A 144,179-nucleotide genomic window follows, 5' to 3' on the forward strand; every position below is an offset into this window, starting at 1 on the left:
TCAACCCGAAATGCTACACAAATTCCTTTTCTCCTGATTATCCCTCTAACCTTTCAGCACCAGGTTTTTTTCTTGAATATTATAAAATGAACACAATGGCTCATTTTTGGTTGTGCAGAAATAAAAAAATGACACAAATATAATGCCAAATGCTCTCTTGGTGTGATCCTCACATACCTTTCCGTCAAAAAGAACTCAGCGGGACATAAGCATGTAAACGTACCGATACGTCAGGGGCACTGAAAAGGTAGGACTGTGTTCCACTGCTGCTTTTCTAGGAGTGCAGGGAGTCCCTCTTACATTCCATATTCCATTGAGCGCTCAATAAAGGCACTTAGTTTTCAGTGGTATGGCCATGATCAGTCGAAGAAATGCTACGCTTGGCGAGCATTTTGAATTGATCACACTAAAAGGTGTAAGTAGGTGTTTTGTGCACTCCTGAGGGATTGATGCTTCATAGGGAAATAAATGTGACCACAGCCACCCAATGGAAATAATTAAGCCACAAATTTTCAGCTAGTACTCTGAGTCCACTTCTATAACACGGAGTAAGCATGTGTAACACATCCATACTCATTTAGAATATCACTTTTTAGCATACCACAATGTCCGCAGGTATCTCGGTAATGCCCGTCGCCTGTGAGATGTATACACCAAGCCCCCAGTCCATCTCGCGCATGTATTAACGCGACAGCGTTAAGGAGCTCGTGTCGCAGAAAAGTCGGTGTCAGCGGCGTTGGCCGTGAGTGATAAATCCCAGAAGGCACTTCATAAATAAAGAAACATCTTGCAAGATGGGCTGGCGGGAATCGAACCAGGGTCTCCGGAGTGTGAGACGAAGACGCTACCACTCAGCCACGAGTTCGTTCCTTCAAAACGGGACAAAATTGCCTCTAGTAAATGCGGAGTTGCCTTAGAAACGTGCCGTAGAAAGTTATACTGCGGTGTATATCGGTAATTATGACCATGTAACTTACAGAAGTCGCAGTTTCACGAGTAGCTAAGTACGCTTCCGCTAAATTTCTTCTGTGCTCTGCGCACATGCAGAGCCACACGCAAAACACAGAAGACCCCCTCCTCGCAATGTACGGCGCTGCCCCGACACGTGGCGCGCCACTCGCCCCATTACCGCGTCCACCTTCATGGCGCGTCGGGGCCCGGCTATCTCTGCCGATCGCGACGTTTGGCTGGCGTAGCGCGTTTGAGCAGGCGGTGCGAACGGGGTACGATAACGCTATTGCGTTCCACTCTTGAAGGCGAAGCTTAAGCGTCCTCCAATTTTTTCAACAGCAGGTTGGTTGTCAGTCGATCCTGAAACGTTGTAACAGGCATGTGATTGCTGTGCCTCAGTTCAGTGCATCACTAAGTTTGCATATTGTGGTCGTGTGGCCGAGCACCGCTGTCGAGGATGGACCCATTCTCCCAGAAGGAGCATTCTTATTGCAGTTAGATTCCTTTGCGCAGTCACCTCCGTTCCCCTTCTTTGCCAGAGTGCCCGGTGACCTATGAAATTCTGAGCATCTGGAAAAGTCATGAAATTGTCAGGGAATTTCTTGTTTCAAGAAATAAAGTTAGGAGAAAACGATTAACCCTTTCCGTGCCTTGGACAAGCAGAATTCATCCTCACGTTTCTGGTGAAACCTGCCAAGGATGAGCTCAGCTCATTAAATATACTTTGTGTTTTCTAGCAGTGTCGCGGATTATCCTAGTTTTGTCTCAGTGCTTAGTCATGCTTTTGGTAGGCGCCAGCACACAATGCATAGGACAGCACAAGCAAAAGCAAATTCTTTCTAAGGAAGTAAAACATGTTGTCATCTGGGGTCTTTAAAACTAGTGGAGCATTTTCAGTCAGAATTCGGTATAGTAGCATGCCACTGAAGGCGTTAAACTGTCGAAGCCGCCACAGTGCTAATCGCAAGAGGGGCACCTCGTGGCTACATTCAGATATCACCGGCGCGCAAAGAGGAAGCACGGAAACATGCACGTTTGCAGTCTCGGAGGGACGCGCATGCGTGCAGGCATCGGTCTCGACATCAGGGGTTCCCCGCTAGCAGGGGAGGAAGGCCGTTTCGCCACGCGCTCGCGCACCCTGCAATATTTTGTGGGCGAGTGTACATGGGGCAACATTATGCGGAGACCATAGGTGGAGGAAGGGTCTGGACAAACTTAAGCACATTTCGGCTGCCGTGATTACTGTACTAATGCACTTTGTTACAATATTAAGTGAAATTTATTTGGCTTATGTATGCCATGTTCATTGGCTACTATATGCTGTTGCTATGGGCCATAAACTCAACCTTCTGTGACAGAGGGAGCTTCTGCTTCAATTCTGAAAAAGGTATTTTCTTAATGAAATGGCCTCACACAGCATAAATTTCCAATCTAAGTGTGCAGCGTTGAGTTGGAAAATGAAATAGGGAAATCTCCATGACAGTGTGTTGAAAGCTGCATGTCCAGTGCTTTCATATGGGAAAAATGCTGTCAGCACGTCAGTTGCCCTCCAGACCAAGGAATGCATTCATTGAAGATGTATTGCAGATCAAAGATGATGGGTAAATGTGTGAAGCTGCTGCTTATGGCTCTGGGCAGTGTCCTCAACCTTATCAGCCTTTAGGGGCACATCAAGGACTCCCTCAGCTATTGTTTCTATAGTGTCAACGCTGCAGGTTCCCACTTCACTGTCATGGCTGGCATAACTTTTTGAGTTCATGGAAACGCCATTTGCTTCTCATGTAGCTAGCAGCATCGCCTCGTCCAACTCTGCGGATTCAGGCCTCTAGTTGAGCAGAATAGCAAATGTCAATTATGGCTGCCAATGCTCAACATAATGGAACTAGTGATTTATGCTAAGGAGCGTTCTTTTGCATTCGGTCTATGGAAAACCAACCAGATGTTCAGACACTGTTCCTCCCAATTAAACATGAGTTCTGCTTGGCGCTTAGCACTTGTACTTGGTACCTTGTTCTTGTACTCAGCACAATGAACAGAAACTCATTTCATACATATAAAATAGAGAAATGCTAGTTATAAATTTTTTTCGTTCGTGATTTGCTATCAAGGCACTGCAATGTTAGGGCATAGTGTAGCAGCTGTGAGGGCGTAAGTACAGTTTATCGTAAAGGAATAACGGCCAACTGACCATTGCCGACAACAGCTGACCAACCATTACATTTTCGCAAAATGCTGTACATTGCAATGTCTTGCAATGCTTGTAGAATACTGCAATTTTGGCATTTCATATAACAGAATGAATATTCTTGTGCTTACTTCACGTAAAAACAGGCCGAGCTGATGAGAAAAGCAGCTGCTGAGGATCTCGGCTTGGGTGGGAACGGCAGCCATGATCTCCTAAACACAGTGCCAAGTACTTGACATACTGTGTGCTTAACTTCAAGACCAATTGCATCCTTGACTGCCAACAGTTCCCGGTTCGAAAGGTAAGCAAGAAGCAATGGCATGAAAGAAGTTAAATCAGTTTCTCAAGGTCAAAACCTGTGTGTGCTTACGCAGTCAGACACTCTGCCTAACAGTAATGCTGTGGAGTAGGAAAGCCAAGAGAAGCGCCTGAGGAAGCTAGGGGAGTGTCGTGCAAATGTCTGGGTCTTCACCTTGGGCAATCTTAAGCTAGTATTCACAAACTGACCTTAACACAGTCGGGCACACTTTTATAAGTCTAAGAAAAGTAGAAGTAAAGGCCAAGCTGCACTTTAGAAGCATGACTCTTGATTTCAATAGGTAGCTTTATAGAAGGTGGCCTTGTCATCATAAGAGACGACCATGAGAATGATGTTTTTCTTTATATTTATTTTTTTGTTTGGCCTCAGTTGTTGAGCACGTGCTGATGGGCGAGTTGGTTATACATTATTACAATGAAGGCACCAAATAACACAACGGACGAAGGAAGGCAACACGGGACAACCACGTAGGCGCACTAGCAACTGAGTGATTTATTCCTGTGTCAAGAAATAACACGCTCAGTTCTTAATGCGCCTACGTGATTGGTGCCGTGTTGCCTTCCTTCGTCCGTTGTGTTATTTGGTGCCTTCGTTGTAAACTCAGTTGTCGGTTTATTAAATTAAAGTAGCTGCTTCCTGCAAAAAACACCACATATAAATAGTGGAATGCACTTTATTACGTGCTGTTCGAAAACGGAGCAAATAACCTAGCTTAGGCGTTGTGCGTTTTTCATCTGGCAACATCTTTTTTTTTTTTTTTTTTTTTTTGTCCGTTAATGGTGCTAGTGTACACCAACATAGTTAAATCATGAGAAGCCAACAAACAAAGACACCAAGGAAAACATAGGGGAAATTACTTGTACTTACCAATTTAATTAAAGAAATGATAAATTAATGGCAATGAAAGTGGATGAAAAAACTTGCCGCAGGTGGGGATGATCCCACGTCTTCGCATTACGCGTGTGATGCTCTTAAGGGGGGACGCGGGTTTTACATCGCGAAAAATGGCCAAAAAATCGACTTTTTGAAAATCACATTTTCAGTTTCTATAACCCTTTTTCTATCTGATACCCAAATACCATCACTGTAAACCACTTAGAAGTGCTCTAAAAAATTCGTTTTATCAGCCAAGGTGGCGAAAAATCTCGCGGAAATCAAGAAAGAACAGCGTTTTTGTACTGTACTCCGCCTTACGGGTGTTTTTTCTGGGTTGTTTTTGCCCAAAAATGACAAGGGTGGTATCATTTTATTCGTATTGAAATGATCTGGAGGGTGATGCTATTTTTATTACTCTTGCGCCGTCATGAAAATTACATTCAGGTATAGTAATCGCTGCTAATTAGAAAAAAAATGTTCATAATAAATGCAAGATTGTTTTCTTGTCTACAAAATGCTTCCAAATGAATAAAAATAGCATCACCCCCTACAGTAGGTCTTTAGCAATGGTGTCATGCATTTAGTTTTTGGTTTAGCAAGACGGAATCATCACAAAGCCCCGTAACGAGTTTGAAATTAATTTGACTTCAGACCTCAATATTTTTTGAACTGATACAGCTATCTGAAATCTAATTACAGATCTGAAATCAGCACGAAAAATTACTCCAGACAGTGGAGTTTATTAAAGATTCACCCAAAAATAAGAAAAAGATTTCTAGAACCCACCTCCCCCCTTAAAGCATTGTACACCTCCATCGAAATGCGGCACCCGTGGCTGGAATTTGATCCTGGGACCATGTGCTTAGCAGCCCAACACCATAGCCACTAAGCAGCCACGAAGGTTAGTATAGACCTAGTTAACGACAGTACTGAAGCAAAGAAATGGTGCCTCACCAGACGCATGTATAGTGCTGTGTTTGTTCAAGGAGATAAGTGGCATGCAAAAGCATGACTCGTAGTTTCAATGAAATACAAACATTGTGAGACTGCCCAAAAAAAAATTTTTTTTTCCCGAATCAAGTTAGTCATCTTACAGGCTGCCTAAAAGCTTAGTGGTCTCATGTCGTCATACCTAATGATAGTGGGACCCCTGCATTGCTAACATAAATTCTCTTCCGTCGTGTATTTAAGCCTAGAATGGGCAGGACACATTGTGCGCCTTTCAATGCCAGTATACAAAAGTAAAATAATGTCATCAGTGCATTGACTTGTCATCACTGCAGAAAACAAAGTTCCTATTGTCGACAGAAAAAAATGAGCAATAGTGTCTGCAATGGTATGATGAGTCCATGAACTTCTATTCTGCATTCTTTTACGATTGCTTTTTCTGATCGCAGAATGATATATCTGACGAGCTGACCAAATGGTGACATCATGCTTCAAGGCTGAAACTTGGCCCAATTCTACCGGCGTGATTCAAATGTCAAGCTTCCTCAGCAGCTCAACAGCAGTGGGGTTTAAAGTCGCTTTGTCCAGTGTGCTATCTTTCCTTGAATATTTGAATAAGAAACTTCGGTTCTGGTACTTCATGAGAGCGCATCTAAGCCAAGACTACATTGAGAACTTATTCGATGGCACTCTTTGGCCACACCTGGCCCTTGCGCCATTAAACATCAAATATCCATCCAACTTATTCGATATTGTGTGCCAATCATCCAGTTGCAATGACCGCTGTTACAACTGGCCTGTATGGTGAATAATTTATGTTGTGCCGCCAAAACCATGGCGAAACCCTGTGCGTATTAAATACAGCGAGCTGCCTGCATCCAGTAAAGGAATAACCTAGGAGGCTGCCGTGGTGAAAAGACATTAGTCTTCTTGCGCGCATTCTCGCCTCCTTCCTCATGGCGTGCGTGATGCCCTGATGTCTGCGTAGGCTCACCAGTGCTGTCTCTGTTCAGCGTGTGAGACAGTTTAGCTTCGTGTGTGCATTCCCTCTTCTCTTCCTCGGCGAGGGAGAGATGAGCGATAACTGTGCCTCATAATCGGAAAGCAGTTTTGGCACGTAACCCCCCCCCCCACACACACACACACACCCCCTTTCTTTTTCCTTGGCGAGGGAGACTTTGGCGGTGTCCGTGTGTGCGTGTCAGTGCCTTTATCTTTGCTGGCCCAGTGGCGGTTAGAAAGTCCATTGAGCTGTCATTCATTACTGAGCAACGGTCGCAGGCGTGGAGTGTGCGCTCTCTCCTCCTGTATGAGGATGTTCCAAAGACTATGAAAGATGCCCCAGCCAACATATTTCAGCCTTCAGCTTTTGAGCAAGCTCGGCTGTGTCGCTCTCTGTGAGGAAGCTAGTAGAACTAATGCTGCCATAATGATATAATTAAAATTTTGTTCATTGCATTGCCGCCATGTCTTTTGCTTGGCCCCTTTGGGACTCGTGAGCCGCTGCAAAGGGCAGTCAGTGGCACGATTCTTAACGCTTGGGCGCGCCTCTTGAAGCAACTGATGCCAGCATTGCGATCCTTCAACCACTGGTCAAGCTCCAGACTGCTGGGCCCATGCTACCCCCACTGTCCTGGGTTAACCATCATAAGTGTCTTTAACAGGAGGTCCCGATACAGTCTTTGACTATGGGACCTCCTTATGTATACTACGCACATGTAATTTTTACCAATAAATAAATTATAAGGTTATGAACCGTCCTTAAGGGCCCCTGAAACAGTTCGGACAAATTGTGTAGACTCGTAGGGTACAGCTAAAGTTAATCATTCGCACCACAATTTGTGTGGAACTTCTCATATTAAAAGAGCTACGAACGATTACAAGTTATCCTCCTCCATAGTCACGCATTTTCTCCAACTCTTTTGCCAAGTGATCGGGCCTAAGCTCCGCCTTCACTGACTCTGCGTCATGATGGCACGTCGTGTCGTCAACTTCCAGTTCTCTAGGAGTGCGCGTGCGCCACGGCTCTCCAAACTCTCCGCCAGCTGCTTGGCAGTAGACCCCAAGCGAGAACTATCGAAGCAGCGTGCGTTGCGAGCATTCTGTCGCAGCACTGAACATGTCTGGTATTCTTGTAACCACAGGCAAACTGGGTGTTTCGACAAATGGCTGGAGGCATAAACTCAAGCTGATGAAGGAATTTTAGCGTAGACGTACGTGAGCGGCCTGATCAGTGCGCGGTCCAGCCACCCGTTGGCGCAGAGCTTAACCAGCCAAACAAAGCGCTAATGTTGCTCTAACCAAGTGTAAAACATTTTAAGCATTTACAAAAACAATGTGTTAACGATTGTGCTCCTGCGAAAAATTTGCACCAGCAGCAAAGAAGAGTACAATTCGTTACTACTACTGTGTGTCATTGAGCTCTATGCCACCAAGTAGCTGCACCATGCAGACCATTCACGTTTGCACTTCTGCTCATCCCGTGAAACGGCACCAAACGGCCAGGCCCTATCCCCTTGCGCTTGCGTTTACCCAAATACCGCACTCGCAAAGCGCTATTGTGGTAGCAATCCTCCGGTGTAAAGTGACTGCCGCAAACGCGCAAATCCTGGCGCCGACCAGATACCGATAGTTCGATGCGCTGCAGCCGCTCCACTCATCTGCGGCCTTGCAGAGGGACACAGTGTCTCAGCTTAACATGTTGCCAGTCGCTAGGTTTGCAGTCCACAACGCAGCAAAGTCGAATTATGGTGATCGCGAAAAGACTGACCGCGGAGCTCTCGTCAAAATGGAGCACATTGTAACATGAGCAGATGATGCTTGCTGTGTTCTGGAAGTGCTTAAGTGTAGTGAGAAATTGTTCTTGTGCATTCTCTTTGTTACTTTCTTTTTATAGAAACAAATGAACTAACATTCGAACTATTACGAGCATTATTTGTTCACCATAAAGGTGGGAAAGTTAACGATGATGTGCCCTGGTCAGCCAATTGGATAGCTCGCCCTACTGATGTCAATAGGGTGATTCACGTCATATGGGTAGGGGCGGCTGAAAATTCCGCCGAGCAGTGTGCTGCGATCAGCAGCAATGTACATTTTTAAGAACTTATAATAAATTACATGCTTTACACGGAGCACTTAGATGCGTCAATTAATGAACAGAAGGACCTACTCTAATGACTCAATACGTTTGTACAAAATCGTGTTAGGGTCCCTCTAAAGGGCCCCTCACCAGGTCTGGCCATTTTGAACTGACAAGCGCAGAGCATACAATGCGCGCCAATGATTGTGTTTGCAAAGAATTGCATTGCGGAAAGTCTGAAATATAATTATGAACGCAGTTTTTTTTCCTCGCAGCCACTGCACTTCAAGCCGGACGGTGACGTACTCGCGTTCCTGTACTCGGGACCGCAGTGTGAGATCACTCGTGGTGACACGTGACTTCGAGAATTATTCAAGGCACCATCTGTTATTTGTGTGATGTGTTGCTTGAATTGACGAATTGAAGTTTAGAGAAATAATAAAACAAGCAAACGGAATGTCTGCATGTTTTTTGTTTTACTTCGCACTGAAGCAAGAGATGTACTTCCCCTTCATCTGCTTGTTGCCACGGTCGTGCAGGCCCCGAAACTATGCATTTTCTACCATGTTGCAGCGCGTGATCATGCTCTGCGAGCCGCTTGTTCTGCCTCAATATTCATGTAGCACAGAATTATACCGCCACTCATGTGTCCTTGTACACAGCACGCAAAATCGTGTGCTGCGCGAACAAGACAACAGCTCGCGCGTGATGCTGTCCGCGGAAGTGCCTGGCGCCGAAAAAAATAAGCGAGGAGAAAAAAAAAATGAAAGCTGGGCCCATGATATATGCGTCAGGCAATCCTCGAGGTCCCGTATGGGAGAACGCAGGGAAGGAATTTCACTTGCGGAGGCTAGACTGGGCGAGTGGAGAGAGCGTCTTGCTTGGTAGTGGAGCCCGCCTGCTGAAATCATGGGTGTGCGGCACTGAAATATTTCTATCTCGGCTATTAATGAGCCAATTTGAAAAAGTTTTGCAGCAGAACACTCCCTAGAGGACATGTAACAACTTGCAGCATATGAACAAAATTTGCTATGAGGCCTGGTGAGGGGCCCTTTAACATTGCCCAACTACAGAGGAGTTTTTGATAACAGTTGAGTGCATGCGCTTGTACAGCTTGGAAAAACCAGCGATAGGAGTTTGTGCGGAGCTCATTATACTGACGGTGCTCCTAGATACCAGTGCCGCCGCATATAACCCAACTCAAAAGGTTTGCAAGCATCTCTTGAATAATGTATTTCACTGGGAAACCCTGATAAGTTAAACATTGCCATCTGCCAGGAACCCAGTGCTTTTCCCATCAAGCATTCTAGTTTAGCCAAGAAAACCAGTGATGCAAGCCTTGTTAATCACATGGCCGGGTATGTTGCAAAAAAGTAAGTGAAAAAAAAATCTGGCTGTTGCACGAGCTGCGTGGTGCTGCTCATACCAGCGTCACGAGGCAAACACATCAGTACTCAGTTCACAGCATCGTGCAATGAGGGAGGGTTGCTCTATCCCTCTAAGCAACTTGTCGAATTTGTGAGCTATTTGGAGGTTGTTTTCACAAGCTGCTTCAGTTCAAACCAGTCATGCTTACAGAATTTTGGATGTGTTGTCGCATGTCAGGGTTAAAGACAAGACCTTTGGCGGCATTGAGCATTTGGAAACAGTGAAAGCTAACTTAGTAAAACTGTTGTTTTGCAGCTCCACTTTTTCTTTGAAGTTGTCAATAGATCCAAAGAGGAGTGATGCGAAATGGTGCAGCACTTGAGTCGTAACGTGCACCTAATGTCGCTGGCTTTAAAGTGCCTGGCAAATTTATGTTTTAACTTTAGGCCTGCATCATGCACTGTCAACAACACTTGCGTTTCTAGAAAAGCTGTTTTTGCATGCCTAGAATATTTCTGCAAATGAGAGATTTTTATTCTAGAATTTACGAACAGGTGTGTTTGTTACTACAAACATGCTTATTCCGGTCAAGGGTGCCCATGTTGATCTGCGCCTCAGTGAACCTCTAGCTTTGATGCCAACTTGAGTATGTGGCACTATTCTGGGTGTTTTTTATTTTAGACCACGCCGAATTTTTTCAAATCTCCTTAGGAGATGGCCTGATTCTAGTGATTGAGCTTGATTACTTGGAAGTGGACATTGCTTGCACGAGAAATTGAAATGCATAATCGACTAATCAACAATTCACTAATAAACATTTTAATCAATCACTTTACTGCATGTCTGCTACTTATTAATTGTAGCCGGTGAGATTGCAAGGCGTATTTACTTTAAGAGAATGTTCAGGATGAGTTTTGAGATACTCATTCTAAAAGAATGATAAGAATGGAAACCGAGCACCCGATTCTAATTGTTCCAGCATAGGGGAAATTACGTGCCCCCCAAAGGTGGGACACAAACTCATGTCTTTGCATTACGTGTGTGATGCTCTTACCAATTGAGCTACCACGGCGCAGTTTTTTTTTTTTTTCATCCACTTTCTGTGATATTTATGTTTATCTACTAGAAGTAAATCTGGCAGTGCTGGCCGTCGCCGCACCTCACGGCTTTGACAAAGAATGTGGAACATCTTTCTGGGTGTAGGCAACTGGTTAATAAACCCACACATGCTACCTGAAGGCATCAATGCTGCCAGATTGAAGGCCTCGCTACGTAATGAACGAGGAGAAAGGAAACCGAGGGCCCAATTTTTACGGGTCGTATCATAAGAAGCCTGCAAAGACACCAAGTACAGCATAGGGCAAATTACGTCTACCTATTAATTTAGTTAAAGAAGTGATAAATTAATGGAAGTTAAAGTGGATGAAGAAGCAACGGTGCTGCAGTAGCTAAATTGGTAAGAGCATCGCATGCGTAATGTGAAGGAATGGGTTCGTGCTCCACCTGCGGCCAGTTCTTTTTCATCCACTCTCATCGCATACCTCATCCACTTAACACCACATATCATTGATTTATTGATGCGATAGTGTCAAATGGCCCATTGATCGAAAAAGCCAGTGGCGCCCGTAGCAATAAAAAGAACACCAAACTTCCTATTGGCTGCAACGTTCGCTACGTTACAAGCATGCGCGCGCACTCGCGATGCTGGCTCGCACTTCCTGGCTTGAGCAGTACGTACCGCTATAGAGTCTCAAGCATGTACATCGGTGGTGGCGGCAACCTCGGCAGTCGTGAAACGTGGCCTTCCACGCCAATGCACCGCCGACGAAGTAAGGGAGTGGAAGAATGCAGCAAAACGAGTGAAGTGGCAGGCAGCGAAATCCACCATCGGCAACTCTCCCGATACACGGTGGGCGGAACGAGCATTAACACAAACATGCAGCGCAAAACTCGTAGGAAGTGCTTAGGTGGCCTCGGATTTTGACTTCTGACTGCTACCATCGAAATCGGTATTTCCTTTTGTCTGATGTGATTCATATATAGACAGCTCAATGGGTTATTTGCAAGTCTATATGCGAGTACAGTCTACAAAACGTTGGGAAAGTTTGCTATTGGGCTAGTTGGTACACAATTATACATGACGTGTAAGAATGCTGTCTCATTGCAAGGATGTAAGTGCTCAGGATATTTAAGAACAATCTGTAGACTTCAAAGCAGAAAACACCTGCAAAACTTCTATAGACTATTTTTTGATGATTGGCCATGGATATTGAGACGTCCAGTATTACCCAGATGTGACAACATGGCTTACCCCTTTTAGCCATAGTATAGAATCAGGTTGGGTTAGCATTGTACGCGCACTGCAAAAAGTGCTCGAAACATTAAAGGCTGCATCGGAAATTTTCGTATAGCTTTGTTTTGAATACCATGGAGTAGTTCGTATGTTGCGAGTAACTTGCGGGCATGCGGCATGTAGCGCTTGAATACAGAGCATACCATTTTCCTCAAACAGTGGGTTATTGTTGCTGCTGATGCATCATTTTCAGGTGCAGCTGCGACATTTGACCTTGTCAATTCACTCTTTTCAAGCAGTGGGTTATTGTTGCTGCTGATTCATTATCCTCAGGTGCAGCTGTGATAGTTCGCCTTCTCAATTCGCCGTACGTACTTGCCTCTCATGTTTATGCATGCTGCCTGAAAGCAAGGAATTGATAAGGCATAAATCTAGGCAGTGATAGTGCCTCCACAATTAAGTCTGTCGGAATTTGTATGTGGCACTGCTTGATGCGAAGGAGACGTCGCTGCATACTTCAGGTGTGTTATATGCTGCTACATAGTTTATTCCTTCGTACGTTGCTTTGCAAGGTCGAACTCGAGCATGCATACGCACTGCCTGTATAGTAGCATTGCAATTGTACGCTGAAATTGTCAGAAATTGGCAGTGTTGGAGTTGTGCAAGCACGTAAAATACAATTTCTGGCTACAGGTATACATAGCTCTGAGTGTAAATACGTAAATACATAACGCCGAGTTACTGTGTGATGATCATTGGTTTGATCACAGATGTACAGGCTGCATCAGCAGTTTACAGACCTCGGGATCTTGGTAAACGTTGAATTTCCTAGTAACTTGTCACCATAGCCAGTGAAACCGTGCAACAATGTGTTATTCGTATATCTAGTACAGGTTGGAATTCCAAATAGGATGAGGGCCCAGACTGTGTAAAAATGATGCTTTTTCTGCGATTCAGCAGTCGACAAAAGTTTATATTGATGTCAACAGTACTATACTCATCGGCAATACGAACTGCCTTTACACAGAGAGTACAGGCACCCGAATACCTGCGGCCTGTACAGCACATGCCTACATTGTCGCACTTGAAGCACTCCAAGCCTGAAGGCAGCATCTGAACCTGGGTGAGGGCCAGATCTGGATTGACAACCTTTTTAAGATATCATGCTCTTTCAGTGGACACTGATTGGCTAAGCCTACTGGCATGAAAATGCCCATCATTCCATGTGATATGGGCCTCACTGGGTTCCAAAGGTCACGAAGAATTCTTCGTGACCTGTGCTAGTGTCCCCAAAAAGAATTGGTTACCACCACGGTCCCGGTATACTTTTCAGTATGAGATCTAGGGTCCTTGCCTCATGCCTCGTGCAGCAGTCACGCCTGCTCTTTGTTGAGAAGCCCTTTGTTGAGTGCTCCAGAGGGGTTGTTTATGCAAATTCCCTTACACCCTTGTGGGCAGCTTTACATTGGTCAAACCGGGCGTTGTGTGAATGACCGTTTAAGGGAACATGCGCGAAAACTAAAGAAAATAGAGGATAAGGGCGCACATTTGGTGGCTCATGTTAGCGCGTGTGGTTGCAACGCTAGATCTTATGCGACTACTATTCTTGGCAGGAGCAGCAACGCCTCTTCCAGGCTCGCTGTTGAGGCCTTCTTTATCAAGAAGAATAGAAATAGATGTGTGAGTGAGCCTTTTGTCACATTACTGGATGCCGAATTTAACTTCTTGTACAACCGCCTTTGATGTGCATGTACCAGCTTCTCTTCTGCTTGGTAGGCGCATGCGTGACAAGAGGATATATATATGCACTATCCTTCCTTCCATTAAACAGTTTTGAGTAGCGCTTGTCCTCGTCCGTCTTTCTTGTGTCCGTGGTTTTATTTGCGCTAAGCTACTACTTCAGATATGGACGACCAAATAGCCCAGCAGTCAACTCTTCTAACATGTCTCATGCTGGTTCACCAATCGCTGTGTTGAGCAGCGCCATGGGCCTCATGTAGCAAGGCTAGCGTAGACGTATAGCGATTTCAAGCCTACCATACTTGAAATGCTCGATAACGATGTCGGTGTATCATAAATATTTTATAGCGCGTGCCGCTTAGATGTTTCGTGGTTGCCTTAGGTTGGCCGTACACGAGCTTGCGCTCTTATGTTTTGAAAAAATTAAATTATGGGGTTTTACGTGCCAAAATCACTTTCTGATTATGAGGCATGCTGTAGTGGAGGACTCCGGAAATTTCGAACACCTGGGGTTTTTTGACGTGCGCCTAAATGTAAGTACACGGGTGTTTTCGCATTTCGCCCCCATCGAAATGCAGCCGCCATGGCCGGGATTCGATCCTGCGACCTTGTGCTCAGCAGCCTAACACGTACCATGTTTTATGTTTTAGTCCCTAACGCCAAGCGATCAGATAGTGAGCAAATTTATCATGTAATGCTGGTAATACAGAGACACCGGTTATCTTTGTTGAATTAAAACTGATACACACAATGTAGTTCACAACACACACACACAGCGGCTGATAATGTGCGCCACATGTTTGCGCTCCCAAGAGATATTTCCGCGTACTGTAGTTACCGATGCACCGAAAGGCTCCCGACGACCTTATATGAACGGACATTGGGTCAATTTCACGAAGTACGATCTAAAACATCTCGAAATCGTTCCGCAGCACGCGACAGCAATACTTTCGAGTAGCGCCGCGTCGGATCGCACAAGCCAAAAAGGAGGAAAGGCTCGCCGCGCGCCATGTAGCTAATATGGCCATTCCCGATTTCAATATATGACCCCTATGGGTGCTCTAGAACTGGTACAGTGCAGCATACAAAGGAAGAAACAAGCCGAGCCGGCCAGATAAGGGAACAGAGCACTGACTTCCAACTGGTTTATTGGCAAGTTGCACGAAATATATACCTACAAGAAAGCATCAGGACAAGTCATCACAACACTTCACAAAACGTCACATCGATAGAAGGCTACACCAGCATGAGTCGCAGAATGTGCAATTCTGCCAAGCAAGGTTAAACTGATCAAGGAAGCCAAACAAAGAAATAATGATCACAAGAGGCCGGTAGTCATACCATATTTGCATAACGTCTCTCACAGATTAAGAAAGATTGGCCGCAAGGGTAACGTGGAAGTAGTGTTTTCTGCGCCGCTACGCTATGCAGGCTCTGTACTGCCGTGAATGCATTCCATCCGTGCACTACTGTCTGTTCGACTATGCACAAGAAGCGTTTTCAGTCTTGCGTTGTTGGAATTGTTTAATTATTCAATTCCACTATCATGCGGGAAGAGATATATAGGTCAAACTGGTCGCTCCCTTAATGAAAGGCTAAAAGAACATGATTACAATGTGCACCAGGCTATACAGGGACACTTAGAAATTCACTGTCACAACTGTGGATGTAAACTGAATTTTTATGGCTGTTTAAGTGCAGAAAAAGCACTGATCACAACTTACGCGGGAGATTATTGAAGCTGATCTCATAGCAAGGGCTGGCAGCACGTGCGTTAGCGCCCCATCTTTGTGCCTATCTCCACAGGAAGCAAGATTTCTTGATCAGTTAATTCCTTGCATGACAGAATTGCGCGTTCTGTGACTCATGATGGTGTAGCCTTCTATCGGTGTGACGTTTTGTGAAGTGTTGTGACGACTTGCCCTGATGCTTTCTTGTAGGTATATATTTCGTGCAACTTGCCAATAAACCAGTTGGAAGTCAGCGATCTGACCGGCTCGGCTTGTTTCTTGCTTTGTATGTTGCGCTCACGATGGAAGCCTATCTTCCACCGTGGTTGCACTGTACCAGTTCTAGGATGTAATACCAACTCGCCCAAATCTTCAAACTTAGTGAACCCTATGGACGTCAGACTCTGGAGTTTTGCAAGACGCGTAGCACCACCTGCCGGTGCGAAGAGGCAGTAATTGAGTAGTGCGAAGCCCGACTCCCTTGCTAAGTTGCCCATGCAGCTAGCGACTGCGAAACAACGATTTAACTAGATTTTGGTCCATATTGCGAGTGTTTTACGCATTTAACACCCAGACAGAGAGCTATGAATTTCTACGCTAGTCGGACGCGCCATCGAACTGCCATAAAGCGTTTCCTGGCTCACTCGTCAGTCTGATGGTATAGAAGCGACGGCAGCCGCGATAGTTCCATGCGCTACGAAGATACGCCGCAATCGACGCTACTGTTGTATTGTAAATTGCCATGAACGTAAAGGACGGAATAACAACGTTCAGTTTTGCCAATTTCAATCGCGATCGTATGAAGGGGAAAGGCGAGAGCGCTGGATACGGGCCGTTCAACCTGTTGGGTAATCGGATTACTTGCATTCCCCACAACACTGCGGCTCGCATGAGAAAGTGCGACAATTTTGTTCTTCTGTAATTGTGTTCTGTAGCCCTGATGGAGGACCGTGGTGACCAAGCGAAAACTCAAGAATCTGCAGCCGCCACTTCGTTGGTAACAGAAAAAAACAACGTTGCGAACCATCCTGTTAATGTGCCATCGATATTTCCACTTTTTAACAGACGTCCGCCTCCGCTTGACTCAACAAGTGGAACGGAGAGATTTGACATGTCAGCTTAACCAAACATTTTGGTTCGTTTATGAATTCAAAACCCTGTTCTAGAGCATCGTTGTATCACGAGCTCATTTCTACTTTCGCTATTTTGTATGTCCTGCGCCGATACAACAAGCACGCTTCGCAGTGTGCTGATCCAGTGCCAGGAGGCACTGGCTGAGCCTGCTCGACTGCGTTTTTCAAATGTGAGCAATAAAGTTGTTGTAGGAGCACTGGATGAGAAATTACGAAGTAACGCACATGTGTAAAAAAAAATGTCGCGTTTATTTACATTTATTTGTGCACGCTTGTTGCTCGAAGCGTCTGCGAAAAGTCCAAATTAAGGTACTAAGCGATGCTGTAGCTCCTCCGAGAAAGAAAGATGCAGCGCTTAGGCACTGTAGGAAGCTTACTTTCGTTATGATCGCACGCTGCTTACTGCCTTGGAAAACGTTTTCTGTTTGCTGCCCTGGAAAAGGCTATGAAAGGATTTACTCTCTGTAAATAATTGCGAGACAAAACGTTACGATAAAATACATAAAGGTATGCGAGATACTTAAGTCTTGTGTTCAGGACATATTCAATATGAACAAATTTGAAATGCTTAGATTTTTATGCTGTATGCCAATAGATAAACCTGATGCTCTCTGTACTTGCGAGTTGCAGCATGCCGAAATAACATTTGAGCCTTTATTTTATATTGTACACGTACTCCGCCCTGCTGAGCTTCCTTTCCGAAGCGTGGATGGGCGGAAGAAGCTTTCCAGGTCCTTGATTTTTAGGAAACCGTGCCTCAACACAAACGAAAGAGAAGGGTCCATTGTGGCCTATGCACATTCGCTTGCGGACAGCTCTCCTTGCACTACTCAATTCTCGCCAAGGCTCCGACGGGGGCGCTGGTGACGGGTTTTTCCGCAGCGCCGCCTGGGCAGAGTCTGAGGTCTACAGGTAGCTTTTCCTCTAGAGTCAGTATAGTAACTATATGCCGCGCGCCCTTTCCTCCTCGCCCGATGATAAGGTCTAGAGACCTTCATATAACAGAGGTACAAAAATTCGCGCTTTTTGATATCAAGCGCAACCGAAATTTAACATTACCGCGAACAGCCGAAACTAGGTGAATCCGAAGCCAATCCGACGTGCGAAGAGATGGGATACAACAGACGACGCCGCTGCGGGAAGGCATGCGGGCTGCCGTAGGGGTGTTCGTGAAACTGCGCTGGCTTTTTTCATATCGCCAGCTGCATGGTGCTGTCGGCGCAGCTGGGCGTCTGTCGCCAGTTGAAGCACGTGAGCTGTATATCACGGCAACGAGCGGGCGACGCTGACTTCAGCCCTTGCTCATTAGCGCAGTTGGTTTCGTGGCGAGCTCCGAAATCTACGGCGTCTAGTCAAACGTGATCGCGTCTATGCCTCCACAGAGAAATATCGCTTCCTGGTTTGCCGGTAGCGCCGTCCGTGTTTTTTCACCGCTGGGAGAAACACAGGCTACCGCTGACCTATACAGAGCCTTGCGATCTTGAAACGGTGAGCCGTACACTTGAGAGTTTTCTAACGATTGGTAGCACGGCCTGCACTGACCTAGTGCATTGTACTCACGTCGTTTAATTGCCTTTTGCTTCTCTGAAGCACGCGCGTGAGTTTGATCGCGGCTGCTGATAATGTGTCAGCGACATAGGGATGCAGGGGACGTATTTTCGGACGATCACTTTCACGATACTGTCGCTTTCGCGTGACGTACGTAGTACACTGCGCGTTGTATGATTCGAGTGGTTTTGCTCAGCCAGCCAATCAGCGCGCACTGAAAGTGATATCTCCGAAAGTGACCGTCCGAGAATACGACCCCGTTTGTCACTTGCCTATGCGTCTACTACCTTCTTCATGCTTTTTTTTTTTTTTTTTCTATTTGGGCCACTTACCAGCTGTTCTTCCTCATGGGCTAACGAGCCACCTCATATTTAATGTAGAGGTGATTTATTCATTTGTTATACCCAATGAGCTTTCCATATCCATGGAGTTGATTGATTCATTCATTATGAGAATTTACTTTCTTAGGGGTGCTACACATTTTGCTGATCAATTAAGTTTGCATTCAGAGCTTTTTCAGAACTTCACCTCAATGTTTACAACGTTTTGTATTATTTTTATTATTTTGTTTGAAAACACGTATACAGATGAAAGCGGGGGGGGGGGGCGCAACGGAAGCAGCGAGCAGACTGCCAAGTGCTTTCAGGAAGTAAGCGAGAGATGTAGGAACAGAAATTATATGAAGGTAAGAAAGAGGAAAGAAAGGACAATATGACAGATCTCGAAGACTAAAGTGACAAAAATGTAAGTGTGGCAGTGGGAGCACAAAAAATCGCCACAGTTTGAATTATTAAGGGAATGTTGAAAACTCAGAAGTGATGTCCAAGGTCTCGTCACTGGTAAAGAAAGAAAGGCTACAAACAGGAAGCCATCGTTCTTCATGTGTATTTGGCCAAAAGTCTGTGAAATAAATTAAAGCACATCGCGTCACAAATTTCCTGCTGCAAACATTTTCCGAATCCTTCAAGTATAAGCGAAGTTAGCGGTAGTTATCGCATTGAAGCACTGCTTTCTTGCTCCTTTCGTGTCCACTAGCATGCTGGAAGCTGCACACGGGGGGCTGGCAAGGCCCCGCCCAAAAGTTAGGCATTTTCATTTGTGTTTTTCTGTATGAGGCTGCTTCTGGCTGAGGTTTGTAAGTTACCCACTCGACACGTGTTGCGTCCTTCGGCTGCCTCGCATCATCGCGCCCTTGTATCTATCTCTTGCAACATAGGTGTTGACGACATTGCGAATGAGAGAGCAAGCGAATTTTTACTGTGACACGAGACCGTAAATTTCCTGCTGCATGCGGTGATATCTGGATCACATGTTGACAGGAGCCTCGTCTACACATTGGCAATGTTTCCTCGCTAACATGTTTGAAAAATGTCTCCGAGCCCCATTGAAACTAGGACCAGTAGTTCAAGAAGTTTCTCGTTGCCATATCTAAAGTTTATGGCCCACGTACATTTTAGTAAAAATAAGGTAGTGATAATGACAGCTGCAATGAGTGCTGCAAGTGTGTTAATCAACCTCAGTCATACAAAAATATTAGTGACAAGGCAAAAGTTGAATCAGTGCTACTAAAAGCATTAACCCTGTAATGCCCTGTGTAGGGCATAAAGCATTATATATAGGGGATACTGGTGCTGTAGTGCTCGATACCATTTCCATGTGTCTTGCTGATCCTGCAAAATTAAAGGCTAGAGACTTCTGACCAGAAAGTGTAAAGGTCTTGTCAGAAATCTCCAGGAATACCCATTTATAGCATACTGTTCTACTAAATTCTCCAATTAGAAGGTTGTGAATCAACACATCATGCAAATGCAGTGTTTTTCAGGCTCTTTGACAGGTTTCACTAAGGTGTGAAGTCTTTGGTTGCATATTTGCGAAGGGAGGCTGCGTCATAATAAAGCAACCCATTGGTGTGATTCTAGTTAGCATAGTGAAAAACTCTCTAGCAGGTTGAAATAACTTACATGTAATTCCTGTACAGTGACTTTCATGTATTCTTCATTGAAATATGTTTTGAACAGGGCCTTGGGGTCGCACACCAGTAATTTGCCTCTTATGTGAATCCTAGTGTTGGCAGTCATCCAGTACCAGAGAATTCTTCAATGCCCATGTACAGAGATTTACTCCTTAGTGGCCTTTGTATATCTTTACCCTTCAAATGTGTTTTGAATGTGGTATCAGGAGTATCAGGCACCAGAAATGTCTGTTTGGTAAACAAATACCACCTGTTACCAGTAGTACTACAATATGCCCATATACAGAGCCTTTGTTTATCTTAATAACCATTGTAATACGTGTTCAGCAGGGCATCAGGGACACACACTGAAAAACAGTAACTTTTCTAGGGTACTACCGGGCGACACCCAGTACTAGCAGAATTCTGATGCTCATATACAGAGATTCACGTGCACACTAGTGAAGCACCAGCTGCTTGAGTTCAAGCCAGAGGGCTCCACTGCAGCATCCCTCATTGTCCATTGTGTAACTTCGATATGTGAAAGGCACTTGAAGTAGGCAGCTACAGATCCATACCTTCACATGTGAGTAGTTCATGAAGTACTTTCATAGTAGCTTTCCCTTTACTATTTAGCCATGACATGTACTAAAAATAGTAGTATGTTTATCCAGTATACAATATTACTCAAGCATTTCTCTCTTTTTTTTTTTGTTTCTTCTTGGCTTGCTTCCCCGTGAACACGAGCTGTTGAAATTCAGCTGTTGCTCTCTGCTACCAGCTGTGATGTACCTCTTGTTCTGCAGGCCCTGTGAAGAGATTCTTCTATGGGTTGCCTCAAGAGGTGTCGGAGTCCTATGATGCATTACACATTGTTGCATTTCCTTGGCGCAGCCATGAAGTTCAACGGGGCTCCCAAGCGATATGTGCCTCTGCCGCAGAGCCAGAGCGACGACGAAGTCGTGAGACTAGAGGAACGGCAGGCACAGCGTCGCAACCACACGGTCACCGCTTCTAGTGTTGCGGCGACAGCAAATGGTCGCTCTGGCGCGGCTCCTGGACCCTCTGCAGGCGCAGCGCACATAGCCATGACGCGTCTGGAGGCCAAGCATGCTGATGTGAGCGTGTGTTTGTGCCATGCGCCTGATATCCAGGAGTGTTTTTGGTGGTCATCATGTGGCACACTTGACTGGTTTATTTAGAGGGCTGCGAAAGCACTCAGATGGTCATGTAAAAAGGATAATGAAGCTGCATTACAGAGACAAATGACCTCAGTGTCATTATTCCAGCTTTGTTTACATTGTAGAAGCATTCCTGCGATCACGACAAAGCTGAGCCACCTTGTTAAACGACCTTTGAAGCTTATTAAGAGCACTCGGAAATAACCAGCCGAATGGGCCTTCGGCATCTTTGTCACCGTCTTTGTGTTTTTGTTCTTTGCTCTGCACGTCAGGGCGCATTAAAAGTAATGCAAACAAGCTAGCCCCACTTATTGCTTTGCCATCTGAGAGAGAGCCAAGATGAGTCAACTTACATAACATCTGGCTTTTTGGTGCACAGCATGGCACGTCTAGGTTTGCAGCAATGATACAGCTGGAAAACCTTAATTGTTCGACTGCCGCTTGTGAGTTTTGAAACAATTTGTTCATGAGATCCTATGCTTATTTACTGGCCTCAGACTCGGAATATGTATACCTTTCCAGGTGCTGAATAATTCTGCCTATTGGAAGTGTCTCGTACTTTTCAATGAGTTTTGTAGCGTGAAATAGTGTGGTGCATTATGAGAACTCAGTCAAATATTTTGTGTGCTTGGAGAACGCGCACAACACTCTGCTTCATACTTAGCTGGCGACACTGTGGAAGCTACGCAAGTACCAGTGTGGTCACACAAAAAAAAAACACACATTGCATGCGTTTTGCAGTATGGTCGTTTTTGATCTGCAACGCTTTCTAAGGAATGACCGCTTCGTTTGTTACGACTACAAGTTTCGGAGTGAGACTTCATCGAATCATGGGTTATTTTTGCACTTTTGCAGGTTTAATGTGTGATGTATGTACTATGTCTTGGTCACGAGCATAAACGGTGCACTGTTGCTGCTAGGGACAGAAACATATCAGTTCGCTTGTTTGTTGGCAAATGAATTCATCATATCTGCAATGCCTTTTGTGAAATAATTGCATCATATTTCGCAATGCAAAACTATGAGACTTTAATTTACATTGAATTACGTTATGCATACCTGTATCTTTCTTTCTTGTACGGTGCACTACTTTTCTGCTTGCGTATGCAAGCAGTGAGAAATGCCTCTCTAGCTTTCGTAGCATCGACTGCTGTGTATGAAATAGCGACTAGATAATTCTTGATTACAGTAACAGCTTGAAGGTAGCACTTGCCTAAAAGAAAGGAAGGGTCTAAAGCACGGTGGAAATCAGTGCGGCATTTTTATACCTTTCTCTGTTCTGTCTGATCTGTTTGCTGTTACATTAGGAATCATTTTGTACAAGCTAACCCAGACCAGCACCTTGATCTATAGATCCGCCTGATGTAAATCATAGCAGTCAAAAAGAATGGAAGGATATAACCGACTGCATGACCACCAGCTCATGTTGATAATAGACACTTAGGCATCTCATTTACTAATGTTCTTGTTAAATTAGTTAGCTTCTGTTAAATAATTAATTAATGTGGACTTTGGTATATTCAATCATTTTGCATCAGGAGTCCAATCGGAAATATCTTAAGGTGCATGCAACACTCCTGAAATGTCATCTTCTTCTTCGATAATTCTGATATAATTCTGACTTTGAGACAGTTATGTTGGGGTGTACAATTAATTGCATGCGTAATACATGAGGAGGTGATATGCTGAAAGAATGTAAGTTGGGGCAAGTCGGTATGCCATTTTAGCCTTGTCTTCATCTTTATATGCCTTGTCTACACCTTTTATACTGTCATTGTGTTTTCTTGTGCGCTGAAAAGTTAAGAAGTGACATCTGACATGTTTCTTTATTTTTTTTCACTTAATGATAACTATGATAGATGGGCACTTAATTTGTTTCTCCGAGAACATAATTAACCCCACAAAGCCCAACGTATGTTTCTTTTTGCTATGCTGAGTTGGGCACTTCAAAGTTATGTTTTGAACCTAGCCCATAGTACATTTTTTAATATGATGAAGCAATTTTTCAGTTGTGTATAGTTCAGCTAACCGGTTGCTAATTAGTTACTGTACTACATAAATTTTATGCAATTAACATTTAATTTTTTGTACAAGTTTACTGTCCATGACCGGAAATTTGTAATTTTTTCTTTATGTAAAATGGCGTTTGGGCTTCGTGGGGTTCTTTAAAGACAATAACCCGGTTTTCTGGTGCTAAGTGCGAAGGTCGCAAGTTTGGTTCCCAGTGGTGGCATAATTATTCCAATGAGGAAGAGGCGGGGTTGAATGCAAAAAAAAAAAAAAACGAAAAAAAAACCGCACTCATATACCCAATCTTTAAGTAGGCAACGGAGAAACCCCCAGGTTGTCAACATTTATCTGGGGCTCTCCACAATGGCTTATCGCATAGCGCTGTATTGCTCTGGGATCTTAAGTGTCATAATTCAGTCAGTCATAAAGTAAACAGGTCAGTCAGCCAGTTAACCAAGAACATCATATACCATGTGTCACTCTGGAACTTTGGTATTGATGTGAGAGCTGCCCCTAGCAGCCCAAATGGGAACCCAGTGCCACTGCATCAGTGTGAGATCACAAATTTAAAAGCATTGTCTCGTGTGTCTGGGGCGCAGCGGTGCAGTAAAAGTTATTGAATCTTTTAAGTTCAGTCATTGGCTCATTTAGAACCGAATTTAGTCCACATTTACTGATAAAGAATTAAGTATGCCTGAGCAGGTGCTCTCAAAACCCTTTGGTGCCATAGCGAGCCGGTCCAGAAACTTCTTCATGGTGGTGTCATGACCTGTCTTTTGTTTTTGTTTTTTGCTGGCTTTCTGGCTTATCAAGCCTGCTGTCATGGTAAGAGTGGGTGTTTTGGTATTGTAGGTGATTATATTACTGATGCAACTTAACTTGTTTTGCTTCTTTAGGGTCCCTCTAAAGGCACACTTATTGGGAACAGGTTGTAGCCTTAATGCTTGAATCCAGGTTTTTTAGGGTGTAGCCTTAGTAATGGCTGGCACGAGAAGATCCAACGAAATGCAACATAGCGCGAGAGTGCCACAACAGTGCAAAGAAAACGGTCTCACAGGATTTTTTGTTTGCCTTGCTTTGTTGTTTTAGTACAGCAAGCCCTTCTTGTAACGAAGTCATTAGGACAGGAAATTGATTTCATTATTGAGTAGTATTTTATTAGATGCAGAGGACCTAAAGAAGCACCATCGTAACGCGAGAACATGAAAAAAATTCTAACAAAGCGATATTTTGAATCAAGTGATTTTGTTATGAAGAAGTTTTACTCTACCTCCAAGGGTAGACTGCACTTGATGTGTTGTCCCGCTTCCTCAAATCTTCATCTGTCTCTGGGGGGGGGGGCCTGTCCCTTGCTGTGCATGTGCAGGCAGCTGGAGTCCCCGACTGGCACAGCGAAGGGACAGCGCCACTGTCGGCATGGCGCAAGTGCTGCCTGGCACTGAGCCTGGCATGCAGCGCCCTCTTTGTGCTTGGGCTCGGCTGGCTGCTGCCATGCCGCTACGGCAGCCTGCAACCGCTCGAGAGCGTGCCCAGCGTGCTGCAGCAGTGGACGCACCTCTACCAGGGGGTCGGTGAGTTTCACGCTTGGTTCAACTCACTTCTCTCCGACTTCCCGCCGTGAAGACGCCTCTGGAAAGTCAGTGAAGCGGGCTACGTCGTTGAGGCGGGTGAGACTGTCGGAAAGCGAAGACCAGGCGTGTCAGCCGTTTGCCATTCTGCTCTCCGATGGGTTGTGGGCAAATTCTCTGTATCATGTGCTGCCCTCGGTGTTCTTTTCATTGTTGCATGTAGCAAACAATGCTGTTTGAAAAGTACGCTTGAACAATATCGGTGAGAAAATTAGGGGAAACGTTTGCAACCATCAGCTGCTGCACGTCATTACGACAGCAAGCAGCTGCCTAGTACTGCTGAAATTCGGTTGCCTCAGTGCTGATTTATGACTGCCTCGTGCAGTGTGGCGCTGTTTGGCTAGCACATCACAAAAGCCAATTTCCAGCTCACAAAGCACTTGGTTTTCATCGGCACGGTCGTGATATCTGTATTGCACCATGGCTGCCACTTCAGCTGTTTGTGGGAAACATGGCCACCCCCACCTTTTATTTTCGTGCTATAAGCTGTGACTGCACTGCACTTGGCATATCTCTTGAACAGACTTCATTCAAAGATGATCTAATGAACTCTTTGTTGTGTTCTCAAGGAATTGAGACTTATTGTCCTAGTTACTGGGTCTGCAGTGATGTATTGAATGAAAAAAATAAGAGAAAATTGTATCGGTGCTCCTGTAAGAGGTGTGGGGCCATTTAGTGGAAAGCTGTTCCGTATTCTATATGGCAGTGGAGCTGGTTGTAGTGTTGTGCTACCCGCTGTGAGCAAGGGAGCTTTGACAAAGGGTGTCATGCAACCATTAATTGCAAGGTTGGCACATATGCCATGCATGACAACATCGAAAACCAAGAGAAGTGTATAGAGCAGTTCCTGTTGTGATAAAGAATGTTGCTTGTATCTCAACGCAGCGCTGACATCCAATGTGGAGGCCTCGTTTGAGGACGACGTCGAGCGCGAGTGCACAGTGCACCTGGGGTTCCGGCAGTACTCTGAGCACAACGAAACGTCCACGGTTGGTGTGATGGCTCTCAACGGCATGACGGGGGCCACCATGTGGAAACAGGAGCTGTATGCGGCCGCGGTGCGTCAGCAGTGCCTCCTGGATGTCTGCTTCGTGCTGGGCGATGGCTCCAACTCGCTCCTGGCTGCTCTCAACAAGTCCAGCGGTCAGTATGTGCCGAGTTTAATTTTAGTGCTGCAGCCAAACATGGTTATGACGAAATTGCATGTGACACAAGAATACCTTCATTATGCCCAGTATTCATTATAAGCATGTACACTGATAAAAATGATCATGATTGGGCCTCTGCGGAAGAAACACAAGCAGGACACCTTTGGCGGGCCAGTGGGGCCTCGCCTGCGGAATTTGCCTGCTGCATGTGCGAGTGAAAGCATGCGAGGGTGAGCTGGTAATCGTGGCTCAATCTCGTGCTCACAGGTGAGGGAAGTGAGGAGGAAGCAGATCGTCGTGTGTCACATGCAAGGATCCGGGGCGAGGGTAGGGAGGGGAAGTTTGTGTTACACCGGGCAACCCGGGCGCCCGCTCGCCCGCCTGCACCCGCCCAGGCCTCTGTCTATTGAAAGCCATTTGTGACATGGACAGAGACCAACTGCGTGCTGTTTTCGCTGCTTAGTTTGTGTTGATGTGAGACGCAGCACAACGCTTCATTAGCTCACTGCTGCTGCTGCGCTTCCTCATTCCAGCATTTTGACAGCAAGTTTCCGCAGTCATCGAGTGAGGTGTGTACATGTTTGTCTGTGCACGTGACAGCATGCTTGTTAATTTAGTTAGTATGCCTGTTAGCCCACCACCACGAACAGCAGTAAAACAAATTGAAAAGTGCGGCGCCAGCCATCTGGGCAGTGGGCTTGCGTCTCGACGAGCTCATTGCGTGCCCACGCCACTTGAGTAATGGCCCCTGATGGCTGACACAGAGCGGGCTCTTGCATGCAAGTAGAGTAAATACGCAGCTGGCATTGTTAACCTCTACAGAGCTCAGGGAACAGAGAAAACCACCGGCACTACAGTAGCGGTCGCACTTGATGATGACGAGGGGCCATGAGCCCCCTTCGCATTGCGTTTTCTTGGAACCACCGCAGGCGTTCTCTTTGCACGCGGCAAGTGAGTGGGCATGAACGGATTCGCAAGTTGAGGTTCCACTGATTAGGTAAACAGGCTAGTACAGTACCCCTAAAGGGCGGCAAATGACCCCGTTGCACATCTGACTTCCTCACCAGTGCTCCGCTGGGTGGCCTTAGAATATGCATGGTTCAGGTCTTGACACGGGTAGTGTGGATTGTGCGGCGCCAACCGAATGCGTGGTCACCATTGCTTTCTATGGATGCACCACCATGCGCGGACTGGCGTGTGCTTTCTTAAGAGCCACATGAGAGTGTATCGGTTTTGTGTTGGACCTGAGGCACTGAAAGAATGTTTCCTTCGTCATACGGTCCAGGCATGTGGCCGACATTGGCTGGTGGACAGTTATGCCATGCACCTCACTGACAGTTTGACTCTCAAACAAGTGGTTGCTTATGGCACCGCGTGGCCTTCAGCTGCTGGGAATCTGGTCACGTCGTGCACGCGTTGGTGGACTGGTGCCATTATTCTAACCTTTCGTTGCATTTAGGTTTTGCACATGTGTTTAATTTAACAGCTGACAGTTACACCAGCTGCGCTGGCGTGCTGTTTCTTGGAACTTCCGACAAATATGTGTAGCGTGATCCTCACGCCTTTGTTGTATATTGTGTATCTTGAATGAGGATTGTATGCTGCGAACTGTACTAAAAAAATGTGCTGAGATGGTTGGTTGTTTGACTGGCCCATCATGCATGGAAGTTCTAACAAGCACAAGGATTGGTGAATGGATTGTCTAGTCAGAAAATAAAGCAACAATGATTCATCAGTGAGCATTTTAGGCTGAGCATTAGGCCTGGAAAATGCAGCTGTAATGTTCCGATCGAGTTGTAGGCTTGACTTCAGGTGCTAAGCACCATTGGCTCAGCCAAGATAAGGTCGCCCTATTTTTAACTCTTTGTAACCAATGTACCGTTGAAACCATGCAATCTTGTAACCAAGCTTTGTAAATTATTTGTAAATACAAATTTTATTCCTTCATACATCTGCGTCTGCGCTCTTCGAACCTGAGTCACCCATTAGGCCACCTGTGCAGACCGTCTCTGACACTGATAGGGGGGTGACAACAAAAAATCACATTTAATGGTGCAGCCGCCAGGATAGGTTCGGAGGACAAGCTAAAGGCTAGCAAGGCAGCTACGCATCTGGCAGAGTTGCATCCCAAAGTCTGGCAGCAACGCCAGTGTCTGCAATTGACACAAACCTTGGAGGAGGAAGCCCAGCAGTGAGACCACGAAACGTGACGCACCTCATTGAGTAAGATGGTGATGGCGAGGCACCAACTAAGCCCTGTCAAAGAAGTGGCTCGACCGAGAGTGACGCCAAAACACCTGGACCCTTAACTACCAGCGATCCACGGCTGAAACCTGAGTTACCTTTCCTCATACTGTTCAGTCTCAGCAGAGTGTGGAACTAATCATCATGCAGAATGACACGCAGGATGAGGATGGTCAGAGTGAGAGCAGTAGTGGTGATAGTGAAAATGAGCCCCTTCTGTCTGAGTGAATAGTGGAGTATAAACTACGAATGGCTCAGGAACATCGCCAAAGCTTGCCCTTGAAGTGGAGCTCGCCAGGGCACATACAGCATCATGAGCGAGTGGTCGGGACAGAATGGGCAGAGCACTTGAGTACGACAAAAACACGGAATGGCACAAGCATTCAAAAGTCTTAGTCGGTGCTTTCCCCAAATTTCCCACAGACACCGAGGTTCCCATATGGTTCGAATCTATAGAGCACATGTCGGAGGCCTACAAGGTGCCGCTAAGCTGTTCGAGTCGGGTAGCCTTTCCACTCGTAGCGGAGCGCATTGAATACTTGTCAACACGTTTGACTCCTGCCCCACACCATGACTATGAAGCATTACAGGAGGTCGTCCTTGATGAGCTTAAGTTGTCTCCCCTTGAATACCAGAAAACGTTTTTCTGGGGTGTGGAAGTGGAAGATCGAGATGTGGAAGTGTTTCACGACTTGTCTTGCCAGCTACCTAAATATTTATGTGGCATGTAGGGACGTGTCAAGCTTTGTGGAGCTGCTAGAACTCTTGATGGTTGTTGTCGGAGGGGGTGCTCAAGTACCTGAGGCTCTGTGAGCGTGCAGGGTGGCACAAGGCCTCGGGAATCGCTAGACTTTTACAAACTTTTGAAGACGCTCATGGCCGCGCAAACTTACCTAAGGGGCAACCATGGGATGCCAGCCATAAGGCCCCGGAAAAAGCAACTGAGAACCACAACAGCGGTGGTTTAGGATTGCATGAAGGACAGAAAATGAAACCGAAGTCCCCATACCCACCCACAGGGTTGCAGAGGCCAACAGTCTGCTTTGAGTGTGGGTTGTCCGGGCTTATTAGGCCAAATTGTCGGCACATCCACGAAAGGCTGGCACAGACGGCCACCGAGCAGGCGCAGCCAGAGAGGCTCGTCGCTCATGTCTCACTAGGTAACACATCCGTGGGTGACCGCTTGTTGTGTGTCGCTGTCAGTTGTAGGGTCAGGACCATGGAGGCAATAGTGGATATGGGAGCAGAGATAACGGTAGTTTATGAAAGTGCTGTACTAGAGGAATTAGCATGGTTGCATGGCAGCATAAGCCTCCACGCTACATTTGGTGAACGTGTCGAGGTGAAACTAGTAGAGCTACCGATGACACTAAAACACGCCCAGCTGGTGTTTGCCAAAGTGGAGGAGGTGACACCGGTATTGTGTGCACCCACTGATAGGCTGAGCGCGAGCACGGACTGCCTGCTTTCAGCAGAAGATTGGAGTGCTCTCCAGCAGGGTCAGGATGAGTTTTGCGAGCCACCCACAAATAAACCCCGCTGAGCAGCAATGAAGAGCTTATTACAGCCATAGGACTAAAGGAGGAACGGGTGATTCCTGGACAGCCGATTACCGGCACGAGAAGTGCCGACACGTCATGCCCGAACGAGAAAAGGGCAGAAGGAGAATCTCCCAGTAGCTCCGATACAGTGAGGGTTGATGTCGAGATGCTACATGAGGAACAAAAGAGTGAAGAGACTCTCAGCAGGGCCTGGGAAAATGCGGAGGAAGGAAGGGGCAGCATAGTCTTGATTGATGGGCTCCTCCTCGTATTGGGAGAGCTGGTAAAACAGCTAGTGTTACCAATGACACGGTGGGCTGAGGTACTCAATCTCGCCCTGAAGTCATGCTGAGGCGGACACCTTGGTTATCGCAAGACAAGAGCAAGAATTAAGCTTAGATTTTTTTTGGCCAGGCTTGGAAAAAAGGGGTTCAGCTATACTGCAACAGTTGCCCCGCATGTCAAATCAGGGCAGACAAAAGGCATTCAGACCAAGTGTCCATCACACCTCTAGTGAGGTATAGGGCCGATCGATTCCCCGACCTGTCGCGGTCATTGCTACCCTTTGTGCATCATAGATCTTTGCATCAGCTGGCTTGAGGTCACGTGCCTCACCTCATTAACAGCTAAGTCAACCTGTGACGCACTGCTAGAAGTTTTCAGTAGTGCTGGTATACCAGAGGTAGGTAGTTTGTTACGATTTCAGAATAAACTTTACCGCCACAGTCACCCATGAATTTGTCACTAGCCTCAGCTGTTTGCACCGCTTTTCCACACCTGACCACCTGATGGAGCAGTGGAACAGGGTGTTCAAAGATATGCTGTTTTACGTGATAAGCAAACAGGGGAGGCAGTGGGATAAATGGGTGCCCTTCCTGTTGTGGGCCTGCAGAGAGGTCCCGCACGATACTATGGGTGTGTCCCCATTCTGTGTGATGTATGGCAGAGGACCAGTTGGCGCCCACTCGCCATATTAAAACGAACATGGTCAGGAGACCAGGAGGTGCCCGTCGGTCGCAGATAGACCCTTGCAGTACATGCAAAAACTGAAAAAGCAGTTAGAGATAGCAGCTCAAGCAGCTGACTTGACTACAACTGACCAGCAAAGGGCATACACCAGTCAGTATAATTTGTGCATAAAAGAAAAGGCATTTCAGCAAGGGGACCAGGTGGTTGTGTTGGATAATAACTGCCTCAGTAAGATGTACTCAAAATGGCCAGGACCATGCACAATCCACGAGAAATACAAACAGCACTCTTATTACATTGAAACCCTGGAAGGAAGGTGCATGCTCGTTCACGTAAACTGCTTGAGGCCGTACACAGCTTGCGTAGCTAGCATAGGTGTTATATTCCATGACGACCACGGGTTTGGCCAGGTGGAGTGCACGCTGTGTCCAGGCAATGTTCTCAGCAGTACGGCCCTTCTTCCCGCAGACTGTATATCAGGTTTGGAACTACCGGAGGGAGCGTTAGTTAACGAAGTGTTTCAGACACATACTGCCTTGTTTACTGCCAAAATTGGGATGGCGCGATTGAGCGAGCACTGCATAAAACTGATAGAAGGGGCCACGCCAAAGTGTTGCCAGCCCTATCGCATTCCGGTAGCCTTGAAGAGTGAGGTCTCCAAACAAATATTGTAATGACTAAAGTTAGGACTGATCTATAGGTGTGAAAGGTGCTATAGGTGCTCATCCGTTATTGTGCGTCCCCCAGAAAGACGGCACAGTGAGACTTTGTATCCATTATAGAAGCTTAAACGCGTTGACCGAGCCAGATGCATTTCCTATGGGATTCCCACAGGATTTCATTATGAACGTTGGGCAAGCTTGTCATATAACCGTCATTGATCTCTGTCGTGGTTATTGGCAGGCGCCCTTAACAGACAACTAGCAGCGGGCGGTGGCATTCGTGTCACACTTGAGTCAGTTTGCTTTTAGGGTGATGCCATTCGGCGTCAGGAGCGCTGAAGCTAGCTTCCAGAGGAGCATGAATTGGCTGCTGGCACCACACGAGGATTATGCCTGTGCGTATTTGGATGACATCGCTGTTTTCAGCAGGTCGATACAGGAGCATATTCGACACCTTCGCGCTGTTTTCTTGGCTCTGACATCAGTGGGATTGGTAGCAAACCTTGAAAAGTGCCAGGTGGCCCGTGGATCTATCCGCTATCGCGGATACATGGTAGGCTCCAGTGAGCATGGTCCGGATCCTACTAAGCTCACAGCCATCAAGGGACTACAGGTGCCGCATACTAAGAAGGAACTAAGGAGCGTCCTTCGCCTTTGTGGTTATTACAGGGGATGCATTTAAAATTCCGTGGAAATCGCAAAGCCACTAACGCAGCTGACTGCTAAGCACATTCCCAATCGCATCTCGTGGGCTCCTGAGGCCAACGGGGGCGTTCGAAGGTCTCAAAAGTGCTCTGTGCAATGCCGTCGAGTTAGCGACTCCATGCTCAAGCAAACCATTTTGCCTATTCACCGATGCCTCTGCAATTGCTGTAGGTGCATGTCTACTCGTATGACCGACAATGGCACGGAGTGCCCCGTCGCTTTATCCAACACACCGCTTCACGCCCACTCAGATGCGGTGGTCTGCGATTGAATGTGAAGCATTTCGCATCATTTAGGGCCTCAAGAAGTTCGATACTCCGGTATTTGGCGGGAAAATATTTGTAGTAGCCGACCATAACCCACTATGTACCTCACACATTCCACGCCACAGGGAGCAAAACTGACACGTTGAGCTTTAGCGCTGCAGCGCTATGATGTAGTGGTGTGACATAGAAAGGCGATCGCACATGCTAACGCCGATGCACTTTCGCACCTGACGCACCATTGCTGGGGGAGGATGTAGAAGACAAGGGACCCGCAGTGACGCACAGTGGAGGCAAGGGAACAAGTGTGGTGTGATGTGATATAACTGGAATAACCATGCGGAGGACGCTGGACAGTGAACCCGTGTGTCCGTATTTTCTGTGTGGACATTGTGCTTTTAGTCCATTAATTTCGTTGAGTGCCGTCTTGTAAGCTGCATGATGTACGTCTTCTTTTTCCTTCCAACACTTCAGCCTGACAATGCCCTTCTGACTCAGCTTGTAGAATGCTCCATACTAGTTTCATGGAATGATCCCTGTTGCCTCAGGGAAGCGTTTACCTTTTGTTTTATTTGTGTGTTCTCTTTGCTTGGAGTTGGCCCTTTCTATAGCGCGACTCAACGGACACACAGACAATATTGCTGCTTGCCGCGAGTGCTTTCTCTGTGTTTTGGTTGTACCCTGTTTTACCATTGTGATTATTCATGTGCTCGCATGTTCTGCAGAACATGCGACATACATTGTGCATGGTAAAATGTTTGCATTTAGTTTTGTTGTCCCAATAAGCCAGCCAGCGCTGTGGATTGTTCTTGATTCCTTACTGCTGTAGGTGTCTCATGGCTCACACATTCTGGTTGCTCCGTGTAAGAATGAGAGCATTGTTATAACGTGATATCTATAGTTGAATGGTAATTTGCTTCTCTTTTTTGTGTGTGTGTTCGGCTGGGCATATTTACAAGGTCACATGCAGCCAGAATTTTCTTTTTTTTTCTTGTTTCTGCTTCGACAACACTGTAAGTTGTCTCATCTTGCATGGCGGGTGTAAGCCCACCACCATGAACGGCAGTAAAACAAACTGAAAAGTGCGGCGCGGGCCATCTAGGCAATGGGCTTGCGTCTCAATGAGCTCCGACGCCACTTGACTAATGGCTGTCCACGGCTGACACTGAGTGGGATCTTGGTCGCAAGTAGAGTAAACATGCAGCTGGCACTCCTAACTAACGCAAAGCTCGGGGAGTAGAGAAAACCACCGTCGCCACAGTATTGGTTGCACTTGACAGTGACGAGGGGTCTGGAACTCCCTTCGCGGTGTGCTTTCTTGGAACCGCCGCAGGCGTTCTCCTTGCATGCGACAAGCGGTTGGGCGTCAGCAGATTCGCAAGTTGAGGTTCCACGATTAGTTGATTAGCCTCTCCTAAAGGGCAACAAATGAGGCCATTACGCATCTGACTTCTGCACCGGTGCTCTGGTCAGTGGCCTTGGAGTATAAATCTGGCTGTGTCATGCACATCTTCGAGGACTGGCGACGTGATTCCGACGTTTCCTCGCGTTTAAGGTTTTGTGCATGTGCTTTGCTTGTCAGTAATTTGTTACACCAGCTGCGCTGGCGTGTCATTTCTTGGAACTTCCGACAAATACGAGTAGCGTGGCCCTCACCCCTTTGTTGTTGTATACGGTGTATTTTGAGTGAGGATTCTATGCTCTGAACTGTACTAAAGAAGTGTTCTGAGATGGTTGGCTGTTTGACTGTCCAATCACGCATGGAAGTTCTGACAAACACAAGGATTGCTGGATAGGATTGGTGGATACATGTATATGGTCCAAACCAGTGTAACTCTCTGTAACCAATGTACCATTGAAACCATGCAATGTTGTAAACAAGCTTTGTAAACTATTTGTAAATACAAGTTTTTTTCGACGATACATTGGTGTCTGCGTCCTTGAAACCTAAGTCACCTGTGCAGATAGTCTGTGATGGTGCGTCTCGAATGCCTAGGGTAGAGGTGAGAACAACGAATGAAATCTACTATGCCTATGTTTACAAGTTTATACGGCTGATAGAACTACAACCCTTACTTCGTTAGCTAGCTCTCCCCTAATTTGCTATTGCAGTCGATGCTTCACTTTATGGGCTAAACTGCAACTTTTTTGGTTTCATTATAGCTGGATAGCACCCACTAGAACAAAACACAGGCAAAAAAATTTTACGTTTACATACTTTGTTAAGTCCAGTAATTTCTTTTGCTCGAAAGAGTCGCCATTTATTATTGTGGTGGCTTAAAGAAAGATGACAGAAATAATGGAAGACAAAGAAAGAGGAAGGAAACAATTACCGCAACCATTCTGCCTTGTTGTGAAACGTGGGACTAAACTGAAAAAAAAAAAATGTTACAGTGAGATCACATGTGCACAGAAAAATTCAGTACGTAGTTGTATAATATGTTACCATGGTTGAACTTTTTGTGGCAACTGATCCTACTTTTCATCGCAACTTCACTGCGCGGTAATGCTGAAATATAAAGCCACGTTCAGACTACAGTCGCATCTGATATAAGTTGCGTATTTATTGCAATTTGCGCAACTGCTGGAACGACTGTTTACGCAGCTAGCAACTGCCTATGTTCACATTGAGCCTTTTGATAAGATACGTTTTTTACGACTGGCCAATCACCGTTCTGGGACAGCTGCGTTTCGCATTTTCCAACATTGCACCGATCAGCAAGTGGCTGTTAGTACAGGTCGAGGCTCTTCAAGCCCAAAGTTTTCAGGCGCTGGTCATAGAGTATCAGCCTCTGTCGCACTTCTTCAATTAGTAATTCATTCAAGAAGCTTTCGCACTTAGCATCATCACTAGGCACGGGCAGTGTACACAACACAATGAGACCGGAAAACCGCACTGCACTCAGGGACAACGCGCGTTCGGCGCGAACACGGGAAAATGCGGATGGCGTCGGCAGCAGCAGCAAGGAACAGCGTTGCAACGCCGGATGGCTGGGATGGCGGTCACACAGAGGCTTCCGCAGCTAGTATCATCACCAGCCACGAGCACACACAGCACAATAAGAGCGTCAAATCGCATAGACACTCAAAGAACAACGGTGCTACGTCGGATTGCTGGGATGGTGACCAGATAAAAACGCGGAATCTGGGGAGGCCGGAAGCTCTGTGGCCGGAAGATGCAAACCGAAACTACTTCGTGCACTGGCGGCATCGTAACAGTCGTATCTGTGCCTGTCGTAAGAGTAGCGGGTACTCCAACATTTATGCTCAGGCTGGTTGCGATTGTTGCGTACTTTCCGCTCAATGCAACAGTAGTGTGAACAAACTAGTTGCGCTTTTTGCGTTTACGCTTACGATCTGTGCGAACGATCCGTACATAGCGCACATAGTCTGAACGCGGCATAACTTAAAATTTACCGTTACCATGCGATGAAGTTGCCGTGAAAAGTGGGACCTATATGTTGCATTGTCCATCATAGGAAGAATGTGGTTGCTTTCAAGAGAATCTGCAGAGAGAAAGCTGTTTGTCGCTTGTCAACTGTCGCATGAAATTTAAGGACATTGGATTTCAAGCTGATGCTTGTCACAGGCAGGCCTGCAAGCTGTTGCAGGCCACAATATCTAGAGGAAGCAGCAGTCTGCAAACAGAGCGGAGGAGCTTAGAAAGATAGGGCCAGGCAAGTCAGCTGTAGAGAGGAGAAATGGCATGTTTCCTTTAAAGAAACTTGTAACGTTGACTCATTACAGTGGATCAGTAGCCATGGCATAGTGCAGCCAAGCACGAGTTTATGTGTTTGATCGCAGGTAACCGCAGTCGCTTTTCAATGGGAGCAGAATGCAAGAATGCCTGTGTGTTTAGATTTGAGTTCGCGTTAGAAGACCATCAGTGGCCAAAGGCACCTGGAGAGCTTCAGTGCAGTGTATTTGAAAGGCCACAGGCCTTATTTTGCAAGGATACATTTCAGCATCCAGTTCTTTTGTTTGTACTCACTGGGAAAGTTCAGTGGCTATTGGGAACGGTAAAGCAGCGTGAAGGACACAGACGAAGGAAAGATGCAAGACATTTACAGGGACTTGTGTTCTGTTTGCTGAGTGTGAAGTCATGATTGTGATTTCCAGTGATGGCCAACACATTCCACTAAGAGGTGGAATGCAGCAACAGTCTCGTATTGTGCTTTGGGTGCATGCTAAAGAACTCCATGTGCTCAAAACTAATCCTGAACTGTCCACTACAGCACCTCATAACTTGCTATTAAGCTGCTGGATGTCCCCACAGTTTCTTCTTTTCTTTTAATCACCTGTTGCAGATAGTAGTGGTTGACCCTCACAATAGTGGTGTAGCAGCATCTAAGTCAGTGATGCTAAGTGAAAAGAATGGAAAATTGAACGGATTGTGGAAAAAGACAAGCCCAGGTGTTGCTCTGGGATAAAGCCCCATCATTCAACCCAATTTGTGGCATGGATGCAAAAAAAAAAAAAGAAAATAGAAAGGCAATGCAGCATAGATGCCACTGGGTCTTCCATGAGTCTGTTGCATCATCTCCATTTGTCCCCTGCACCTATTGGGATGCTCAGCTCTTTCGTGTACACTGATATTGCTTTCCCAACATGGGCTCTTGCATATCCTGGAATCCGGCTTTCCCTCATCGAACATGTGTGGTGCCTGTAGTCGGTAGTTGCGCAGTAGTGCAAGAGATGGCATGAAGTGTTCCATCGCTAACTCTACCTGATGGCTGGGATGCTTGGCTGCAAGAGAAACTGCCCTCCTCCTCTTGGGCGGTGGGAACATAGCGTGAGGATGGACTGCACGCGTGCTCGACGGGCTGCCTTGCAGGACTGCTTCGCAGGCCCTTTTGCGTTCACTCGTACGTGCTAGCTAGCTTGCCTATTTTATATAAGGTTCAATGAATGTCCTTTGGTTTGTTTCCACCACTGTATACTGTGCCCTTCATCCAAAGGGCAATCTTGAGACCCCACAACTTGCGCTTTTTTGTGTAAGCTACCAGCTGTCCTGGGAGCCGGTCCAGCTTTAGTCAGCCGAATGGTGTGGAGCCTGAAAGTAAATAACACAATCGTTGCAACTAAGTTGACATTTGGGCAAGTTTGCGTAGCTCTGTTATAAATTGCGAGTAGTGTAGCAGACGAAGAAAGAAGACCCCACAGATGCTTACTCGCAGTGGAAATTTTATTCGAAAGAACACCTAGCTGTCATAAATGCTGGCAGTACCTACTACTTACACACGCAGATGTGTCAGCTGGGAGAAACAACTTTTGTGAGATGGTCTGTGTCAGTTTGGTGGGGGATAACACCTCCCCCCTCCGCATCGTTGCACCACTCTCTACCACGCATGTTTTTTGATGACAGGGGTGGTGCTCTGGTATGCACATGACCATGGAAGCGGTGGACAGCTAGGTGGCAGTACCTTGCAGTCTGTCTCGGACTTTCATGTGGTGCCGGACTGCAATGACGATGGCCTCCCAGACCTCGTTATTTCTACACAAGTGAGTCTGCCACACAGCTACCTACATGGCTATTCTTTTGTTTGCTTGCAGCAGCTACTTCCTGTTCAACTCTTCTAACGCTAGTGGTGGCTGTGTAATTCGATTCAGGTGTTGAGCAGAGAAACATGCACCAGATTTTACTTTCAGAATACAGTTGAAAACAAACTAAAATTTTTTTGTATTTATTGTCAAATGTATATCTTTGAATATTCGAATGAATATTGACATAATAGTTCTGCAGAAACCCGCAAGGTGGAGAGAAGTAATTAATAAAGCAAAAATTAGACATCCACCCATTCATAGCAATTGCTACAAAGGAAACCCATACGGGTTCCTCGAAGGAAAAGCCTCACAGTTGAAGAAAAATTCGCCCTGATCCGCGACTCGAACCCGGGACCACTGCCTTTCCGGGGCAGCCGCTCTACCATCTGAGCTAACCAGGCAGCTAGCAGATGGTAGGGCGAAGTCGAATTTGTCGACAACATGACGCAAAGGCAAGAGTTTGACGTAATAGTTCTGCGGAAACCGGCAAGGTGGAGAGAAGTAATTAATAAAGGGAAAATCAGACATCCACCCGTTCGTAGCAATTGCTACAAAGGAAACCCATGCGGCTTCCTCGAAAGAAAAGCCTCACAGTTGAAGAAAAATTCGCCCTGGTCCGGGACTCGAACCTGGGACTACCGCCTTTCCGGTGATTTTCCCTTTATTAATTCAATTGAATATCATGCTATTCAATATTTGCTTCGACTCGAATTTCAGTATTTGAAGTTTTCGAAGTGTTCGAAACAAATTAATGCAGTCGACTTCCATTATCAACTACCTCCAGGGCTAGTTCACCGTACGGCTAATTACGTGCTCCATGCAAAGACGCCAAGTACAGCTGCACGTAATCGCGGACTTCCATTACTTCCATCCTGATGTGGCTGGCAAAATTGAATTATCTGGTGGATCAAACTAACAAGGTGCATAAAAAATTCTAGAACACACCACTGATTCATTTGGAAATATTTGCCTGATGCTATCACACCCCTGAATTAAATGTGCAACTACTTCCTATGGGTCCAAAGTAGAAAACTAACATAGAAATTACTCAAAGCTTCTAACCGTAGCAGAAACCTAACGTGCACCCAATTTTTTTAAATGGCAACTGGTTTTCTGAAGTCATCTTCGCCGCAATGCAGCCATGAAATGTAAGGCATGCGAATGCCGCAAAATTGGTTTGGTTTCTTGTGCGGGCAATTTTTGGCTCAATTTTCCTGAAAGATAAGTAAGGCACGCGTTAGAATCAGGTAAATACTGTAATCCGACATTGTAAGCTGCAGTTATTGCTTGAAAATATTTGTAGGGCAGGCCGAAAATAGGCGCTTTCGACGGGAGATGACGTGTTCAACCATTCACTATCCCCCAAGCTCCAGCAAGACAACATCGCCACTAAAGGGATTGCTGTGGGAATCACTATAGGGGTCAGACACATGTGTGCTGACTGGTCAAGTTTGAATTATATGGCGAATACCAATTTTAGAATCGACATAATGAAAGTTTAGGCTCATACAAATACATGGGCACCAGCAGTGCCTTCGGTTGGGATCAAATTACCTCAAAAATAAAACTAACCGGGATCAAATTAACGGAAGCTTACTGTAGGTCTGTTTTATCTACGTAGAAGCCGCACCCCCAATAACATCTTGGAAAGAAAAAGAATGTGCGCGTAATTGCACGCAATGCTCAAATCTTTGTAAAAGCAATTTCCATTCACAGATGCACAAATCGTCTACATCGTATCTTCGACCACTGGCTCCGTTACTCACCTCTACAGTGGTGCTGATGGCGTAGAACTTTGCCTTAAAGGTGATTTCGTGGTAGCGTGAACTGTGCTGCGAGGAACAAGAAGTACGGCATGCGACTCACTTCTTTTTAAAAGACGATCAGAGGATAAAGACTGACGTAAAGTCCCGGGCTGTAGTGGCATCACCCAGAGGAAATGCAATGTAGAAAAATTGCAGTGTACACCTCGGTTTCACATCTGATGAAAACTGTCTGCACAAGTTCCACATGAACCCACTGTTCTGCCTGGTGTTGCCCAAAAGTCAAAGAAGCTATTGCTGAAAATGTTTTTTCACTGTATATATATATATATAGCTTTTTTGATTGAATATTTCTATTGTTTGTGCATTTCACACATTTCAACGAAAAATGGACATTTCCTTCGGATGTTCTTATATCTCATCCTTAAAAGGGTTAATGGACAAAAAACACACATCAAATTGAGCTCGTAGTTGGCAGTATGGCCCAGTAGCCTTCATCAGCAAGCTGATAGGAGCTCTGCGTGTTTGCATGCAGGTGGAGAAGCCCAGTGCCGAACCGTTCTCCATATCCGCAGTGGAGAGGGCGCTGGCGCTGGTCTCGCAGGACGATGGACGCCTACTGAGGGCGCCCCTGGTGCTACCTCAGTGCCACAGCATGCCGCGCATCCTCGGCGCACTGGAGCACGGCCACAACGCCTCGCACCACGTTGACGTCTTTGTGCACTGCCTCACAGATGCCAAGAAAGGTGCGCAGTTAGCGGGCCCTGATAAATAATGAAGGCAGAAGACAAAACACTGACCACACAAGACTGAGTATAGTCAGAGAGCATTGGCTTGTCTCTACGCTATTCCCATGTACGGAATACCGGAACACTGGGTGGCAGTAACGGTTCGTAGCGCCACCTCGTGACGGTTTGTTCAACTGCAACATCTTGGGAATGTTTTTGTGTTGCATGGGGTTTCCTCACTAGACGGGAGACAAAAATAGATATGTAAGTGATTGCTGGTTAAGACACCTTTTCACCAGCAGCTAAGTGTGTTAGAACCCCGTCATATTTAAATGACGTTCAACATTTATTCCAAATTTTGTTTATGTGATGAAAATACTTTATTACAAGCTCTTCAGCAAGTTTTCACCTGTGTTTCGATATTATTTCGTGTGCTTCCAACAACTCGTGCATGACGAGCAAGATGGCGTGGAGACGGCATGGTCATTGTGCTTTGGCTTTGCTACGGCTCGTTAGCCAACACATTGAGGAGTCCATTGTAGCTGGATTGAGAAAAATTAAGAGGAAGCTTTAGCTCAGAGGCTCCCATCTAAATACACGGGAAAGGAGAAATCATATTTTTCTCGACAACCACTGCACCAAATTTGATTAGGTTCGTAGCACTAAAAAAAAAAAGTTAAAATTTAGTGGATGTTAGTAGCAAATTTTTAATTTTTTATTTAGGCTGTCAGTTTTTAATTAAAAACTGCGTAAGATCATAAGTTTTCAGAAAAAGAAACTATGAAGTTCACAGCTCTATAACTAAGCAATGACTAGCGATATCGCAATTCTGTAAATTGCATATGGTAGTACATCTAATGCAGACAAATTTGATGTATTATACATGGCCCTTCGAATAAACCACTAATATGCAAGTAGGGAAAGCACGGGAAGACGATGAGCAACACGAGAACAAAGTGAAAACGAAAGCCAACTTTTCAACAAGTGTACTTGCCTTCTTCAAGGCCTTGAAAAAGACAAGTCCACTTGTCGAAACATTGGCTCCCGCTTTTACCTTGTTCTCGTTTTGCTCATCATAATATGCAAGTAGAGCTTTTGCAAGAACCTTGAAAACAATGTAACAAATTTACATACCACATTTGTCCACTTTGGAGACTCTAACTGATGCAGTTTACAGAACTGCAAGAACTGTTCTTGGTGCAGAGCTACGAAATTGTAAACTTCAATTTTTTTTCTAGCCTACCAATTAAAAAAAAAAGTTCTTTTAAAGAAATCCCATGCTTTCAGTCGAAATTCTGCTTCCAACAGTTACTAAAATTTAGCTTTCTCTCTAAGATGCTACAAATTTCATTAAAATTGGTCCACTGGTTATCTCCGAAAGGCGTTTCTGAATTTTACGTGTATTTGAATAGGCAGAATCATAGCTGGGCCCGAGCTAAAGCATCCTCTCAAGAGCCGTAAGTGGTTGTGCATTCTTTGCTTCACTTATGGCAGTGTTTCGCTTTGCCACCTGCCTCTCGAGTCTTTGAAAGTAGCATCACAGGGCAGGCGTTTCTGGCCGATTCGGGGTCCAGAGAGGCCAAAGCAGAACGGAACGTCCCGCACATGATCTGTGGGACAGTAGGACCAAGGTGATAAAAGCTAAACTTGACGTGGACAAACTGTAGGTCCAAACGAGAGCTCCCTGGCTCTAATTCCTCAGGTCTAGCTGAATGTAGCCCAATTGGCATCGATAGATCTCTCCGAACCGTTGTTTCAATCAGGCCGAGCAAGCCCAGAATCGAATACATGCCCACGCTTACCACTGCACACACGGGCCTTAGACTGTCTATGTGAGCAAGGACAGTGCATGGCAAAATCACCATTGGAATCTGTCATGAAAGTCATGCTGCGACAAATTATCGACGCCTTGCTGCTGCTACCGTCTGGTTTAAGTACGCCAGTGGCGCTAACAGTGGCAAAAATTATGAACGTTATAGACAGTCACCTAGCTGCACTGCAGTAACCTTTACCTCTGCCACCAAAGATGACTGTGCTCTGCTGTGAATTGTGCAGTCCTTATCATCGTGTTCACCGTACTGCCACCTTCCTTCCTCTTCACAACCCATCTCTGTTATTTCCCCAAACCCCTTCCGCAGCGTGAAGTAGCAGGCTAGAAGCACTTCACTCAGGCCGAACTGCCTTTCTGCCATTAAAAATGATCTCTAGTGCCCCACCTAAATCGGAATGCCTGGTCACCTTATGCTAACATGCCTCTTCTCTTTGCAGGCTTGCTCTTGAACGTAGGACTGAGTCAGCTTTCTTCTGCCAACCGAACTCAAGACGGTACCATAACACAGGTCATGTGGAGGTGAGCTCGCACAGTGATGGGATGTGAGAACGGTGCATGACGTGCTTGTTGAATGTGCCATACGTAATCGCACTTCTCATGTTTGTCCATGCAGCAGGAAATTGCAACCTTTTCTGGAGTGACTAGCGTTCCCGTTACTGCAGAAATGGGCATACATGTAATTCTAAGGAAACAATACTGTGCTCTGAAATTTGTTTTTAACTTGCCGGAAAGAGCCGTTGGACCGTCCTTAGCTCGAAGATGAGCGAGCGCCTCTTTTTCTCTCATCTTTGCAGCTCTCACCTGCGGGAGCTCTTTACTCACTGCGTATCCCTCTAAGAGATGCGTAGACGTTGGCACTGAGCGTCACGTTGGCGCTCTTTCCTTGTTTGTTTGAAAGTACCATAAACTCCCACTTATCTCAGGGCTCCACACATTTCGGCTACAGGCTGTTTCCACACGCACCGTGTAAAACGCACTACACGAGGTGAAGTGAGTTGATTGTGCGCAATGGACAACTGGGGCGATAAGTAGGAACAGGTGTGCGACTGCACCTCCGTACTGCACCTGAACAGTCGCCACGTGAAGTAGTAGCCTTGCCAAATGATGCATGGTTTCTGACGTCACGTTGCCCCTCTCCTGCACCGTGTAGGCAAGCTACCACTTGCGAAGGGCGCCGTCACCCTTTTTGCAACTGCGTCGGTGGGGAAGGCATCCGGTTCTCCCCATCCTCTGCCTCCTCTCTCTACGTCCTCTCCGAACTGTTGCGCACGAGCGCAAAGGCAGGCGCTGTGATGCTTTTGCGGGTAGAGGGCATTGGGGCGACTCGGAGGGAGCTTCAGGGGCCTTTGTGGCCACACTTCCTCCCAAACGAGGCACGCTTTTTGACATTGCTTGGCTCTGCTCCCGCACTCCTACCGTGTGCTCTCAACTGCCTCCCAGCGTGGCGTGCAATACAGCAGTGGAAAAGTTTAAGAAAGAAGCAAAGAAAAATTTGCTTTAATAACGAGCAACAATGCAGCGCTCGTTCTATGCTGTGGTTGCGTGTGGCTGCCGCAGCATTTGCAGGAAGGGAACGACTCGGCATACCACGATGTCATCATGCATCCACCTCCGGTGCTTCAAAACTGAAACTGATTTGTAGAAACAAGCATACTATAGTAAATAATTAACGACCTTTTGACCTTTGCCAGTACTTATTCTGGGGTATGGGGGGCTTGCACCTGCATTTAATGCAAGAAGTGTGACTAGCCAAAAATGTCATGTCCGTACCCACCCTCAGTGTGCGCTAGTCCGTCAGACACAGCTAAAATGGAGCAAGCTTTCTCACTGTAACATCTCGTTACTTCTTTTTGTTTTTTTTTTCGCTCTAGTCATGTTTTACTCTTCAAATGTTAAGGAATTTTTTCTGTCCACTCCTTTTTCCACTCTTTTTTGACTTTGGGGTGTTATGCCAGCAGCAAGAGCAAGGCTTCCGGTGGGGACGGCCTTCAGCTTGTGGTGCTTCAGGAGGATGAAGAGCCCTCGCTGATCCTGGCCTGGGGCCAGGGCAAGTTGCTCAAACTGGCCGGCACAGACTATCACCAGCGCTGGAGCACAGACCTCAAGCTCGACTCGCCTATCAGGTACAGCCGTTAGAGCAAGAATGACCGTCCTTATAAGCCCTTCTCTTCGAAGCATTACATATAAGATATATAGGCCTGTGCTTGATTAGAAAGAAAGTCTAATAATATTTGGAAAGGTCAGCTTAGTGGCAGGTCTGGTAGGGCCGGATAAGTCATCCATTAACCCACATTGCTTGTGGGAAGCAAAGGCCCACTTTGTTTTTCAACTGCGACAGCAGCTGAAAGCATGAAACTTGGTTTGCTGCATCCATCTGTTTATTTTCCCTTTGCTGTATGCTGATGATAGCAGCTTCCGTCAGCATCATAAACTTATCGTCATTATCGCTTCGATAATCAACGTGAGACTCTCCAGTGTACCTTCAATAGACAGGATGACAGGCCATTTACGGAAGCAAAGATCTTGGGAGCCTGGCCTCACAGTTCATTAGCCCAGAAAGCAGTTCGAACGCTTTTTCACTACCTGAAGGCAACAGACTTGAGTGTCCGACTATAGACATCCTACACCTAAGTTCTCTCTCTCTTTCACTCCCCATTCCCCTCCTCACGTGTAGGGTAGCAAACTGGACTCAGTCTGGTTAACCTCCCTGCCTTTTCTTCCCTTTTCTCTCTCTCTATCGTCATTATCGTGCCGTCATTGTCAGATCACCTCCTATTCCTGGGCTTCACTCTCGCTAACAGGCAAATAAAAACACAGCTTTGCCAACCACCCTCTCATGCCCCTGCGGCAATGTTCTGTTGGGTGCTAGATGTGCTAAATACTGCACTGTCAGGTGGCTTTGGCATTTCGTGATTTGCCCCTACCTGGAATCTGAGAGTGATGGCATCTGCATGCATTTCAGTGATGACAGCAGGCAGATGCTATAGCGGCCGAGGCTGATGTCACGTGCATTGCGAATACGAAGTTGTTTTTTTTTAGATGATGGTTGGTCTCTTTATGACACTGTCGCTGTAGCAGTAAGTGAACTTTAAGCCAGGAATCGCTAAAATCTGCAGTTTTATTTTTATTTAATCTTGATGCGATTTGATGCGTAAAAATTAGCTTTTTTTTAGATTGAAATGCAAGTGCGATAAAATTCTGTGAAGATTGTTTACTGATAGCCACAACCAAAGGATGAGCAGTGAAATTGAATGTTGTTGCAGTGTGCACTGTAATTGCATTGCACCAAACTTTAGCATGTGCCTAAGGGACCCACTGAATTTAGGCTTGTCGTCTTGCAGGAGCCTAGTTGCCGGCCACTTCACAGCATTCAGCTCGTATGAGTTGTTTGTGGTCTCGGATCATGGGACTCGCGCCACGCTGGTGAGCTTCTTGACACCGCTCATGTGGTTCTGGTGGCATGTGTTTTTTTTTTTTTTTTTTTCCGAATAACCCGCCGTGGTTGCTCGGTGGCTATGGTGTTAGGCTGCTGAGCACGAGGTCGCGGGATCGAATCCCGGCCACGGCGGCCGCATTTCGATGGGGGCGAAATGCGAAAACACCCCTGTGCTTAGATTTAGGGGCACGTTAAAGAACCCCAGGTGGTCGAAATTTCCGGAGTCCTCCACTACGGCGTGCCTCATAATCAGAAAGTGGTTTTGGCACGTAAAAACCCCATAATCAATCAATGTTTTTCGAATATGAAACTAACATGAGCATTGAGCTCTGTGCAAAGAAAGAAGGAAAAAGAAAAAGAAAGCATGTCATGATTAAGTGAGGCATGAGCAGGAGGCTATCAGTATCCTTGAAAACATTTACATAAGCAGTGTATTCTGGCCATACTAACTTATGGGGTCATAATTCGTCGGACAACTCATTATTAAAAGGACGGCACAGGGAGTGATGGAATAGAAAATGGTAGGCGCAGCTTTAACCCTTTGCGGTTGTGTGTTGGGCTGCTGCTAATCATGCATCCGCGAGCTTGCAGCTTCATCTATTCCCCCTCGCTCGCTTGGGAAGATGGTGCTCATCAATCTGCCATCCTTCTTGGCTCACCTTTGCATGCTTGCACTCGCACCCAAAGCATACAGCATGTGAGGCATGATAGTATTTTATTGCACTTGGACTTTACATTCTGCTGCTCCGCTTCGGCGGTCGCTCTCGTTTGCGTAACGCACAATTTGAAAGGCGCATGCGCAAGCAGCCACATGTAATTAAGCCATTTTACCATCTGCGTCTGCAGAAGTTTCCATGTATTGTCTTGGTATTTCTTCTGGTCGACAGTGAAATTTTGTTCTATTGAAATTGTGCATAAACTCACTTTGTTATGTTGAGGTTCAATATGAGTGGTGTTTCATGGACAAGAAGTTATAAAAAGTTAAATACCTTGTTATATAGAGAATTTTGTTATATTGAAGTTCATTATATAATATATGAAGCACAGAGGTGTACAAAAAGTACGTGATTTTATCTAAACTGATAATGCAAATGAGTTGTATGAAAGCCCACAAAGTTTAAAGAGGTTCACTAAACAGAAAATAGTTCAGCAGTTTAGTTGTAGTATATATGTAGTTATTCCGTAGGAAGCATTACACATCAAAAACCATTGCACTGCAGAATGCATGGTATGCGAACTTTGCGACTACATTGCTCGCTTAGCTTCCAAAGCGCTGCCTGCTAAATATGAAATGGAGTGTGGATATTGACTGACAATTACAATAATGCTCAAGCTCTGCAATGATGTCATCGTTGTTCTTGTTTGGGGAGCGCAGTTCCAGCTGTTGAGCGTGTCGACTGGCCATGTCAGCTGGCAGATGCAGTACGACGGGACTGCCACGCGTGTGGCTCACCTGGTGCCAGCCATCTCTCGTTATGTGGACGGCGTGCTCATCAAGGCCACCAGCCCTCTGGCTGACGCCACGGCCAGCCGTCATGACCTCGACCTGTGGGTCAGTGCCCTTCTGTGCTTGCACATCATGGTGGCTCAGTGGCCGTGGGCAGAATGCAGATTACTCAATTGTTGGTCTACCAGTTCTGGTACCACGGCAGCCAGATTATTCCACTGTGGGTTCCGTTTGTGGCGGGGCAGCTGTAAAAATTTGCATTCACTGTGCTTTCGCTGGTAAGGGACCCATAGTGTCAAAATTCAACATTTCATTTTCACTGCAGTGATCTTATTTTTCACTGAACAGACAAAGAAGTTGCAGGGGGTTGGATCTGCATTTACCAGACATGTGCTTAAATACCACCTACCACCTTACAAATACGTAAATACCACTTTACAGCTGCTGCTTGTCGGTCACTTACAAGTTTAGAGCTCAGATATCTTGACAGCACGCAATGTGACAACTTGTCGTGGGCCCATATGTTAAGAAATTTCCAGCTGTTGAAAGAGTGCAGTTGTGCCTCATCTACTTTGAGCGAACAACAAATGTGAATCTTAGCACACTGCTTAGGCAAGACTACTGTGATTACAGTTGCCAAATGACAATTCAGACTCTCTGAGGACTGCGCACGTTTTAACAATCGTGAAAACTTATCAGTCGGTGACTCCATTTTTCTGGAGTCTTGACTGATTGCTCCTTTATTTTCTGTTGTAATCCAGAACTATTTTACATTTTGGAAATCAACAGTGTAGTGTTGCTGGAGTTATAGACAATCCTTTGTTCATTGCACATTTACATAATACTAGTGCATTGTACATTCAATAACTGCCTTGAAGCCATGCCCCACTGTGGTCTCTCACTGTTTCACAGGCTAGTGACAGTCATTCACGCTGGTCCACACAGGCTTTCTAGTTGTAGTACAGTAGTAGTAGTAGCAGTAGCAGTAGCAGTAGTAGTAGTAGTAGTAGTAGTAGTAGTAGTAGTAGTAGTAGTAGTAGTATGATTGTCTCTTTGGTGAATTTCATTTCCCTCTCAACAGACGAAGAAGTTGCAGGAGCCCAAGTACGCCCGCTACCTGGAAACATTCCACGGCATTCAAAACTACGACCCACAGGTATGCAGCTACATGGGCTTTCCAAGGAACTGATGTGATGCAGTTAGGACCAACGAGGCCAGTGCTACCGTGTCATTCACACGTTTAGGGTTGTCTAACAATCTACACTTACGGACACCCTATGAATTTGGTACATGCTCCACCCTCAAAACCTCACTCCAAAAGGCAGCTAGCTCCAGAGGGATGCCATTAACGAAAGAAGTTTGCCTCTGTCATGGTGTAAATATTGAGCTGCAGTCTACAACCCATTTTCTGGTCACCCCACTTTTCAGACATCTTCGCAGAACCACCACGTACTCCATAAAGTCAATGTGTAAGAACGTCTGAAATTTCAGACGCAAAAAACCTTTGCTGTCCGATTTTGTGGATCTTTTGCTTGGTGATCTCAGGTACGAAATTGCATTAATTGTATCCACCACCACTGCTATTTTGACTATCTCGCCTTCTCTAACCGGCGCTCTCGCTCGCAGATCCGCTGGCAGCCTAGCCACCATTGCGACAACACTAGGCCTAGGTACTTTGATGTTCACTACCAAGCTCCTTTCTGTTCGGTGTCGCGTTTTCCATTGAACCAATTTGCCACTGTTAGCAATGGCGCCGACTCCGCCTTTACAACCCTCGTCAGTGACTTGGAAGCTCAGGAAGCACGGCGCATTGCATAATGCCGGATCTCGAAAGTCAATTTCGCCTCAATACAAAAGTGTTACGCAGTGAAGCACACGCAAATAATTGCGGTGAAGCATACCAAGAATGGAAAGGGGCAATTGTCACGGGACACTGTGTGTATTTCTTAATTATACACGCGTGCTCCCGCCATCTCCTATCACAGTACGAGCACCAATACGCCTAATAAGTGCACTGGCAGGACTTCAGAGCTATTTCGGACATGCGTGTGGCGATCTCAGCCTTTGGGGTTAGTAAAATGCATGCATTCGTTTTTTTAGGACGTTTTCATGGCACCTTGGGTGTCCAAAAAATCGGGCGTTGACTGTAATACAATTGGTTGGAGCAGCTACAAAAATTTTCTCAAATTGGACAGTGATGTACTCGGTGCTTTGAGTTGTCAGCGGCCATAGTAAGAAAAGTGCTGTGTCATTCCTACTATCACGAGGATTGGAGATAACAGCAGTTAAAAAAATAGTTGAAAAAATATTTAATTTTTTCACAGCATGGCTGTGCTAGCCTGGAATCATAACATGCACTGCGTTGTTCAAAGACATACATAGATGCTCATTATAATAGTACCACTTGATTTCAGGCTGTATGTCTAGGCTGCAAAATAGGTCTCTCCAGGACACATTATCACCAATCTTTCGATTGTGACTGTACAATATGGTTTGGACCAGCTTTGGACATCGCAAACAGAAGAGTGGTGAGGTGTGTGGATTGCATCCATACAGAGTCAAAACACTGCATGGTGCAAAAAAGAAAGAACTGCTCAAATTTCAAATGAGAGCCCTCATGCCCTTCCTCTCCAAGAAGCCTTGTTTCTTGCCAGATGTCATATGCATAAACACCTCTATTTGAGTCACACTGCCTTCAACGTCACTAATTATAGCATGTGACTTTGGTAAGTCATCCAATTGGGAATGCGTAAAACTGCCAGCGTAAGTGTGCCATGCATCAAAAAAGGAAGAGAAGAAATAAGGGGCAGAACTCAAAGCACAAATGGAGTGTGGTCCCTTAGTAGGGAAGTTTACATTGGCAGTGAACCGTTGATTGAAAGTGTTGTTCCACTCCTTTCTGTAATGCCTTCAGGCCTGGAAGGTATTTTAGTAAATAAATAAATATGTTGACAGGGAAGTTCGCTTCATTGCAATCATTGTGACACAACCTCTTAATTTCTTTTATATGCTCTTATTTGAAAAGAATTTGAAAAATTAGTGCAGTAAAACGCTCTGGGTGGCATCCTACAACATCCAGTGTAACAGTACAAGCAAAATTTTGGCCTTGTGAGGGACCTTGGCATGAGACGCCGTTGGACCATTGTGACGTCGTGCCGGCATGAGTCTGAGGAAGGGACAAGGCTGTCTGCTGGCACCAGGATGGGTGAGCCACCACTTATGTGGAAGCAGTTGAGGAGAGAGAGCTGCCGTGGCCACAGTTTATTGAAGCTGGCCAGCCATGATGGTGATGGTCCCGGGGAGCAGCATGTTGACATGACCATTCAGGCCAGACATGCTAACGTGTTCTATTCCACGTGCGAATGTGCATGCGGCATTCTTTTTCGTCGGCGCAGTGTAATCAATTGTTGTGCCGCTACAGTGTCATTGCTTGCTTGGTTTCTTTGGACATTGACCTGCTTGCAGGTGGTCAAACCATTCTACATCTCCATAGCTGCTCAGTTCTCTGGTGGCAAAATGCACATTCAACATTGCTTTTTCATATTTTTCTGAACAAATTAGACAAGCGCCAGAATACCAGAACACTTGAGCACTGTGGACTGAAAAATTTTAAATTGGGAAATTTGAGTGGGGAAGAACCAAAGAATCTAAGCTCAAAATCTATATTTTAAAGGGACACTGATGAGAAAAATTATTTAGGCTGTATTGGTAACTTACACTTGTGCATTGCCAAGAAAGGCACCCTTACCGTGAGAGGTATCTTGGTAAGCCAGAAAAGACATAAAAACAAAAGTTGCCTGGTGTTGCTGCCTTGGAATTCCTGCTGGTACAAGCTTGCCATAGAATCAAGGATTTTGACAGGCATCTACTTCTGCATAGTTAATTTTTTATTGGTAAAGACTGACTGCATTGTGTTCTAAAGAAGTCAGAGGGTGAACTTGGAAAGCTCTAAGAAGTTATAATTTGCCACAATGGCCCAACTAGTAAAAAAAAAAAGAAAGAAGTACTTTGATAATCCATAATGCACACTGATGTACCATCCTTGGGGTTCCTGCGCAGAATTAGAGATATGTAACTGACCTTCATTTATTCTTGCAATAATCGACCTATTACTGTGAAGTGAACAAAAGAGTGTTTTGAAATAATGTTTTATCAGTATAAACTGGCTTACAGTGTTTCTCTTTAGCACTCCTTTAAAGTTTAAAGTAAATGTGCAGGTTACTGTCTAAAGAACAGTTGAAAGAACTGGCTCTATTTTATCTTTGCTTTCCATTGATTTGAATGATGTTTAGTGGTACAAAATTTCTAGCTAGCAAAGCAGTAGTAAATCTTATTTTGCAATCACAAACCTTGTCTAGCTATGTGCTGTCCACAATCAGTCATTGCTGCACCTGCTGTCTCATGCCGATCACTATGACTGGTGGCAATCGGAACAACACTCATAACGGTTGGAGCACCAGTAGGCGATGAAATGCTGCTGCATAAGAGAAGTTTTGGAAATAAATACAAGCTCTCTTGATGAGTTTGTGCCAGCTGGGTTGTTGACAGTTATGCTAAATGCACTAGCGAACTGGTGTGCACACACCACGTCGTAGGCTGCTCCGAGCATGCTTTGAGTAACAAATCGCTTGTCTGGAGTGGTCGTCTGCTTTCATGTGCAGAAGCACCAGCTTTCGCTGAACACCGAGGAGGAACAGTACTTCATTGTAGACTTCACAAACAAGACTGTGGACATCCTGGCACGGCTTACTGTGCAGCAGCTCTGCTTCGGTAGGTATTCCGTCAGCATTTGTGCGGCAAAAACTTTTTCAGTGAGTGCAACAGGTGGCTTGCTAATGCACATATCTGGCTTTTCATATCGGGAAACGTGCAGATATGTGTGTTATTGAGCCATCTGTTGCATTCACTTAAAAAGAATTTGTTTTCCTTAACAACACGGGACCAGCTTACATTTGTTGGGTGTCTTTTTAACTTTTGTTGAATGATAAAGCATCGTTATACACATGGTCATTGTAGTCAGCTGGTGTATATGTGTGCCATCTTTTTCCCCAAAATAAACTAAGTTGCGAGTTAATTGCTTCTTTGTTTACTCTGCCCGTGTCCTTCATCTTCTGTATCCAATTCATTTCGGCAGTGAATCCCTGACTGATGGTTACGATTGTTGTGGCTTTTTGCCAGTGCCTTCCCTAGCACTGCTGTAATCATCATCGGTCTCATAGAAGTTCTTTGCAATGCATGAAACAAGGATGCAGACAAAGATAAACACGCATGGTTGGGCTGAGTAAACATGAAGGTGAAGACACAAGTGAAGTCTGCTTCCTTGTCCCCTGTGCTTCAAAAAATCCTGCTGCAACAAAGATTAACCAAAGCATGCAGAATATGCTGTCTTCAAATACTGTGGACTTGTGTTAATTCGACTCCGATTAATTCAATCTTTCGGTTGATTCGACCCCGACCAAAGGTCCCCGCCAACACCCATACATTCCTATTTGCCCGAGCTTCCGTCATTTCGATCTCAACATTGACAATCTCCAGATAATTCGAACTTGTCAGCTTCGCCTCAGTACAGCGGATTGATGCGGTGAAGCGCACCTAACTTATTGCAGTGAAGCATATGAGGAATGAAAAGGGGTCACTGTCACGGAACAGAGTACTCGTTTCTTAATTATACAGGCGTGCACGCTCAGCCTCGGGTGACAGTACAAGCACATAGATGCCTAATAAGCATACTGGCAGCCATTCAGAGCTGTTTCTGACGTTGTTGTGGCCATTTGAGCCCTCGTTTCGCCCACCATGCGTGTTTTTTATGGGAGACCGTTAACTCGGCCTAGCACTTGTTCCTTAATTGTATGCAGGTGCACCGAAAAGCGGAGAAAGGCCATCTGTGCTTTGGAAAAGCTAGCGAAAAGGAAGGCAGTAAAATGAAAAAAACTAGGAACGTTGTCGAGAAGACGTTTAAAGCCAACAAAAGAGCGGGGGTCATTCCAAAACTTCGAAGGCCTGCTGGCAAACTTATTAGGTGTTTCGGTGCTCGCACTGTGACCGGAGACGGCGCATGTGCGTGTGCGAATTGGAGAACACGTGTTAGGTCCCGCAACAGTGCTCCGCTTTGTTTGGTGTGTTTCACCGCATAACGTGGCGGTATTGCGGCGAAGCAAGCTTAAAAGGCAAATACTGTTAAAGAAATCAACAGCGTGCCACGGCATTTCTTTTTCTGCCTTTTGTTTAATTAGACCTGCTAGACAATTCAGATAGTCTCTTCGGTCCCGTCAGGGCCTAATTAATGGAAGTGACTTTAATTGGGCTTTTTGTTGTGGCATTGTGAAAAGGTATTGAACCAGCTGGAGATTATGATGGTAGAACTCTAGCAGCCTAATATGTGCATAAATGGAGTTCCTGAGCAACACAAGCTCAACTGACACCATAAAAATTTGTTTGAATAGCATGCGCCTTCGTAAGCTTTCTTTCTTTAGAAGTAGTAAAAGTGGTCTAGCATCTTGATAATGCTTGTATGGCAGTTCTGTTAAACAAGCTCTCTTATGTTTTCAGGCACCAAGTGTGCTCCAGACATTTTCTCACGGAAGGAGAATGGTGAGTTCTTGCTGATCCCTAGGCATTTGAGTGCGCTGTTAGTGAATGACTGCCGTGTTGACATTGTGCTGGATAGTCTTTCTTTAGTTAACATTGGTGTTAAAGGGGCTTGGTACTGCTGAGAAGGATTTGAAGACAATTGCAGAGCTTTCATCACAATGCACGGTTCATTGTGGGACACTCAAATGGGAAATTTTAATCTACCTCAGGGAATTTGCAAAGGTTTCAAGAGCTTTCGTGACGAAAAAAAACTAAGTGCGTCATCACACCCATGGGAAGTTCAAATATGCCACAGGGGACTTGATAAAATTGCACATGGTCATGCCCGATGTAAGAAAAAGCCACGGGGCTCTGCTCATCGCAAAAGAAAACACCACTGCTTCAGTTTACGGTGGCATCACGAGTAAATAGAGTTCGCTTCACATTGTTCACAATAAGACAACAGCATAAGAGAGCAGCATTACTTGACGTCATTAAAAAAACATTGCATGTTTCATAGCTTATTACTGTAATCGACGTACAAATTGTGCAGAACCCTGGTGAGCTTTCTATTGCAAATGTAATTTATCAGAATGTCTCGGCCTGATGTTGATTTTTGGTAGCCTCTCTAAATCACCATCCTTTCTTGCCTTCTTCCGTGTTTTGTCTCCCGTTATACATCTCTGGTCATAGTGATAACCCTCTAAGCTGCCTGCACATTGTCCTCTGCCCATGCCACGCAGTGGCCATGCAGGTGCTGCAGCACCGTCCTGGCAGCTATTACCTCTCGCTCGCCACCACTTCGGCGAACCGGCGTTCAAACGCCAGTGTGCCCCACGACACGGTGGTCAGGGTGGCCCTGCTCAGCCACCAGCATCCTCCGCCAGCCCAGCAGCAACAAAAGCTGGCGCCGGGCCCTGCAGATGCAGCAGCCCTGCTGGTGCATGACAAGCACTGCTGCCAGCCCTGATGGGACAGTGCGTCCACTCCCAACAGACTGATGCGTTCTGATGGTGTGTTGTGATGGAACTATGTTGGCACCTACAGACCTGTTGGAGGAGGCATTTTCTCTTGGAAAGGGAGTGGCACCAGGGAGTATACACATTCAGTGTGTAAAAACTATGGAGGCAAGCTGGTCTTGACCTTTCTGCTTCCACTGAGGCCCCGTTACAAAAATTCCTTTAGTTATTTTAGTGCTTTAAAGATATGTGGGAGTGCATGGTCGCGAGTTTCATTCTCAGCTGGTTCGGTTTCATTCTGATGGTAGTAAAATGTGAAAGAGCTTACTTAGATGCTTATATTGAGGCGCATGTGAAAGAATCTCAGGTGGACAGAATTAACTCTGCATACTCAGCTACGAAGTCTCTCATAGCTGAGCCGTCTCCTTGGAACATTGCAATCCCATCAGTCAGTCTCAAAGGGAAGCAAGTTGGCACACGTCTTCTTTCAGTGCTTGTATCTTGTGAGCCCGCATTGCATTTCCAATTAATTTTAGTGACTCGACTTGGAGATGGGAACACACGCAGCTGTGCTTTAAAAGTACAGCAGGACTGTACTTCGAAAGGAAAGTGCGAAAATTGGGGAAAATAGTGACAATCGTTGCCTGCAAGATTTAAGCGGGATTGCTGGTTTTCCATGTTAGTAATGCATACCTGCCAACTCTTCCAAATTTTTGGTAAAGGTTATGAATTTGGGCTGGTTCTACAATTTTACTAATGTTACGTCATGTTTTATGAAAAGTGCTAGTAATTAGTGAAAATGTTCTAAAGCGTTTTAAGAATGGGGATGGTGCAGGATTGCAGAAATGCACTAAAAATAATTGTAGTGGCACCTGTGCTGCACTTTTATCACGGTGCAATACCATGCACCATAAATTCACTTGCTTTGTGAAATTTATTCAGACAGGTTCCTGAAGTGCGTGAAATTGGAAAAAAACTCTGATCCAAAATTAATGTGTTGCTTGTCATTCTCTGTTGTTCAAAATTTGCCACTGCTTAAAGGCTGCGTGTAAAGGTATGTGCACATATAAAACATGCAGGTATTTTACAAAAGGTGTGTGTGGCCAGGGTAGGCTTTAAAGATTTTTGCTTGTATGGGATCTTTTATTAATTTTCAAGGTTGCAGGTTGGCAGATATGGTCATGACGCTCAGCAAATAGATAAGTGAGTAAAACAGGAAAGCATAGTTGCTTCGGTATTCTCTTCTCGCTTTGTACACCCTGGATTTGTCATTAACATTTCCAGTTCAGCTTTGTCAATCCCAGCCAGTTCGTTGTTTTGAATGAAAGAACTTGTTTTGCAACGGGAACCCTTTCACGTTGACGCATTAACTTATGTTATTTATGTCAATGTTCAAAGTGGAAATGTAGTAGTGTGCAATTATAGGACAGTTTGTTTTTGTTGCCAGCATCAGGCATTTTGCTGGAAGTGTGCTCTAGAACAACGAGCTGGCCTACACAGAACAAGTTCATTGTTATGACACAGCACGGACAAATTGATTTTTCTGGTCATTTGCTGTTCAGGGCCGAACTTACTTATGCTTGGTTATTATATTGCTCGCTAGATGCCTCTGCATTTGAGCATGTAGCGTGTTATTGTGAGCATGGCCATGATTGGGGAGGATATTTACCATCTTACTTTTTTGTTGCTTGCTGTGTAAACCAATTCCAGCAAAAATATTGTGGGAGGTGTCCAAAATTTGAGAATTGGAAAAAATTCTTTCACGTCAGAGCACAACAAGAATCGCAACTGCTAGACAAGTGACCGTACCTAAAGTGGGTGCGCTTTAATGTAATTTACAAGCCACTTGTGGTAAAAAATACGACAGGATGGAGTGTGTTCGCAATGCGAAGTTCTTAACTGAAGAATTGATTTCTTGAAAACACATTTCTTAGAAGAAGATAGTCGAAGGAGAGATGGTAGTTGTCATAGTTTGGAACAAAGATCATGCCCTTTAAACACAGCACTGTCTTTTTTTTTTTTTTCCTGACTGTTGCTTACCTGTGCAAGAACACCAGCTTTTCTGCACATGCTTGGGTAATTATTTGATTGAAAAGCTTCTTTCTCAGAACTGCTCCACTAGCTGCAAGGGACAGGGCAATGGTGAATTATTGAATTATTTCAAACTCTTGTAACTCTCTATATCACTGAATGCAAAACTCTCTTCATGAGCTCAGCACACAAGCCTCTCCAATCGCTGTTTCCTTGTGTCAGGCATTGAGGTCCATCTTGAATTGTGCTCAGTAGTAGGACACGATGACTGTGTCATCAGCTGGTTGTGAATGTTTTGTTGGGAGTCAACAGCTGGTCTTGGTGTAAGTGAACATCCTTGCCCGGTGAAAAAATCTAGTCAAGGGCTGCTGCGTTCACAGCCATGCAACAAGTCCTTCTCACACGCCTGCAACATATTGTAGTTACTTGGGTCAATGCAGATAACTATAAACCAAATAGTAAAGGGAGTGCTTTCCTAAATGTAACCCACTTGGAATGTGAACAAATTTGAAACATACTTTCTTGCCTTCCCTGCTAGTCCCAAATGCTTTGGAGGATGTGTGTGGTACAGAGGCCCAGTGGTTGTCATTTACATTGGCATCACCTGACTTCCCGTGGCTTTATCACACAGCATGCTAGCGTGAATTCTGTTCATTAGGAATGTTGTGACATTGAGGCAAGCCTGCTTGAAACGATGCTCACATTAGCACAACACTGCTGAAGTCGCATGCTGCAATACCTCATGACAAGCTCCATCAGGCAGCAAAATATTTAAGTAACATGTGCACTGAAATACTACGCTAAAACATAGCAAAGTTCATTATATATTGGTGGTTTATTGCCATATAAATGGGTTATTGGCATTGCAACGGACAAACTGGAAGGGTCAACATGCTGGCAGATGTTGCCTTACAAGTAGGCATTTTTGTCATGTGCTTTTTGGAGAAAGTGTCCCTCCACTTCCCTATATTTTAGGAACTGTACACCTATAGCATATTCAAACTGCAATTTATATTGCTGCATGCATATGCATTTATTAAATGATAGTATGCATTTGTTGTATTATGCCAATAATGGATGTCTCTAGTTTTCTTTGTGCAATTATTCTTTTGTACAAGATTTCCCTATTTATTCGTTAATAACTAGAGTTGACACACACTTGAAGTGTCTCTTTCCTATATTTTTATTATATTTTAGGAAATTAGTGCTACCCAGTGCAATTGTACTCTGTATATATTGTGACTTTTGCTTCTTTGCTTGAGCACATCTATGGTTTAAATGTTTATATTGTTGTATCTGTTTGTTTTGTTCTTATATTACCTTTGACAGTGTTATAAGGCATACAAATGCAAGTACTTTGACACCTAAAGAAAGGAATGTAAGTTGCATATTTACAAGATGGTTAACGACTGCCATATACTACTGGAAGCATATAGCATGCATATATGTTGCTGATAGCATGCATCAGCATGCTATCAGCAACAGTTGACAACTGTTATATATAATAAACAAAACACCTATGGCTCAACTAATGTCACGAGTTACTGCTCCAGATTTCCCAGGTTGTCGGCTTTCTCTAGGAACTGGCATGCACCTACGGTTCGATTGGTGCTACCTTCCTGAAAATACAGAACTAGTTGCTGACCACGTGTTATGTCCTTATTGTAATATCATTATTATAGTCTAGCATGCAGAGTAAGATTTTGACTACATTGGACTTGAGCATGAAAAAAAATGCAGTTGCATCATGTTTATTAGATTCTCTCTCGTACAGGAAAATGTCTCGAAGCTGCCTCCTTGAATGTTTTTGACATCCAAGAACCTTTCTAACACAAGGCACAGGTAATTGGAGGGCAGTGTCGATTATTAGGCTGATGATAATGATGGTATATCTGTGCTATAATAGTTTGTTGGCTATTGCATGAGATGTCGAAACAGTCTAGTCAGCAACTTTCATCCTCTTATTGCATCAACACATGCTCAAAAATAAAGGGAAAAAGCACATTAGGAATTGAGTGGTATTAAGTCATAATGTGTACAATGGTACAAGTTCAGAGACCATTATGATGCGTGTTTTACTGTTTCACAGTGGCTGGTTTTAGGAGAGCATGCACAAGAGTTTCATTGCCAGTCAAGTGTTTTTTTGAAAAGACCTTTCACTTGTGCTGTTGGCTCTTATAATGGAATCTCATCTGTATTAATGTTTAACCAGGTTTGATCTGTCCTTGCTGTCTTTATTTATACTAGTATGTGCAATGCCTTTACACAGATAATGTGTTATTTTTTATGACTGACACATTTGCTCTTGGGAATAAAGAAATTACACACATTAGTGCTAGTTTCTTAGAGCTTGCGTCTGGTGCACAAACAATGTTTGTGGGTGTCTTGAATCTCACAGGAGTGCCGACCATCGCGGGTTTGGGCTTATTGAGCCTCAGGGCCTGCATAATCTGCCATGTTGCTGTGCGTGTGCTCAGGCTTTCATTCAGGCACCTTCCAGTCTGGCTACAGGCACACAGGAGAACGTATAACACAGGAGAACGTATAACACAGGAGAAAGATAGGGAATTACCACTATGGGAATCTTTCTGTGCATCGTCACCGGTGTGGAATAAAGAACAAGAAGCCACGTGAACACTTGTTGAACATATGTTGAATAGTAGCCAAAAATAAGAACCAGGATGTTAGGGAGATAATTGAAGCAGATTGCATTAGAAAGGCAGATGTGTCATGTGCCGGCGCACCTTCTGTTTTTTTGTCGTCTAAAGAAACTTTTTGAGCATGGCCACCTGATGTTGGCATTTTGGTCTTGTGACATCATGAACGAAAGTGTTCACATGATGCAATTTTGTGAATAAACGATCAGTTGGAAGCAAGCGCTTGTGTTGTCTACACCTCACTCTGTCCTCGTTTGTGCACGCTTGACCATGATCTGCTACACGAACTAAGTGGCAAAAACACAGTGCACGTCGAAGCTATCAGCACTCGGCGCACTCTGTCCGCATCACAGACTGCTTTCAAAGTAGGACCCGCGCAACTGCACCATATGGAATAGCCGCCGGAGTACAACGCCCTCCCCTGTGCCTTGCACTGACGGAAGATGGCGCGCTTCACCACTTTCCTCCCTTGCGTGCACTAGACTAAGCCGCCATCATCTACTCAGCCTCGAACACTTTCACCTGCACATGCAGCATATGGCATGCGGCGACAATGGTATCGCCCTTGGACTTTATACGGAACGTCACGGTGACGCCGACTCCCGAACTCTGCGAATAGCCGTAGTGTGTCATGTATGAGGCATGTACAGCAGCAGGGCTCCTGTCTCGCACTTCCTTCCGGACATGCTGCATGCGCGTTTTGGTGGCGCCATCGTTAAGTCCACGCATAGACGTGGAACATACACGATGACCCAAGTCGGTGTCGATGAGGTTCATTTAAGTGCAGCTTATACCCAGTGACAAACACCCACAGTAATGGGCCACATTTTTATAGTCTACTATCTCTGGGATCAGATTACAATTTTAGTAAGATAGGTAGATAGCTAGGTAACCGGAAAGAAAACTGATGTGAGAATGCCAAGAATGTTCTTGCTGTTAAAAAACAGAAGATAAAAAAAAATTCGCTTATCAGTAGTGCATTTGTGACCTTTCAGCTGCGTGCCATTTCACACTGTGCCATATGTTAACACATACCAACCCAGTCATTGTTTTATGTTGCTGAAGATGTAGCACGTTGCTCCACACATTCAAAAACAAACAAGTTTCGTACTACCCTAGGCTGAAAAACTCAGAATGGAAAATTCATTTGCAGCAGCTTTGGCAATGGCAATGCAGTTGTTATTCATGTATTTGATCCCTTGAAAAATTCTATAAGGAGGAGACCGAGCTGCAACGTGAGCCCACCCCCGAACTAAATTTCTGGCTATGCCACTGCCTCAAAGCGTCTGCCTAGCCTGAGCCCATTCTGCAGTTCCCCCAGTACATCATCTTTCTCCACCCACTTCGACAACTCTAAGTGTATGGCTTTCGTTGTCATTCTATATATCACTGACGTTACCGTAACTGGCCTGTATTAACTCATCTTATCCTTATCACCTTTGCCTTTGTAGATGAGGTTCGTCTTGCTTTCACGCCATAGAACCGGATTTTTCTTTGTTCTAATCACTTACTCTGTGGCATTAGTCATCAGTTTCTTGGTCATTTGACCAAGCTGTTTGATTAGCTGTATTGGGAGTTCATTGAGTCCTGCTGCCATGTTATTATGGGCATTTTCTTATGGTTTTCTTTTAAATAAAAGCTTTCTATGCTAAATTTTGATCTTGGGCTTCTCCAATGTTACTGGATCTGTATGAGTCTGAGTTGCGCTTTCGTTTGTGCCAAAGTTATACCTAATAACGTCTGTGATGTACTGCAGCACATTTTCTCTTTCATAGATCTTTAATTGGAGCTCAAGGTGCTCTTATATGGTTCCAGAACCTTTTTGGGGTACCTTTGTCTCTTTTGCAAATGTTATGCACCCAACGTTCACTTGCGCACTTAATTTTCTCTTGGACGAGCTCACTTTCCACCCTTTTCTTTTCCCGGTATTTGTTCCATCTATGAATTACCTCTTCTTCATGTAATCGCAACTTTTTGGCTTCTCGATGATCACTAGACGTCTACTTGTGCTCTCCTATAGCTTGCTTTATTTCCTTGTTCCACCACATACGAGGCTTCCTCTTTCCAATCCAACAATTTTTTTTTGCCAGGTCTTTATTATTTCATGCTGCATAATGTCTACCAGTTCCTTATGTTCCCAGACTGCTGTAGGAAAAGCCTCTATTTTCTTCTCTATGTTTTTTCCATTCTGTGTTATTTGCTCTTCATTCATGTTTGGAAATTCTGATGCTGTTGGTTCATGTTTTGCGTTAGTATCTCGCTCAAACTTTAATGTTAAACGTCTGTGATAGCTACCCAGGCTATGTTTCCACGTTCGTCTATTACCATTTGGTCTAGTTGTTCGTAGACCATTTCTGAGACTAAGGCGTAGTCTATAGATGATTGCTTGTTTCCGCATTTCCAAGTTACCTGTCCATGACGCTTACTCTCCCTGTTGACTGCTATAAGGTTCTGTTAATCGCACAAATCCAGCACTAGAGAACCGTTGTAATCAGTATAGCCATCTAAATCATCCATGTGCACGTTCATATGTCCCACTTATATCACTTGGCCCGACTTCTTGAACACATTAAATGGCTTCTAATGCAATCAATCGATTCCTTATTTTTATCCCTGCTATCACGACCTTTGTATATGTAAGCTACTCCCAGCCATGTCTTTTGCCTTGCCGTGTGCCACTAATCCATAAATGCGCCTTACACTTTCTCTTTTACCCTTTGCCACTTCAGACCTTTCTAATTAGCATGCCCACGCCTACGCCTTTCCTTGACCCAGTCATTCTGTTGCATCCTTCTCATAAAAACCTTTCAATAACAGATGGCTGCTCCAAATCTCGTAGATGCATTTCGGTCAAGGCATACTCACTAATCGCTTTGACATTCAGCTGCCATTGAATTTCCATCCATTTTTCCTGCTTGCGACCACCCTGCAAGTCTATTGTTGCATCTGGGTCGCAAGCCCCAAGGGTAGCGTTGGCCTGGCGGCCTGGGGCACAGCTGGAAGCATCCGAAGGCCCTGGCAAAGGATGAGTCGACTGCTAACAGAACAACTTGTTTATTATAGCATCGCAAAACAGTGGCCGGTCAGGTCGACCGAAGTGGAGAGACGGGAGACTACGTTACTCAACGGAAGAAATCGGAGCCTCTCTCGGCGTCCGTGGGCTGCTGCTTTTATACTCTCGGAGTCGAGGGCAAGAAGGAACGGCTCGGGATGAGGAGCACGTGACGGCGCCGCGCGGACACGTTGAGACTAGAAGGTGACGCATCCGCTGGGCCGGCGCCGGTCAGACCTCCTCGCTTCACAGTTGGGGAGCTCCTCTCCCCAGCTGCCGCGCTTTGACAAGCGTGGGCACCAACATGCACACACACACACACGCACACACGAAGACACGTGGCATTAAAACATGCCTGGACGCGCATGGCAGGGAGGCGTTGCGGCAGCGCTGAACGGGCCAAAATGTCCGCCGCTTTGAACGAAGCCCCGGCGTCCGTTGCATCCGCGCCGGCTATACCGCGCGTCGTAGGCGAAACGTAACAGACCGCCCCGCCGGGAGAAGGAGATCCCGATGGTCAGGGGACTGCATCCGCTGTCCGGAGGGATGTCGCTCGATGATGCTCATAACCGAAGTTGGTCGTCCCTCGGCGTTTCTTGAGCGCAGCGCACAGAGAAGGCCTCGTTCTCACGTTCAGGTTCACACAGGACACTGCAAAGTGACTTCGGGAGAGTTGCCATTTTTGTTCTCGTTCCCAGCAAGCGTTAGAACTACGCCGAAACTCAACCGCTGTCAGCAAGCACGACACAACCCTCACTAAGCCATGCCAGGCTCTTTCCCCTTTTATACTACTGCCTAGTTCCTTATAGTCATCATCATCATCATCATCATCAGCCTGATTACGCCCACTGCAGGGCAAAGGCCTCTCCCATACTTCTCCAACTACCCCGGTCATGTACTAATTGTGGCCATGTTGACCCTCCAAACTTCCTAATCTCATCTGCCCACCTAACTTTCTGTCGCCCCCTGCTACGCTTCCCTTCCCTCGGAATCCAGTCCGTAACCCTTAATGACCATCGGTTATCTTCCCTCCTCATTACATGTCCTGCCCATGCCCATTTCTTTTTCTTGATTTCAACTAAGATGTCATTAACGCGCGTTTGTTCCCTCACCCGATCCTTATAGTAGTCTAGCAGAACTCAGAACGCGTCCACAAATTGGAAAATTGCACTAGAAAGCACGTCATGGCTTTGAAACACTAAACAAAAGCAATATGTTAAAAATCCTGCCTCGGGAAGAAAAACATCAGTAACAAATAACTTTGAGGCTGATTCCTACGTTAGGGGACTCGACTTAAGCCATCGGCGTTACCGTTGAGACTCCCCTTTTTGTAACGCACCTCAAAGGAATATTGTTGCAAAGCGAGGCTCCAGCGCAGGAGGCGGCCATTTTTGGAAGAGATGGTCTGCAGCCATTGGAGAGGGCAGTGATACGTCCCGAAGCATGCGAAGAAGCGGATACCGCAGCGAGCGACCGTACACCAGCTCAGCTGCCGAAAACCCTGTAGCCGCATGCGGCGCGGTCCTTAATGCAAACATCACCCCAGGCAGACACAGCTCCCAGTCAGTTTGTTGTTCAAACCACAATGCTCTCAACACGCGCTTCATGACGGAGTGGAGCTTCTCAACGGCATTCGATTGTGGGTGGTGCACTGAGCTGTGCAACAGGTTTACCTCGCACCTTTCGAGAAAGGCTGTCGTCAAAGCGCTAGTAAACACTGTGCCCTGATCTGACTGGATTTCCGCAGGAAAACCAACTCGCGCAAATATGGACAGTAGTGGACTGACTATCTCAACTGAGCTGAGTTCTTTAAGCGGCACTGCTTCAGGGAACTTTGTCGCTGGGCAGATCACAGTCAAAATGTATCTGTACCCCGTGGTTGTTACCGGCAGAGGTCCCACTGTATCAATAACGAGCCGTCTAAAGGGCTCCGTAATGATAGGTACCAACTTCAACGGCGCCCTCAATTTGTCCCCTGGTTTGCCCACCCGCTGACAGGTGTCACATGTCCTCACAAAGTGGTCTGCGTCCCGAAAACACCCTGGCCAATAGTACTCTTGCAAGAGACGGTCCTTAGTTTTCTTAACTCCTAGGTGTCCGGACCACGAACCCCCATGCGACAAGCGCAACAGATCCTGACGGTAGCACTGACGCACAATCAGCTGATCGAACTCCACTCCCCTGCCGTCTAGATACTTCCGGTACAGGACCCCACCTCTTTCCACAAAACGAGCATTTTTCTTGGCGATACCTTCCTTGACATTGCAGCGCATGTTTTCTAGGCTGCCATCCTTTTTTTTTTGCTCGGCTATCAAAGCCGACCGGCTGACTTTTAGCAACCTATTCAGTCCATCTGACGTAGGCGCGATGAGCAAATCTGCAGATAGCTCTTCTAACTTTCCCGTGTCGGGCATTTCCTCTCCAGTATCTGGTGCCTTCAACGCTACAGGCTCAATTTTATACAGTTCGGACGTGCTCTGAATATCAGCTTGCGGCGCCTCCGACCCTTTCTCATTGTTCGACAACGTCGGCCCCGCAACTACCGCCTTTGCAGCGAGCTCCCGAACTCTCGATCTGGTTAAGGCGTGAACGCTAGCCTCACCAAACAAAAGCCCCTTCTCGCGCAGGAGGTGATCGGACCTGTTCGAAAATAGGTACGGGTACTGGGGGGGCAGCATAGATGACACTGCGGCCTCCGTCTCAAGTGCTCCGAAAGGTCCTTCAATAAGCACTTTTGCTACGGGCAGACACACGCTATGAGCTTCCACGGCTTGCTTGATCCATGCGCACTCGCCCGTGAACATATCGGGTTCTACGTAAGAGGGGTGAACTACATCCATTGTAGCCACGGAATCACGAAGCACTCGGCACTCTTTCCCGTTCACGAGGAGGTCTCGCATGTAAGGCTCGAGAAGCTTCATGTTCTCGTCAGTGCTGCATAATGACAAAAACACGACTTTTGTTTTTGTTTCTGGACACTGCGCCGAAAAGTGACCCGGCTTCTGGCACGTATAACACACGCGCGCTTGCCTCGTCTCGAACCGCTTTCTGCGTTCGGCTTCGGCTGCCGCCGTCTCCTTAGGTTCGGTCGGACTGCTTTCACTCGCATCCGCAGTACGTGTGTTCCCCCTTGCTCTCATGGGTGTGAACTTCGGCCTCTCAAACTTGGAGCCAAATTCACCCTTTTGACCGTCCTTAGCTCCGCGAGCCCGACGCGTCACAATCTCCTCGGCTAGCTTGGCGGCTTTAGCCATCGTACTAACGTCTGGCCTATCCAAGACCCAGTACCGCACGTTCTCAGGTAACCGACTATAAAACTGTTCCAGCCCGAAACACTGCAGAACTTTCTCGTGGTCACCAAACGCTTTCTCTTCTTTGAGCCACTCCTGCATGTTTGACATAAGCCTGTAGGCAAACTCTGTATATGACTCACATCTGCCTTTCTCATTTTCCCGAAACTTCCGACGGAACGCCTCCGCTGACAGCCTGTACTTCTTTAGCAGACTCGATTTCACTTTGTCGAAATCCTCTGCCTCTCTCTTCAAGCGAGCGACTACGTCGGCCGCCTCGCCGGGTAACAAAGTGAGCAAGCGCTGTGGCCACGTTTCCCGAGAGAACCCCTGCTTCTCGTACGCTCGCTCAAAGTTAACCAGGAACAAACCAATGTCCTCTCCAAGCTTAAACGGCCGCATCAGGTCAGTCATTTTGAACGATACTCGTTCTCCTGCGCCGTGTGCCTGACTTCCATTACGAGCGCGTTCCATCTCTACCTCGAGACGCTTCATTTCCAAACCGTGTTGACGGTCGCGCTCTTTTTTTTTTCTCTTGTTGCTCTCGCTCTTTCTGTTCTTTACGTTCGCGCTCATCTTTCTCTTTTTGCTCTTTAAGTTCGCGCTGCTGTCTTTTTGCCCTCTCCTCAATGGTCTCAATGCATTCCGACAGCTCGTCATCCTCAGCTTCTAACTCAAGAATAGCCCTTAGCAGTTCTGGTTTTCTGAGTTTGTCTGAGACATCCAGACCCAACTCTCTTGCAAGCTCCAGCAATATCGGTTTGCGCAACGACTTCCAATCCATGGCTGCTCTGAATGCTGCTTTCTCTACTGCCTACTATTGTCTTGCCGCAAACTAACCCGGCAGCAACGACAGCCACAATTACCAGCTCTGTTTCTGACACTAACAAAAGCCTGGCAAAACTCAGAAGAAGAAAGTCCCGCACTCACCAAACCTCGCAGTCAAGAATTCAGCGCAGTCGTTCCGCTGCAGGCAACCAGTCATCACACAGGGCTCGTTGCACTGCTCCCGAATGGTCGTTGTGCTGCTCAGCATACAGTCGACCGCATGTCTTCGCTGCTGGCCTCCGTTGTCGCGATCTCACCGCTGGTAGCCAGTTGTTGCATCTGGGTCGCAAGCCCCAAAGGTAGCGTTGGCCTGGCGGCCTGGGGCACAGCTGGAAGCCTCCGAAGGTCCTGGCAAAGGATGAGTCGACTGCTAACAGAACTTGTTTATTATAGCATCGCAAAAGAGCAACCGGTCAGGTCGACCGAAGTGGAGAGACGGGAGAGCACGTTACTCGACGGAAGAAATCGAAGCCTCTCTCGGCGTCCGTGGGCTGCTGCTTTTATACTCTTGGAGTCCAGGGCAAGAAGGAACGGCTCGGGATGAGGAGCACGTGACGGCGCCGCGCGGACACGTTGAGACTAGAAGGTGACGCATCCGCCTGGCCGGCGCCGGTCAGACCTCCTCGCTTCACAGTTGGGGAGCTCCTCTCCCCAGCTGCCGCGCTTTGACAAGCGTGGGCACCAACATGCACACACACACACACACGCACACACGAAGACACGTGGCATTGAAACATGCCTGGACGCGCATGGCAGGGAGGCGATGCGGCAGCGCTGAACGGGCCAAAATGTCCGCCGCTTTGAACGAAGCCCCGGCGTCCGTTGCGTCCGCGCCGGCTATACCGCGCGTCGTAGGCGAAACGTAACACTATGTAACAAATTTACCTTCTTTATGCTTATCCTTCGTGCGTCTTTTCATAACTCCTGTGGTCTAATTCTGCCCTTTACTTGTTTTGTCGCTACAGTCAATACTTAACCTTACTTCCTGATTGCCTGGGGCACACCTGAAAAAGCTGCAGCCCAGGCCGCGAATCGACGTCCAACCGGTGCTGCTACACTTTCGGTAAAATGTATCCTGTCGTGCACAAAAGCGCCTTCACGGCCTGCTCGGTGCAAATCTGGGTCGATGTCAATGACCGCGAAATTCTTCGCCTTAGCAAGTGTCCAAATTTCCCTCTTTATTGCAATCACTGCCCTTTCAAGTGTATACCGCTGTCTTTCAACCTCTGGCACCGTGCGCACTGGGATTTGTACATCCTTTGAAACAGTCCGCAGGTCGGTGACCTTTTTGGCTATTTGCTTCGCGATCCCTGCCCCTCGTCCTTCTGGTACGTCAACCACTCCCCCTTTATCATCACTAGGTGCCTCTCCTCCATTGTGTTTCATATGCGTTCCTTGGCTTTCGCTATAACCTCCCTAGTCTCTTTTCTCGGAAGCGCACTAACATGAACTCGTTCACCTGCACATACCCTCTCTGTTATCGTCGGTTCTACTTTACGCACGTTGGAATCTCCAACAATAACAACTCGATGCTTTTCTGCCTCCTCGCCACTGAAAGCTGCACCTGATGCCGCGATCCTCTTTCCTCCTGTCTTATCCTTGTCCTTTGCTTTGTTTTTTTTTTTTCCGCGGCCGGCACGTCAGTGGTAGCCTCTCCGTGACCACCACTGACATTTCCGCCACTGCTTTCCGGCATTGTGGTTTCGGCTTGCTCAGCTGTTCTCGCTTCGGAGCCAGCGCTGCTCGCGGTGCTCACATAGAAGCGTTCACCACTGCTTTGCAGAATGGTCACCCTCAGCTTCATCTTTACGTGGGCTATTAAAGCGAAGATTCCTTTGCCTTTTCCTTCGACTTTCCCACTGCTGCTGCTGCTGTGGCTTCTGCTGTCTGGCGCACCGCATTGGGGGGTCGTTCAGAGCGTGTATGAACATGGAATGAGCATGGCAGAGAAGAGACGCGAGGAACTCGTTTGGACCGCACCGCGTCGAATATGTGCACAATGCCCCACCTGGAGCTCCTGGGTCGTCGCCACATTAGCCTCTTGGCAGCTGTAATTATCCGTGACCCGCCGCAAGCGCTTACGTTTCTACCAACGTGCAAGTCTAGAGAGAAGCTAGACAGAATGGAGGAGAGGAGGGGCGAAATGGGTAGAACCAACACAGTCGCGAAATGAGTGAATAGCAGATTTGCCACTCTTCACTCGCAGTTCCCATGCAAATGCAGTGGGGGGAGGGATAGGGAAAAGGTGATGTCAGAAGGCAAAGAAACGCTTCATAAACTTAAGTTCAAGGTAGGGTATGGTGCGTTTCTGCTATTTATTAAAAATAAAACCATGCAAATATGTATAGCGGACAATTTGCGCAGGGCGTGCCGAAGTAGAGCTCCTCAGGGTCTAGATGACACAACGGAAGCGGTCGCACGTAAATGAACACTTCTGTGCCCGCCACGATAGCTTTGTGGCTATGGGATTGCTCGAGGTCGCGGATTTGACCAAGGCAGCCACATTTCGACGGGAGTGAAATAAAAAATGCTCATGCTCTTAAATTTAGGGACACGTTAAGGAACACCGCAGTGTCAAAATTAATCCGGAGTGTGCCACTACAGCCCCTCGTAATCCGATTGTGGTTTTGGAATGTACAGCCCCATAATCCAATTCAAGTTTAATGTTTCTGCCACAGTGCAATGTGCCATGCGAGGCAATGAGAATGCTCTACTCTCTCGGAGGTTATGAAATATGACGCACCACAACGCCTCAAGCAAACACTTCTCCCTTTGTGTTTTGTGTACTACGCAGACAAACAGAAGTCGTACATGCCAGGTAACGTTTAACATTCACTCATCACTCTTGTGTTGGACAAAACGTTGAAGAAATTAAACATTTGCCGTCAACATCATCGCTAATTATCGTCAATCAAAGCAATCAGCACAAAAAGCTTCGCTTATATCGATTCCCACAGTGCATGGGATATATATAATTTTTTCTTCTTCCTTCTGTTGGATTTGGAGGACAATCCGAATTGCTTTCCCCCAGATGTTGGACCTTGCCGTTGAGTGCGGGAGTTGGCCGAGGTTGAGGAGGACTTTGAGATGAAAACTGGAGGTTTATTTACATTATTTACAGTGAAGATACGAAGAAATTAACAGCGATAAAGTCATTGCTCGCCGGCAGCAACTCGGATGCTGCGGCCCGTGGCGAGAAGGCCGAAAGAGATGAATGAAGGAATGCTCTTCTGCTGCTCCCAGTCTCTGGCTTTTAACCCCTTCGGTGTCTCGAAGTCATGTCCCGTTCGGCCAATCGGCGAGCCCGCTCAGGTGACGTCATTTTCGGCCAATGGTAGGCGCCCGTGCGAGTGTACGTCACATTCGGCTCAGAGGGTCGCTCCATTGGCTGCACTTGTCCGAGGGATTACTTGCCTCCGGTACTGCCTTCCTGGTCTGCAACTGCCGTCACAAAGGCTGGGGGGTTGCTCCCAGGGCTTCAAGGTGCATTACAGCCGTCGTTGCCTCGCGGCTTGCAAGCGCTCAGTGGGGGCAGGCAGTTTGTTCTCGTGCGACCTCTCAGAGCCGCAAAGCATCTTTGCTCGGGACCCAGGTTACCTGGAACCGTGCCAGGCTCTCGCTACACTTCGGGAAGAGTCAAGCAGTGGGACAATAGCTCCACATAAAGGCGCACGAGATGGGGGACGTCAACTTGTTTGGACTTGCTGCGCATCGGGAACGTGGTAGATGTGCTTCTGCGCTCCTTAATTAGGTGTGACGCGATTCGATGTGGTCTGGTGAACTCGAAGGAGGCTCAAGAAAAGATCCCGTATCTAACACTTCCTCTGCTTCTGTTCACTCTTGAATTCCTTTTCTAGCTTTCCAACTCGCTTAGCTGGCTTATCCTTCTGCTCTAGACGGTCTGGCCATGACCCCAGCACACACACCCTACAGAGAAAAGCTGCACCATTCGCTTCGCGTACTGACTCAAACTGCATTTCTTCCAACGCCTAAGAGCACTCATACTCAGAACAACACACGTGTTTGTTCCCCTTAGTACCAACCATCATGTCGTACTAACAAGGCGCAGTACAAAGTAATCCTACTTGTGAAAAAAAAAAAAAATAGCGCGCCACCTGCCTGTACATAAGGGATGTATTCCTGGACGCTCACTTTTATAGATATACCACATTTAGTGCGCGTTGATTGGCTGGTTAAGGAAAACCACTCGAATCATACTGCATCCATGTGAAACGTCAAGTGAAATTGATAGTATCACCGAAAGCCATCGTCCGAGAATACGTCCCCAGTACCGGGCCATGGATGGATGGAAACAATTTTATTTTAAATTCGGCAAAGTTTAACGACCCTGGCTCAGGTCTCCCATGAGGGGACTTCGAGGCCTTGCCTCGATGCCGCCTCTCGGGCCTGCTGGACTGCCCACTCTTGTGTCTTGGGGTTGAAGATGTGCAGAGCGGCGGCCCACTTCGACGCAAGAGCTTCCGGAGCTACTGCCATTTTAGCTGATGTAGCAGGGCACTTCCACAACATGTGTGAGAGCGTGGCTCTAGTTGCCTGACATAACTTTCAAAGTGCACTCGGTTATTGCGCTGGGAAAATGTGCCGCAATCGCACCGGACTGGGGAAAATTTGGGGTGAGGTGGGGGTAATATTTCCCTGCCTAACTGGTAGTGCTTGGTGATGTCGAATCTGACGGAGCGTTCTCGCGTGTTTCGAACAAGGAGTTCCGAACTCGAAGAAGGGGTCTCCGATTGTGCGCAGCGGGTCAGTTCTCGCGCAGAGCGGTGTGCTATATACCTCGTTCATGTTAGGGGGGCTCTCGTCTGTGGGGGTGGCGACATGCGGTGGGAACCACATGGTCGCGGTGCTATCGAAGTGCCGTCGACCAGCTTTCCTTCGGATCTGAAGGGCTTCGGCGGAAACGCGCCCCCGTGCATAATTACGAACTGCGGATTGTGAGTCGCTAAAAACTACATCGCAGAGGGGGTCGGTAAGCGCAAGCGCAGTCACAGCCTCTTCCGCTCCTTCTGGGTGTTCCGTGCTGACACTACACGCGTGCGTAAGCCGGGAGTTAACGTCGATGACTACCGCCGTGAACCGGTGTTCTCATGTGTATTCTGCCTCGTCTACGAAGCGCGTAGTCCTATACCCACCAAAGGAGCGCATCACTGCCTTGGTACGGGCCTCGTCGGCCCCCGTTATATTCGGGGCGCGTGTTTCGAGGGCTAGGGACGACGATCAGCCTGTCGCTGAGGTAGGGTGGAATGACCTGTTTTTGACCGTGCTGCACGTGGTAATTGAAGCCGAGTTTCTGCAGTGTGTACCGGCCCGTGGCTATCGCGGAGATGCGTTCGAGTGGCGAGGCTCTTTGCGCATCCACGATTTCCGTACGACCACACAACATTAACAGTCATCTGTCTTTGCTTGCGTTTCCTTCCTTGAAAACGCGGCGCTCGCTATGTTCCTGTCGAGAATGCTCTGTCATGCTGAGAACGCGCGTGCCGTTCGTGACTTGGAAGTACCGGGCTCGCAGCGTTGAAGAAAGGAAATGCGGACAAGACAGATGACGATTATTGTTGTGTCGCAAGATACCACCCAAATGGTGTAGTTTTGTTTACACTCTACACTCTAAAACACAATTACACCCTTTGGGTTGTATCTTGCCGCACAACGATAAACGTCATCTTTCGTGTTCGCGTTTCCTTTCTTTAACGCTGCGAGCCCGGTACGAACGGCATGCGCGTTATCAGCTTGACATAGCAGCCCCGACAGGAAAGCAGCGGGCGCGGCGTTTTCAAAAAAGGAAACGCAAGCAAGGCAGATGACGAGTATTGTTGTGTGCCAGATATTCACCCCAAAGGGTGTACCTTTGTCTAAGAGTGTAAAAACAGCTGCACCCCTTGGGGTGTATATTTGCCACACAACGATGATCGTCATCTGTCTTGTCCGTATTTCCTTTCTTTAACGCTGCGAGCCCGGTCCTTCCAAGTCACGAACGGCATGCGCGTTATCAGCATGACAGAGCATTCTCGACAGGAAAGTAGCGAGCGCAGCGTTTCAAGGAAGGAAACGCAAGCAAGACAACGATTATTGTTGTGTGGCAAGATACGACCCAAAGGGTGTATAGTGTGGTTCTCGAGGTATAAGTATTAGTATTAAAGAGCAACCTCTTATGTGAAGAAATTATTTTATTTGCAGTGAAAATGATTTATTTGTAGTTACAGGCTGGATATTGTCTACACATGTGCATGCAGTGGGTCATACATATATTATTTCTCAATATTTTCAGCGGTGATACATAGTGTCGCGTAGCACTCGTGGCGTTTCTGGTGTGTCGTTTTCTTCTAGTACAACTGCCTATCCAAACGTGCCAAGCGTCTAAGCGCCCTGGCTTGCCCGTGAGAAAGGGTGTTCTATGCCGCTTGTCCAAGCATGCGCGTCCGTGGCGTTCGATGTTAGAGGCCACATATGCGCGAATTGGTTTGTAAAAATTCGTTTATATAAATTGTCACAACTCAGATAACCAAGACGGAGGACGCGCTCCAAATTACTGATTTGCTTTATTCGTCCAATGTCAACACCTTAATAAAACGTAGCCTTGGTATTTACGAAGACATCCGCCGAAATATTTCTAAAGCCAACGAATTTGAGTTCTGAAATGGTAAAAAGAAGTCGCAGTTTCGCCCGAAAGGCGAAGAATCTATTGCGATAGCAAATTAGTTGAGAGCTATGAAGTAAGGATAGTAGCTTTAGCGGCCGCATAGACTTGCTAACATTCGCTTACTAACTAAAGTAAGCGTGGTTTCGCGCGCTGACAAGCAAACATGAACACACCTCTATCGATGACCGTGGAAACTCGGTGTCAGATCGCTGCAGTGAGGAAGCGCGGCAGCAGCAGCGAGCGAATTGACCTTCGTGCTGCCTCTCTCTTCAAGGGCGAACTAAGCAGCAAAAACAAAGCGAAATTGAAGCTATCAGCACGCACACAGGCACCATTCCAGATCACTTTCAAGATAGGGTCCGTGGGGCGCGCGCGGCTGTGCCCTACGCACCAGCCGCCGGAGTCGAACGCCTTCTCCGTCTATCTCCCCTCCCCCTGGTGCCTTTCGTGCGACCGAAGGCGTCACGCTTCCTGCTCGCGTTCTTCCCTCGCACGCGCGAGATTGAGCCGCCATCACGGTCTCACCCACGCGCACTTTCACTCGCACATACATCATACGGCGCGCGGCGACGACGTTATCACCCTTGGGCTTCATGCGAAACATGACGGCGACGGCAACAGCAAGAATTCGCCTGCAGTGCCGCTATAATTTCTATAGCAATAAAAAGAAAGGAATCACCCTGACTTATGTTTCTCAAAACCTTTGCAAACGCTATAAGACTTCGTAGGTGTAAGTGTCCCAGCCATCATGCACGAAGGTTTAAAGTAGGGCTGACCATTATGCCCGAATAAGATCAAGTGCGTGTTGTTCTCAGTCTCGTTGAGAAACCGCCAACAATTAAAGCTACATCCAACTAGGCTCACCACTCAGAGCAGCGTCGTTTCTTGATCATCATTGTCATCATCATCATATTTTAATGTCCACTACAGGGCGAAGGCCCCTCCCCGCGATATCCAATTACCTAGGTCTTGCGCTACTGCTTCCAGGTTGTGCCTACAAATTTCTAAATTTCATCGCCTTGCCTAATTTGCTGCCGTCCTCGACTGCGCGCTTTCTTTCCCTTGGCACCCATCCTAAATCTGACTGACCGTTGGATATCTGCCATACCTATTACATAGCCTGCCCTGCTACATTTCGATGCGATTAGAATTCCTTGGGTACTTCACACACTCTCCTAGAGCTGTCTGTCTGTCCAATGCACATCTCTTATACCCACATAGGTGACTGGTCAGTAGGTGTGTGCCGCTCATTAACGTTAACTTGGTTAACTAAGTCTGTGTCATCGGGTATGTGCCGCTCTGCAACGACAAAAATGATCCTTTAAATTTGTCCTGTGCTCGGTGGAATTGAGCCCAGGCCACGCGCGGACTTTAGGGCGGGTCCGCATGATGGCGCAGCGTGTGCAGCAAGAAGCGAGAGAGAGGAGACTGGCGGCGCACACGTTTCGATGTTGGCAATACGATGTGTCGCTACATTGCTTCAACGCTAATCGCGTTAACGTCTACATTCATCCGGAGATCGGTTCTTACGCATTCTTTCCCTCTTTAATGTCAACTTAATTATCGCCGATTTCCGTTCGCTCCCTAATCCAAAACGCTTCCTGTCTCTCAACGTTACGTTCCTTGATGTGCGCAATAATCGCCGGAAGCGGTTGGCACGCCGTGGATAGAACGTGCGTGCTGCTATCGTCGTCTGCCGACGCAGTAACATAGTATAGACACACATGTATATGTATGCGTATAACAATAAAGATTTCAGTATATTTTGCCGCCTGACACAAAGATATAGCAGCCATGCTGTAGCAACATCGCAAGCGTTATGCGCGAATGTCGGCAGACGGCCGGATGACAGCCAAATAAGCGCTTACGCCCTTGAGGAGGTTGCTTCTCCGTATCTCAAGACGAGCGGAGACTAGCGAGCACCGTCGTGGCGCGTGAACGTCCAGCATTGCCGCTGCATTATTTTCTTCAAATCGACTACTCAGCGAGACTGTCCAACGGAAATAAATTCAGTATACCTTAGGGGTGCTCGAAACTGTTACTTTCCTGAATGTTGATATTAGGTTCAATACGAATTTGAAAGAAAGGGGGCAATCGAAATATCTCATGAGTGGAAATTTTGTCTTTAACCACTAACTAACACATCGTCAAGATAGTTAGTGATTTCGAAAGACTGCGGATGACTGAGTAGCCAGCTGGCGTCCTGCCAGACTGTACCGCCATGAGACCACCACCTCGGCTCCAAACGCCAGCAGGGACAGGCAGCATCCGAAGAGGTAGACGACGGCGTACTCGCTGAAGGGAATGTCGAAGACAGCGTGGGCAGCCACATCGCAGAAAGGCCTGACTCTTCTCTGGATGTCTTTAACTCGAAGGCCGGACTCCTCCAGTGCAAGTATCAATCTTCGTTGCTGGTGCCTGCAATGATTGCTGAACGTCAACGACCGTACATGCGATATAGCAATTGAAAAGCAAGTCGCCCGGTCACTTTCTGTAGCCTATGGCGTTGTCATCTCTATCCCTTGCCACAATATTAAAATCATATCGAAACGTTCCTTCATTTCCTTTCAATCATTAGAGTCCCTTCGATCTCGTAAGAACAGCGGTAATCTACTCCACGCATTGGCAGAGGCTGGCGAGTGCTCTTATTGGATTGAATCTTGGCCAAATCATTTACGCTCTTTTTTTTCTCATCAGCAGTACCGTCATTTTATATCGTCTTTATCCTTATCCGTTCCTCCGATGAGTGGACGGGCTATTCCATTTAAGTTTTGTCGTTAACAGTATACAACGAATATGTAAGTATTCTTTTTTCACAAATGTAAGGGAGCTGCAGTATTAGACTGCGATGTCTTAATACTCTTTGTTTTTTTTCAATAAGGATTCTTGTTTAATATATTTGCCCGTTAGTATTACCATGACAGCAAATAAAGCGGTGAGCATTGTTATAGGCGTTATCTCAGTATAGGCGACAACAACGTGCTCACTGCTTGTGCACTGCATAGTTGTACTACGAAAAGTTCCGTGCGCTGTATGCGACGTTTCGGATTTGGGCACCTCTTGGACATTCCTGCTACTTGAAAATTGCGCATATATTTCCAACTCAACTATCCGATACTGCTACAGCAATCGTAGGCCACGCAAAAAAAACGCACTAAAAGCACAATGTAAGGTGTTACAGATTAGGCTAAGTGCAACAGTCTAGATGGCATCACAATAACTGTAACGTGTTAAATGCATGTCTTTGGTCGTCGATTTCCAGAACACCTCGCGCTGAACTTTACTGGTGAAAAACAGGTTTCACGGAAGAAGACATCGTTACCTAGCCGACTGTAGCACGAGTATACGGAGGGACCTCACACGTATTTCCGAGAACGAAATCTCTTCGCAGTGGAGAAAGACAAAATCAAAAATTCGTTTTCGTCCAGGAACTGAAACCAGGAAATGGCCAACGGGGGACCAACGTCTTTCCGCGGTGTCGCTCGGATGTCTGAGCCAACCAGAAAGCTAGCAGGTGGCAGAGCGAGGCCGAGTTATTTGACGACTCGAAGCACAGTGACACTCGATATGGCAAATAGTTTCTGCGGAATTGCGCAAGGTTAAGGAAATTGAAGAAAGGCAAATGGCGTTCGCGAATGGGGGGCTGCTCCTCACAGCTTTCCCGTTGCTTCAGCTGATAATAACTTAGAAAGGCTGCCGAATTTAATGTGGCTGACTAGTACTCCAAATGGTAAGGAGAGCATAAAAAAGGACAATATTTCCGATAAACAGTGAACACAGTCTTAGAACACGAATTTTTATCAAGTTCCGCACTTTAGTAGAAGATACATAGTAAAGTACAAGGACTCTCAGATACACACGTATCACCCTAAACAAACGAAAGTACACAAAGATGGTCCGATAACAGGGACGAAAGTGTGAAGCTGTGTAGACTATATGCTTCACGCAGTCAGTTACCCACACCATACTAAACATCTTTATGCAAGCAAATAAATTTTTCAAACACTCCTTCTCGACTGTCGGCTACACGACAACCGACAGTGTAGACGACAGTCGAGAAGGAGCTTGTGCACGTGTTCCACAACGTTCCGAAGTGCTCCCGCGGACTGGTAGCGCATTGAATGCTGCTTTGGCTATGTGCCACCGTGCTGGGCGGTGAAAAAAAAAAGCTAGTGTACCGAGCTTAGCATTTTCGTTACGGTCGGCAAAAATATTTCGAACGCCCTAATTCGTTTCCAAAGTCACCTGCATATTCTGAGACGTGAATATAACATTCAGTCAATCCATCGCCTCCTTTAAAGGGAATTTGACGGTGGCTTTCGGAGCTGGCGCCAGCAAAAACACTGTCTGATATGCCACTGTGCAACAAAAACATTGATGCTAAAATGAGATTGCGGCACTTAATTGAGGTGTGCTACTCTGTTTCTTTGGTTCAAACATTTGCAGCTTAAAGCTGCTGAGAAGCCTCAGCGACAGTGTCAATCAGCGATCTAAGTATCTAGAGCGGTTGCATTCATTCGTGCTCTGCTAGCTGCTGGTAATCAACGTTCCATGCACAAATAAAAATAAAGGTGTCTTGGCCACCGTATAGAGACCTCGTACCATCGTGATAGCCGAAAGAAAGGTCTGTCCTGAGATTGCATTACTATCCTTATTCTGGTTCGCTTAACAGAACAGTTTATTTAAAGCCTGGCGTCACACAACTACAGATGAACTGTGGTATAGCCACTGCGTTGTAGCCAAAACAGAAATGCGATGCACTGACTGAACCAGAAAGCACCCTTTATTCAGGAGCGTGATAACTTTCGTAACCGAATCCGTGCTTTAAAGACAAGTCGTGTTATTCTCACAGTGAGCATAAATAGTGGCTGACCAACCACTCTCGACACCGGAGCACACTGCTATGCCCTACGAAGCACTCGCGTCATCCGGGTCTACCATTGGCTTAACACTAGACTTCTGCAATAACGATCACAACGAATACAAAGCAGATTGGTCTTTAAATGGCATTACCAACAATCATGGCTCCAATAGGCCAGTTATCGACGGCAGTAACCCTCATGTAAACCCTTGCTAGCAACTTTGGTATAAATAGCACAGCAATAAAGATTGCGGATGCACTTACCTTAGGGGAAATCTTGGGTGTGTCGGTAACCATCTCAAATAGGACCCGAGTGTTTCTTCGCTGAGCGCAAGACCTGTCGAACAACCGTTGTCCTCCTGAAACAAGCTGCAAATATCTACTACGGCGTGCGAGCCGTTCTGAGCTTTCGGATAACAGAACTTTTTGGTATCGTGAGTGAGACATTCGCTCGCGCACTTGCTCACCGCCTGACGCAGGGACACTACGTGCGACACGTTGCCGCCGAAGTCGTCAAGAATGTGCTTAACGTAGAAGCGCATACACGGGGATATGCTTCCAGCGTCCAGCCGAGTCCGGAACTGTGCTACAAGCCTCATTTCTGACGACATGGCCGGAACGCTCTGACACGCGGTGATAGCCGTCTGCGTGAACTGCGCCAGAATTAACATAGCGAACATCCAGGCAATAACGCAGACTCTCACGAGCGTCGACGTTGAAGTCTTCAATGCCGTCGGGCTCTGACCGAGGTAGGTTCTCAGGAAAAACATGACCAAGGCTGAATGACTTATAGCGCCGACAGAACGACTGCGAGCCTGCGTGGCGATTAGCAAGAGGAGCACTGACGCCAGTGGAAACAGTACGAGAGAGATCTGGAAGAAGGACAGCCACATTGAAGTGAACGACGGAGGCATTGGGGTGGCTCGGCGAGAAAGGAAACAAAGCGAAACCGGCACCGGCAAGACGTACTTGTAGTACGAATTGAGACGAACGCGCTTCGATGTGGTTAGGGCAAAATCCACACGGCGGTCCAGGATGAGCGAGTCAGTCTGGTCAAGGTTGCATGGCTCGACCAGAGTGGTATTAAGGGCGGCGTAAGCCAGCCTCATGAGCGCCATGAAGTTCTGTTCTTGAAAACAAAAGGTAGTGCCTTGGTCGACAGCCGCGAAAACTATACGCTCGTGTTTGGGGTACGCTCCGGCAGGTGGTACTCGTTGACCGAAGATTACGTCTTTGGCTGCTTTGAACACACGGCGTTCTTCGCAAGACCTGTAGTCGTCCAAAGGCACATTTATGTCAGTCTGGGTTACGCTAATCACCTGACACAGGTGTCCCGCGAGCGGCTTTAACACTTGCTCGTGCTCGTGCACTGCGAAGATCCACTGAATGTACGAGTGGTATCTCTCGAACCAGCGAATCATCTCTCTCAAAGGCTGCAACGAGCACGCTTCGCACAAGGGCACGAAAACTACACCCGGATTCGGAAAACTGGCGTCGCCCTGCGTTATGTACCTTACGAAGTGTTCGAAGGACCCGCTTCTTCCAAAAAAATCCCACGTAGCGACTGGGATCTGAAACTTCGACGTTAAGTTGCCCGGCAACTCTTTGGTCCCTGGCACATAAATAACAGCCACTGGGAATGACGCGCTTACGAGGGTCTCAAGCATATCGATCGCCAATGGATTGATTTGCCCCGAAACTGTAATAAAGGATAGGATGTGCAAAACGCCTAGTTTCGTAGCTGCAGCCATGCCTTTCTTCCCTTTGAGGTGTCGTATATAGCCTCTTGCGTAGCTTTCGCCCAGTCGGCTATGAGATATTAAATACGCGCGTGAGAAGTGCGCTCAGCATGAAGCTCTCCAGTTCCAGTGCAAGAGGACCTTGGATTAATTAACAAGACGTTGAAGCAATTGTTTTTTGACTATACTGCACGAACGTTCTCCATCGCAAAAATTTGACACTACCAGTGTTGGTTTCTTTCTTTTGTCGCTAATTAGACTCTGCACACTACGACACAAAAAATGGTTAGTTAGACCACGCCTTCACATAACCTAACCATATCGCGCAGTCAATCCTTTGTCGTCATCAGCTTACTATGCCCCCTCTTCAGTTACAACTAGAGTAAGCCACTGGTGGTCTGATTCCTGCATTGCATGACACGTTTAACTCGTTGAGTGTAGCATATGACAGTCAACCCTATGTAGCACTAAGCCAGCTTAATAGGCTATTTTAGTACGGGGCCCGGCATATTGATCGGTAAATCATAGGTTGCATGTCGGTCTTCTTTATATGTTGAGTTATGTAGTAACGATTTTTAAGGAGGGCGTTATGTGCGCTCCACCACTACACTTAACTGGAGGTAGAATCTTCTATACCTCTGCATCGTTCTTGCTTAAAACATTATGCAGATCCCACGCACTGTGGGAATTGATGTACGCGGAGCTTGCGGTGCTGCTGGCTTTGATTGACGATAATTAGCGTTGATGTTGACGGCGAATGTCTAATTTCTCCAACGTTTTGTCCAACACAATAGTGGTGAGTTGATGTTAAACGTTACCTTGCGTGTACCACTGCTGTTTGTCTGTGTAGTACACAAAACACAAAAGGGAGAGGTGTTTGCTCGAGGCGTTGTTGTGCGCCATATTTCATAACCTCTGAGAGGGTTGAGCATTGTCATTGCCTCACATGGCACATCGCATCGGGGCAGAAATATTAACCTTGAATTGGATTATGGAGCTGTACGTGCCAAAACCATAATCGGATTATGAGGCAGGCCGTAGTGGCGCACTCCGAATTTTGGCACCGTGGAGCTCTTTAACATGCCCCTAAGTCAAAGTGCGCGAGCGTTTTTTATTTCGCCTCCGTCGAAATGCTCTTGCCTCGGTCAAATCCGCGACCTTGAGCAATGCCATAGCACCAAAGCTATTGCGGCCGGCATAGAAATGTTGATTTGACGGTCGACCGCTTCCTTTGTGTCGCCTAGACCCTGCGGTGCGCTTTAATTAATGCGGCTCTGCTTCGGAACGCCCTACTTAAGTTGTCAGCTAGACATATTTGAATGGTTTTACTTTTCAGAAATAGCGGAAAAGCACCGTACTGTACCTTGAACTTAAGTTTATCCTGCGTTTCCTTGCCTTCTCACGTCACCTTTTCCCTGTACCCCTCTCCCCCACATCTTGTATTTGTATGGGACGTGCGAGTGAAGAGTGGCAAGGCTGTTATTCACTCGTTTCGCGACTGTGTCGGTTCTACCCATAGTCTGCCTGCTCTCCCCCCTCCTCTCTTCCATTATATCTAGCTTCCCTCATGACTTGCTGCTGGGATGAAATGTTCGGAGCCACTAATCGAAAGCTCCGTATATTGGGCGTAAGGCCCACCACTGGAGATGCGGGCGCTGTGATCGTTTTGACAATTTGTTGCATTGGTTTGACGATTGACGTCTTTGTGTTTCTTAATGAGGTTACACACATGTTAGGCTGCGACGGAGAAAACGACGTCATGGACGGTATGCCCTCCGTCCACCGTTGTCGTTTGCGTTCGATGTCTCGAGTTTGCTCGGTGGCGTGGTTAGCAGCATCCGCTCGGCATTGCCGCTTGCGATTTTTCAAAATTGAATTGCTTCAAAATTAAATCTGTTCGTCACGTAAGGCATTGAATGGGTCATACCTCCTTAAGCGATAGCTTATACACCACATAAAAGCGGCCTCCCTGTTACGACGACATAGTCAAATTCCACGCTGGAATGACGGGCGGCAACGGAGCCATCTGTGGAAGACGACGACGACGAACGCGCAAGCAGTGAAACGAGCGCGCATCGAGCGCGTTCGTGCGTTAGCGCCGAGGGGCGCCAATGAGCCGATGACGAAGAAGACGACGACGCTCGAGCCGTTGCTGATGACGATAGTTTTAGCGAATTCCGACAAAGACGGCACGGGGTCCGCATGAACAGCTCTGCTGTAAGTGCAAGTAGCCAATAACGAAACATCTGTACCCATAGAGTTTCTGTACCTAATGCGTTCAGATTACCTTCCGGCGCGGCGCGCGCGTTCTTCAAGGGTTGCGTCTTTCCGTGCTGTGTATACGCGGCGTTCGACGCAGGGCAAGTAGCTGTTCGAAGGCACAGATATCTCGGCCTGCGTGACGCTAATCACTTGACAAAGGTGTATCGTGAATGCGTTGAGAATTTTTTCTTGTCGATGGACTGCAACAAAAAAAAAATACAAGAACCACTGAATATTCTAGTGGTACCTCTCTAAGGAGGCAAACATCACTTTCAGAGCTTGTAACGATCGTTGCTCATCCAATGATACAAAAAGTACACCCGGTCTGTGAAAACAGGCGTTAACCCTGCGTTACGTACCTAGCAAAATGTTTGGAAGAACCAGCGCCCTCAATGAAATCACACGTATGTTATCGAGAGTGGGAAAGCTGCGCCAAAGAAGCCCGACGAATCAGCGTTTTCTGGCGAAGGAACTACGGCCATGGGCGATGACGTAGTCGCAGAGGGCTGGAGTACATCGAAAGCCAAAGAACAAAGTTGGTCGGAAATGGTTCTAAAACATATGGCGGAAATAATAGCTGCTTTCTTTAAGCAACACGTTTGGTCTTGCACTAAACTGTCATTCTGGTGTGCCTGATGGGCCTTCCGATGCTGCAATCTTCGACGACGCCACGCAGAGTGCCAGCATGGCGACCGTGTTGAGTTACGACACCAATGCGACGATGAGAACTCGGCGAAAAACAATTTCGACGAGCTAGTTTGGGCCGTACAAGATACTCCAGATGAACAAGCAACACATCAAGCAATCATGCGCATAGTAAAAGCGTTCCAGATGAGAGACTAATCCTGTGGTTCTCCAGTAAAGGTTTGTGGACCTGGTGTTCAGTTGAAGTAGGACCTTTAGAAAATATAAATAACATAAAGCGCAGTTCATGCGAGATGAGGATGTCAAAACATTTTCAGAAGCACACCGCGACAACGGCATACAGTTATACATTTTTTAACAGAAAGGGCTAAAGCATCTTTGCTGGAGATTCCGCGAGCGGGACACGAAGGGCTCGGTGCACGTCCTTGTCGGTGAAGGTGATGTGCGACATTTACGCACCCGATGCGTAACTTGAGCAGTACTGAACTACTGCGGCGAGTTAGAGCACGGTCAGTGTTTGATGTAGTGTACAATTCCTTGGCTACATGTTCGTTCGGGTGTAAGCGTGGCGGCGATGTATACATAGGCAGTACAGTGTAGTTGAATTTGCATAAATTGTCATCTGTGAAATCAAGGTTGTGCTTTGACGCCGCCAGAACATCAGCGACCTCGTTTCCGGCGATAACAGTGTGTGGGGGTATCCACTGAAACATCACTGGTCTTTTCACGGATGATTTGATGGGCCATCTCAAGCACTCCGCGTAGAACAGTTGAATCAGCGTTGGCGGCAGACAGCCGTCAGAAAACTGAGGGCAAGTAGTTTAAGCAAGAGCCTCTGATGATTCTGGTTGTTGGATAATGTAATTCAGAGCCATGCTAATGCTTAATAGACCTGCAGATGTTCAAGAAGCTGTATAATCTATTCGAATTGAACACTGAGCTACAGGTTTCGCGCAACAGAGTGCAGTAGTAGTACTGCCTTAGTAAACAAAGGCGTCTGCGGAAGCCTTAGTAATATTTCTATCTATGTGTCTTTTACGTGTCTTCTACAAGTCACTGGACGTAGAACTGCAGGCCATACAGTTGTTTTCTTTGGAACCCCTGGTACAACTAAGTGAACAATAAACCGAGGACGCTTGTACATTCGCTCAAGCGTGACGACTTCTAACACATTTGCGGTCTCAAGACGCCGTTCTGCCCGTCCTTGAATTCAGTATGATGAGCAGTCTCTAAAAAAGCTTTCTGCCGTCGCGGACCCGACTGAGACGATATATCTTGTGTAACTGGCCATAGATCAGCCTGTAGTCTCAGTGGTATTCGTCTGGCTTCGGCAAGCAAAGCATTTGATTGTGCGGATCGTGGAAAACCTAGTATTTTTCTAAGAGTCACTCGATAATATTTCTCTAACTATGCCACCATTCGAGATGGAACATTGACCAAAGGCAAACAATAACGTACTCTTGACAGTACCGGGTCTTGATAAACTCGTAGAGTGATTGACTGATCACAGTCATGCCTCGAGCTGTCAGCGCTATCACGTATTCTAGTGGAGACCGGAATGATTGACGCACAGCTGTAACAGCAGGTAGTCAGCTTAGGCGGCCATCTAGGATTATACCAACATATGTATGTTGTTCTACTTCTGACAATGGAGAATCGTTCAGGTGACAATGTTTCAGGGACAGTCGTAGTCTCTGTCGAGGATGGTAGGCAATAGCTGCCGACTTATGTGGATAAATCTGAGCGCCCATATTATATCGCGGCGTCACATCAACTGCTGTGAACAACGTTGCTCGCCGATGCGGTCCAGCGCTTGAAGCGCCGTTAGTCCACAAGGCGACATCGTCCACATAGATTGCGACACCTATCGGATTGTTCTCTCTCTCAGGTGAACAGTGAGGTAGGCCTGCTGAAGAAGCGCAGTTGACGAAGTGGCGACAGGACGCTTCTCGTCTGGAAGGTTACGTGCGGACTTCTCGGCAGCGCAACTAGATGACGCAGCGCGTCCAGAAAGAGCGAAAGTGGTCGCATGACGCGTTTCTCGGCGTCCACATGTTTCGGTGTGCCATGCATTTTTGGTGCCACCCCAGTCCTCGCAGCGGCGGCGCTATATGACACGGAGAGAAGCGGGTTTGAGGAATCGCGCTGAAGTACACGCCTCATAAAAAGTCTCAGTCATTAAGGCATATGCGAAAAAGGATGAAGGCGAAAGCCTGCGCAGTTACGAGACATTCATTACACTACTTCATATGTTCATTGTAATGTGTTGTTGTTTTCAATTACTTGTTTTCTTCCACCAAAGTTCGGGGGCCGGAGTGCCTTAATTTACCCTAGCTTCATTAACCTTGCCTAAATTAACTTCGCCCTAATTGACATCAAAGATCGCGGGTTCGACTCCCACCAAAAGTCGTGGGTGCTTGTCGCTTAATAATTATATCTTAATTAACTGTGTTTTAATTCGCGTTAACGCAAAAGTAGTGGATTGGACTTTCGACCTTCACGACATCAACTGGAATTCAACTTAAAGATATGGCTGGCTCACCCATATTTCCAAGTGAGTTCGACTCCCACCGAAGGTCGAGCATTCGACTTCCGAGTTTGGTGCCATCATGCCATAAGCCGGACGGTCAAATTTTCGTCCCATGAGCCATCTAAGGCTTTCGCCTTAATAAATCGTTTCGACGGTGGCAATACATTTCGTGGCTATACTGATTTAAGCATATTGCCGGTCGACATTCATGGTCAAATGATTTTTGCCGCTTTTTATTTATCAAAATTTACTGTGAGAGCTTTCACTATTCATTGAATGTCATTGTTATGACATTTTTTTCCACTGTCATGTTGGTCAGTGGCCAAAAGCAACCGAGTGGAAATATATATATATATATATATATATATATATATATATCAAAACGTTTATTTAAAAGAAAAAAAAATGCAGAAAGTGAGTGGGTGGAGCCCCTAGTCCAGGGCCCCACTGGCTTGAGCGGTCCGCCATGCCTGGTCGAGGAGCGCCAGTTGCATCTCCCGATCCTCGCTGGCGAGCCAAGTCTCCCACTGCTCCCTTCCGGAAAGTTTGCCGGCTATTTTTGGTGTATTAATTTTGGGTGGCCTGTTCTGGCAGTCCCACGTAATGTGGGCGAGAGTTGGCCGGCCTCCGCACCACGGACAGCGAACGCTGTACAGCGTTGGGTGAATGGCATTTTTCAAAGAAAGGTTTGGAAATGTGTGCGTCTGTATTCGGCGCCAGTCATAAGAGTCCTGCCTGGATAGGTCAGGATGTGGTGGACTGTACTTTCTTCGCTCGCGCCGCTGGTGCTCAAGGATGTCTCGTGGTAAAAAGGGGTTTTCGTCAGAGTGGTCGACCGCTCGGTTGACAAAAGCACGAGCTGCGCCGTCCGCTCTCTCATTGCCCTCGAGTCCTGCGTGACCCGGGCACCAGATGATCATGTGTTTCTGCGTTAGGTTGGATCCTAATAGGTGAGTGGTGCTGTGTGGTAGCCTCCCGGTGAGGAATAGTCTACATGCGACTTGGGAATCTGTAAGAGTTACCGACGATTGTCCCAGAGCGTCCTTAGTTTTAATAGCTAGCGCGATGGCTGAAGCTTCGATATCACTGTTGATGGGATCGTTATTCTTTATTTGCGCCAGCGACTGTCTGTAAGGTTTTTATCCTGCAAGGAATATTATGCCAGAATACAAGTAAAATGCGATCACATGTGCTCAGAAAACAAGCAAACCCTTCTAGTATACATATAGGCCCCGCGTACTTTTTAAAATGCACCTGAATTCATGTTCTTGTGGTGCTTTTATGTTGCATTGCATATGCAATGTCATTGCTTTGTCATTTACAGCCTTCTTTTGTGAAGCTTACACACAAAAACTGAGTTACGAGTAGCAAATACAAATCACGGATAAAAATAAATGAGCTCCGTGCATAGCAGTGCTCGCGGTGCCTAAAACTTATCCAATTTTCATGACTCACACACAATGCAGTGGAAAAAGAAAATACAACGATCTTACCTTGGCAAAACACTTCTTGGGAAAATTGCATAACACGGAGAACAGTATGTTATTTCTTTGTTTTTTTTTGCATACGAAATTGTATTGCCCTTTCAAAAGTACTCTGTATATTAATGGAGTAATTTTCGTTCTTCCACCATTTTTACTTCCTCATACCTCTTATTGCACTATAATTTATCCACTCGGTCTACACCCTGGCTAACATGCAAATAATTATTTCTCCTCCTATTCTAATGTAGGTGTCATCATATTTGTGATCGGTTCATGAATCTTAACTTCAGCTAAAACGTTTCTACGACAGACCATTTCCAGTCTAAGCAGAATGCACAACTGACATTTCTTGGGAGTCTTGAGACTTCTTTAATTTTATGTGTGAAGATGCCGAAATTTTGCCCTCCTGTGTACAATTTTGGATCTCGTCGTGAAATGCGGCCGTCCTTCTCGCGTCCTATCGCAGCATTTAGCCTGGTCAGGACGTTGGATGAAAAAAGACGAACAGCGAGAAAATAAAAACAAAGCCAAGGAGGGTAACCACATAATGTCTCCCGTTAAATATCCTGCCCTGTTCAAGGGGTAAAGGAATACGACAGACGAGAGAAAAATTTTTTAAATGAAGCGAAGTATAACACTATACAACTGTGTTCGCGTGCGCTATCACACAATCTGCGGAAGGCGCTTGCTGTGAATGGCGTGCTAAGGCGTGTCACAGAATGTCAGTGTCACACAAAGCCAATGTCAAATGTCAAGGCCACTAGCGAAGACTGTCCTCCGTCGTTTCACTGCACCGGCAGAAGTCACAAATGGGCTGCTGATCATTTCGATGATCAAGGAGAACGCATTTGGAAACGATGCTCCAAACTATACACGTCGCAGGGAAAGCTACTGGAAACATAGAGTGCTCATGGATTGCATCCCGCCTCTGTAGATTTGAGGTGTCCGCCTTGAGCGATGCAATTGCTCTGCCTACAGAGGTAGGTCACTTACCGTTGGACCTTAAGATGGAGACCAGTATTTTTACCAGTACCTTTGTATAATGCCAGTGTCCATAAGGGTAATTAAATCATGATGGTGATGATATTGCTGCCTACTAATAGGACCAAATATTCGTGGTCATTTCCCTCAGCTAAGCTACCTCGTCACCGGAGGTAGGCACGCACTAGACTTGTATGTTTGAACGCAAACGCTGGATAACCAGGGTAGGCTGCACGTAGCCTTTCATGATTAAAATACGGTACAATAATATTCTTAAAAGGGAATATACCAGTAAACACGAAAAGAAAGAACATTTTATGTTTGTCTAACTCACGAAGCAGAGCATTACACGTAAGCCCCCCGGGGAACATAGCGTCGAGCATCAATATTTTCACAGACGTGTAAGTTACTAACAACAAGCACCAAAACAACAGCAAGAACATCAACAAGAACAACAACGACACCAAAGCGCTAGGCTGTACAGAGCGCACCGACGACCGACCCTCCCTCTTTCTCTCTAAGTAATTTATTGTCGACGCTTCACATTTTCCCTCTCGCAAGCTTGGTTAGACCGTTGTAGCCGGTATAAACACGGGGAGCTTTGTGTCGCCGTGCGTGGTAGCAGCGCTGACAAAGCACCTCTGCGCCAAATGCCACCAGGGATACGCCACATCCAGCGAGGTAAATGGTAGCGTAGTCGCTGAATGGAATGTCAAATGTTGCGAAGGTTGTCCGGTCACTGCAGGGCTTTACGGGTTTTCTCGCGAGTTCCCAAACGAGGCCAGACTCTTGCAGCGCCAGTATCAACCTTCGATGCTGGTGCCTGCAATATGATTGCTGAATATCAGTGAGTGGAAGCGCGAAAGCGCACACTGAAAGGAGGTGCTCTGGTAGCTCCATTTCAGTCCTGTCATCGTCTGAACATATTCCTAGGTATGGGCCGCGCATCCCGGATGAAGGACACAAGGTAGTGCACCGCACGAGTGCATTTCGTTGTGTCCTTCGTCCGGGTTGCGCCACCCACCTCTAGAAATATGTTCAGTCACACACTCGCCCAGCTTGCAGTGATAATTCTGTCATCGCCTGCCGTACCTTATCAATGTTATTGCTACATTCAAGTTCATTCTTCTTCTTGCACCACTTCGGTTGCGCTAAAGTACAGGTATATTACTCCATACGTTATGACCTGCCAAGTGAGTGTCTTAAACAAAGAATTTTTCTTTGCTGCCTCGTTCTGTCTCTTAACGTCGCTGTCATTGTTCTCCATTCCATAGCTCATTGCGCGGACCGTATCTTGCTTTCAAGCATGCCTGTTATCTTCCAAGGTTCAGCGCTGTAGGTTAGTGCTGGTGTTGTGAAAACTGGTTTTCGAGACGTTCTGGCTTCAAGAATTTCACGAGGAGCATCTGCCTTATGCGATCCAACCCATGGCTATTTATCTGTTATATCTCACTTCTCCTAATGATTTATCAGGTTCTCATTGCAAAGAAGTGATTTACTTATTGGCAGGACCGAGGGTCCCGTTGCAGCCTTTGACTATGGGACCCTCGTCTTGTGTATTGTCTGTTACTCATTCATTGTATATAAAGAATAATAAACTGAAACTGAAACTGAAGCCAGGCAATGTTCCATCAGACGTAGGCTCACTTGTCACCGCTAGCACTGTGCACACTAACCGAACAGCTAAGTAGATGACAAGACGTGTTCACCGTGTGAACCTTAACACTACACTAAGGTCCCAAGCGGCAGCGTATACAATCACTTTAAATGTAGTGGTATAAATAGGTATTATTGCTCACGGCATCTGCCGAATTTTAGCAACGTGTCGAATTGTATTCAAATAAGTTGGTAAGAAGAGACAGGTTCTGTAACGCTATTTTTTTATTTAGACAGGTGGTACCTCAAGTCCTGCGGATAACGCGGGTGTCACAAGAATTAATGTGCCACGAATTCACAAGTCGTGGTCAAAAAGGCAATCAGATGGGACATGATTCACTGATTTTCGCATGTGTTAAGGGTCTACGTAGAAAACAGTATTTGTACCAGATTCTGACTTTTCTTGCGAGTAACATGGGGCATTGATTTTACAAGTTGTAGGTGTCACAATATTTGTGTATTCGTGAAGGCAAGAGGATTTGCGCTCTCTCTCTCTTTTGTGTTCGGGCTAAAAGCTACACTTGACGTAGTCATTTCACCAGCATCACACTGCCTCTGGAGCAACGTGACAATTTGTATGATAAAAAATATCCGCTAAAGACAAATAGTGTTAGCGCCAAGTATTAGTCAAATTTGTGGCTAATGAATCGCCTGTGGCAATGAAGCATGGTCCTTAGCACCTACTGCTGAACCATTGCGGTCTTCGAGCTGCAACATTCGCACACCGCTATGTGTCTGCGCAAATCGACATTTTAATCAGAAGCTATCGATGACGATGCAACGTATAGCTTTTTATGCGAGGTATTTTTAAACACGCAGCTTATCCAAACCATTTCTCCACGAAAAGCACCATTGTACAAAAGTTATTTCAGTAGTTGTGTACACTTTTAGTCGCAGCCACAAGGAAAGCGTGCAACTACATACACTTACCTCAAGGGAAATCTGATGTGCGTCGGTAGCCAGTTCAAATTAAATAGGAGTTCTTCGTCGCTTACCACAAGACCGCCCGTACAGCTGCTGCCTTTCTGGTAAAGGCCGCACAGCTCCAGGATTGCATGCGACCCTTGTTCAGCGAGTGGAATGCAGAAACCATGGATGTCGTCAGTAAGGCATGTCTTGTCGCAGTTCTTCAGCGCTTGACGCAGAGACATTAAGTGCGGCACGTTTCCGCTGAACTCAATAATGCCGGTAACAAGAAAGTGCGTGCATGGCAATATGTTGCCGGTGTCCAGGCGTGACGTAAACTCTGCCACGTGCCTTATTTCGGATGAAAGGGTGGGAATGCTTCGAGACGCGGTGATTTCAGTCTTAGTGAACTGCACTAACACTAACATTGCGAGCATCCAGGCGACAAGAGATACTCTCACAAGGACAGACTTTGGCTTCTCGATTGCCACCGGACTCTGGCCCAGATAGGTTCCCAAAAAGAACATGATCCATCTAGAATGATCGATAGTAAACGCGGAGTGTCGGCTAGCCTGTACAGCGACTAACAGGAGAAACAGGAGAGCAAAGGGAAACAATGCGAAAGAGATCTGCAAGAACCGCAACCACGTTGACGAGAACGACGGACGCAACGGTGAGGCTCGGCGAGAGAGAAAGCAAAGCGAAATTGGTGGCAGCATGATGTATCCGTAATACGAACTCAGGCGAACGTTATCTGAGGTGGCAATTACGGAATCCACGCGTCGGTCCAGGAGGAGTGAATCAGTTCCGTCACTGTTGCACAACTCGACCAAAGTAGTGTTGGTGGCGGCGTAAGCCAGCTTCAGGAGCGGCACGAACTTGTCTTCCCGGAAACAAAGGCTAGTGCCCTTGTCGAGAGCCGCGAAAGTTATACGCTCGCCTTTGGGGTACTTGCCAGCACGTGGCATGCGTTGTGCAGTGATCGCGTCTGCGGCTGCAGCGAATACGCGACGTTCCTCGCAAGACCTGTAGCCGTCCAACGGCGCGTTGATTTCGAACTCAGTGATGCTCATCACTTGACACAAGTGTCCAGAGAACGTGCTTAAAACTTCCTCGTGCTCACGGACAGCAAAAAGCCACTGAATGTTCGAGTGGTACCTCTCGAACGAGGCAACAATTGGTCTCAAATCTTGCAACAAGTTGGCCTCGTGCACGGACACAAAAACTACACCCGGCCTAGGAAAACTGCTGTCACTCTGTGTTACGTACCTAGCAAAATGTTCGAAAGAAACGCGCCTTGCAAATATATTCCACGTGGTTATTGAGAGTGGAGAGGTCGCATTGAGTATGAAGGACAGCGCAGTGTGTTCTGAAGAGGTGACCACGGCAACGGGGGATGACGGACTCGCGAGCGCTTGGAGCATGTCGAGCGCCAAATCACCTGGTTGGCCGGAAACTGTGATTCGATAAATAATTAGCAAAATGGCTAATTTCTGTAGTGGCATGACTTTTCTCATTCTCCTAAACAGTCACGCACAGCCCCAAATGTTTCTTTCGCCTGCTCGGCTATGCCACTCGCCACATACGCGATATAGAAAGTGCGTTCTGCTGGGTGTCCTATCGGCAGCGCAAGTGGGCCTGGGATTACCTAGGCAGGAGCAAAAAATGAGCAATTTTTGAAAGCTCTTCCACCCATACTTTGCACTTAGATGATGGCATGTCTATGTTTCATCACTGAAGACTTTGTGCTGCGTATGTTTTTTACTAATATTATACGCCAATGGGAGTTCGCACGCTACCAAGCAAAGCGACTGACAGTACAGATTTAAAGTTAAGTGGTAGGACTAATGCAACATGGATTATAGAGCAAACTTTGGTTTCTAGCTCTACTTTAGCTTGAAAGGCGAAGTGGACCTGAGGCGTGACGCACTTTCGTAAAGAGGATCATCACTTTTCTATTAGAGCAGCATAATGAGCACCAAGGTAAGAGAAAAACAATCAAGAACAAGGGAAATTTACAAGGGTTGATAAAAGTAGGAAGTCCTTGTGGATTCTGTTGGTGGGCAATTTGATGTCACTGCGAAATGCCTTGCTTTTGAAGTAACCATAAAGTATGCTACTATTGCTGATGCCATTTCAAAGCGCTGTTCAGTCATGCGATGCTGGCTTTAAGAGCTCTTTTCTGAAGAATGTGCTATGTCGTGCTCGCCAAAGCTTTTACGATGTCGTCCGCGTGTTCATATATTCGTTTACCAGCGTATTACAGTGTAGAATAGAACGCCCGCCATATCGATCGCTGAAGAATGGCGCATGTGGCTCTTACAACGGCTTTTGGGGAAACTTAATTTATAGCATTCACGTCTGCCTGTGAGGCGCAGTTGGCTGAGTTTCAAGAAGCTTTAGGGACCCATTTTAAGAGATTCAAACAACATGAAGTAAGAGTAGGAGGAGCAGGAAATAAAGAGAGAAGGCAGGGATCCTAGTTAGAAATGCGCCTGATTGGCTAGCCTACTCTGGGGGACGGGAAGGAGGGAATAGGAAGGTGAGATAGAGAGAGGGATGGCAGTGGGAGGAAAGCTGCCATGAGCCAACGTATGCACGCGGAGGGCCTGAGCGAGTCAAAGACGTTCACATATGTCTCGAGAAAGATAAAAGTGCCTTCATAGCTTTGTGGGCTTACGAGTGATGGGGACGGTCTTTAAGCAGCGCCTGCACAGACAACGGCCCATCGTCCAGTCGTCGCAATGGGATAAATAATGTTTGTCTTTCCAATTGAAATCGTTGGCAATGGCACAATGAATGCTCGATTTCTCTTACACGCCGCAAACGTCGCATGCAGCGCTGTCGGTCATTCCAATCAATGTAGTGTACGCCTTTGTAAAAGCCACTCCCAACCACAGGTGGTATAGAAGCGATGCTTCACGTCGGTGAAGACAGGGTGGAGGTCGGAGTTGTAGCAAAGTGTTCGCTTTGTACAATCTGGCGCGCCTTATGTTTGGGGTGCTTGCGTGCTTGTGACGAAGCTGCCTTGCAGCATGTCCTGGAACGAGGAATGGGAACGCTGTGTTGTTCTTGAAATGACTCTCGGGCAGCTTTGTCTACTTGATCCTTTCCACTGATCTCGCAATGGCTACGTAGCCACTGGAAAATAATTTTGTGGCCTTTCTATGTGACGTTGTGATGAAGTTTGGCGATTTCGTATGTTAGCTGTTCGTGAGCTCCACGTCTGAGAACCGACTGCTTGCTGTGTAAAGCCGGTCTCGAGTCGTAAAACACGGCCCATGTACCAGGACTCTCTGTGTCAATAAATTGAAGTGCACGGCGCAGAGCCGTGAGTTCCGCAGCCGTGGACGTCGTGACATGTAACTCCTTGAATCCCTGTTTTACTTCTGTTGTCGGTATACATACAGAACCCCCAGAACTGCTCGATGTGGTCGATCCGTCGGTATAGACGTGCACGTGGCTACTGTATTTCTCGTACAACAGGAGTAAGCTCAATTGCATTAGTGCAAGCTACAGTGGATCTGACTTTTTCTGTAATCCCGGAATTCTGAGGTGTACTTCAGGACGGCACAAACACCATGGACGAGACACCGACACTGCCGCAGGTGTGTACGCCGATGTAAGCGAGGCACGATATGCACTGACCGTTGTGCTAAATGCCATGCGGGGCTTTCCAAAGTGAGTGCGGCGAGGTGGTGGCAAGAAGTCCGGGCAATGTGCCTGACATGTTCAGGAATTGTCTCAACGGTGATGTGTGTCGTGATTGAATAATATTGAGAAATGGCATTGTTTCAGTCGTTGACGCACTGCGTGGAAATCCAAAGCATATTCTTAGAGCTTGAGCTCGAATGCTCTGAACTCTACGCAAATTTGTTTTGCAGGTGTTGAATATTACAGGTGGGCTGTACCGGACGAACCCGACAAACAACACCCTGTACAGCTGTAGCATTGATTGTGTGGATGCACCCCAGTTCTTTGCTGCAAGGAACCTGAACAGACGACATACAGCAATCAGTCGCTTTTTCACGTGGCGCACGTAATGAGTCCAGGACAAGTCTCTGTCAATCACAACACCCAAGAAACTGTGACTTCTCCAGGACGATATCACTTGTCCGCTGATTGATATGGCGCACGCAGACCTTGACTTCCGGGTAAACGCCATCACTGCGCACTTTTACCAAGTCCTCACATGACCTTGCTTACGAAGGCAGCATGATGTCGATGAGGCCGCCTTCTGAATCTGAGCGCCAAGCTGAGGCCGTGTCATCCCCAACGTCCAGACACACATGTCGTCGGCGTAGATAGAGAATCGAACGGTGCTTTAGAGGTCCTCAAGGAGTCTGATAAGGGCTAGATTAAAAATATTTGGGCTTAGTCTCCGCCCTGAGGAACTCCGCGGCTACTGTAATACTGGAGTGTCGTGCCATCCCCAGGTGAGCATGTAGAATGATCGCATCTGAAGGTAGCTACAAACCCAAAGATAAAACTTGCCACCAAGTCCTGTTGCTTCTAACGCTTTAAGGATGGCTTCATGGGTAACGTTATCGTAAACCCCTTTAACGTCTAGAAACAAGGCAGCAGACAAGCGTTCAGAGGCCTTTCGGAATTCGACGCACGTTACCAAGTCGTCAACGTTGTCTATTGATGAACGGCCACGCCTGGATCCTGTTAACGTGTCTGGATAAATTTCATAGTGCTCTATGTACCACTCAAGACGAGTTAGAACCATCCGTTCCATTACTTTTCCTACGCAACTAGCAAGCGAGATCGGACAGTATGACGCAACGTCCGAAATTGGCTTGCCGGCTTTGAGAAGCGGAATCAGGCGACTTCCCTTCCATTCTTGAGGAACCCTGCCAATGTTCCACGAGTCGTTGTACATGAGCAGCAGTGCCTTTCTAGCTCGTTCGCGAAGATTACATAGAGCGCGATATGTAATGCCGTCTGGTCCTGGCGCTGAGGAACACCTGCATAAAGCAAGCGCAGCCTCTAGTTTCTCCAGAGAAAAAGGGCGCTCCATACGGGGATCACAGGAGAAAGGTAAGTGGTCGGGAGGCTGCGTTCCAGTGGAGCTTGTTTCACCGGCAATCCTTCTACAGAAGGATTCTGCGACTTCAGTCTCTTTGCATTGTAGTTAAGAAGCCAGGGAACTAAATGGGTGGCGCTGTCCAAGGGTCGCACGGAGGCCACGAAGAGTTCTCCGTATAAGAGACAAAGGCTTTCGGGGATCCAGATACTCGCAGAAAGACATCGATCGTTGTGAAACCAGCTTTTTCATACGACACGGTATTTCCTTCAGTGTGCGTCTGGCCAATCTCAAATCGTGAATAGACTTCGTGCGGCTATATCTGCGTTCCGCACGGCGGCGAATCGCCCGAAGTTTCCCTATATCGATGTAGAATTCGGTCCGTGCGGAGCTTTTCAAAATCGAATGTGTGGTAACCTGTGAGGCACCTAGTATTGCGTCCCCTAGGCCGGATGGTATGTCGTCTCGACAGCAGTCTACCATGATTTATTTAAATTTCGGCCAGTCCATACATTGGATGGCTCCGGAAGACTTGGAGCTAGTCATCCCCTGAATAGCTGGATAAGTTGGAATGTGGTCACTTCCCCGCATTTCCAAATCCGAGAACCATTGAACTTTTCTGTTAAACGAGGGCAAAACAAAGCTAAGGTCGAGGCACCTACTAAACGCGGCTCCTCGCAGATATTTGGGGCTTCCATCATTTAACAAACGAAGTTCTCGTCTAGATGCAATGGACCCAAATCTTTTGCCCCTTGAGTTATTCTTGTCGCATCCCCAGAGATAGTGGTGGGCATTGAAATCTCCAGTGATTAACCATGGCGATGGAGTCGTCGTCAAAATTTACCAGAAGCGCTCGCAATTTAGGCGACTTGATGGCGATAAGTAGGCTCCCACAATTGTGAAAGTGACCTTGCTCTTCTTCACGGTGAAACACACGTACTGTTTTTCATTGTCAGGTGACACGGCGTGATGAACATACGTCAAGTCACAGCGTATAAAAACCATAATCTTGCTTCATTGCCCATGGGTGGAGGACATAACGCACTCATACCCGAACAGTCTCATGCGAGATGACAGACTTGGCTCACAAATTACATTAATGAGAAACTGATTCACAAATAAAAACTGTCGAAAGTCGGACATACGCGACTTGACTCCTCTGGCATTCATTTGAAAGACAGATGCATTCTGGCTCCAGGCATGTGTGCAGACCGAGAGCAGGAGCAGCTGGCCAGAGTGGCGAGCGTGACGGCTGGTGCACGCCCGTGGTGAAAGCCGTCCTCGCCTTGGATCTCTCCAAGGCCTTTGACCGCCTAGACCATCGAGCGCTCTCCCCCTTGAACATAGGTGAACTTATGTACACCTATATTCAATCATTCCTTACTAACCGCCCAGCTGAAATTCACTTCGGTCCCCACACATCCCGCCTATACACCCTTAGTGGGATTGGCACCCCCCCAGGGATCTGTCCTTTCACCTTTTCTCTTCAATGTCACTCTCATTCCCCTTGCCCGCAAACTACAAAACATCCCTCACCTTCGGCACACACTCTATGCTGATGATATCACTCTATGGACCACCCATGGCAGTGATGGAGACATAGAGAATACTCTGCAGTCGGCAGCTACCCTCACTCAAACACATGCGCGGAGTATCGGACTCTCATGCTCTCCGGAGAAGTCGGAGCTCCTCATACTCCACCCCACTACCCGAAACTGCCCCACCACCCGTATAACCGTGACACTGGAAAACCGGTACATCCCTGAGGTACACACTCTCCGGGTACTGGGCCTCCACATCCAAAATGACGGGAAAAACACTCTCACCATCCACAAACTCAAGCGGACGGCGGTGTCGATATTCCACCTAATCCGCCGAGTTTCTGCACACCACCGGGGTATGAAGGAGCATGACTTATGTCGTCTCATTCATGCCTTCGTCCTCAGTCGCTTTCTCTTTACGCTCCCCTACCTTAAACTCCAGGGTAGAAAAATCTCCACCCTGGATGCCATGATCCGAACAGCATTTAAGACAGCACTACACCTACCCCTAAATACCTCCACCGAAAAACTCCTCTAGCTAGGCCTACATAACACGATAGGTGAGCTTATTGAGGCCCACAGACAGACACAATACATACGTCTCGCGAGAACCACCACCGGCAAACACATCCTACACACCCTCGGTATCAGGATACCAGCCACGGATCCCACACAGCTCCAGGTCCCTCACCACATTCACCGCGAACTTCTTATTAAACCTCTCCCTAAAAACATGCACCCCACCTACCACGAACCCCGCCGCAGAGCTCGCGCACGGGCGCTCCACAAATACTATGGCACGGAACCGGATGCTGTGTGGGTGGATGCCGCAGGCACAGGTGAGGACGCGGTTGTTGCCATCACGAACCCCTCCCTACAACCGATTACCGCCCTTCACATATCCCCAACTGCCACTTCGGAGGAGGCTCTTCTGAAGAGGCTGCCATCGCCCTAGCTATTACGCGCACGGAGGCCCGGTATATATTATCGGACTCTAAAACTGCGATACTAAATTTTGCTCGCGGGAGAGTTCACGTCCCTGCATTTCGCATACTGAACTCTCTCGCTGCACACCCACCCCGCCACATGGAGCTCATATGGGTGCCTGCCCGCTCTGGGAATCCTGGAAACGAGGCTGCCAACGCTTTAGCCCGAGGTTTTCTCAACCGGGTACCGGCGGCCTCCGATCCAGGGTTCTCACGGGAGCGCATGCATTCATTCAGTGAACTGACGCAAGCTTGCAAAGCCGAGCGTCGGCTCTACCCCGCACCCCATCCCTCCCTCGACAATTATCACCAGACACTTTGGAGGCGGCTCCAAACACGCACCTTATCCTCCCCTTATATACGCTCGCGCTATCACCACGTCCACACCGACCCCTCCTGTACCCTCTGCCACCACCCCAAAGCCACTCTCGATCACATTCTTTTCCTCTGCCCGGCGGATCCTCCCCCGCGGGGCCTGGAGCACCTTACTACTTGGGAGGCTTGGGAGACCCTACTGCGCTCCGAGGACCCGGCCAAGCAAGCCATCGCCACAGGCCGGGCTGCCAGCGTCATGAGCCTCCAGGACATGAACGTTTGAGTGCAGTGGGGCCGTGCGGGGGCCCAAGGACCTGCGTGTCCGCAACTCCCCTATGTGCAATAAAGTTATCACCACCACCACCCGTGGTGCGGTAGCTGCGCTTCTAGCAGCTGAAGGGGACGGAGCTTCGGACTCTGCCGCAGGTGACGTGGACTTCGTGCCCAAAAGACCCAGGACCCACAAGTTATCGCATGGTCATGTGGCCCACCTTGAATGAACTCTTACTGCATAGATAGTATAGATTCGCTAACTTCGAACTCCCAAGTTATCTCATCATCACTTCACACTCCTCACACAACGAAGAAATTGAGTTTTATATTAAATTTTAATAATGTGTTACTGCATATATCCTCGTACTTTTCGGATAGTATAGACATTATCAGGTCTAGTTTAGGATCTTTGTTATTATTTGGTCAAATGTTCAAGCGGGAAGTTAATTGTTCAGACAAAGCGAAAATGGAAAGTTACCTCGCATGACGTTGCTAACTAGCAGCTTCCTATAGGTGAATTCTTCGCATTAAAATTACCAAGCCAAAGGGAAAGTTTTGATCAAATGTAAAACGCCAATTTCGATATTTAAGTGCACGCGAAACGCATACATACCCCAATTAGAGAACTGCCTCAACCAATTTGATGAAAATGCGTCGTAGGTAACTGAAAAAGTCTTATTCTGCCGACTGCAGGAATAATCTTCGTTTCTGCCTCGCATTGATCACAAAAGTGACTCTATCGATAAAGTTTAAAATGAGAAGACTAAAGCACATACCTTACAAATCCCTAACCCTGCATCAACAGCAAGTATCGTAATTGGTATCAAGTGTAATTTTTACAGCATCTGAAATAGAGAGATTTGTTATACTGTACGCGTCACGTGGTCGTGCTAAAACGTTTACGAGGGTTCGGTTGTGGGCTCCCCACGTCTCCTCGTGATAAATCGTCCAAGGGTGAGCTCCACGATACGACACGACGGCGCACGCACGCACGCACGCACGCACGCACGCACGCACGCACGCACGCACGCACGCACGCACGCACGCACGCACGCACGCGCGCACGCGCGCACACACACACACACACACACACACACACACACACACACACACACACACACACACACACACACACACACACACACACACACACACACACACACACACACACACACACACACACACACACACACACACACACACACACACACACACACACACACACACACACACACACACACACACACACACACACACACACACACACACACACACACACACACACACACACACACACACACACACACACACACACACACACACACACACACACACACACACACACACACACACACACACACACACACACACACACACACACACACACACACACACACACACACACACACACACACACACACACACACACACACACACACACACACACACACACACACACACACACACACACACACACACACACACACACACACACACACACACACACACACACACACACACACACACACACACACACACACACACACACACACACACACACACACACACACACACACACACACACACACACACACACACACACACACACACACACACACACACACACACACACACACACACACACACACACACACACACACACACACACACACACACACACACACACACACACACACACACACACACACACACACACACACACACACACACACACACACACACACACACACACACACACACACACACACACACACACACACACACACACACACACACACACACACACACACACACACACACGCACGCACGCACGCACACAAACAGAGAGAGAAAGCTTTATTCAAAGTCCTTGTTGGGGTTGAAAGAGGCGGCGTGCGGGTAGCGTAGAGAAACCCAGCACCTGATCTAGCAACGATAAGACGGACCTGATCGGTTTTTGCTTCACATATGGAGCCACATCCCACGAAGGCGTAACGCCTAGAACAGTAACTGCATTTACTGAGGCACCCGCCGTAGGGGCTATATGGCGTTGCGCTAATAAATCGGAGGGCTCGGATCAAGTCCCGGCCGCGGAGGCCGCATTTCGATGGCGGCAAAACTGCAAAAAATTCCAGTGTACCATTCATTTGGTGCCCATTAAGGAACCTCAGGTGGTCTAAATTAATCTGGAGTCCCCCACTACACCGGGCTTCCTAATGGTATCGTAGTTTTGGGACTTTTATTTTTTTATTTATTGAGCCTGATTGCAACGCCACGAAATGCAATACTTGCAGCAGCAATAGCGAAGGATTAATGTCTCCTTTCTCATATTGCTTGCAGCCATTAATTGTTCGTGTACTTCGATATGGTGAATCAATTTGTTTTATGCAACAACGCAACGTTAATGCACAATAAATACGGATTTGGATATTGTGTAATTATGCGGACGGGTTAGAAATTGCGCAAAGCGATGTCCTATCACCTTGTCTTTCTTAGAATAGGGTGTCCGGAGCATGGAAATAATGTTGTCAGAGTTTGACACTTCTATCGAAGCCACCATGGTTCACGTCTAAAAAGGTTAAAAACAAGAAACCAGCATTACGTGTTTTTTGCGCTTCCAGTTCAATGATTATTTGGGTGATGCTTCTCGAACTAGGTCACAATTGCTTGTGCATGCTCTCGACGAGCATGACCGCATCTCATTTCAAAACCAATAATAATGTTCAAAACCGCATCTCAAGCTGCACCCGATGGATGGATGAATGGATGGACGGATGCTATGAGCGTTCCCTATGGAACGGGGTGGTGCGTGGTGCCACCCAGCTCTTATTCTTTATTGCCTAATGTCCTACTTATGCTAAAAAAGAAAAAAAAAGAAAAGGAAAAAAACCCACGATGAATTCTCATAGCCAAAGTTTATGCATTCCCATTGTGAACTTTGTTTTTGTACGTCTCCGACCTCGAGAACGGTAGCGCCGCTTTGCATGGAGATTGTGAAATAACAAAGCGGGCACACCTTCGGAGGGGATTTAATGTTGCAAATGTAGTATGAAAGAGAGAGAGAGACAAATAAAGGATTTGACAAAGGCAGGGAGGTTAACCGTAAGATAGATTTCCCCCAGTTTCTACCTTGCACTTCACCGCCGTCACACCAGAAGGGGTTGAAGGCGCTGCTGAGGTTTCTTCGGTCAGTTGACCCGCTTGATCGACTATGACGCGCCTGCGTTCCTTCTTGTGTGTGTGCTCTCCTTTTTTTTCTTTGTCCTCTCCCATTCGTTTCATGTGTGCATGTGGCATGAAAGCTTCCAGTGATGTTCCTCAGCAGTGAATCAACTTTCAAAAAGAAATAATTGCAGTTACGGCAGAGGGTGAAATTTCTGTGCTTTTCGGAGAAGAGGGGAAGAGGGGCCAGGAGGGCTGGCTGTGTGCATCTTGATAAAAGGCTCCAGTTGCTAATCAGATAAAGGTTCCTAACTTGTAAACAATGTTTCTTTTTACAGCGAAACAGTTAAAGGATAGTTCGCCCAGTATCCTGTCCATGTGAAGACACAACACACCGCATACGTCGGCCGATCCCGAAGACATTGCAATGCCGGGCCAACTCGCGGTGGAGCGGAAGCAGACGTGAAGCACTCCCCATATGTGGGTCGATCCCGAAGATAGTGCAATACCCGGCTAACCTTCGGCGAAGGTGACGCAGGCGTTAAAAACTCTCTAAATGTGGGCCGATTCCCGAAGATAGTGCAATACCAGGCCGACCCGCGGCTTAGGTGCAGTTAGCCATTGGGGCCCACATACAGAGCTTCGCTGGTCATGCTTCTTCACAGGGTGAAAGGGCACCGAGTTTTGGACAAGTGTCTATCGTGTGTCCCTATCACCAGATGGGCCCTGCAGCTATTTGAAGCTGCAGTCACTTCACGGCTACTGTATGCCCTCCCTCTTGTGGCGCTGGCCCCACCCCGCCTGCGGAAACTGGAGCTGCAGCATCGGTCAGCAATACGGCTTTGTCTTGGTGTTCCCGAACCTCACAAAAAAAATTATGGGGTTTGACGTGCCAAAACCACTTTCTGATTATGAGGCACGCCGTAGTGGAGGACTCCGGAAATTTCGAACTCCTGGGGTTCTTTAATGCGCCCAAATCTAAGCACACGGGTGTTTTCGCATTTCGCCTCCATCGATATGCGGCCGCCGCGGCGAACCTCACAAGTGGCCGCCACTTTGGCTGAGGCAGGTGCCTTGCCCCTGTCATTACTCTTCCTACAACAGGGGCTACGACACATTGATCGCCTACACCATGCCGCAGATGGTCAAGCACTCCTGGCCCGCCTAAGCTCCCGGCCAGCATCACACATGGGACGGCTGTGTGGCCTCTATAAGGAGGTCATAGGCGACACGCCTTGTAAACGCTGTACAGCCTCGCCCACCACATCGACCACCAATCCCTATCTCGACGGAGCTGCCAGGTGTCTCGAAGAACCGTTCCCCAACACGTGCCCTACAGCAGACGGCAGCCTCTCTCCTCCAAGAGAGTCTTGGGGACCACCTTCACATCTTCGTCGACGGATCCGTGATACCGGAGACTGGCTCATCCACAGCAGCCTGCGTTGCACCGGCCCTACGAAAGAACAAGCTGTGCCGTCTCCCGGGGCACGCAAGTTCTACCGCAGCAGAGTTAGCAGGACTCCACCTTGCTGTGGACCTACTTGCAGAGGAGCTACCAGCGACCCCGGCAGCCATCTTCTGCGACTCCAAGGCGGCGATGTTCTGCCTGCAGAACCCTGACAGGGCTAGCCTTGGGGTAGCGCTACTCTCTTCAAGACTGACGGCCCTTCAGGACGCAGGATGCTCAGTATCTCTGCATTGGCTACCGGCACACGTGGGGATCCCGGGCAATGAAGAGGCGGACACTCTGGCAAAAAGTGCCCGCCACTCAAGCGTCCCCCTCAGCCCTGCTTTAACGGCCCCAGACTTCTCGAGGCACAGGCTGCACCGGCACATCATCGCCTGCCACCCGGACAAACGGGTATCCCTGGGCCGGCCTCCACGGCCTATTCCACAGCACGGCCTCCTACGAAGGGATGCCTAGTTGCTGCTCCGACTGCGAGTTGGCTGCTACTAGACGGCAACCCACCGGCACCGCCTTGGGAAAGCCACCTCGCCAGCCTGTGCCTCCTGTGGTGAACCAGAAACTCTCGAGCACCTCCTGCTGGCCTGCTCTGCTCACCTGCAGCATCGCGGTCGACTTCTGCAAGAGTTCCACCACCTGGGGCTCCCATGTTCACGACAGGAAGATATCCTCTTCCCCTGTCGTAATCAGCTACCAGCCTTCCAAAGTGTCGTCGAGTACCTCGACTCGTCGGGGCTCTCGGCGAGACTATAGGACATTTCTACAAAGACGGATGGCCTAACGGCCATGCCACCACCTCGGGCTTCCTGATCGGCCACTACTTCGCTTCCATCTCTACGACCCCCTACCTTTCTCCCTCCTACCCTCTCTCTCTTTTAACCCCATCCCCTCCACCCTGCTGACCCTGAGCCGTGCTCCCGCATGGGTTGCAGAAAATAACGCTACCCTTTTCTCCTTCCCCACAAGAACCACTTCTCTCTGACCCTAAGACATGTTTTGCTGGAATTCAAAACTGAATAGAGTTTTTCTCGGCCCAATTAACGCGCGCTGGGATTAACTAACGATAACAATGCTCCGTAGCAAGAGAGAGAGAGAGAAAATGATAAATGAAAGGTAGGGAGGTTAACCAGGACTGAGCCCGGTTGGCTACCCTACACTGGGGAAAGGGAAAGGGGGACAGAAATATTTTTTTAAAAAAGAAAGTCCACTGGAGATATCAGTCGGTCACAAAGTCCGGATCACAGACGCTGACTCAATCCGGTCGCTTTCAAATATCGCAGCAGCGCTTTTGTGGCCTTTTGTAGCTGTGATATGCGAGGCCATGATCCCAAGATCTTGTTCAAGGTGAACGGCTTTCCATCTAGCTGATTGAGAGCTGTGCAGAGGTCTTGCCTTTCATTTTCATAAGATGGGCAGTAGCACAGTAGGTGTTCTATGGTTTCCTCGACACCGCAGGCATTGCACTCGGTGCTATCAGCCATTCCAATCAGAAATGCATAAGCATTTGTGAATGCGACGCCCAAACGTAAGCGGCACAGCACTGTTTCCTCATTTCGCGGAAGACCTGGTAAAAGCCGCAGTTTCATAGAGGGATCGAGGGAATGCAAGCGATGGTGAGTGAATTCAGGTGTGTGCCACTTCTCCAATGTCAAAGAGTGCGCTAGCTTGCCTAAGTGTTGGGCTGCGTCGGTCCGCGATAAAGGTATTGAAACAAGGGTTGCTCCTTCGTGTGCTTTTCTAGCTGCTTCGTCAGCGAGGTCGTTGCCGGAGATACCGCAATGACCAGGCAGCCACTGAAACACGACGTCGTAGCAAGGATGTTTGATGGGCTTAGGTAGCTCACGGATATCTTAACGTCTTAACGCTATTTTCAGTAGCCAGCACAGGCAGTCTTTCTTTCACTGGCGTGACATGACCGGAAAGATGAGTCATAGTGCGCAACGTGAAAAGTTGCCTGGCAATCCTAACGGGCGTTTCATATGGATATGCGGTACCTTAGTGGAATAATCAAGCTGTGTTAGTTTATGCTAGTGTGTAAAAACATTATGCGAAACTCTAGGACGGGAGGGGGTGGACAGCCACCCCCTTTGACGTGCTACCGGCTGCCCGTGGCCACGGGAGATAATGGACCCGCTTGGGCGAAAAGCACTTCGATCGCGAAATGGAGTTGTCACGGAACAGTTATAATATAGCAAGGCAGACGCACGCTGGGGCCAACGAAAGAATGCGATTTATTCCAGAGCGCGCGCCCTTCTATAGCTTTTGCCAACATGCTGGCGGCGTTTCAGAGACGCTAGAGGCGCTGAAACACTGTTGGTGCGATAACGCTACACTCGCCCTCCCCATTCTCGCCTTTCCTTTAAATGGTAGCCCCAACGCTCGAGCTGCCGACGCTCTCTTGTGCTTCTCAGTAGAGGGATGGGCCTGGATGATTCTGCGTTGTCCACGCCAGGTCGGCCGAGGTCTGGGGATTGTAATCGAGTCGCTTCAGGTGTACGGCAAGCAGGGCCCTTGTGGCGGTACTGGCTCCTGCTGTCTGTCTTCTGCAGATGGAGCCGAAGTGGGCGAGTCAGATTCCGTTGGAGCGAATGTCTGCCGAGTTCTTGGGGATGGCACAGGAAGAGGAATCACGGGCTGCTCAGGAACAGGAAACGTTGCCTCTACCTGATGGTCTGCGTGAACGAACCGCTCTTCGTTTTGTACGTTCACAACATAAGTTACAGTACTAATTCGTCTGACGATGATACCACTAATCGGTGGCCGGTTCGCCTGGTCTAGTTCCCTTCACCCGCACGGTGTCACATTCTTTGAACTCGCGCCGATGGGCAGCACGCTGCTGGACGTGCCCTCGCTCATCTTTCTCCAGACGGTTGGGAAGCTCGGGGTGCAGCATATGTTAGCCGTTACCTTGAACTCTATGATAAGAACACTTCTGCCGGGGTTTTCTCGGTTGCTACACATGGGGTGTTTCTGTAGTGGAAGAGGAACTGGTCGACCAGATGTCGAATAGATTTTGAAACTTCCGTTCGCTCTTCATCCTTCAACGGTTTTACCAGGTTCCTTTTCACGGTCTGAACAAGGCATTCAGCAGCTCCTTTAGACGCCGGATGACAAGGTGGTGTCGTCTTGTAGCGGATTCCGTTTGATTAGAGGAAAACTGAAAACTCCGACGACACGAACTGCGGACGGTTGACGGTGAGAACCTCTTCCGGCAGGCCAAAACCTGCGAAAATAGTTCGTAGTTATTCCACAGTTTTGGCTGCAGTTGTGACAGACATGCAGATGACCTCTACCTATCTCGACTGTCTACAAGAACAAGCAACCAATGAGGTTTGCAGTATGCGAAGTCAAGGTGAATTCTCTGCCACCGTCGTATCGGCCAACGCCACCAACTGATAGGAAGGCGTGGCGCAGAATCTTGAGTTAATTGGCAACTGGTGCATTCCCTCACTGTTTATTCAATGTCTCCAGTACGCCTAGGCCACCAGACATGACGTCGTCCACTTCGTGCGACAACGGAGCCATCTGCGGGAAGAGACGACTGTGTACGCGAGCGCAGTGTCAATGAGCGTGTTCGCGCGGTAGCGCCTAGGGGCGCCAATGAGCCAGCTCTGGAAGAAGACAACTCTCGAGCCGTTGCTGATGACGATAATTTTAGTGAACTCCGACAAAGACGGCACTGGGTCCGCATAAACAGATTCGTTGCAAAACCAGGTAGCCAGTAATAAAGCATCTGTACCTTATGTCTGTACCTAATGGGCTCGGATTACCTTCTGGCTCGTCGCACGCGTTCGTGCGTCTTTCGGTGTTGTGAATACGCGCCGTTCGACGCAGGCCAAGTAGCCATCTGAAGGCACAGATATCTCGTCCTGCGTGACGCTAATCACTTGACGCAGGCATCTGGAGAATGTGTTGAGAATTTCTTCATGTTAATGGAGTGCAAAAAATATACACAAAAACCACTGAATATTTCAGTGGTACCTCTCCAAGGAGGCGAAAATCGCCCTAAGAGTTTGCAACGATCGCTGCTCGTCCAAGGACACAAAAAGTACACCCGGTCTCAGAAAACAGGTGGTACCCTGCGTTGCGTATCTAGCAAAACGTTTGAAAGAGCAACAGCCCTCAATGGAATCTCACGTATTTATTGAGGATGGGAAAGCTGTGACAAACCTGCCCGGTGAGGAAGCGTTTTCTGGCGAAGGAACCACGGCCATGGGCAATGAAGTATTCGCAGAGGAGAGGAGCACATTGAACTCCAAGGAACAAAGTTGTTCTGAAATGGTTTTAAAACATACGATGGAAATAATAGCTACTTGTTTAAGCAACACGTTTGTTCTTGCACTAAACTGTCATTCTCGTGTTCCTGATGGGCTTTCCGCTGCCAAACTCTTCAACGATGCCACGTGGAGTACCAGCCTGGCGACCCTGTTGGTTTACAACGCCCATTAGACGCCGAGGAAAAATATTTCGACGCGCTACCCTGGGCCATACAAGCTACTCCAGATGAACAAGCAGCGCATCGCATAATCACACCCAGAGTACCAGCGTTCCAGAGGACAGATATATAGTCCCGTGGTTGACAAGACTTCCAGGAAAGCTTTGTTGGCGTCGTGTTCAGTTGACGCACGTCCTTTAGTAAATAAAGATAGCGTTAAGCGCAGTTCATGCGAGATTAAGATGTCAAAACATGTTCAGTAGCACACAGCGACAGCTGCATAACGTTGTACATTTTTTAACAGAAAGCGCTGAAGCGTTTCGCTGGAGATTCCGCGAGCGGGGCACGAAGAGCTTGGTGCACGTCCTGGTCGGTGAAGGTGATGTGCGACATTTACGTACCTGATGCTAACTTGAGCAGTAGTGAACTACTGCCGCGAGTTAGAGCACTGTCAGTGGTTGATGTAGGGTATAATTCCATGGTTACCTTTTCGTGCGGGTGCAAGCGCTGTAGGTGATAGTGTATAAGCAGTATAGTGGGGGGGGGGGGGGGTCGCTGAATTTCCCTAAACTATAAACTGTGAAATCAAGGTTGTGCACTGACGCCGCCAAAACATCAGCGACCTCGTTTCCTGAGATATCAATGTGTACTAGCATCCACTGAAACGTCACTGGTCTTTTCCTTGATGATTTGATGGGCCACCTCAAGCGCTTCGAGGAGAACAGTTGAATCAGTGTTGGCGGTGGACAACCGTTAGAAAACTGCGGGTATGTCGTTTAAGTAACAGCCTTTGATAATTTGGGTTTTAGGAAAGTGTAATTCAGAGCGACATTAATGCTCAATAGTCCTGCAGATGTTTGAGAAGCTGTATAATCTATTCGAATTGAAGCTTGCGCTACAGGTTTTGCGCAACAGAGCGCAGAAGTTGTACTGCCTTGGTTAACAGAGGCGTATGCGGAAGCCTTAGTAATATTTCTATCTATGAGTCTTCTACGTGTCTTCTGGAAGCCTCTTGACGTAGAACTGCAGGGCATAGAGTTGTTTCCTTTGGAACCCCTGGTATACCTAAGGGAACGAGAAACCGAGGACGGTTGTACTCTCGCTCAAACGTGGCGCCTTCTAGGACATTCACAGTCTGGAGGAAGGTATATAGACTCCATTTTGCCTATCCTTGACTTCTGTATGATGAGCAGTCTCTAAAAATGTTTTCTGCCGTCCTGGAGCCGTCTGAGATGATATATGTTGTGTAACTGCAGCCCTTGATCAGCTTGTAGTCTGAGTGGTATTTGTCTGGTTTCGGAAAGTAAAGCATTTGATTGTGTGGATCGGTGAAAGCTTATTATTTATCGAAGAGTCCCTCGGCAATCTTTCTCTTGGATAGCCACCATTCGAGATGGAACATTCACGAAAGGCAAATCATACCGTACTTCTGACGGTACTGTTGCTTGATAAACTCGTAGAACGATTGACTGATCACAGTCACTGCCTCGAGCTGTCAGCGCTATCACCTATTTTAAGAGACCGGAATGATTGCCGCACAGCTTTAACAGCAGGTAGCCAGCTGAGGCGGCCGTCTAGGATTATACCAATATATATATATATATATATATATATATATATATATATATATATATATATATATATATATATATATATATATATATATATATATATATATATCTGTGTGTGTGTGTTCTACTTCTGACAAAGGAGAATCATCGGTCAGGGGACAATGTTTCAGGCACAGTCGTGCCCTCTGTCGAGGATGGTAGGCCATAGCTGCCGACTCTGAAGGCCGATGTTATATTGCGGCATCTCATTAATTCCGGCGAACAACGTTGGTCGCCGATGCGGTCCAGCGCTCTAAGGGCCAGTAGTCCACAAGGCGACATCGTCCACATAGATTGCGACACCTATCGGATGGTTCTTTCTCTCAGGTGAACAGTGAGGTAGGCCTGCTGAAGAAGAGCAGTTGAAGAAGTGGCGACAGCACGCTTCTCGTCTCGAAGGTCACGTTAGAACTTCTCGGCAGCGCAACTAGATGGGGCAGCGCGTCTAGAAATAGCGAAAGAGAAGCCCAATCGCCGTATGACACGTTTCTCGGCGTTCACATGTTCAGGTGTGCCATTCATTTTTGGTGCCACCTCAGGCCTCGCAGCGGCGGCGCTAGATGGTGCGAAGTGTTCTTGGAGAGGCGGCATAGAGGAATCGCGCTGCAGTACAGGCCTCATAAAAAAGTCTGTCATTAAGCATATGCTTAAGAGGATGAAGGCGAAAGCCTGTGCGCTTACGAGACATTCATTACACTCCTTCATATTATAATTGTAATGCGTTGTTGCTTTCTATTACTTCTTTTCTCCCACCAATGTTGTGGGCTTGAGTGCCTTAATTAATTCTACCTTTATTACCTGTGCCTAAATTAACTTTGCCCTAATTAACATAATATATCGCGGGTTCGACTCCCACCAAAGGTCGTGGGTTTGAGATGCCTATTTAGCAAATCGTAATTAGCTGTTCCCTAATTATCTTCGCCTTAATTAACACCAATAGTTGTGGGTTCGACTCTGAACCTTCACGACGTCAATTGGAATCCCACTTAAAGGTACGGCCGGCTCACCGACGTCTCCAAGCGAGTTCTACTCCCACCAAAGGTCGACGCTTCGACTTTTAATTTTGGTTCCACAACGCCAGACGGTCAAATTTTCGTCCCATGAGCCATCTAAGGCCCCCGCCTTAATAAATCGTTTCGAAGGTGGCAATACGTTTTGTGACTATACTCATTTAACGATATTACCGGTCGACATTCATGGTCAAATGGTTTCTGCCGCTTATCATTTATCAAAATGTACTGTGAAAGCTTTCGCTATTTATTGAATGCGATTGTTATGCCATTTTGCACTGTCATGTTGGTCACTGGCAAAATGCAACCGAGAGGAAAAATATCCCTGTTGATATGGGATAGTTATTCTTTATTTGCGCCAGCGACTGTCTGTAAGATTTTGATCCTGCAAGAAATATTGATACGGAACAGCCGCCACAATGGTGGCTGCACTGAAGAGGAAGAAGACGACGTGTGCCCGCTTGATATAGCGTCGCCATCATTGCTACTATTCGTCTACGTGTAAATATATTGTAAATTGACTTGTACATCAGCTACATGTAACATTAATTTGGTGGAGGTGCTGGGTAAGGTGAAGCGAAGAGTTCGTGCCAATGTCGCCATCGCAGCTTCACCTCCAGAAGCGGCACTGTCTAGTTTTCCGGTCGGAGGTGGACGTTCCCCGTACCCGTCATGGAGCTCCGCAGCGGTTGCAACGGCGACAGTGTAATTTCGGCTCTTTCTGGCGGCACTTCATCTACGCAAGCGTCTCCGCCTGCAGCCCCGACCTACGTCGCTCTATCGGTACAAGCGGTACAAAAGCGCCTCTAGTGAATGCGGTCTTGCCTTAGAAACGAGCCGTAGAAAGTTATACTGCGGTGTATGTCGGTAATTATGAACATGTAACTTACAGAAGTCGCAGTTACACGAGTAGCGAAGTGCGTTTCCGCTACATTTCTTCTGCGCTTTCCGCACACGCAGAGCCATCTTGCTGCAAACACAGAAGACCCCCTCCTCTCACTGTATGGCGCTGCCCCGACAGGTGGCGCGCCACGCGCGCATTGGGCTGTGCGGGGACCGGTGCGAGGCGCGTCGCGGCCCGGACTCCCTCTCCCCTGACGACGCTTCGCCGTGCTCCCTCACGGGTTGCAGAATCAAGCGTCCTTCCTTTCTTTAGATCACTATCTGTCTATCTCTCTGCCCGTGCCGATCACGACGTTTGGCTGGCGTACATCGTTTCCCCCTTCGAGACACCGAGTTCTTTGGTTCGTTCCACTTGCTCAGGCGCACGTTTCGTTGCCGCGCCGAAAGCTGCGTTGCTCGACGCTCATCGCGTGATTGGTGGGTGCAAAGTCCGATGCGGGGCACCTCGTAAGTGATCGCTGCGCCGTAGCACATTGTCTTACACCCCTTGGCGGTTTGACGGGAACGCTGTCGCGTTCCACTCTTGAAGACGAAGCTTAAGCATCCCCCAATTTTTCTCCTGATTACCACCCTCGTCCCTCTAGCGCGTCCTTTTTCTTCGCTCCTTCTATGCCCGCCCCATCATCGGAACCTGCGACCCCTCTGACACGACCCCGCTACTCCCGCTCGCCTTCGCCATCCCGCCGTCAATCTCGTTCGCCCCCGTCACGCCGTGCTCCTTCTCCGACATACTCGCCGCACCCACGACCGGAAAACTAGACAGTGCAGCTTCTGGAGGTGAAGCTGCAATGACGACATTGGCACGAAATCCTCGCTTCACCTTACCCAGCACCTCTACCAAATTAATGTCACGTGTAGTTGATGTACAAGTCTATTTACAATATATGTACACGTAGACCAACGGTGGCAAAGATAGCGACGCTATATCAACCGGGAACACGTCATCTTCTTAGTCCTCAGTGCAGCCACATTGTGGCGGCTGTTCCGTATCAATATTATGCCAGAATACAGGTAAAATGCCATCACATGTGCTCTGAAAACAAGCACACCTTTCTAGCATACATATAGGCCCAGCGTACCTTTTAAAATGTGTCTAAATTCATGTCCTTGCGACGCTTTAATGATGCATTGTATCGGCATTTCATTCCTTTCTCATTTTCAGGCTTCTTTGGAAAGCTTAAGCTTACACACAAAAAGTCAGTTTCAAGTTGTAAATACAAATCATGGATGAAAATAAATAAGCTCCGTGCATAGCAGTACTTGCAGTGCCTCAAAGTTCTCCAATTTTCTTGACGCAGACACGATATAGTGGAGAAAAGAAATAGAACGTGATTGGCTTGGCAATAGACTTCTTGGGAAAATTGCATAACACAGAAAGAAGTATGTTTCTTCATTGATTTTTTTTACAAATGAACAAGGTATCGCCATTTCAAAAGTACTCGGGATACCAATGGACTAATTTTTCTTTCTTTTGCCATTTTTACTTCCTTAACCCCTTATTATACCATAATTTATCCACTTGGTCTACACCCTGGCTAATCTCTCTGTATTTACTTATTTCTCCTCCTATTGTAATGTAGGCGTCATCTTATTTGTCCTCGGTTCATCAACCTTAATTTAAGCTAAAACGTTTCCACGATTGACCATCTCCAGTCGTCCAAGTCAAATGCACACTTGACATTTGTTGGCAGTCTTGAGATTTCTTTAGTTCTGTGTGAGAAGATACCGCATTTTTCGCTCGTGTATACGATTTTGTATTCCGTCGTGAAATGCGGCTGTTATCGTCCCATCACTGAACAATGGAGCATTTCGCTTGATAAGGACGTTTCAGGAAAGAAGACGGAGAGTGACAAAAATAAAAACAAAGTTAAGGAGGTTAACCAGATAATGTCTCCCGTTAAATGTGCCCTGCCCTGGTCGAGGGCTCAAGGACTACGACAGATGAGAGAACATAAAAAAGTAAAGAATGACACAACAAAACTGTCTACGCCTGCGCTATCACACAATCTGCGGAAGGCGCTTGCTGTGAATGGCATGCTAAGGCGTCTCGCACAATGTCAATGTCACACAAAGCCAATGTCAGTGTCACCAGTGTCAGACAATCATAATTCGTCGCGCAATCCGGTAGGTGTTAGGTGAAGCGGTGCCATTAGAGCGTGAGAAAACATTTTTTTTTTCTGGGTGAGCTGGTATGTAGTACAGAGGGCAGTACTGCTCTTAGGGATTTAAATACAAGGCCACTAGCGAAGAATGTCCGCCGTCGTTTCGCTGCACCGGCAGAAGTAACAAATGGGCTGCTGGCCATTTCGATGATCGAGGAGAACGCATTTGGAAACGAGGCTCCAAGCCATACACGTCGCGGGGAAACCTCCTGGTAACATAGAGGGCTGATGGATTGCATCCCGCCTCTGTATATTTCGGGTGTCCGCTTGAGCGATACAATTACTCCGCCTACAGAGGTCACTTACCGTTTGACCTTAAGACGGAGACCAGTATGTTCACTAGTACCCTTGGATAATGCCTGGGGCCTTAAGGGTAAATAAATCATGATGATGATAATTTTGCTGCCTACTAATAGGACCAATTATTTGTGCTCCTTTCACGCAGCTAAGCTTCCTCGTCAGCGGAGGTGGACACGCACCAGACTGGTATGTTTGAACGCAAACGCTTGATAACCAGGGTAGGTTGCACGTAGCCTTTCGTAATTAAAAGACGGTACAATAATATTCTTAAAAGGGAATATACCTTGAAAGTCAGTCAGTCAAGAACTTTAGTGAGGTCCTGAGGAGTTTCAAGTCGATGGAAATCCCACGCGGGGAACTCCTCCGGCCGAAACCGTAGGCGACGCTCAAGTCGGAAGGGGAACGGGGTGACGCTCCGCCAGTTCTTGGGTCCTCTGGACGGCCTTGAGTTGCAGTTGGAGGTCCGGGCTTTTGAGGGCTTCTTCCCATTCGGGCTCACTGGAGAGAGGGCTCTTTGGTAACGCGGTACATTGCCATAGCATGTGCCAGAGTGAGCAATAAAGTTTTTGGCAGTCTGGGCGATTTGCCGGAAGGTCTGAGTTGTAGTGGCTTAGTAGGCCTCGTGACGGATACGAGTCTGATTGTAGTATTCGAAACGCGGCCGCCTGAGCGCGTTCGAGTTTGGAGTGCGGGAGCGGGTATTTGATTCTGCATTTCCGATAGTGTGAGGTGATTTCCTGATAAGTGAGTAGCGGGTCATTAAACTGAATGTCCAGCCCGTGGGGAGCCGTGGGACCGTCGCGGCGGGCAAGTTGTCGCGCACGGTCGTGGGCCGTTTCATTGAGGTTAGCTTTTTGCGGGTGAATGTCTTTCCCCATGTGAGCGGGGAACCAGGAGAGGCACCGTTTGCTCTCTTTTAAGCTCGTTTGTAGTATACGCGCTACTTCTTTAGATACGGTGCCGCATTCGTAGGCCCGAATTGCGGCACGCGTGTCCGTCAAGACATGGGTAAATGTGGGGTCTGCTATGGCGATGGCTACGGCTATTTGCTCTGCTTTAGCGCTGGTGGTCGTTTTAACCAATGCGGATTATCGTAACGTTCCGTTGCCGTCCACCACTGCTATCGCGAAAGTGGATATGTTGCCGTACTGGGCCGCGTCCACAAATGCGGTGCCTTCACGATCCGCGTCGATGCGGCCGAGAATCGCGCGGGCGCGGGCACGGCGCCTAGCCACGTTGTGTTGTGGGTGGACGTTTCTTGGAAACGGTGAGACTTTGTAGCTGTCTCTAATTTTGCTCGGTAGGGTAACCACGTGCTCGAGATAGGGAGAAGGGGAGCCATTGGCTTCGTTTAGTATTATGCTACCTGCTTTGGATGAGGATAGGCGGAGTATTTGCGGCATAGTCTGAGCCTCGACCACTTCGTCGATGTTGTTGTGCATGCCTAGCTCATCAACCTTTGCTGTAATTGCTCTTTGTGGAATGCCCAAGACCTGTTTGATCATCTTGTGTATGAGTGTGTTTAGTTTTGTCCTTTCTATTTTCGTCCGGAGTTGGACAGAGATGACGTAATTAATGTAGCTTATAAGGAACGCGTGGTACACGCGCAGAAGGTTATCTTCGCAGAGACCCTTCCTGCGCTTCGAGACTCTGTGGATGAGTCTGATCATGTTTTCAGTTTTGGTGATTAAGTGTTTAATCGTGTGTCCGTGGCATGAAGTGGCTTCTATTAGGAGCCCAAGAATGCGTATGTGGTTGACTCGCGGAATCTGTTGTCCGTTTCTTGTGTGTAGTGCGATCGGAAGTTCGTCTAGAGGAGTTAGGTAGCGGACTCCTTGGCGAGACTTGCGAAAAAGTATGAGTTCCAATTCCTTCGAGGATAGTTTCATTCCTGTGTCTAGTAGGTACTCTTCCGTGGCATCTAGGGCAGACTGTAATGCCTGCTCCATGTCTGCCAGGGAGCCTCCCGGGCTCCAGATGGTAATGTCATCTGCGTATAGAGCGCAGTTTACGGTTGGGATGTTTCATAGATTGGCTGAGAGTCCCTTCATCACTATGTTAAATAGTAATGGATGGATGACTGAGCCTTGCGATGTTACGATGGAGCCCAGTGTGTAGGGGTCAGACTTAAGTTGTGAGACTCGTAGTCGCGCTTCTCTGTCTTTTATGAAGGAGCGTACGTACTCCTGAAATCTCTGGCCGAGGCCGAGGCCTGCCACTGACTCCAATACGAAGTGGTGGGAGACGGTGTCGAATGCTTTCGTGAGATCGACTTCGAGGATGCGTCGAACGTCTCTTGTTTCAACGTCGAAGATCTGTCTCTTTAGGAGTAAGATGACATCTTGGGTGGTGAGGTGGGGTCGAAACCCTGCAATGTTGTGCGGGAGGAGTTTGTGTTCCTCAATGTAGCGTGACACTCGGGGTTGAATGACGTGCTCGGCTACTTTACCCAAGCACGAAATAAGGGAGATGGGGCGTAAATTGTCCAGGTTAAGTGGTTTGCCGGGTTTTGGGATGAGGACCACCATGGCAGTGTGCCATTGCGTTCGTACCTCTCCTGTTTCCCACATGTGGTTGATGTCTTTCGTGAGTAATGTAATGGCTAGGTCGTCTAAGTCACGTAACAGTCGGTTGGTTACCCCTTCAGGTCCTGAGGCCGATCTGCTGTTTAGGTTGTGTAGCGCCTCTCAGACTTCTGCTTCCGTGAAGGCAGCGTCTAGTTCGGGAGCTGTTTCGCACTTTATGTCGGGTGATCGTTGGGGTGAGCGTCGCCTAGCGGTAGGTATCGTTTGGCAATTTCTTCCAGGAAGGACTCTTCCGTTCCCCCTCTCTCTTTATGTGAGTGTAGAAGTCGGTCTAGCGCGTGACTTTGGTTATGGTTATCTTTCGTTTGGCTGTCGCCTAACATGCGTTTCAGGAGGTTCCACTTACCTCCTGTCCGCATGCGGCCGTCGACTGCCGAACAGAGTTCGAGCTATTGGAGTCTTGTGAGCTCCGAACAGTATTGGTCTATGTCTCGGTTGAGGATCGCGATGCTTTGCGCAGGCGTCTGTTGAGACGTCGCTTTCTCCGTCGCGCAAGTATCGAAGCCTTGGCCTCGAGTAAGTGTGCAAGGCGAGGGTCAACCCTTGGGACCTCCAGTTCCGTTTGTATGGTTTTCGTGGTTCTGGTTACGTCGCCCTTTATCGCAGAGAGCAGTTCCGTGAAAGAGTCGTACGTGTTCGTACCTTCCTTCCGTAACTTACGGAAGGTATCCCAGTCTGTGAGGGTGAACGATCGGTGTGGGGCCGTCGTGTTTGGTATTTCTGTGCGTATAACGAAGTGATCGCTGCCCAGGTTCTCTTGCGTGTTCGTCCATGTGTAGTTTGCAACATTTCGGAGTAACGTGAGGTCCGGCGTAGTATCGCGCCGCGTCGATGTACCCACTCTGGTGGGGAACCTGTGGTTCGTCACCAGGTTGAGGGACATGTCGTCTATTGCGCGCGGGAGGTTGTTGCCGCTAGGCTTGATTGTGGGGTAACCCCACGACGGGCGGGGGCTGTCGAAGTCAGCTGCGATAATGAGCGGTGAGTTTCGTGCCATTGATGTGGCTTTAGTAAAGATCGCATGGAAGGATTGGTTGTAGTGCGCGGGGGAGCTGTAGACGTTTAAAACAAAAACACTTTGTTCTAAGAGTCGGTTAGGTACGAGCTCGATTAGGATCGCTTCAATGCGACTGTTTGTCGGTAGGACGTCGTGAACGATGTGCTCGAATTTTGTATTAACAAGCGTGGCGATGCCTCTCCTGGCGTCCCCACCTTTTTGGGAGACGGGGCTGTACCCTGAGAGCTTAAGGGTTTCGCATAGTATTTCCTGTAACTGCATTACGTGCGCCTTTTTGGGTTGAATTTTGAGGTACTGTTGCAGCGAGGATTTGCGTTTCGCGTAGCTAGCGCGATTCTAATGCCAAATTTCTAAAGTGTCTCTTGTCGTCTTGTCGGGTTAGCCATGATGGTTTTGCGAGGAATTTATTGGTGCCGAAGGGGAAACAAGACAAAAAGAAACATCTTATGTGTGTCTCACACGTAACATCTTACACGTAAACATCTTACACGTAAGCCCACCGTTGAACATAGCGTCGAGCTTCAATATTTTCAAAGACGTGTAAGTTAATAACAACAAGCACCAAAACAACAGCAAGAACATCAACAAGAACAACAACGACACAAATACGCTAGGCTGTAGAGAGCGCGCTGACGGCCGACTCTCTCTCTTTCTCTCTAAGTAATTTATTCTCGACGCTTCACATTTTCCCTCTCGCAAGCTTGGTTAGGCCGTTGTAGCCGGTATAAACTCGGGGAGCTTTGTGGCGCCGTGCGTGGTAGCAGCGCTGACAAAGCACCTCTGCGCCAAATGCCGCCAGGGATACGCCACATCCAGCGAGGTAAATGGCAGCGTAGTCGCTGAATGGCATGTCAAATATTGCGAAGGTCGTCCGGTCGCTGCAAGGCTTGATTATCTTCCTAACGGGTTCCCAAGCGAGCCCAGATTCTTCCAGCGCCAGTATCAACCTTCGATGCTGGTGCCTGCAATATGATCGCTGAATATCAAAGAGTGGAAGCGGGAAAATGCACAATGAAAGGAGGTGCTCTGGTAGCTCCAGTTCAGTCCTGTCATCGTGTGAACATATTCCTAAGGTGGGCAGCGCAACCCGGATGAAGGACACATGTTAGTGCACGGTACGAGTGTATTTCATTGTGTCCTTCGTCCGGGTTTCGCCACCCACCTCTAGGAATATGTTCAGTCGCCAACTCGCCCAGCTTGCAGTGTTAATTACGTCATCGCCTGCCGTACCTTATCAATGTTTTCGCTACATTCAAAGTCATTATTCTTTTTGCAACACTTCGGTTGTGCTAAAGTACAGGTTATTACTCCATATATTATGACCGGCCAAGAGAGTGTCTTAAACAAAGGTTTTTTTTTTTTTTTGCTGCCTCGTTTGGTTTCCTAACGTCGCTGTCATTGTTCTCCATTCCGTAGCTCATTGCGCGGACCGTAACTTGCTTTCAGGAATGCGTGTTATTTTCCAAGGTTCAGCGCTGTCGGTTAGTGCTGGTGTTATGAAAAGTGGTTTTAAAGACGTTCTGGCTTCAAGGATTTCACAAGGAGCATCTACCTTATGCGATCCAACCCATGGCTTTTTATCTGTTGTATCTCGCTTCTCCTCATTATTTATCAGGTTCTCATTGCAAAGAAGTCATTTTCTTATTTTCGGGACCGAGGGTCCCGTTGCAGCCTTTGACTTTGGTACCCTCGTCTTGTATATTGTCGGTTACCCATTCATTGTATTTAAAGAATAATGAACTGAAACTGAAACTGAAGCCAGGCGATGTTTCATCAGACGTAGACTTACTGGTCACCGCTAGCACTATACACACTAACCGAACAGCTAAGCCGATGACAAGACGTGCTCACCGTGTTAACCTTAACACTATACTAAAGGCATATGCGGCAGTGTGTACAATCACTTTAAATGCAGTGGTATAAATAGGTGTTACGGCTCACGGCATCTCCCGTATTTTAGAAACAACGCGCCGAATTGTATTCAAATAAGTTGGTAAGAAGCCACAGGTTGTGTAACGTCATTTTTTTTATTTAGACAGGTGGTACCTCAAGTCCTGCGGATCTCGCTGTTCTCACAAGAATTAATGTTCCACGAATTCACAAGTCGTAGTCAAAAAGGCAATCAGATGGCACATGATTCGCTGGTTTTCGCATGTGTTAAACATCTACGTAGAAAATAGTATATGTACCAGATCCTCAATTTTCTTGCGAGTAACATGGGGCATTGATTTTACAAGTTGTACGTGTTACAATTTTTGGCTTCGTGAGGGCAAGAAGACCTGCTCTCTCTCTCTCTCTTTCTGTATTCGCGCTAAAAGCTGCACTTGACGTAGTCATTTTACCAGCATCACACTACCTCTGCAGCAACATGACAATTTGTATCATAAAAATTCTCCGCTAAAAACAAATAGGGTTAGCGCCAAGCAGTAGTCAAATAGTGGCTAATCAATCGCCTGTGGCATTAAAGAATAGTCTTTAGCACCTACTGCTGAACTATTGCGGCCTTCAAGCTGCAACATTCGCACACAGCTATGTGTCGGCGCAAATTGACATTTTAATCTGAAGCTATCGATGACGATGCAACACATAGCTTATTATGCGAGGTATTTTTAATCACCCAGCTTGTCTAAACAATTTTTCCACGAAAAGAACCATTGTACAAACGTTATTTCAGTAGCTGTGTACACTTTTAGTCACAACAACGAAAGCGTGCATTTACATACACTTACCTCAAGGGAAATCTGATGTGTGTCGGTAACCACTTCAAATAAAATAGGAGCTCTTCGTCGCTTACCACAAGACCGGCCGAACAGCTGCTGTCTTTCTGGTAAAGGCGGCACAGCTCGAGGATGGCATGCGACCCTTGTTCAGCGAGTGGAATGCAGAAACCATAGATGTCGTCAGTAAGGCATGTCTTGTCGCATTTCTTCAGCGCTTGACGCAGAGACATTAAGTGCGGCCCGTTTCCGCTGAACTCATCAATAATGCCGGTAACAAAATAGTGCGTGCATGGCAATATGTTGCCGGTGTCCAGGCGTGACGTAAACTCTGCCACGTGCCTTATTTCGGATGAAAGGGTGGGAATGCTTCGAGACGCGGTGATTTCCGTCTTAGTGAACTGCACCAACACTAACATTGCGAGCATCCAGGCAACAAGAGATACTCTCACAAGGACCGACTTTGGATTCTCGACTGCCACCGGACTCTGGCCCAGATAGGTTCCCAAAAAGAACACAATCAATCCAGAATAATCGACAGTACACGCGGAGTGTCGGCTAGCCTGTACAGCGACTAACAGGAGAAACAGGAGAGCCAAGGGAAGCAATGCCAGAGAGATCTGCAAGAAGGACAACCACGTTGACGAGAACGAAGGACGCAACGGCGAGGCTCGGCGAGAGAGAAAACAAAGCGAAATCGGTGGCAGCATGATGTGTCCGTAATAAGAACTCAGGCGAACTTTATTTGAGGCGGCAATTACGAAATCCACGCGTCGGTCTAGGAGCAGCGAGTCGGTTTCGTTACTGTTGCACAGCTCGACCAAAGTAGTCTTGGTGGCGGCGTAAGCCAGCTTCAGGAGCGGCACGAACTTGTCTTCCCGGAAACAAAGGCTAGTGCCCTTGTCGAGAGCCGCGAAAGTTATACGCTCGCCTTTGGGGTACTTGCCAGCACGTGGCATGCGTTGTGCAGTGATCGCGTCTTCGGCAGCTGCGAACACGCGACGTTCCTGGCAAGACCGGTAGCCGTCCAGTGGCACGTTGATTTCGGCCTCAGTGACGCTAATCACTTGGCACAAATGCCCAGAGAACGTGCTTAAAACATCCTCATGCTCACGGACAGCAAAAAGCCACTGAATGTTCGAGTGGTACCTCTCGAACGAGGCAACAATTGGTCTCAAAGCTTGCAACAAGTTGGCCTCATGGACGGACACAAAAACTACACCCGGCCTAGGAAAACTGCTGTCACTCTGTGTTACGTACCTAGCGAAATGTTCGAAAGAAACGCGCCTTGCAAATATATTCCACGTGGTTATTGAGAGTGGATAGGTTGCATTGAGTTTGAAGGGCAGCGCGGAGTGTTCTGAAGAGGTGACCACGGCAGCGGGAGATGACGGACTCGCGAGCGCTTGGAGCATGTCGAGAGCCAAATCACCAGGTTGGCTGGAAACTGGGATTAGAGAAATAATTAGCAAAATGGCTAATTTCTGTAGTGGCATGACTTTTCTCATTCTCCTAAACAGTCATGCACAGCCCCAAATGTTCCTTTCGCCTACTCGGCTATGCCACTCGCCACATACGCGATATGGAAAATGCGTTCTGCTGGGTGTCCTATCGGCAGCGCAAGTGGGCCTGGGATTACCTAGGCAGGAGCAAAAAATGAGCAATTTTTGAAAGCTCTCGCACCCATACTTTGCACTTAGATGATGGCATGTCTATGTTTCATCACTGAAGACTTTGTGCTGCGTATGTTTTTTACTAATATTATACGCAAATGGGAGTTCGCACGCTACCAAGTAAAGCGACTGACAGAAGAGATTAAAGTTAAGTGGTAGGAATAAGGCAACGTAGATTATAGAGCAAACTTTCGCTTCTAGCTCTAGTTTAGATTTAAAGGCGAAGTGGAGCTGAGGCATCACGCACTTTCGTAAAGCGGATCATCACTTTCCTATTAGAGCAGCATAATGAGCACCAAGGTAAGAGAAAAACAATCAAGAACAAGAGAAATTTACGAAGGTTGATAAAAATCGGAAGTCCTTGTGGATTCTGTTGGTGTGCAATTTGATGTCACTGGGAAAGGCCTTGCTTTTGAAGTAAGCAAAAAGTAGGCTACTACTGCTGATGATCTTTCAAAGCGCTGCTCAGCCATGTGATGCTGGCTTTAAGAGCTCTTTTCCGAAGAATGTGCTATGTCGTGCTCACCAAAGCTTAACGATGTTGTCCGCGTCTTCATATATTCCCTTACCAGCGTATTACAGCGCCGTATAGAACGCCTGACATATCGACCGCTGAAGAATGACGCATGTGGCTCTTACAACGTATTTTGGGCAAACTTCATTTCTAGGCTTTCATGTCTGCCTATCAGGCGCAGTTGGCTGAGTTTCAAGAAGTTTTAGGGAGCCCTTTTAGAAGATTCAAACAAAATGAAGGAAGAGGAGGAGAAGCAGGAGGAGGAGGAGAAGGAGGAATAAAGAGAGAAGGCAGGGATCCTAATAAGAAATGCGGCTGGTTGGCTACCCTACTCTGGGGGACGGGAAAGAGGGAATAGGAAGGTGAGATAGAGGGATGGCAGGGGGAGGAAGGCCGCCATGAGCTCCCGCCGGCACACGGAGGGCCTGAGCGAGTCAAAGACGTTCACATATGTCTCTGAAAGACAAAAGTGCCTTCTAGCTTTGTGGGACGACGAGTGATGTGGACGGTCTTCAGGCAGCGCCTGCACAGACAACGGCCGATCGTCCAGTCGTCGCAATGGGACAAATAATGTTTGTATTTCCAAGTGAAATCGTTGGCAATGGCACAATGAATGTTCGATGTTCTCTTACACGCCGCAAACGTCGCATGCAGCGCTGTCGGTCATTCCAACCAAAGTAGTGTACGCCTTCGTGAAAGCCACTCCCAACCACAGGCGGTATAGAAGCGATGCCTCACGTCGGTGATGCCCGGGTGGAGGTCGGAGTTGTAGCGAAGGGTTCGCTTTGTACAATATGGGGTGCTTGCGTGCTTGTGACGAAGCTGCCTTGCAGCATGTTCTGGAGCGAGGAATGGGAACGCTGTGCTGTTCTTGATGTGACTCTCTGGCAGCTTTGTCTACTTAATCCTTTCCACTGATCTCGCAATGGCCACGTAGCCACTGGAAAATAATTTGGTGGCCTTTCTATTTGACGTCGTGATGACGTTTGGCGATTTCGTATGTTAGCTGTTCGTGAGCTCCACGTCTGAGAACCGACTGTTTGCTGTGTAAAGCCGGTCTCGAGTCGTAAAGCACGGCCAATGTACCAGGACTCTCCGTGTCAATAAATTGAAGGGCAAGGCGGAGCCGTGAGTTCCGCAGCCGTGGACGTCGTGACATGTAACTCCTTGAATCCCTGTTTTACTTCTGTTGTCGGTATACATACAGAACCCCCAGAACTGCTCGATGTGGTCGATCCGTCGGTATAGACGTGCACGTGGCTACTGTATTTCTCGTACAACAGGACTAAGCTCAATTGCATTAGTGCAAGCTACAGTGGATCTGACTTTTTCTGTAATCCCGGAATCCTGAGGTGTACTTCAGGACGGCACAAACACCATGGACGAGACACCGACACTGCCGCAGGTGTGTACGCTGATGTAAGCGAGGCATGATATGCACTAACAGTTGTGCTAAATGGCATGCGGGGCTTTCCAAAGTGAGTGCGGCTTGGTTGTGGCAAGAGGTCCGGGCAATGTGCCTGACATGTGCAGGCATTGTCTCAACGGCGATGTGCGTCGTGATTGAATAATATTGAGAAATGGCAATAGTTTCAATCGTCGACGCACTGCGTGGAAATCCAAGGCATATTCTAGAGCTTGAGCTGGAATGCTCTGAACTGTACGCAAATTTGTTTTGCAGGTGTTGAATATTACAGGTAGGCTGTACCGGACGAACCCAACAAACAGCACCCTGTACAGCTGTAGCATTGATTGTGTGAATGCACCCCAGTTCTTTGCTGCAAGGACCCTGAACAGATGACATACAGCAATCAGTCGCTTTTTCACGTGGCTCACGTGAGGAATCTAGGACAAGTCTCTGTCAATCACAGCACCCAAGAAACTGTGACTTCTCCTGGACGATATCACTTGTCCACTGATTGATATGGCGTACGCAGACATTGACTTCCGGGTAAACGCCACCACTGCGCACTTTTACCAATTCCTCACATGACCTTGCTTACGAAGATAGCATGATGTCGATGAGGCCGCCTTCTGAAGCTGAGTGCCAAGCTGAAGCCCTGTCATCCCTGACGTACAGACTCACATGTCGTCGGCGTAGATAGAGAATCGAACGGTGCTTTACAGGTCCTCGAGTAGTCCAATAAGGGCTAGATTAAAATTGTTGGGCTTAGTACACCGACCTGAGGGACTCCGCAGCTACTGTAATACTGGAGTGTCGTGCGATCCCCACGGAAGCATGTAGAATGATTGCATCTGAAGGTAGCTACAAACCCAAATATATGTCTTGCCACCAAGTCCTATTGCTTCTAACGCTTTAAGGATGGCTTTGTGGGTAACGTTATCCTAAACCCCTTTAACGTCTAGAGACAAGGCAGCAGGCAAGCGTTTACAGGCCTTCTGGAATTCGAGGGACGTTACCAAGTCGTCAACGTTGTCTATTGATGAACGGCCGCGCCTGGATCCTGTCAACGTGTCTGGATGAATTTCATAGTGCTCTAGGTACCACTCGAGACGCGTTAGAACCATCTGTTCCATTACTTTGATTACGCAACTAGCAAGCGAGATCGGACGGTATGACGCAACGTCCGAAATTGACTTGCCAGCTTTGAGAAGCGCAATCAGGCGACTTCCCTTCCATTCTTCAGGAGCCTTGCCAATGTGCCACGAGTCGTTGTACATGAGCAGGCGTGCCTTTGGAGCACCTTCACCTAGATTACACAGAGCACGGTATGTAATGCCCTCTGGTCCTGGCAATGTGGAACGCCTGCATAAAGCAAGCGCAGCCTCTTGTTCTTGCAGAGAAAAAGGGCGCTCCATTCGGGGATCACGGGAGAATGGCAAGTGGTCGGGAGCCTGCGTTCCAGTAGAGCTTGTTTCTCCTGCAATCCTTCTACAGAAGGATTCTGCGACTTCAACCTGTTTGCATTGTAGGTAAAGAGCCAGGGAATTAAATGGGTGGCGCTGTCCAGGGGTTGCACGGATGCAACGAACAGTTCTCCTTACAAGAGTCAAAGCCTTCGGGTAGGTATCCAAACACTCGCAGAAAGACATCCATCGTTGTGAAGCCAGCTTCTTCATACGACACTCTATTTTCTTCTGTTCGCGTCTGGCCAATCTCAAATCGTGAATGCACTTTGTGCGCACATATCTTCGTTCCGCACAGCGGCGAATTGCCCGAAGTTTCTCTATCTCGATATCGAATTCGGTGCGTGCAGAGCTTTTCAACATCGAATGTGTGGTAACCTGTAAGGCACCTTGTATTGCGTCCCCTAGGCCGGATGGTATGTCGTCTCGACAGAAGTCTACCATGATTTATTTAAATTTCGGCCAATCCGTGCATTGGATGGCTCCTGAGAACTTGGAGCTAGTCAGCCCCTCAATCGCTAGATAAGTTGGAATGTGGTCACATCCCCGCATTTCCAAATCCGAGAACCATTGAACTTTTCTGTTACAAGAAGGGTAAAACAAAGCTAAGGTCGAGGCACCTACTAAACGCTGCCCCTCGCAGATATTTGGGGCTTCCATCATTTAACAAACGAAGTTCTCGTCCAGATGCAACGGACACCAATATTCTGCCCCTTGAGTTATTCTTGTCGCATCCCCAGAGATAATGGTGGGCATTGAAATCTCCAGTGACTAACCACGGTGATGGAGTCGGCGTCAAAATTTTCCGTAAGCGCTCGCAATTTAGGCGACTTGATGGTGATAAGTAGGCTCCCACAGTTGGGAAAGTGACCTTGCTCTTCTTCATGGTGAAACACACGTACTCTTTTTCATTGTCAGGTGACACGGGGTGATGAACATACGTCAAGTCACGGCGTATAGAAACAATAATCTGGCTTCATTGCCCGTGGGTGGAGGACATAATGCGCTCATACCCGGACAGTCTGATGGAAGATGACAGGTATGCCTCACAAATGACATTAATGAGAAACTGATTCACGAATACAAGCTGTCGAAAGTCGGACATACGCGACTTGATTCCTCTGGCATTCATTTGAAAGACAGATGCATTCTGGACCTCCTCTCGAAGCGATGGTAACTGGCGGGCCATTGCGTTACCCTAGAGCCGCAAGAACGGTACCCAGGGTGTCCAGCCTCAGCAGTGCACATTGCGCCGACGAGATTTTCATGTTGCTATGTAGTACACGCATAGCATTCAACAGTGACCGCAACATTACTATAACCTTGCGTTCAGCAGATGTCGTTGCATCAGCGGTTTGTGATTGTGTCGATGTAGGCCGTATCCGAGGTGTCTTCGTGGACGTTTGTGCGCTTGGAAGTGCGAGCCACTCTGCAGGAAGGTCGAGGCTTGCCACTTTCTTCGTTATCGCGCTATCTTTCATGGCGGCGCTCCGCGTCGTTGTAGCAGCCGCTTTGGCGTAAGACTGCGTGTTGCTTGTGGTAGCGTTTCGTTGCACTCTTCGGGGGCGATACCGTCGCCGCCTAAGTGTAGCGGCAGCCTCGCTGTGTGTGGAATGATCCCGAGACATGCGTCTTAGAACCGCGAATTCCTTCCCGACCCTCGGGCAGTCCTTCCATGAGGCTTCGTGGGAACAACGGCAATTAGGGCACCTCAGCACAGTCGCGCGGTAGGCGTCTCCCGAATGGGATTCAGTGCGCCGCGAACACACAGCATTGTTCACACAGACGCTTTTTACAGGACCAATCTCGAAGCGCTGGTGACATTGCAGGGGCTTCGGTATCTAAGGTAGAACTGCATGGCGTACATGGCCAACTTTGACGTGAGAGTGAAGGCAGCCTTCCTCAAAGACATGCCTCACGCAGCTTGTGTTTCCGAGTCTGGTGAAATGCGTGATGACAGTTCCTTCTGTTGCTGGATTTATTAATATTGGCAAGTCGTCGGCAGGAATGGAAACGTCGACGTAAGAAGTAACGCCAACAGTGCCGTTAGCGCCTTTAGTGATCATTGATCGCAGTTTTATTTTGTCGATTTCCGTGACATTCCGAAGACTTTATACTGCACTTCGATGTAAAACACCTACAGTCCGGACATTGTTCCGTGAGTTTATTCTCACGTCTTTAATTTCATTCGGTGCGATGCCGTGGAGTAACAAAGAATGAACGTCCCTGTTCAGGAGCATCAAATTGGTCGTAGTGTCCACAGGCAAGAAGAGAACAGTGTGCAGCTAGCGCTGTGGCATATCCTTCACGGTACAAACACTTGCCGGTGATGACGCCCGCAGCACTCTTCTTTTTGCCTTTCGGCTAATGACAGCCTTGAAGTCGTCGGCCGAGGAGTCGCAGCTGTCCGAGTACAACCCCGTGGCTTCGCTGTCTGTGTCGCTTGACTCGTTCCCACGTTTCCTGGACGTAGGCCGACCGGACGGCTGTTCACCAGGAGAGTACTACCCTTACAAAAATGACTTTAGACTGTCTATAGAAAGTCTATAGACTTTTCATAGACGACCTTTCCTTTCTATAGATTTGGACTTTTGTTGGTACAAAGTCTATAGACTGTCTATAGACGAAAGTCGATAAAGTTTCTATTTCTTTTTGTCTATTCGCAGTCTATAGACGGTCTATAGAAAAAAGTTGATAAGGTGTTTGTTTCATTTTTGTCTACTTCCCCTCTATAGAATACCTACAGACGAAAGTCGACACAGTCTCTATCTATTTTTTTCCATACTTTGTCTATAGACTTTCTATGGACGAAAGTCGATAGGGTTTCTATTTCTTTTTGTCTACTCGCAGTCTATAGACGGTCTATAGAAAAAAGTCGATAAGGTGATAGTTTCTTGTTTGTCTACTTCCCCTCTATGGACTACCTATAGACGAAAGTCGATACTGTTTCTATGCATTTTGTCCATAGTTTGTCTATAGACTTTCTATAGACGAAAGTCGATAAGGTTTCTATTTCTTTTTGTCTACTCGCAGTCTATAGACGGTCTATAGAAAAAAGTTGATAAGGTATTTGTTTCTTTTTTGCCTACTTCCCCTCTATGGACTACCTATAGACGAAAGTCGATACAGTTTCTATCCACTTTGTCCACACTTTGTCTATAGACTTTCTATAGACGAAAGTCGATAAGGTTTCTATTTCTTTTTGTCTACTCGCAGTCTATAGACGGTCTATAGAAAAAAGTCGATAAGGTGTTTGTTTCTTTTCGCCTACTTCCCCTCTATGGACTACCTATAGACGAAAGTGGATACAGTGTCTATTTATTTTTGTCCATATACTTTGTATATAGACTTTCTATAGACGAAAGTCGAAAAGATTTCAATTTCTTTTTGTCTACTCGCAGTCTATAGAAAAAATTAGATAAGGTGTTTGTTTCTTCTTTGTCTATTTCCCCTCTATATGGACTACCTGTAGAGGAAAGGCGATACAGTTTCTATTTATTTTTGTCCATACTTTGTCCATAGACTCTCTATATTATGGGCAATAGTCGACAAGGTTTCTATTTCTTTTTCTCTACTCCCGGTGTATTGAATGTCTATAGAAGAAAGTCGATAATATGTAATTCCGAGTTCCCATACCCCCCGCCCTCTGCGAACGCGATGATATGGCGCTGGTTCATGCACGACGGCACCGCAACCCCGGCGCGGCGGGAAAACCGTGCAGACTGCTAGTCTGCGTTCGGTGCAGCTGCCCCGAACGAGGATCGCGGCGGAGCAGGCACTGTCTGAGTCACCAATGTCTTCCAGGCACCCGAAGGCCCTAAACCTGGCTGCTTCCCGGACGCACAGTTCGCGAAGACCAGGTGGTGAAGGTCAGATGGTGATGATGTGGCAAATGTGGTGAATAAGTGGCAAAAGCCGGCAGACCAGGTGGTGAATTCACCACCTGGTCTGCCTCTGAGTTGTCGTGGTCTTGCATGTCTATAGATTAACAATAGACAAACATCGTTAATCTGGGCCCAACCCGTGTACGCTGTAAGCAAGCGCAGGTACCGGTGGATAATACTTAGCTGCGTTTGATATAAGCCACTGAAGTTGTATACTGCTAAGATTGCTGTAGAGCCTATTTGTAGACATTAGTACGCACATAGTGTATACCTCCGCATTTGTTGACCACATGATATGATCTACGTAGTCGCTCTCGGCAATCCCAAGACAGTCTTCACAGTTGTCGCACCACTTTTGCGGCAGTAGAATAAAGAAAGCAAAACGCCGATCCAATTGTTATAATAGATGTTATGAACGCCAGCTTCAGCTACAACTGGATTCCAAACAGGCATCAAGCTAACAGCAAAGACACTCGTAATGTTTGTAGCTGACAACGCGGACTTTGTGAATGTGCGATGAACCGATGTCGTGCATGTGGTGTTCGCGTTGTGTGTCGTCCGATTCTCGGATACTTTTCACATTGTCTTCATATCTCGGCTGCGTCACTAACATCGGGCGGTTTTTTGTTGACTGATATCCCGCACTATAAACCCATCAAAGTTTCTCATTCACTTGAAATAGGTGCCAAATTCTCTGAGCCCACCCAGTGTTTCGCCGGCGGTATGCCTGCGCAGCCTCGCATATGAGTACCTCAATGCTGTACTGATTGCTTTGACCTATCATGGGAACAGAAAAGTAGCACTAACATACGTGCGGGCATCACATTTGGCGGTAGGCTGGAAGATATGCTACAAGTACGCTGTATTACTAATCGACGCTGGCAATAATGCGTCTGAAACGTCTGAAGGGCCCTGTAACGGCTTTTACAAACAGCGCATTCATGTTAGCGTTCCAGTCTCATACGATAGCCCACAGCGTTTGTCATGCAACCTGCCAGCGCATTTCCTTCGTCCATGAAAAAAGATGAATTATGGTGATAAAGATGCATAAGCCACCCGTTCCGGAGCGCATGGCGCGCAGGGAGAGAGAGAAAGAGACAAAAAAAAAAATGAAGGAAAAGGCGCTCACACTCTTCCGAGCGCGCACGCCCTCAGGCGCGGAGCTCCTGCGCATGCTCGGAGCTCTTGCGCATGCGCGGCGGTGCGTCGTCTCAACGAGTGCGCCAGGCACGTAAACGGTTGTATCGGTGTGCGGTGTCTGCCTGAACGTTGGTGTCTGTGTATGCGTGTCTTCTTTGTGGCATCACACGTCAACTACACCGGACGGTAAGCTTTAGCAAATGTTTTGCGTCAATAGCTAATGATTATGTGAGCGCATTTCGTAGCGCGAAGCGGCTGCATGTAGCGCAGGCGACTCGGGTATAGTGTCGGTTTGTCGTTGACATGGTTTGATAACGCGCTCTTGTTCTCGCTTCTACTATACGGAATGTTTTACGGCGAGCGATCGCCGTAAAATCGCCGTTGATTTTAGCATTATAGTTTAGGTGCGTAAAGAAGGTAGTACACCATGTTTTAACTTGATACTGAGCTACCACTAGGCGGATTGTGTATGTTGGGCAGCCAGTGTGGTAGATCTCATTTCGTGGCGCTTGATCCCGCCGCGATGAATGCTGCGCCGCATGTGTAGTGAAATTCTCGTGACACGCTTTACGTGTATATCTCGAAATTGTGTTGGCATCAAGAATGTTCAGACAGACACGTATAGTTGCCTAACTGCTAACGTACTCGGATGAAAGGCCGTGTTTGCGGGGCATGCATCAGCAGTGTGTGCGCTGCCGTTCTCGCATTGTTTAAAAGTAGCAGTATTTTTAAGGTTCCTGGCAACCAATCTAAATAATTTTGGGAAGTTACCGCAAGCAAAACACGAGACTTGAAGAAATATCAAGCAGAAATCACTAGATTCACCCAATCTATTTATATGCAACCACAAACGCCTTTGGAGCATGAAACCTGCGATAAGCTCAGTCACTCGCAGCTTCGCAACTTAGCCGAAAAAATTGGAGAACAATAAATTAGTCGCTCCGAGAAGCACCTTTACACATTTCAAACTGAAGGCATTGCGTTTGACGGTAGTTGGAAGATTTGTTTTTTGTCTCTTTTTTAAACAGTTTAGCAGCAGAAGTTGTCTTTCGAGCTATATGAAAAGCGTTAAGCGCCTTTCGATGCTTCGGCGTTATGCAGTTTACGTGCTCTTAATCACTAGGCAGCTGCTGGCGCAGATTCGCATTGTGCCAGTCGTGCATGGTATGAAGCCCTTGTCGTGCGTAATAAGTGTTCCGGTTTTCATTACTGTTGCATGTAGTGCCGTCGTCTTGGACAGACTGCATACTATATGCGCTGTACAAAAGAAAATAGAGCCAGATTATCAATTTGGTGGTCTTTTCTTAGTAGATAACGCACAGATTATTCAAATAATTCAGTGGACATTGCATTTGTTCTACCCTTATCAACACACCTAAGAGATCGTAACATGTTTTAGTTGATAAGTAACCTGATCAGTACGCCCCCATTCATGTGCATTCTACTGAAAGTGTGGCAAATGTATTCATCTCGAAGTATGAGAAAAGAGACATTGCAGACTGTTCTAAGCGGAAATAAATTGCAAATGTTAACGTGATTGTTCAAAACTGCAGTCAGTATGCTGAGCATGTTCGTTCGGCACGGGCATATTGCATTAACACCTGAAAAATGTGCAGAGTCCAGCCGGGTATCTTTGTTTCAACAATTATTATTATGGGAATCGTTTGGGATTCTCGCATTTCTTTTATTTTTATAAGTACACTGTGTGTCACGTGAACCTGTCTTGAAACGAAACGTACCGTTACTGGCACCGGCGACCATTACGGTTGTCTAACTGCTTATCATACTGTAGTATAACGAAACATCATAATGGTACTGATTAATATTGCCATGTAGTCTTTAGTCAGGGGTAAACAAAGTTAACTAGAGGCATAAGTGATGAGAGCATATTATATGAAAAACTACTATTGAACCGTAAAAATAACTCATTGTATAGTTTTCCCTCACATTGTTGCATTTGTTTTACGTGTGTCTCTGTGTCTTCCGTGCTGTACTCGTGTGGCCATCAATTACGAACTTGCCGAAGCCCTTGTCAGCTTTATTAAACAAGGGATTCATGTCAGTTGCATCTAATACTACATGTCAAGTGACTGACGTGTTATTCGTTTTATCAAAATATTATGGACTGGCAGTACTTGGCAAGCATTAAACCACAATATTTTTTTATTGCACTTAAGCTGCAGGCGTCATAGATTGCCAGAAAATTTTCATGAAAACAGCCAGGGAAGGCTTGGAAAAAGATCGGGAAATTTTAAAATGGCCACATAGGTATGCTGTCTCGTTATATGTCATACAAAGTTTCCGGAGAATCTCTGTGTTAAACATATTTTTAAAACGTTTCACTTCATAAAAATTGAGGGAAATTGGTTCTATTTATTTAAAAAAAAAAAGAAAGTCAAGCATACTGACAAGGCATTTCTTACTCAATATGTTTTTTTTGCGTTAGCTAAACGTCCTGAACCTCGATAGCCTAGAAAAAATTTTCATCTTTCAAAGCACCTTAAATAATTTACTGTCATAGAATTCATTCGAACTATACTATCAGTTCTGTTTCCTAGGAGGTGCATATCTTTCGTGCCATGACACAAAGTGCTCGTGTGGTATTTCGGGTGCTCATGTGGTATACCTAACTTGGAAACCTGTTAGCATGCCCAAGAGGCCTCATTACCTGTAAGAAATTAAGTGACCATATCAGTACAATCAACCCATCTGCCTTCTGTTGAAGTTATGGCCAATGACCCATTCATTTAAAAGTATTAGAAAGACATTTAAATGTGTATTAAGCAAAATAAATTACAATCTTAGGCATGATACTGAATATTCCAGTCACGTCTTCTGAAAATATCCCTCTGCACGGGCATACTTAACTACCAGCCAAAGAAAATGTACAGACAGCCCAACTGGGTAACGTTTCAGCAATAAATATAGAGACCATTTGGGATAAGTACATTAATGCATCATATATGAACTTTTCATAAAAGGGAACATACTGTTGCTGGCACGAGCAGCAGTTGTGACTGTTTAATTGTTCTCCATACCATGCAAGAAAACATTGTATAAAGGTACTGATTTGTATTGACAAGCAGCCATTAGTCATAGTTAAACCGCATTAAGTATTGACTTAGATGGTTTGAGCAAATATATTAAGCTGCCGAATGAACATAACAAAAAATACACACTTGTTATTTTTGCCTCATTTTGCTGCATCTACTTATTTGCAGCATACACCTGCAGCACCTTTGGGACTAATGACACAAAGGTCAAGGCCAGCCTGGCGACCATGCTTGCCAAGGAGTAGTGTAAATATTTAATCTGTTTCCATAAGAGCATAAGACATGAATTTAAGGAATTCATCTATTATATCCAGCAATAAAAACTGTTAATGCATTGCCGGTGCATTTGTTTTATTTTTTGCGCTGCATGATTCAGCACTATATGAATTCTTTCTGTTTATGCAACATATATAAAAGTACAGCTGGTTCAGGAGCAATATTAATCTACTAACGGTAATGCATAAGTGCAGATGAAAGGGAACAGGTGCACATGCATAAACACATTCAAAACGTTTTGCTACCGCATGTAAAGAAAAATGTGAACTAACTTGTAGATAGCCGCTATGGAGTTATGGCCTTATACACTCTTTGTAGACTTGTCTATAAAATGTCTGTGTCTTGGAGTGTCTATAGATTAATGAAAATTCATGTTTGTTGACAAATGTCTGCAGAATGTCATAGAAAAAAGTGTATCGGATTATGAAGTTCTGTTTTTGTAGACTGAAGTCTATAGAATGTCTATAGACTATCTATATACATTTGTCTATAGACATTCCATAGACTTCAGTCTACAAAAGTAGAACTGTATATATAGTTCTACTTTTGTAGACTGAAGTGTATAAAATGTCTACAGACAAATGTCATCTATAGACATTCTATAGACTTCAGTCTACAAAAGTAGAACTGTAAGCCTATACACTTGTCCATAGACATTCTGCAGACAACTGTCTACAAACATGAATTTTAATTAATCCATAGACACTCCATAGACTCGGACTTTTTATAGACTAGTCCATAAAAAGTGTATGGCCATAAGTCTATAGACAGTCTATAGACTCAGACTTTTTATAGACTAGTCCATAAAAAGTGTATGGCCATAAGTCTATAGACCGTCTATAGACAGTCTATAGACTCAGACTTCTTGTAGACTAGTCTATAAAAAGTGTATGGCCATAAGTCTATAGACAGTCTATAGACAATCTATAGACTCAGACTTTTTATAGACTAGTCTATAAAAAAGTATGGCCATAAGTCTATAGACTGTCTATAGACAGTGTATAGACAGTCTATAGACTCAGACTTTTTATAGACTAGTCTATAAAAAAGTATGGCCATAAGTCTATAGACTGTCTATAGACAGTGTATAGACAGTCTATAGACTCAGACTTTTTATAGACTAGTCTATAAAAAGTGTTTGGCCATAAGTCTATAGACTGTCTATAGACTAGTCTAAAGAAATGTCTATAGACGGTCTATAGACTTCATAGACAAATGTCTATAGACTGTCTATGGACTTTCTATAAAAATTTTTGTAAGGGTAGGAAGCTTCTTCGTCCTTTGCCGCAACGAGGGAGCGGCAGCTCCGAGAATTTGCTAATAAACAAAGCGATAATGTGGAGACAACAGTGCCAGGGTTCAACTAGAGAATAACTTCGTCGTCGCCCTCCTTCATCGACCCAAACAACATTAAAATGGCCTGATAACTGCAGCAGTTTGAGAAAAGTAAGTTTTCCGTAGGGGTTATGAACAATTTCTGCTAAGCCTGCAGATGCCACGAGAATGTTTTAGTTTTAGAGATATAATTAAATGCAAACTTAACTTTGAACGTACCTCATCGAAAGTCCAACTTTGTTAACGATCGCACTAGGTGTACGGTGATAGCTTGTATCATGAGAAAGTATGCTCGTATGTCTAAGTGTCGATGACTATTCATCAGCCAATGCCGTGTGTACTTCGGTACGGAGGCACCTGAAGCGATATACAATGACTCCTGTTTTCTGTCAGGCGACTTCTTCCGGCAATGTCTTCACGCAAAGTAATAGGTACTTCGCGTTAACGAAGGCTTCACCGCGAGAACCTTATTTCGGAGGATTGTGTGGTACGTCAATATTTGCTCCGGTAGCATTGAGCTCTACGCCCAGTGAAGCCTCAAGGCAGTTTCCGTAGCGGTTGACCGTGAGTGAAATGATCTAGCGTGTGGTGCCGCTTGCGGCATAGGAGAACACAGTTTTGCATCGTTACGTGAATAAGTTCCATCGCGAAGCCATTACAAAATCACATAGGTTAAATTAAAAAATATATGACCAGAACTTCAGCTCCGGGGTTCCTATCTAAATATATGGGAACGAAGAAATCGTTTTTGTCGGAAGTCACAGCAGCGAATGGGATTAGATTTGTTGCATTTAATAGAAACATTTAAATTCTACGGACATTAAAATGCTATATCTTAAAATAGGCCGTCAATGTTTTATTAAAAATTCATAAAAATTGCCCAAAACTGGGGAAACGTTTCTTTCACGTTTCCAACTCTGTAACTCGGCAATGGAGAAGAATACCACAATTCTGTAAGCTGCATATAAACGTGCATATATATGAAAATGAAAAAAATCGTGGGATTACACTTTGCTCTAAAATATATCATTAATATGTGAGCGGCACTTTTGAAAAGCCCAAGTAAACATTGTAACAAATTCAACTAAGCTTTATATTATTATATGAAATTTGTTCACTGTAACAACTCAAACGCGTGCAGTTTACAGAACTGCATTATATGCTTTTGGTGCACAATAACGAGTTTGTAGACATCGTGCTTCTTTTCTCTTTTTAACCATACCGATGTGGGGCAATTTATGTAAAACATTCCAAACCCTAAATTAATATTCCGCTTGTGCAATGACTAGAATTTATTTTTTCTCGTAAAATGCGACAAATTTCACTCAGGTCTGTCGAGGGGTTGCCTGCTAAAAGGGGTTGTACGTTTCACATGTGTTTGAATGGGTGACATCGGAGTCTGCCCTTGATGAACCTTGAATCAATCAATAAATAAAAAAATCAGTCAATCAATCAATCAATCAATAATCAAAGCAACTTTATTTTGCAACTTTGTAAGGCGGCAAAGGTGGGCGAAGAAAGAAACTGCTACACTGCAGCTTGACTGGGCTCCAGCCACCAATCAGCAATGGAGACGAAACACATTTAGCATTACTAAACTTTCATAAAAAGCACTGTACCAGACATACAATGAATACAACATTACATTACAATCAAACACGCCTCTCTAAGGACATGTAGAAAGTAAGAATGAAACGGAAAGACTAAGTGCTCATAATATACATACATAATACAATGACTAGACACAACAAAACAATTTTTTTATTGCGTTAAAAAACTTCTTAGCGTTTCTTCGTTAAACGTTGTGATGTCAATATTTAGTGTGTCATATTGATTTAATGTCGTTGGCAATGTATGCCGAAATCTCTGTCGGCCGTACTGTGTGCGCGAAAAAGGAACGTGCCATGGTGGTCGATACAGAAAAGGATATGTTGACGGGGTGGGCTCAAGTTGTGCAATATCGTGAAAAGCATCTAATCTGCCCTGAACTGCTTTCTTACAGGAACACAGTAGGGTGTAAGTGTACAAATCTCTAACTTCAAGGAGTTTATGTTTTTCAAAAAGAATCGCGGTGTGTTCTAGATAAGAAGCACCTGATAACGCGCGGACTGCCCTTTCTGTGCACTAAAACGAGTTTGTGTAGGTTCTCAGCTGTAGTGTCTCAGCTGAGAACTCAGCTGTAGTGTCTGAGCTGTAACTAGCACACAATAACACCAATAACAACTAAACAGTGCATCATGAAGCAATCTACTAATTGGCACCGGGAGATCTTGTCGGCACCTATTCATTATGCCCACTGTTTTGCTTAATTTAAGCAATATTGACTGAATGTGTTGGTTCCAGGACATATGTTCATTAAATATAATGCCAAGTGTTTTTACACATTTTTCAATCGAAACATTGAGCGGGCCAAGCATAAGGGAATCAGGTACCTTAACCAATGTTCCTAAAGCATGAAACAACACACACTTTGTTTTCGATTCGTTCAGTGTCAAGCAATTTGTCATGCACCATTCGTTCGCTCTATGACAACAGGCATCTGCCTCGACAGTAACGTGCACTAGATCTTTTCCTGCAAAAAATACGGAGCAATCGTCTGTGTAGATAACAAATTTGCAAGTTTTATTTGTTTCTACTACATCATTGATATAAAAGAGGGAAACGATAAGCACCAAAATACTTCCATGTGGCACCCCTGATACCATCTTTATCATGCGCGATTTGTATCTGCCTATTTCAGCATAGTGTGATCGACCCGCGAGGTATGAACGAATTAATTCCAGCGCTACTCCTCTAAATCCATAGCGTTCCATTTTATCTAATAGAATAGTGTGATTTACACTGTCAAAAGCTTTACTCAAATCCAAGTATAGTGCGAGTGTTATCAATTTATTTTTCATGTTCTCTAAAATATTTTTTTTTTTTTTGCAGCGAAAGAGCACTGTGTGTGGAACGATGTTTCCTAAACCCAAATTGATGACTTGTTATAAGGTTATGCTTGCTACAGAAACTGCCAATTCGTACATTAATCACCTTTTCAAGCCCTTTCGAGAACACGGGTAATATTGAGACTGGACGAGAGTTAGAAAAAGTGTTTTTATCCCCACCTTTATGGATTATGGTTACCTTAGCTACCTGCATGTTATATGAAAAAATGCCAGAAAAAAATCGCGATATTAAAGATATGTGAAATGACAGGTGCACTCTCACTTAACACATACAGATACTTAACACATACTTATACGTTTCACATGTATTTGAATGGGTGGCATCGCAGTCTGCCCCGAGCTGAACCTTCCTCCTAAGGGCTGTTATCGCTGTGCGAAGCATTATAGCGCAATGGCTCCTTCTTTGAGCATTTGAGAGCTTAAGTTGTTTCCTTGTCTTCATTCGTTAAATTACGACAGTGCTCCGTATCCCTGGCTGTTCTGGCTCACGACGTATAAACAGCGCTCACATGTTTTTTGTCCAGGCATGTGTGCAGTCCGAGAGCAGGAGCAGCTGGCCAGAGTGGCGAGCATGACGGCTGGTGCACACCCGTAGTGCGGTAGCTTCGCTTCTAGCAGCTGAAGGGGGCGGAGTTTCGGACTCTGCCGCAGGTGACGTGGACTTCGTGCCCAGAAGACCCAGGACCCACAAGTTATCGTAAGGTCACGTGACTCACCTTAAATGAACACTTACTGCATAGATAGTATGATTCAATTTCCCAAGTTATCTCATCACTTCACACTCCTCACACATCGAAGAATTTGAGTTTTATAGTAAATTTTAATAATGTGTTACTGCATATTTCCTCGTACTTTTCATTAGTATAGGCATTATCAGGTCTAGCTTACGGTGTATCTTATTATTTGGCCAGATGTTCAAGCGGGAACTGAATCGTTTAGGCAAAGCAAAAATTGAAAGTTACCTCGCATTTCCTTGCTAACTAACAGCTTCCTATAGGTAAATTCTTCGCATTAAAATTACCAAGCCAAAGGGACAGTTTTAATCGAATGTAAAACTGCAATATCGATATTTAAGTACACGCGAAACGCATACATACTCTAATTAGAGAACTGCCTCAACCAATTTGATTAAAATTCGTCGTAGGTAACTGAAAATACCTTATTCTGCCGACTGCGGGAATAATCTTTGTTTTTGCCTCGCATTGTTCGCAAAAGTGACTCTATCGATAAAGTTTAAAATGAAAAGACTAAAGCACATACCTTTCAAATCCATAACCCTGCATCAACAACTAGTATCGTAATTGGTATAAAGTGCGTTTTCTACAGCATCTCAAATGGAGAGATTTGTTATAATGTACGCGTAACATGGTCGTGCTAAAATGTTTACGAGGGTTCGGTTGTGGGCTCCCCACGTCTCCCCGGCATAAATCGTCCAAGGGTGAGCTCCACGATACGACACGACGGCCTACGCCCGCGCCCACACACACACACACACACACACACACACACACACACACACACACACACACACACACACACACACACACACACACACACACACACACACACACACACACACACACACACACACACACACACACACACACACACACACACACACACACACACACACACACACACACACACACACACACACACACACACACACACACACACACACACACACACACACACACACACACACACACACACACACACACACACACACACACACACACACACACACACACACACACACACACACACACACACACACACACACACACACACACACACACACACACACACACACACACACACACACACACACACACACACACACACACACACACACACACACACACACACACACACACACACACACACACACACACACACACACACACACACACACACACACACACACACACACACACACACACACACACACACACACACACACACACACACACACACACACACACACACACACACACACACACACACACACACACACACACACACACACACACACACACACACACACACACACACACACACACACACACACACACACACACACACGCACGCGCGCGCGCACACGCACGCACGCACGCACGCACGCACGCACAGACACGCACGCACAGACACGCGCGCACAGACACGCACACGCGCACACGCGCACACACACACACACACGCACACGCGCACACACACACACACAGAGAGAGAGAGAAAGCGAATGCTTTACTTAAAGTCCTTGTTGGGGTTGAAAGAGGCGGTGTGCGGGGTGCGGGGTGCTTAGAGAAACCCAGCACTGGATCTACCAATGACCTGACGGACCTGATCGGTTCTTGCCTCACATATGGGGCTACATCCCACGAAAGCGTAACGCCTAGAACAGTAACTGCATTTATTGAGCCACCCGCCGTAGTGGCCACATGGCGTTGCGCTACTAAATCAGAGGGCGCGTGATCAAGTCACGGCCGTGGAGGCCGCATTTTGATGGCGTCAAAACTGCATGAAACGTCCGTGTACTATTCACTTGGTGCGCATTAAGGAACCTCAGGTGGTCTAGATTAATCTATAGTCCCCTACTACAGCGGACTTCCTAATGGTATCGTGGTTCTCGGAATTTTATTTTTTTAATTATTGAGCCTGATTGCATCGCCACGAAATGCTATACTTGCAGCAGCAATAGCGAAAGATTAATTTCTCCTTTCTCATATTGCTTGCAGCCAATAATTAACTTGTTCGTGTACTTTCATATGGTGAATCAATTCGTTTTTTGCAACAACGGCACGTGACTGCACAATAATTACGGATTTGGATATTGTGTAAATATGCGGACGGTATAAACTGCGCAAAGCGACGTCCTATCACCTTGTCTTTCTTGAAATAGGGTGTCCGGAGCATGGAAATAATGTTGTCGAAGTTTGACTTATTTATCGAAGCCACCATGATTCACGTCCGAAGGGGTTTAGAACGAGAAACCAGCATTACATGTTTTTAGCGCTCCTAGTCCAGTGATTATTTGAATGGTGCCTCTCGAACTAGGTCACAATTGCATAGTGCATGGTCTCAACGAGCATGACCGCATCTCATTTCAAAACAAATACTAATGTTCAAAACCGCATCTCAAGCTGCACCCGATGGATGGATGAATGGATGTACGGATGCTATGAGCGTCCCATGTGGAACGGGGTGGTGCGTTGTGCCACCAAGCTCTTGCTCTTTATTGCCTAATGTCCTAATTATGCTAAAAAAGAAAAAAAGAAAAGAAAAAAAACGAAGATGAATTCCCTTAGCCAAAGTTTCTGAATTGCTATTGTGAGCTTTGTTTTGTTCGCCTCCGACCTCGAGAACGGTCGCGCCGCTTTGCTTCGAGATTGTGAAATAACAAAGCGGGCACACCTTCGGAGGGGATTCCATGTTGTAAATGTAGTATGAAAGAGAGAAAGAGAGACAAATAAAAGATTTGAGAAAGGCAGGGAGGATAACCGGAAGATAGATGTCCCCCAGTTTCTACCTTGCACTTGCAAACCAGAAGGTGGTGAAGGCGCTACTGAGGTTTCTCCGGTCAGTTGACCCGCTTGATCGACTATGACCCTCCTGCGTTTCTTCTTGTGTGTGTGTTCTCCTTTTTTTCTTGATCCTCTCCCATTCGTTTCATTTGTGCACGTGGCATGAAAGTTTCCAGTGATGTTGCTCAGCAGTGATTCAACTTTCCAAAAAAAAAAAAAAGTTGCAGTTCCTGCAGAGGATGGAATTTTTTTAATTCTCGGAGTAGAGGGGAAGAGGGACAGGAGGGCTGGCTGTGTGAATCTTGGTAAAAGGCTCCAGTTGGTAATCATGTAAAGGTACCGAACTGGGAAACAATGTTTCTTTTTACTGCGAAACAGTTAAAGGATAGTTCGCCCAGTATCCTGTCCGTGTGGAGACACAACACACCGCATACGTGGGCCGATACCGAAGACATTGCAATGCCGGGCCAACTCGCGGTGGAGCGGAAGCAGACGTGAAGCACTCCCCGTATGTGGGCCGATCCCGAAGATAATGCAATACCAGTCTGACGTGCATCGGAGGTAAAGCACACGTTAAGCACTCCTCATATGTGGATCGATCCCGAAGATAGTGCAATACCCAGCTGACCTGCGGCGAAGGTGACGCAGGCGTTAAGAACTTTCTAAATGTGGGCCGATCTCGAAGATAGTGCAATACCAGGCTGACCCACGGCTTAGGGCAATTCGCCATTAAGGGGCCCACATACAGAGCTTCGCTGGTCATGCTTCTTCACAGAGTGAAAGAGCACCGAGTTTTGGACACGTGTCTATCGTATGACCCTAAGAACTAACGATAACAATGCGCCGTAGCGAGGATGTTTGAGGTGCTTAGGTAGCTCACGGATATCTTAACGTCTTAACGCTATTTTCAGTAGCCAGCACAGACAGTCTTTCTTTCACTGGCTTGACATGACCGGAAAGATGAGTCATAGTGCGTAACGTGCAAAGTTGCCTGGCAATCCCAAGGGGCGTTTCATACGGATATGCGGGACCTTAGTGGTATAATCAAGCTGTGTTAGTTTTTGGTAGCGCCTAAAAAACATTATTCGAAATTTTAGGACAGGAGGGGGTGGACAGCCACCCCCTTTCACCTGCTGCCGGCTGCCCGTGGCCACGGGAGAAAATGGACCCGCTTGGGCGTAAAGCACTTCGATCGCGAGATGGAGTTGTCCCGGAACAGTTATAACTAATATAGGAAGACAGATGCACGCTGGAGTCAACCGAAGAATGCGATTTATTTCAGAGCACGCGCCCTTAATAGCTTTTGCCGACATGCTGGCGGCGTTTGAGAGACGATAGAGGCACTGAGACGCTGTTGGTGCGATAACGCTACACTCGCCCCCCCCGCCCCCACTCTCGCCTTTTTTTCAAATGGTAGCCATAACGCTCGGGCTGCCGACGCTCTCTTGTGCTTCTCCGTAGTGGGATGGGCCTGGATGTTTCTGCGTTGTCCACGCCAGGTTGGCCGAGGTCGGCGGATTGTAATGGAGTCTCTTCAGGTGTACGGCAAACAGGGCCCTTGTGGCGGTGCTGGCTCCTGCTGTCTGTCTTCGGCAGATGGAGCCGAAGCGGGCGAGTCAGATTCCGTTGGAGCGAGTGTCTGCCGAGTTCTTGGGGATGACACAGGAAGAGGAATCACATGCTGCTCAGGAAGAGGAAACGTTGCCTTTACCTGATGGTCTGCGTGAACGAACCGCTCTTCGTTTTGTATGTTCACAACATAAGTTACAGTACTAATTCGTGTGACGATGATACCACTAATCGATGGCCGGTTCGCCTGGTCTAGTTCCCTTCACCCGCACGGTGTCGCATTCTTTGAACTCGCGCCGATGGGCAGCAGGCTGCTGGACGTGCCCTCGCTCATCTTTCTCCAGACGGTTGGGAAGCTCGGGGTGCAGCATATGTTAGCCGTTACCTTGAACTCTATGATAAGAACACTTCCGGGGTTTTCTCGGTTGCTACACATGGGGTGTTTCTGTAGTGGAAGAGGAAGTGGTCGACCAGATGTTGAATAGATTTTGAAACTTCCGCTCGCTCTTCATCCTTCAACGGTTTTTCCAGGTTCCTTTTCATGGTCTGAGCAAGGCATTCAGCAGCTTCTTTAGACGCCGGATGACAAGGTGGTGTCGTCTTGTAGCGGATTCCGTTGGATGAGAGGAAATCTGCGAACTCCGACGACACGAACTGTGGGCGGTTGTCGGTAAGAACCTCTCCCGGCAGGCCAAACGCTGCGAAAATAGTTCGTAGTTTTTCCACCGTTTTGGCTGCAGTTGTGACAGACATGCAGATGACATCTACCCATCTCGACTGTCTACAAGAACAAGCAACCAATGAGGTTTGCAGTATGCAAATTCAAGGTGAATTCTCTGCCACCGTCGTATCGGCCAACGCCACGAACTGATAGGAAGGCGTGGCGCAGCATTTTGAGTTAATTGGCAACTTGTGCATTCCCTAACTGTTTATTCAATGTCTCCAGTTTGCCTAGGCCACCAGACATGACGTAGCTCACTTCGTGCGAAAACGGAGCCATCTGTGGGACAAGACGACTATGTACGCGGGAGCAGTGTCAATGAGCGTGTTCGCGCGGTAGCGCCTAGGGGCGCCAACAAGTCAGCTATGGAAGAAGACGACAACGCTCGAGCCGTTGCTTCTGGCGATAATTTTAGTGAACTCCGACAAAGACGGCACTGGGTCCGCATAAACAGCTTCGTTGTAAAAGCAGGTAGCCAGTAATAAAGCATCTGTACACTATGTCTGTACCTAATGGTCTCGGATTACTTTCTGGTTTTTCGGACGCGTTCTTGCGTCTTTCGGTGCTGTGAATACGCGCCGTTGGACGCAGGGCAAGTAGCCATCTGAAGGCACAGATATCTCGTCCTGCGTGAGGCTAATCACTTGTCGCAGGCATCTGGAGAATGTGTTGAGAATTTCGTCATACTTATGGACTGCAAAAAAAAAAATACAAAAACCACTGAATATTTCAGTGGAACCTCTCTAAGGAGGCGAAAATCGCCCTGAGAGTTTGCAACGATCGTTGCTCGGCGAAGGACACAAAAAGTACACCCGGTATGGGAAACCAGG

General features: G+C 46.8%; 1 protein-coding gene across 3 annotated transcripts; it reads left to right on the forward strand.

Annotated features, from left to right (window-relative positions):
* The first annotated feature begins 12,410 nt into the window (after window positions 1-12,410).
* On the forward strand, window positions 12,411-59,657 carry LOC126529311 (uncharacterized). 3 transcript variants are annotated; one of them, XM_055069769.2, is made up of 14 exons: window positions 12,411-12,540; window positions 21,016-21,239; window positions 24,679-24,883; window positions 25,826-26,083; window positions 37,838-37,974; window positions 40,315-40,525; window positions 42,776-42,857; window positions 44,294-44,461; window positions 45,680-45,761; window positions 47,150-47,326; window positions 48,303-48,377; window positions 51,883-51,991; window positions 53,771-53,812; window positions 54,535-59,657. In XM_055069769.2, the coding sequence occupies exons 2-14, from the start codon at window positions 21,018-21,020 to the stop codon at window positions 54,759-54,761; spliced, it is 1,995 nt and encodes a 664-aa protein (XP_054925744.1). In that variant the 5' UTR covers window positions 12,411-12,540; window positions 21,016-21,017; the 3' UTR covers window positions 54,762-59,657. The 3 variants fall into 3 exon arrangements, with proteins under 3 accessions (XP_054925744.1, XP_050032869.1, XP_050032872.1); XM_050176912.3 differs by lacking the exon at window positions 12,411-12,540 and adding an exon at window positions 17,710-18,110; XM_050176915.3 differs by lacking the exon at window positions 12,411-12,540 and adding an exon at window positions 17,711-18,110 and having other exon boundaries at window positions 44,297-44,461.
* The last annotated feature ends 84,522 nt before the right edge of the window (window positions 59,658-144,179 follow it).

Source organism: Dermacentor andersoni, chromosome 8, assembly GCF_023375885.2.
Source record: "Dermacentor andersoni chromosome 8, qqDerAnde1_hic_scaffold, whole genome shotgun sequence".
Lineage (NCBI taxonomy): Eukaryota > Metazoa > Arthropoda > Arachnida > Ixodida > Ixodidae > Dermacentor > Dermacentor andersoni.

Bases quoted from the DNA above. Each gene is read 5' to 3' on its own strand.
- LOC126529311 (XM_055069769.2), top strand. From the start codon at position 21,018: ATGAAGTTCAACGGGGCTCCCAAGCGATATGTGCCTCTGCCGCAGAGC. The intron at 37,975-40,314 runs GTGAGTCTGCCA...GTTTGCATGCAG, and splicing joins ACCTCGTTATTTCTACACAA to GTGGAGAAGCCCAGTGCCGA. The intron at 51,992-53,770 runs GTAGGTATTCCG...TTATGTTTTCAG, and splicing joins TGTGCAGCAGCTCTGCTTCG to GCACCAAGTGTGCTCCAGAC.